The 144,179-nt window shown below is 37.2% G+C and overlaps 2 protein-coding genes across 2 annotated transcripts; one reads left to right on the top strand and one right to left on the bottom strand.

Moving 5' to 3' along the window:
* The first annotated feature begins 9,847 nt into the window (after positions 1-9,847).
* On the top strand, positions 9,848-100,941 carry ARHGAP31 (Rho GTPase activating protein 31). Its single transcript, XM_088140748.1, has 12 exons — positions 9,848-10,786; positions 67,017-67,119; positions 68,536-68,680; positions 73,405-73,487; positions 75,222-75,329; positions 79,733-79,878; positions 82,184-82,382; positions 83,613-83,737; positions 84,774-84,833; positions 87,379-87,999; positions 90,573-90,862; positions 94,587-100,941. Exons 1-12 carry the CDS (start codon positions 10,687-10,689, stop codon positions 96,999-97,001), a joined length of 4,395 nt encoding a protein of 1,464 aa, XP_087996874.1. The 5' UTR covers positions 9,848-10,686; the 3' UTR covers positions 97,002-100,941.
* Positions 100,942-103,448: 2,507 nt separating this feature from the next.
* Positions 103,449-126,800, bottom strand: UPK1B (uroplakin 1B). The gene is made up of 7 exons (XM_007438332.3): positions 126,523-126,800; positions 124,391-124,591; positions 118,442-118,516; positions 117,775-117,897; positions 115,583-115,762; positions 114,020-114,103; positions 103,449-108,357 (listed from the first exon to the last, which is right to left on the bottom strand). The coding sequence occupies exons 1-7, from the start codon at positions 126,589-126,591 to the stop codon at positions 108,307-108,309; spliced, it is 783 nt and encodes a 260-aa protein (XP_007438394.1). The 5' UTR covers positions 126,592-126,800; the 3' UTR covers positions 103,449-108,306.
* Positions 126,801-144,179: the final 17,379 nt, after the last annotated feature.

Here is a 144,179-nt window from a genome sequence, read left to right on the forward strand (position 1 = left end):
ACATGTATTTATTTATTGATATACTGCTCATGTAGCCAATGCCTTCAAAACAATTTCTTTATCTATCAATTTGCATGCCACCTCAGTCACAAGAAGTAACTCTTGGCAGCTCTAAATTTAAATTTAAGGACTTATGTGGGAAAAAAGAATGAAAACCCAGATAACATAGCCATAAAAAACATTTTAAAAAGACAGTCTAGTAGTGAAAGCAAGAGAATAAGCACATGAAATGTCTGTAGGAAGAAATATGTTTCAGTTTTGCCTCTACAGTAGATGTACACAATGAAGTGGCCACCTGTGGAAGGGCATTCAATAAATGAAATGAGACCCTACAGAGAAGGACCCATCCCTGATAACCACCTAATGGCACCTAGAGAAGAGACTTCAAAATGACCTTAGCCATTGGGCAGAGATGGATGGGGAGTGGGAGCAGCCTGACAGCACCTGACATGACTGGGTGCTGCAATGCTTGTCCAAAGTAGTGGGGACTCACTCATAGGTACTGAAATTTAAGTTATTTTTGGAGAAGCAAGCAAAAATCTTGAATCAGACTGGATGTGGCTTTAGAATTACTGCCATTTTTCAAAAATCTTCTTTTACCAATCATATTATAGTCTTCAGCATTGATGAGATGAAAAAGTATATTTGCCCTGATTCTACAATGCCATGACCTAGTAAGCTGCTAACTCAGTCAAATATTCTGTTCAGTAGCTATGACAACACACAATCACATTAACTGGGTCAAAAGTCACTTTGAAGATGTTGGATCCTCATACACTTTCTCCAGGAATTGGCTAATATCCCTTGAGTGTTTGTCCTAGGAAAGTACATGACATCTGTAGTCCATTTTCCATTGGCAAGACAACAGTAGGCATGGTTTGGACACTGCAGCCAATCATTGTTTTGGAAGTGTGTCCTATTCTACCAGATTGTGGCAATGAATTCTGTGATGGGAAGGAAGACAGCTTTTTCCTTCACCACCTTTTTTCTCCAGCTCTTTTTTGGTGAAGGGCTTGATATGCAAAACAGAAGCCTTGACTCAGTTTAGGTTTTCCTGAGGCTCAACTGATTGGATAGAATTAGTTTAACTGGGTAGAATTTGTTTGCTTGTTTTCCAGCCACAGGATAACATACACTTTTCCTGTAACTTTTGAAGTTACAGAATAACTGAAATTTGGGTTGGCAAACTTTTCAGATGTCAGACATCATTATGATAATATAGGTACTCTCCACCCAAATCTTGTGAGATCATTATTGCACTCTTGCCATCCTTGCAATTTCTTCTCCCCCCAAGATATTTCATATTCTTTCCTAAAATCTGGTTAGACTTTGGTGATATTGCCTGGAATTCTGCAAAATTTCATGCAAGAATGCTGAAATTTCATGAAATTTAACAATCCTGATTTAAGATCATTGAAAAAATTAAAAACAGGATTGGGAGGATCTGTCTTAAGAATATCAAATACACACTGGCACCTATGCCATGCCAATCCAATGCTAATAATATTAACAACAAGAAGAAGAACAGATAAGCACTAATATTTGATTTTAAGTGAAGGTCTTGTTGAAATCTTCCCAAGATCTAGAACAGAGACAGTGACTTATCAGATAAAAGTATCAGATAGTAAGACATTTCTTTTAAAAATGGGAAAGGTAGAGTCTATGGATCAGTTAGCATCTGTGATATTTTTTCAGCCAGGTTTTTCTTTTTTGAGAAATCATCTGTTGCAAATGGAAGGTAATGTCCTTATTACAAAACCTTTCATATTTTATTCTACAATACGATCAAGAGTAGCAGTAGGACACCTCAGGAATGACTCCATTAGAAAAAGTATATACAATTGTAATACTCAGCTTGAAGATGTCAAGACAGTAACATAAGTTATTTTTATACTTTTTAAAAAAATGTTTCTACAAGTTTGGCTTAATTTTTTTTTTTTTTTTTTGCCCAGGCATTATGATTGTTTTGAAGGTAATGCTATTGTGCTCTCTACAATGGCTCTACCAACTGAAGGATAGTTTAAAACACTCATAGATTGGGGGCATTCTGCCAGGAAGGACTGAGAGTCAGTTTGGCAAAGCTCAAAGGGTTCTGTGTGTAGTCACTGTTTGTGTGTAACTGCTGGGCAATGAAAGGCAGCTCTTGGAAATGTTGAACTCAAGGGAGACGCCTTTTGCCTACCGTTGCTGTGGTATAAAATATTCTGGATTTGAATATACTCTTTTAGGCAGACTTTCTGGCTCCTTTGATGCCCCCCAAAGTTGTCTAGGATAAAAGAGGGGCTGAGTAATCATAACCCATTTATTTTATTTCCATATTTCCTCCTTTCATAACTGACTTATACTACACTGAGGTCTGCTTTCCAATTTCTCCAAAAATATTATTTCCTCGCAAAAGACATTTCACATTTTCTATTTAATTTACAGGATGCTTTAGAATTTATTTTGATTTTTTTCCCCCAGGGCTGTTTTTGAGCTTAGCTTATTACTGTGAGATGGTAGAAGTTGCTGGTATTATTGTTTCACAGTTTCCCATCTTTCAATCACTCTGCAATTTCCCCAGCTGTCCATGCTTCCTGATCTGCAAAAGATCCTTGAGTATTTTAGCAGAGCTCATTAGATTCAGATTTTAAACTGAATAGCTTTCAGGTTTGATTTTCCTTTAGCAGTTACAATGATTTTGGCTTTTCATGAACTGCATGTAACATTTAATGCACTGTTCTCCAATCTGGGTATCCTTCAGATGTGAGAATGCAGCGCCCATAATTCCCAGTAGGTCATTACAGAAAGATTATAAGGTCTGCAATCGAGCATCTTTGGAAGGGGAAGGTATAGCAGGGATAAGATCTAAGGTAATAATTTGAGTAAAAAATATATTTCAATCCTATTTCCTATTAATCTGAGGGCTACAAATGGCTGTCAGAAATCTAAACGCTGATGGATTTGCCCACAAGAAATCTGGCTCCTTTCCAAGCAATTCTTTTAAGTTTCATTGTTTGGTAGGAAACAAACAAAGGGAACAGCAATGGGTGGGCTCATATGAGGGTCTAAAAATAGAGTGGCAGCTTTAGGGAGCCAAGCTTCTTGACTGTCACTTCCTCCACAGATTAAAAAAAAAATCCACCTTATTTTTTAAAAGGAAGCCAAGAGCAGGCGCTCAGCTAGATATTTGTCTCCAACCATTTTACAACAAACGGCTGCAAACTCTGCCTGGCTCTCCATAAAGATGAACCAGGGATCACACCAAGGCACTGGATTAGTTGGGTGTGTTATAGGGAACTGTTATGTGACTCAACCCCCACTGTAGGATAGGGCTGCTCCTTTGTGATTTTTCTCTGTTGAAGTCTGATAGAAGAACAAATTACTCCAAGAAACCAGGTCATGTGTATGCAATGTTAGCAGTGTTTAAGAATATAATATTACCAAATGTTTAGATTAAATTCATGTATTGCATTTTCATATTTAATAATTGCCCCAACTTTTCATGAAATCTCTCATGGAACAATTTTTTTTCAGGTCAGATTTGGACTTACTTCTTGTCCCATTATCATAGCTGGCTGGCAATCATTTCTGGAGAGCAGAAATGGATGACCATGGCTTGTATTGTTCCTCTGCATGCCTTCAAAACACCCAAGGTTTTCTGCTCTGCTACCTGGGTGCTCCTGTCTGTTTGTGCTAGAGCATGTCACTTTGCTGCAGGTTAACTTCAGTAGCTCATCAATTACTTTACAGAGGAAAGACTATTCCTTCAACTGAGTCAATGCTTATCATGCACTCTAATATATTCTATACCTACCTTTATCAGCAGTGAGGAAATAGTGTAGTGGTTAAGATATTTGTATAGCAAAGAGAAGGTTGTTAGTTCAGAACCTGAGATGGTTGTTTGTGTTTTAAATTACTGTACTATTTTTTTCTGGAGTGTATCGTTTCCCATTTGATTGTTTCTTCTGTCACCCGCTCCCAGCTAACCAAGGTTTAGGAGAAGATAAGGGTATAACAGATAGTAATTAGGAAAGAATTTGAGAAGTTCAGGATTAAAATGCCTACCCTGAAGTTCAGGGTTAAAACTGTTTTATGTACTGCTCTGTGAGTAAGACCTGTTGAACTTATTTGGTACAAAGCTTGCTTGTATGTTGCATGTTAGTTCACAGGCATCTTAACTTTTCCTGAAATCCTGGATATTCCTTGCTGTCTGTTGGGTTAACAAAACTGAGCAAGAGAGTTTGTTATGGTATAACCTGGCTTTCTTTCCATGTATTTGTGATGGAGATGTATAGAACTGCATTGTAAATGAACTCTGTGCAACACATCTTGCAGAATCATTGTGACATTAAAAATAACTTGGACTTCTAAAATTATTAGCGTGAGATCTGTTCAGAAACATGTCATGTAAGTTTTATGGATACAAAGATGGCTGTCCTTACTCACTGGGAGTTGGGTGGCATGAAAATGTAATAAATAAAGAAATAAATGCCCCCTTTGTTGTTAGTGAGTGGTATCACATCAATGTGGCTTGTTGTTAATGTAACCTGACTTTTCATGGCTTTTTAAAAATCATTCTTATTTTGTTTTCCAGTTCAATCAAATTACATATTTATTTGTTAGAAAATCAGGAATGCATTTGAAACCCAAAGCAGCTTCCATTTATTCTCATATTCTGATCAGAGATCAGCTCTGTTGCAATGTGATTCAGGAGCAGTGGGAAATTGTATAAAGAATGTGGAGAGGGAAATGATGTATAGGAAGAAAAGAAAGTTGGGGGAAAAGGTTGAAAGAGGGCAGGTCACAACCATGTATCAGGTCTAACAGTGAATTGTGTGTGACAGGAAAACTATCCTAGCAGAAGAACTATATTTAGGTGAGATCTTTGTTTTCCTGTTGTTCAAGTCTTTCTCCCCTCCATTTTTCCCTTTGCATCAGAAGGCGCCAAGAAGATTGGTGGAAACTTAATAAGTCATAGGTGGATATGAGTTTCATGCAGACAAATAATGCTACAGGGAGTCTACCAAGCTGGATCTAGGAAAATCTCTTTTCTCAGCTGTACAGGAGATTGACATAAACCAAAGTTAGTTCTTTAGATTAGAGAAGATCGCAGGCCCATTTCTTTAACTGGTTTCTTTCTGGAAACTAGCATGTGGAAAGAGAGGTTGATACCCTGGCTTTGGAAGGGGTGGGTGGGATACCCTTTCAGCTAGTTGACTGCCATGATGCTATTAGCATAACAAGGGACTGAGCTCCAAAATGAATACTTAAAATGGCTGGAAAGTGATTCAAGTATTGTTATTTTTTTCTTAGGTCCACAAGTTACAAGTCAACTTTCTCTGGCTAGAGGCTAGGAATTCTAGAAGGGCCATCCAATATATGAGGACAAATGCAACTGCAAAGGGAGCAAGGGGGCAAAAGATAGCATGTGCCTGATGATACCATCCACCAAATGCCACAGTGTATATATTTGAGTCAGATGTCTTGATCCAAATACATGATCACGGCATTTGCAAGATTATATTACTGGATTTAACTGTTCTTTTAGGTATTGTTGTAGTTTGCTGCAGATGCCACTGAATGTAGAGGACACCCATCTGGAGAAAGTATCCTCTCAGTGTGTCCTCCCAAAATTTCTACCTAGCATAGTGCTTAGATTGGAATTATGGGAGTTGATATCTAAGAGATCTAGCTAAATCTTACTCAGCTGCTCTTGGCACATATTTTATTCTGTTTTTCTAAGAGACTGGAAATTACATGATGGCTTATCTTGATTGCCTGGGGTAGACAATAACAGATTAAAACAGATATAAAATATCATGCTAAAAAACAATGAAATCAATGGATTTTGGCCCTAACTCTAGTGTAAATAGGATCCCACATTTTTTTCAGGAATCTTACAGGTGTATTGTGGCTGTTCCTTTAATTCCCAGACAGCATAAACAATTGTTTCTGATGGGATAGGAACTTTCCATCTTACCATACTGAAGAATATTAAATTGGGGAACACTGACTTAATTATGAGCTACAATGGACTGTTTGGATATAAAGTATCTTCTTATGTTTGTAGCTTAATATACTTCTCTTTTCGAAACTTAGGTTCAAATCCCTTCCCTTAGAAAAAATAAATATTTATGAGGAAAGACAGGAGTTTGTTGATTTTAGTTTGGAGTGAAGGCAGGTCAAGGGAAATATAACAGAGCTATAGGATTATGATTTGTACGGAAAATATAGATAGGACCCTTATTTCTTTTTATTGATGGCTTGTTAGTATTTCATGCCATCAATAAAACTAAATATATGGAGCTTTAGGATAAAGGAAATATTTCCTGATCCCACAATGCGTTTACCTAATCAATCACCATTGGATATCCTTCTCATAATCACCCATGTCCTAGTCATCCCCTGTGTGGACTACTACAATGTGCTTTACATGGGGCTACCCTTGAAGATCACTCAGAAGTTACAATTGGTTCAGAATGCCAGTTATGAGCATTCCTCATTTTGCCCACATAACATTCCTGCTCTGCAAACTGCACTTGTTACTAGTGGGATTCCAGCTGCAATTCAAGATATTGGTTGTCATTATAAAGTTCTACATGGCTTAGGAACTGATTACCATCAGACCGTTCTTATCTTGTTACTGCCCAACAAGAAGAGCCAATAGGCTCCAGGGTGGTGCTGTAAAGCATTGTCACCTTGTGGTACCAAGGAGATGTGCCTTCTCTGTAGCTGCATCCCCTGAGGTTTGTATGGTCCCAATCCTGTTGGGATTTTGTAAACCTATGAAAATCTGGCTCTTTCAGCAGGCCCTGGAATAAGGTATAGTGATCTATCCTCTTATAGTCTACTCTGATTATTATAAACCTTTTTGAATTAGTTATCCTCACCAACATGTGAGTATATTTTATTATATGTTTTGGCAGCACACTATCACATTTACTGGGTCAAAACTCATCATGTTGGTAATGCAGTGTCCACATTCACTTTCTGTATGAATAGTCCATGAGTTCTTGCACTAGGAGTGTATTGGTAAGGTTTCATGTCAGGCAGGCAGCTATTGACATGGCTATTCTAGATAGTCAATACTTGGAAGATACATTTGTGCTGTCTTGGACTTGGAGAACTAAGTATTTCAAATGAATCAGTTCACGGGGTTTAGATATTCCCAGAAAATGACTGAGTGGGATTAGTTCAATCCAGTGCATGTTTGGATCTGTTTGGGTTGGTTGATTGGGTCAATTAACCCCTTTTTTGATGTTTCTATCACACATTAATCCACTCATTGAACCAATTAAGCATGTTATAAGAACAGGGCCGCAGTTAAATAACTGACCTTACTCTCCCTAAATGGAAGGGTGGCCATCAGTTTAGAGGTTTAGGACTGGACAAATTCAAAGAGGACTGGGCTATCAATTGGCTGCTAGACTTGATGGCTGTTTACCACTTCCTGAAACCCAGGGTATGATATTTATCATCCACAAATTCTTTGATTCCAGTTTAAATTCCAACTGATATTGTTCTAGCTTATTCTGACCATTGCAAAATCCAGAATGCTATCTGGATGGGCATAGTTTCATGCACAGCTTTAGCAGCCACCCAGCTGCTGACCACTATTCTGTCCTTGATCAATCCCTTCTCCTGGCTTAAATGTATTCCCCCTCAGGTTTAGCAAAAGACCCAACATCTCTTTGTATGTTACAACATCTCTCTATATTTGGGTTTTGAGAATGATGGCATTTCCCATCCCTTGTGCAATGTAGGTACTGGCATGCTAGGAGCACCTCCTCTGAACTTTTTTGAAAACCAGTATGCTGCATTGTATTGCAATATTGGGAGGTGAGTGAGTTAGATTTTGCACTAATGAGAACAAACCAAAAGCAGTCTTTCTCCATTATAATTATCACTATTCCTCAACAAAAAACAAAAACAAAAAAACCCAAAATGGGAACATATTCTGCTGCACATGTAGACCAGGCCATAATCAACTGGATGGACAATGAAGACATTGATGAGGTTCCACATAATATTTGGGGCGGGTGAGGATTTAGGACTGCAGTTGGCAAATGATGATGCAAAATGGAAGGGGTCATGTTGCACACTTTGGCATGGTCTTAATTTTCCATTTTCTCCTGTTGTGAGGGAATGATATTTAGGGCTTATGCCTTAATATACAGAAAAACAGTCTATCACATTTTGATAATTTGTACACATAGACCTCCAACAGCTGGAAAAAAGGATTCAATGGCACAGTTTGCCCATCTCTGATTTAAAGTCATGTACAAGACCACTTCTGGCTAGGGTCAAACAAAATATATTCCTCATAAGACAGCATTTTGGATTAGGTGTAAGATTTCTCACTTTGTCCAGGGGCAACAATTATATATGTGTATGTCTCTCTCTGTAAGATTGATTTATAATTTCTACATAAACAAACAATAAGCACGAAGAGTCAGACACGACTTAACGACTGAACAACAACAACATAAACAAATCACTTTCTCCAGCTATATTATTTCAAAGGCAAGGGGGAAAAAAGCAAAAAAAAAAAAAAAAGAAAGAAAAGAAAGAGAAAACTAAGATAAAGATCTGCTTCTTAGAGGTCCTTTGCCAGAAAGAAGCATGTGGCTGTTTTGAAGCTTCCTCATCTGTAACACTGTATTAGTCTAGCCTTCCCATTAAAAATGGTACATAGATCTGATAATGTATGTCACAAGGTCTAAGAAAAAAACATGCCCCTCTTTTAAGACATTCAAAATAAATACAAAACCCAATTGTGTTCTATAAATAAGTTTAGAATAGATGTTCTCAGGAAAGATGTGCCACTGAAATAGTTGTTGTTTAGAAATTCAAAGTTTACTTCTGCTTCTGAACAAAATAGGATACCATATGGATGTTTTGAGTATAACTTCCATAAACTCCAAATCTGCACTAGTTTTCAGGGAATGTTAAAGTTGTATTCCAGATCATCCGGAGGGTGCCAGTTGCCTGCCTCTGCTATAACATGCTTAATTTGCAAAATTCCTAACAGTTGTATCACAAAGAATGACTGACATGGTCATAAAACATATCCACAAAATTCTGTTATGACTGTAACTGAATCAAAATGGCATGGCACTTGCATAAGTTATACTATGTTTTTAAACTTTGTTCATAGTGTTGGGAATCTTTATTAAGGCACTTTGAACACCTTTATTGTTTTTCATTTCTACTTTATAGGCTGCCTTGTTTTTCTAAAAAAATCAACTAAAAAAAACCCCCTTTCCTTCTATTTCAAAAATTCTGAAGCGAAAGAAGTCATACCAGCCCAATCTATGTAGATCACTTTGTATCATTCAATGAAGCCATGGCAGAAATAACACACATTGGTGTCTCTGACTTTAGAGCAGTAGGATATACAGTTATTTCTTTTCTTTTCAGAGACTAATTCTAGGATTCAAATTCAGGACTCAGTACCTTAAGTTGGTGTGAGGAAGTGAGGTGTGTTTATGTTGTGGGTACTAGGCTGAGAGATCTTACAGCTTCTTCCCCTTTGCTTTCTCATTACTTGCTTGCTCAATCTCTCTCTTTCTCCTCCTCCCCCATTACTCTGATTAAAGAAAACAGAGGAACACTCAGTCCAATATGAGGAAACATGCATTTCAGTTGAGAGAGAGAGGTTGTGGCAAAGGAATCAATCAAAAAGAGTTGGGCATTTATTGAAACCAGTTCTATTCCTTCCTCCTCCCCTTGCCCCTCCCTGAGTCTTTTTCAGAGTTGACCATTTGTGGAACAGGAAACATCAGAGCACAAAGCTGCTATGGGCCCCTGCTCTGTGGAATGATTTCCTTTCAGACTGTCCCGTTATCTTTTAGCTGGCAGGACATCCCTCTCCCTCCCTCCTTTGCTGAAAACCACTCTCTCTGCTTTCCCCTGATTCTTACTTTTCTTAAACACACACACACACACACACACACACACACACTTTACTGCCAAAAAAGTCCATCCTCCGCCCCCTTGCTAACTTCCTTCCAGCATTTCCTGAGCTGGATAATCCCAGAATTTGTAAAAGCAGAGGAAAGGGGAGAGTGAGAGAGAGTGTATTAAGGAAGGAAACCAGTTCCTTGTTCTCCTAATACTGTCCGATAGCCACAAAGCAAAGTAAGGGGTTTAAAATGTAGTGACTCATAGACTTTCAGGCTCTCCATCACTTTTGTATTTCTCTCTCTCTCTTCCCTTTTTACAAGTTCATGGGGAAAAATGGATTTGGAGTGTCGGTTTTTTTCTCTCTGAAAGACCCAGCTTGATTTAATTTGAAGGCCAGCTTCATTTTATTTGTTGGGATGCATCAGCAAGGAAGAACCTCAGCCAAAATCTGATCCCTGTTGCCAGTTTTATTGGAGACACTGGTTCTTTAACTCTCTGGTAGGGGAACCATCCTGAACTTGGGCTACAAACTCTATGCTGCTTCCTACTGGAGATCTCTGTATGTCCTGATTGTTCCCTTCTACAACAGCCGTAGTTGTAACAGCTTAACATCTGGTGCGGATTAATGTTAAGGCATCCAGCTGAAAGTTCTTCTGGGCTTTCGATGTTGCTGACCAGAAACGAGACACAAACAACACAGATCTGAAGACAAGAAGGGGGAGCTTTTAACTTATCTGGTGTAAAAAGGGGGGTGGGGGGAAGGAAGGAGGGGGTAATCCTCTTTTTTGGAACTAACTCATGAAGAACAAGGCAGGAAAGCTGAAACTCAAGAGGAAGGGAGCCACGAACGTCTTTGGCTGTGAGCTGACTGAATATCTGGAGAGCTCTGGACAAGATGGTAATCGAACATGGTCTCTTTCTTTCTTAACTTGTCTAAAGATGGGTCTGCTGTGGTTCTTTGGGGTTGGGAGAGTTAATGGTTTATAGTTTCAAAATATGGAATTTGTTCATCTGATGTAAAGATATTTTTTTACCTATTTCCTGGTTCCATCATTGATCACCCAGCAATGTGCTTAGTTCCATGTAAATGTATTGCTCTATGCCAGAGAGAAAGGGGGGAAAATTATCTCCAAGACTTGATGTATATAGAGAAGATGTATTTTGTGCACACCAAATTGGAAAAGGCTTAGTTAAGATTTGTTTGTTTTCAAGTTTTGCATTTTTAATATATTCCAAAATGTGAACTACTGAAATAAATGAGAATGGAATAGAATCAGGAGGTCCTAAAAAAAGGCTCTATTATGAGATACCAGTGTCTTCAAGGCCCCAGGAAGATCCCCATATTTTTTTTTCTTGAGAGACAGGGATGTGGGAAAAATAGTTGGGCAAATGTGGGAGAAGCAGCTAGTATTTGCTGTGCAGTTTATTAGACGCCATGTCTTTTGCTTATGATCAATGTTCTCAGATGAACATATGATGTGTCAGACTGTGGGAAGTTGCAGTCCTAATTTGTTCTTAAAGTAGTTGGTTGGAGAAGGAGAGAAAAGCAGATTTTTCCCCCCAAAGTGGGCTTGGTGATGAGACACAGTGCTGCTGATATTCTTGGAAACTATATATGTGATGACAAATGTTTAAGGATTTCTCTGTTCCTTGTGCCATTTGTATGATGCTTAAATTTTAGTTGCTTAATCCAGAATGATCTATTAGTAACATTATTTGGTTGTTATCCAATAATAATGGGTGATAGTCATTACTGTCTCAGTGGAACAAATGCCTCAAAAAGGAAATACCCTTATATAAAGTAAAGGGTATTAGATGTTGCACAGAGCTGTGAGTTGCCAAACTGCATTGCTTTGCTCTTGAGTGCTCTCTCAAATACATTTACTTGCTTCTTGTAATTGCACAAAGGGTGTTTTCTCAAGTTGGTCTCCTATGCAAAGCTGAGTGTATTTTGCAGAATGATACAGCATCTATGGATAAGAATGGCTATGTAGATTACACAGTAATGTTGCCACCTCTGCAGTTCAGCTTTACTCATTTTATGTTCATCAAGGACAGGAAAGAAAAGTGAAGGACAAACTGCAAGGTAGGTCTCAGTTATTTCAGATCAGAGCTCAGACCCACCAAGTCAAAATAGGCACGATCAGTCTCTGTTTAAGTATACTTCACCTATCTCCCCACTGTGTTTTTATCCAAATTCTTAATCCATATCCCACCACTGGAAACTTGAGTTGGCTGAGACCAAGTTTTTCAGTTGTAGCACACAGATTTTGGAACTTCTTATTACAGGAAGTGTAACTGGCATTCTGTTCAATGACTTTTCAGTAAATTATTGGTTTGGTTTGAGTTCTTGTTCCCCTACCAAGGTCCCTTCAAGGAGGAACCTTGCTCAGAATATTGTATCTACTTTCTCCTGGGAAACTAGGTAGGGCTAGGAAAGATTCCCATCTGGACATTGAAAGGCCACTGTACTTAACATTAAGTACAGTGAGCTGATTAAAGGAAAGTCAATCAAATCCAGTCAATTATTGGAATCAAATATTCCAGTTGATTTTGAGATATTGAATTGAATAAGCTGCCTTTGAATCACGTCAGAGACAGCTGAGGGCAATTTGAGACCTGATGGACTTTCTGGCTTTGTTGTCTCAAAGGTTGCAATTTTCCTTCCATATAGGGACAAAAAAGGGGGAGGTCTTAAGTAGTGCAATAGGCACTCTTACAGTGGCATAAATAGCTGGTCAATGAGTTTCATTATCTGGAAATTCTGCCTATTAGCAGATTGCTGCTGTCCTGTTTGTATCTCATTGTTCTGCTATAGTTTGTTTAGGCAGGTTCTCTGGAAAGGAAGAGAGATCCAGATTTATCCTGTTGCCTTTTTTTGGATCTAGTTTACTCTTGTGTGATCCTTTATCTTTCCCCCAATCCATAGCCTTATATTCTTATAACTAACTTTCCTTTTATCAGGTTAAACTTTAGAATAGTTCAGTTAGTCTCTGTATCTAATTTGCCTATTGTGTTCAAATCCCCTGTTCATTTTATTTTTTCTCCCTGCTAGCCCCCAAATTAAAAAAACAAAAGAAAAACAAGAAAAAGCTTTGATTTCTTTTGCTACATGTACTGAATGAGTCTTCCTTGTATGAGTGGGCCTGAAACAGTGTGCCTGCTATTAACCATTATGTATTATAAAGACTATTTATATACCATACTATATTGTATATTATATATTAATATATAGCACATTATATGTGCAGTAGTGGTAGTGCACTCACAAACTTTTATTGTTGGATGAGCAGCACATAATGTGGCATTTCCTGAAGAGGCTCACTTTGCCAGGGAGCCATACCAACAAATCTGCCATCTCAGAAAAGCAAACAGAATGGTGGATTCATTTCTCTTTATGTTCTTAACTAAGAACTTCCTTTATAAACAGTTTTTGAAAGTTTTTATTATAAATGGTAGAAGGACACTTTCTGTATTAATTAAGCATAATGTCTTGGTAGGCTCTTTCCTGAAAAATTTGGAAGCTGCTGTGCTGTTTTTTCCTCATACTTGTTATTTCTGCTTTAATCCATTCTGCCCCAAATGCTGCAATTGCAGGCATTTTTGATGCTTCACTGTAGTCTACGGCAAAGACTTTTCTTGAATTGCATATCAGTTGGGCCAAACCTGTCTTAGAAGCTAAACAGGGTTCCGTCTGTTAATACTGGAATGTAATATCTGAGCAATACTTTGAACTAGGAAAAACAGTTGAGTTTGGTTTGAGGAAGACTTACTTTTTTAATTGAATTGAATGTTGTTGCATTCAAGACAGATCTGAGGTGATTTACATACATCTACTTCTGTTTGTTTTTGTGAATGTATTTTTTATATGTTTTCTATCTAGTTCTCTGTTTTTATTATTTGCTTGCCATTTTATTTGTAATAGTTGTCATCCTTGGGGCCAATTGGCCTTAATAACAAGAAAAACATGAATTTTATTCTGCATGACATTTCCTTCCCCTCTTTTTTTCCAATCCCAGATAGCCACCAAATAGAGAGAGCTTATTGAGCCTCTAATGGGCCATTATATGGCCCATTATTAAGGTGTATTTGGCCTGGTATATCCCAAGCTGTGCTGCTTTGCTCTTGTTTCACTGTAGTTAAAGCACACAGACACATACATAGACAGAATCCAATCTTTTATTTATTGTGAAGAAAGGTATAAGGGGGCCTTGTATTTCTCCACTGAGTGGGGATTTTTCCCCCCAATGATTTGCTTCTTTGCTGGATGATTCAGTCTGTCAGCATGAGTCAGGTGAGGGGATCAAAATGAGTGAAATGTTGTTTGTTGTTTATTGAATGGCATGTCCCATTGGCTACCACCATGAGATCCTCTAATAAAAGACTGTATTGTTACAGGAGCCATTAGAAGGAAGAGAGTTAGGTCAAATGATGTTGGTTCAATCTTAAAAATAATAGCAGAAGAGATGTGGGAGTTTTGATTCCTTTGTTCTGTGGCAGCTCAAAGAACTGGAATAATATTAAAGCCAAATTTATCCCTGGGTAGCTATGATGGCAGACATACATTTAAATGTCACAGTTATGAGTCTTGCAAACCTCCAAAACTCTCTAGTTGGAATCTTTGAGGTGAAATTATATTTGTTAAGATGGGAAATCAGCCACTGGAAAAGGAGTCTTATTCAAATATTTTCCAATAATCGGTATCGTGCAATAATATTGAAATAAGATATTTTCTACCTCTGAGTGATTGACTTTATCTGTGAAGCAGAAAGACTGGACACCATAATAAATTGGTAAAAAGGATTTAGGATTTCTTTAAGATCTAGCCTCTTTAGTTAGTTTTCATCCACAATATACAAGAAAAAACCTTTTCCTCGATTAAACATTCAGATATGGGACTATATGGGAACTGATGTACTTTCTGTTCCACTGTCACTGTATTTGGATTAATCAGGAAAGTGGATATGTACACACCTTTGGAATAAATGTTGCCAAACCAAATCATTTATAGATGGTATTACCTTTATTAAAACAACTAAAATTATACAAAAGAGTGTGGAATTATATCAGGCAAGATATTACAGAAACCAGCAGATTGAGGAAGAAGAAGCAATAGAAGTCTGATTATGTTGGCTGATCCTAATAAAGTTTTCTCCTATATTTTTTCCCCCATGAACCAACATGATCATAGTTGGATTTTTTATATTAATTATGTTTGGCTTTATTCCAGCTGACAGTTGAAATAAAACTCTATTTGTGATAATCCAAAATTCTAGTTGTTACAGTTTGAATAAAGCCACCAATAGCCAGCTCCACAGCTGAAAGCATAGCCTGCTTTAGAGGGAATGTCTAGATGTAGTCACAGGAAGTGGTTTGGCAATTCAGTGAAGTTTTCTTTCCCTCTGGGTCAATTCTTAACAGTTACCCTTGGCTTACGCAAAAAGGAAAGAAGGGTGGAAATCATGCTCCTAAAACTGCTTATTTTCTGCTTTGCTCTCAACCTAACCTTTTGCTCGATTACCACAGAAGAGCAAGAATGTTTCTTTTTCATGGTGTGCTTCAGAAAGTAAAGCTGAAACTGCTGGAGCCAACAGATTGGAGCAAAACGAAATGCAGGAGCATTTCTTATGGCCCAGCAGTTGGCAGATGAAGGAGAAACAAGGTCAGGCTTGTTGAGATACTTGGAACAGCTCAGTGACATACATTTATATGAATAATGATTTGATTGATTGATTAAGTGTCATCAAGTTGTTTTCATCTCCTAGTGACCACTGAATCATGATTACACCCCCCAAAAGTTATCTGCTTTACTACTGCCATTTGGGCCTCATATGACAATAGCGTGCTTCACTATTGATGTAGCTAAATCAGAGACAGGTAATTTGGTGCCCACCAGATATTTCAGACTTCATTCCAGTTAGTCTCAGTCAACATGGTCAGTGGCCATGGTCAGAATCATGGAAATCATAATATGAAATATCTGGATTCCATCAGGTTGCCCATCTCAGATCTGGATGATAATTCAGTTCACTTTTTGCATTTTCTCAACTGTACTGTCTCTTTTATCTGTGAAGAGACTACTTTTTGCCTTTAAGGGCCCCTACAGTGCTGGACATTACATACTTCTTGCTCCTACAGTCTCAACACAGCTGAGATGTCTTTTTCTTTTTTCTTTTTTTGCTTGTTTGCTTCCTGGCATACTAATATCATAGAAACTGCTGGTTTTCTGGTAGTGCCTGTTTATACAAAGACCCGAAATCAAAAGACTCCTTGTACTGAAGAAACTAGAATGTCAGAAGACCTTGCAGAAAAGAGTTGATTCCTTGCCAGGCTCAGTAACCATAGAGTGTACTCAATCCATAATCCAGAAAGACAAGCAGTCTTCTATACCATGTAAATTCTATTAGCACAGAGCCCTAGGATTTTTTAAAAATCTTATTAGCAGTTATTGCAACACCAACAAGTGGAAAATAATAGAAAAGTGAGGACAGGCAGGAAAGTTGTGAGCACTTCCATTGGGCTGCACCAAGAATCTTGAAGAATGTGTTACTCAGTACATTTGTACTGAGATTTTTTCATGTGTGACCTGTAAAATTAGCCCATAGCTAGAAGAAGCTCAAACTAAGGGGAAAATGTCATTGAATTCATGCATTTTGTTTTATGTACCTTTTTATAATTATACCAATGACAGGCATGGATTGTGGTGATGCAAATAAAAACAAGCGAAGAAGCAATGAATGAGAGAGGTGGTATGAAAGATGTGAGAAGGATGGGGCAAATGCTAGAAAATCTAAAACACTTCAGGAATTGATGTATTTTTTCCCACCTGCTTTTCTTTGCCTTATGCTATGCCCCCCATGTGTCTATCCACAGTATCAACATGTCCTGGTAACATCCTTTTTTCTGCTGTATCCTCATAACATTAACTTGTCTCCAGCTCATGAATGAGAGAGGCTTACATTTAAGTTAAGCTTAGCTGTACAATAAAACTTCAATTTAATGGACCAAGAAGTACTTCACTTCTTCTTGAATGTCCATTAAATATGAAATTCTGTTATTCACTTCAATTTATTTCATTTGCATAATGGCATCATTACACAGATTATACAGATTATATACATTGAAGTAAATGAAGTAAATTAATACAAATAACATAAATTTAACTCTCTCCCCTCTTTAAGTGCCTCATATGGGCCATGTCCAATGCAATGGATATGCCTGCTATTCCAGGGGGTCTCTGGACAAAATTTTTCTCTGCTGCATGCAAATCTTCTAAATGCGGTCCCTAAACTCTAATTTCCTTTGCAACTGAGAATACAGATAATGGGACAGGATAGGCATTGGGAATAAGGATAGTGAAATTTATGACAGTTTAGTTTTCTGTTGACTTAGGTTTGGGTGGAAAGTACTATAACTCAGTAGTGGGGCAAGGCTGATAGGAAGTGGTTTTCATGTTGATTCCATGTGTTTAAGAGTAAGCTTGTTTTTGAAGAGTAGTTGTGGTGTTTTGTAATGAGATCAAAGACTTTCTTGCCCCTGGTGAAATGCAAGTGGATATGTTGAAAGGTGTAGGTGACTAATCACAGGTCTGTTTTTCACATTCTCATTATCATATGCCAAGAAGGATATTGTGCATCTCAAAATACACCTGGGCTATCCATGTGTCTCAATCACAAAGAAAAAGACCCTTTCATTCTTTGTAGCTATTAGCAGAAGTGTCAGAAAGAGGTGCATTCATTCTCTCCTTTTCTTATAATATTTGAAACCAGCTAAATTCCCACACTGAGGGCCTTTCTCACAATTTGAGGAATTTCTTTTGTATGGTAGCTAAAATTGGGTAAGTCATGATGAAAACCCCAGAATAGGAAATTTCTCAGAATAATTGCAACCCTTGTGGTTGCACACATATTTTGCAACCCTGAGAGATATAAATTACTCTGTTCTTTAGTTTTATTTTTCTTTTACTTTGTATATCCCTGATGTATGCACAGTAGAATTTCTACACATTGGAAAGGTGGTATTTTCTTCAGCTGTCCTGTCTATTCACAATTTGTTAGTCAAATAAAATTGCTTTTATAGCACCCTTCCCTAATCTGATGCCCTTCAGATATATTTGTTTGTAATTTCCCCATAATTTCCAACAAGGACATTGAACATAGTAGCTTTACAGGTAGTTCTCATTCAGCAATCTCTTGTTCAATGACCATTCAGTTACAATGGTGCTGAATGAGGGGACTTACAATTGTTCCTTGTAGTTGCAGCTGTTGCAGCATCCCTGAAGTCACATGATCACGAATCAGGCACTTGGCAACTGGCTTGCAATTACAATGGACACAGTGCCTGGTGGTCATGTGATCTCCATTTGCGACCTTCACTGCCAGCTTCTGTCAATGGGGAATCTGGCAGGAGGTTGTAAATGATGACCACACGACTATGGGACACTGCGATTGTGTGGGATTCACCTAATGCTGCAACTGCTGTGATAAGTCAGTGCGGTCACATGATGTTGTACTTTATGACTGCGTGACTTAGCAATGGAATTGCCAGTTCAATTACTATAGTTAAGCAAGCACTACCTGTACAGCTCAATACATTTGGAGAGTATCACATTAAGAAAGGCTGACTGAAATAAAATTAGATTTTAAGACTGAGTGATAGCAGGTATCACTATGTTAATACCAAATAAATGTTTCCTGAAGATCAATAGGTTACTTAGGACATTTTTTGGGGATAGTGGACCACCAAGGTTTATATCTTAATTGAGATTAACATTACAGGAAGGTCGTTTTAATCTACATGACTTGAAAAAATATCACTGGGCTTATATTTTATTAGCCATTTGGCTAATTGGAATGAAAATACAGTGGTACCTCGAGTCACAAACGCGAGGTTCATGAACAATTCCGGTCATGAACAGCACCGTTCGCAAAATTTTGCTTCCGTTCGCGAACTCTGCATCGGGTGACAAACAGGATCCGTAGCCATTTTCCCTGCTGTGACACATGGTCGTGGCTTCCTGTAGGGAGGGGGACTCTCCCTCCAAACAATAACCGCCTCCCCACCCGCCTTCCTGTCCTCCACGCCAGAAGTCGCCTTGAGCAAGGTTAGTGTTCTCTTTCTTCGTACTGTACTGTACTGTACTTTGTTTTATATTTTTGTAGTTTTTTAAAAAAATACATATGGTTCAGAACGGATTAACCGTATTTACATTGAACCTTATGGGAAAATTTGATTCTGGTCGTGACCAATTCGGGTCACGACCAGAGTCGCGGAATGAATTAAGTTCGTGACCCAAGGTACCACTGTATAGTGGAATATTATCTTTTATGGGCTATGATGGAAAGCTGTTATCTATTTTCCTTGTGATCATGGCAAGTTCTTGGAACATCAGAAAAGATGTTTTATTGCCAAGCATGTGGGCAGTGAGAAATCTTGGACCATATTGAGGTATTGATTGGATTTTGATAATGAGGCTCATGAACGTTTAACTCTGGAAAACTTCTACTCTAAAAATAGATGGCAAAACATTCTATTGAAAAATTTGAGTGGAAACTGAGCTTTTAAAGTAATTATTATATAATTATTGTTTTAAGGATTTCTCCCAAGTTCAAATTGAATTTGGTCTTCCCAGTTCAGAACAGTGGCAGTATCTTCAACTAAAGCATGTTTTAACCATTCAGTATGAGCCAAACCTTTTTGCTGCTTTATAAGGCAACTAAGATGCTCTTTTATTTGATGTATAATAGAAGTAAACCCCTAAGATATCTCCATTAGAAGCTCAAGAATATTTTTAAAGTGGACATTTTTGTGGGATATTCTGAACATGGACTAAAGAACCGGAATCTCTGATAATGCCCCATCAATGGCTTTGTGTCCTTAAAAAATATTAAAGTGGTATCAATGGATTAGAGATTAAAAAATTGTATTTAGAGTGTATTGCACTCCCCAAAGAATGTGTTTGAAAGAATGGACATCAGGTTTTCTTTACTGGGGTATAAAAATTTGAGGGTTCTTTGACCCATACGATATGGTCCTGTGAACATTTGGTACTGTTTTGGAATGGTATTTTAATGTATATAAGTAGATTTATGGGAAAATCTTTAAATGTTAAAAAGATTGATGTGATGTTAATTATATACCAAAGCTTTGAAATCTGTTTCTCAGGAATTGTGATTGTATCACTTATCACATTGGGGGGGGGGGGGAGATTAAAAGAATTATTGAGAAATGGGAAAAGTGATATTATTCCAGAAATTAAGGAATATTTTTTGGGAAATGTGTAATTTATCCATCTTTGAAAAGGCAGATTTTCTACTAATCAAAGGATGAAGCAATATGTACTACTTTGGCAGAGATTTTACGATATTTTACACTAATATTTTGTATTTGATTATACTATAGTACTATATGGTATTTATGGAAAAACCAGAGATAAGTTTAATGTTTATTTATTTATTTATTAAACAAACTTATATAGTAACCCAACTCATACACAGTGACTCCAGGCGGCTTACAAAAATATATAAAGTAGTTTCTTTTCTTTTCTTTGTTTCTTTTTTGTTTCTATTTTTGTTAAGTTAAAGGGTTGTTCCATTTAATTTTTCTAAAGTGTATTTTGGTGCTTTGTCTACATTTTGTATTTTTTTCTAAATTTAAATTTAAAAAAAGATTGAGTGATAGGATGATGTTTGAGCAACAATGATGAACCTCAATCCTGTTTAGATCTATTCAGAGGTCTCACAATGTTCATCCTGAAGTTCTAATCATAAGTACATTTATTTATGAACTTGTTCCCATTGTGCGGTTCTGAGATTCAACAGAAGATCCATACTGAGGTAAGCCTAAAATAGTATAATGAAATGTGTGTGTGTGTGTTTTAAAAAAAGAATGATAGAACAGGCAAAGTCACAAACAGAAAATGGAGTATTGGCCAGAGCTTAGCACTGCCAAAAGGGATCTAGAGTATTTGATGGATCACAGGTGAAGTACAAGGCAACAAGATTACACATTTGTCTAATATGGCAGACAGCATTTATTACATCAGTTTCAGTATCATATATATGTGTATATATATATATATATATATATATATATATATATATATAGGGGGACACGGTGGCGCAGCGGCTTAATGACACTGAAAGTTGCCGGCCCGAAATGGTCGACGCTTCAGCGGTTCGAGTCCAGCCTTCGTGTTAAACAGGGTGAGCTCCTGTTTCCTCCCCAGTTCCTGTCAACCCAACAGGTCGAAAACTCACGTGAGTAGATAAATGGGTACTCTCACTCTGGTGGGAGGAAAAATGCTGGCGGTGCCTTGCAAAAAGGAGTTGGGAGCAGTTGCCGATAAGCGCGAAAAACCGTGCGCGCCGGAAAAGGGCGCAAAGCAACGGAAACCCCGCCTCCTCCGCTCGCCAGCTGGGCTCTGCTCTAGGAAGGAGGCTCTGGCAAACCACTTCCGAAAAACAATTGCCTTGAAAAATGCAAGGACTCATTCAAGCAGTCACTGCAGGGTCAGCAATGACTGAGCGCAGACAATATATATATATATATATATATGAGCCTCCTTATAAAGATCTGAAATCTGCATTGTGATTTCTCAAGACAGGATTGTTTATATAACATTTAAAATAATCCATTAATCATTTTTTTAAATTAAAAGGTTCAGAACTTTAAAAATAGTGAATGCTTTCAGAATATGATTGTGATCTATTTTAACCTATCATTATCTGCAACCAAACGATTATCCGTGGACACCAAACTTTTCTCCTTCCCAGCGCTACAGATGTCTTGCTTTTATGGAAAAAGGATCATATCTCAAAAGGTTCTGGGATTAGTCTCCAGGTGGGGTTGGAGGCTTGCTTCCTGTAGGTGGAGCAACACTGAGTTAAATGGACCAGTAGTCCTACTTAACAGCTACTTGTGTTTCATGATTTCCCGTGTGAGCACATAATGAAAATGGTCAAGTTGTCTTTTTTAGAGATACAGTAACAATAACAGATTGTTACTGCCACTGTAGGATCTTGTCTAAGTATCCAGCTGTTTTTTCTTGAACTTCCTTTAGGAAAACACAAATCAGGTATCAGGCACATAGGAGAAGGAATAGGAGAAGGAAACTGGGCTTTCATGTTGTTTGCTGCGTGATCTGTATTTTTGTTCTTTGTTCTGCTGAACAGTGATACTTTCTGTGGACTCTGCTGATTTGAAAAGAAGCTCTCTTGAGCCAAACTCCAAATCTGCTGTCCAGATGTGAATTCAATTTTCTGCATTATTTTTTTTCTCCTTTTCTGCTCACTTCTATTGGCATATACTTTTACAACAGGGTGGTATGTTCTTCCTTGGATATGTATGAGTGAGGGGGGAATGCATTTTCCTCCAAAGTCATATTGTTTTGGCTTGAGAAATGGAAGTTGAAGACAGTTGTACATAAATTTAGTGATTAGCCTGATAGAGTGGTGCAGCTAACCTGTCAAGGATGAGGAAGTTTCTGTTTCAGGAAAACTCAAGGGTACCCTGAGTTGGCTAATTATCTGACAAGTCCCCAACCTTTACAGTTTTGAGAGGATTCAGAGTTTTAAGAAGATGTTGGGGATAGTCCATTCAACTGACTGGTATAAGAGACACAATCAGTTACAAAACATCAATATTTGTGTTCATCTCCACCAAGGCACTCCTTGTAATCTGCCTTTGTCCTCTCTCTGTGTACATGGGTACACTTTAAAAACATTGGGCTAAAATTACCCATGTTTTTTATTTAATCACAAAGCTTTTGTAGTATTTTGGGGGCTTATAAGCTTTTTCAGAAATAAAATGATGCTGGAGGCTGATACATGGCTTTGCAGCATGCTTCCTATTATTTTAACGAAATAGGTCTGTCAGATATTGGATGGAGAAGGGAGACTGGTGAGCATCAAAAAGGTATCTGTGGGCATATTGATTTGTGAGGGAAAAGACCTAGAATGACCTGATTATCAAACCATCCTTTTATGCTTCAGTCACTTTACATTCTGGAGACAACTACTGTACTTGGGCTGATAGCAGAGTACAGTTGGGGAAAAGCAAAGTGCACCTCACCACCAATCTTGCCTCCTCTTCTGCTCTTATTTCTGTATCAACCTGTTACCATCTTACATGTGATTGTGATGAGTTCATCTGAACCTCTAAGAACCTGAAGAGCTCAGCTTCCAGGGTGGTTATACTTCCTTCCCCATGCATAGTATAGAGGCTGAAAGCACAATAACCACAGGATAGCATTAAGCACTGAGTTTCCACAGTGACCCAGCTATCTAGTATGCATTTGGCCCCCAAATTTCCTATATCCCACATATGAAGGTGGGGCTTAAATTCTGCTTCCCTGTTCTATATTTGATATTTAGATATTGCTGCTGTAGCATGCTGTCCATCTGGCAAACTCAATGGAAAACCCAGGGAGCGTAGGAGGGTTTTTCATAAAAACGTAGAGTTGGAATAGGCCATGTGGCCACTGAGTCCAGTCCCCTCCTCAAAGCAACCCTGGGAGAAGGCTGTTAAGATAATTGCTATCATTGTTAGGAAGCTTTTTTTCCTTAATACTGATCTAGAATCTGACTTCCTATAACTTAACCATTATTCCTTGACTTGATATAACAGTATTTCAAAAACTTGAAAACTGTTATCATTTTCACCCTTCAGTTGTCTCTTCTCAAGGCTAAGCATACCCATTTCCTCCAGTCTTGTCTTGTAATTCTTAGGACCTTTCCCCACTGCTGAGTTAAAGTGTTATCTAACCATCTATGAGACTGCTATCTCCTGATATAGTTTTGTTATCTCCATTGTTGATCCCTATCCTGCCTTTATTGCATCTGCTGAATGCTGGTGTTCTGATTCTGGATGCAATGCATGGTGAGCAAAGTCATGGGTTGATTTCAAGGCTCTCCTGTCCTCCTTCTTTTGTGCATCAGGAAAAACAGCCAGAGATCATGTAGTTACAAGAAGAATAGGGAGGGTCTTTGGGTTGCTTCTTGTGCCCATCCACCTACAGCCTGGATTCTGACAAAATCTAAATTGAATAAAATTTAAAGCAAAAATTCAGAGTCATGAAGGGAACTAAGAATTCCCTTCCCTTCCCTTCCCTTCCCTTCCCTTCCCTTCCCTTCCCTTCCCTTCCCTTCCCTTCCCTTCCCTTCCCTTCCCTTCCCTTCCCTTCCCTTCCCTTCCCTGACAGGTAATAAATGCCAATTTTCAGATTCCTCTGTTCAAGAGACACTAGGGGAGGGGAAGGTAGCTAGTATCTCCATTCCACTGTTTTGGTTCAGTATTTCAGTCTTGTGCTAAATTGGTAAGGACCACAGAGTTAAAGTACTGGCTGCTAAACATATTATGCAATTTTTAGAGACCATAGCCATTGTGAGAGTTTGGGGGCAGGGTGCTTAAAGCCTACTTTTTGACCCAGGCTTTTAGAGTTTGGGAGGTATTAAGCAGCTAGCAGTCATGTTAATTTTAGAATACAATTTTTAAATGGTTTTATGATATTATTTATGTATATGTATTTTTGTAAGTCACCTAGAGCCATTGGTGTGGGTGGGATATATAGTACATTCATAAATCAGTCAATCAATCAGTCACTCACATCCATTGCTGAGAATTGGCCTACATGTCTAAATGGCATTCAGATTGGGAAAGACTAATTCAAGCTTTTGTGAGGTTATTTATAATTTTTTTTCTTTTAACAATGTAAAAGTGAAGAATTTTTCTACACATTTGGCATTCTGCTGGATCTGCAAGATGCACTCTTTCCATGCCTCTGCTCAGTCAGTTTTGCTGCTGGAGGTTGACTCCATGCTCCCTTCCTCACTGACTGTTAGATGAAATGCTGTGTAGCAAGCGAAGTGTATAGGTGAGCCAGTTCTTATTTATGAACATAGCAAAACTCAAAGAGTTGCTTCTACTGAAATTAGTATGTGTTGTAGGTGTACTTGCAGTAGATGTTGGCACAAAATATCTCTGTAGGTTCATCCATGTGGGTCTTTTAATAGACCAAAGTCATGCAGCTGGGTGTTGAAGGCTCTAGAGGCCTTTTGGCTCTCAGAGCATAGTTGAATTTGAGGCTGGGCTCTGTAGCTCATCCTCACAATTGTATTTTAGGTATGTCTCAATAAAGAGCCTCTGAGCATGGACAGGATATGTACTTTGAATAGCCACAGCCAACTTGCTAATCTGGAATTGAAGCATAAAATGTCTTATCAAGTCTGAAATCTGATACCTTTTATTTATTCATTTGTCAAATTTATAAGGCCGACCAACTCCATAACAACTCAAGGTAGCCTGCATAAAAACAACAAGAAACAATGGAACAAAGGATGGTGCGTGTCCTCAAGAATAAATCAATCAAACTAACATGTAAAATCATATAATTCATTTGCCACCCATCCTGAGGAAAAAGCCAAGAGGAAAAAGCCAAGATTTTAAAGACTTTTTAAACACAGTTGGGGTTGGGGACCATATGGATCTTGGGGGGATGCTTGGGAAAGGGCAGGAGCTCCTTCCCATTGTCACTGACTGAGTGGTCAGACTGAGAGAGGCAAGTACTTCTGGTGCATGCGTGTATGTGTGTCTGTGTGTCCCTCTTGCCTGACCACAGATAAAGTGGTCTGATTTTTACTGTAAGGGGCATTCTAAAACTCTGAGTAGAGAGGCTTTTCAGGTATATCATATTTCAAATTTCAATGTCCTTTGGATATTTAGAGCATTTTTGATGTTTCTCTCATTTCAAAATATACAGGTTGAGATCCAAAACTTTCATCCACTCCAAGAGGCACTGCTACCCATCTTTGAAAAAAACAACCCATCTCATCCCCAAACCACAGCTATATCTTTGTTTAACAAATGCATAGGTTCTAATTAGTTGTGTCAAATGGCTTACATAAAAAAATCTGTTCAAGAATAAAAATTAAATGCAAAAGGAACCCTGGGAGATTATGCAGCTCATCTTCCAGCTTAAGAACACTGTGACTAGATTCACTCAGTATTCTAAGCCATGGTTTCTTTAACTATGGTTTCTTAACTAAATCTTAATTGTTGGGAACACATGGTGCATTCAGTCATAAATCATGGGTTATAAAGTGCAATGACTGAGTTTATACAATAAGCTAAATGAAAACTGAATAAACCACCTCAATACTTAATGTGATGTGTGAACCCAGCCCGTGTTACTATGATGCTTTGATAGAAGCCTTTCATTTCTTCCCATAGAAATATTACTTGTTCCCTGAGAAAGCCGCACCAGAATGCAATCAGGCAGATGGCTCCTAGTGGTACAAATGAGGGGTGCTGGGCAGCTGTTTTCTTCATAACAGACTTTTTTTGAAGAAGAAGTAGGAAAAAGAAGATGTAAAGGTAGCCAAACTTTTAAAGTAGAGTCACTCTTGTCCATTTTGTCTGGTTGGGGGCCACAGGGTAATGTTGTCAAAAATATTATGATATCATCAGAGTGGCTGTGACCAAAACATTAGGTCCAAGTATATTTTGCTCTTTAAATTCACTGATTTTGGTGGGAGGATTCATGGTCTTTAAAAGGTAATATGGGTACTGTAAGTCTCTACACCTATATGCCCCTTAACTTTCCCCCCAAACTTGTGATCCTCAACCAATCCTTGAACTCATCCCAGTTGCCTCTCCTCATTTTTTCATGCTGCATCTATCCTTTGAATCATAGAAGGTAAAACTGGAAGGCATTTGAGGATCATACTGTCCATCACCCTGCCCAGCGCACAACTCTAGTACTACAACATCCATGATGGATGGCCATGCAGCCTCTGTTTATGTAACTGCAGCTGAGAGTCTACTGCATCCTAAAGCAGTCAATTCCATTATGGACATCTTTCACATTAGGAAAGTTTTCCTGATATCCAACCAAAATCTACTTTTTTCTAATTTCCACCCCTTGTTTCTTGTCTAGACTTCCGGATAAGTCTACCCTGCTTCCTAGATGACAGTCCTTTGTGTACTTAAAGACAGCTATCATGTTTTCTTAAAATGGCAGCAGTTAAGCACTTAATAAAAAAGATTTTTGAAATTAATGGTCTACAGCAGGGAATCTATGGTTGTTGTTTTTTTTTTAATATATATTTCTGAGCTATAGCCCTATCCTGACAGTCCTATCCTGCACAATGAGGGATACAGAGTTGTAGCCCAACAACATCTGGAGGGCCACATGTTTCCTATGCCCTTATTTCATATGACTTCTCTCCACTAGTTTCCAATCCCTAATTTGGAAAGGATAAAATGTATTTATAAACAACTTCCTCAAAAGCTTAAACCAATATTTTATATATCTAGATGGAACTGAAAATGGACTGACCAATGCAAAAAGAAAAATAAAGTAACACGTTTTACTTGGAAAAAAAAATTCTATCTGCTGAATCTGTAAATTGCAAAGCAAAGAAGCAAAACAAAATCTGTTCAGACTGTTTAATGAAGACAGTCTTAAGAATGCTAACTAGGGAAAATATATTTTGAATTTGTAAATCCAAAATTCATAAAAGCACCTTATTCATACAATTTTGAATATTACCAAGGAGTTTATAGTTCCTTATTCTTATTTATAAGTCTCCAGTGGGTACATAAGAATATACATTCTTATGTACCCACTGGAGACTTATAAATATCCACATATCTGATTATCTTTGGTGAGAGTCTTCAAGTGACCAAGCAGGAAGATACTGTTCATTAAACAATAGCAGAAGTTTGATGTGTCACAAATTACTAAGTGTGCAGATAGATGTAATTTGCCTAATACGCATGGGTTGCTCCAGTGGACATATTACAGAGCCGTTTCTCTCATTTGCAACCAACCTGTACTTGCACTTAAATGTGTGACCTGCAGAATGGTGTCAGGTTTCTACAAATTCAATAGTAAGGTAGCAGTGGTGGGAATCTAAACTGGGACTGCAGTACATAGAAGGCCACCCTACAATCCACACAAATTAGCATTTGTGGGAGTGGGAGGAACTCCCCTTGGCACTAACGGGGAGCTTTTCATAAATCAATGCATGGCACAGTTAGAAAAGCAGAAGGGTTGCCTTCTGAGAGGATTCCAGCAAGAGAAGGAATCTCTCTCCCCCCGCGCGACCCCCCGTCTCCTCTTCTCAGAACTAGTAACTTCCTGTGAGATGAAGCAATGAGTTATTTCAAAAAAGCAATCTGATACCCCTGTCAGTCAGAAGCATGTAAGAGCACTGATATTAGGGGGAGTGGAAGCCATCTGCTCGCTGTTGTACTTTTGCCGTTCTTTTTTGTTGTTGTTGTGAGATTCTGTTTTTATTATTGTGCCATACATCATCAATCTGCTTTTTGTTTCCTGGGAGTTGTGTTTTGTTTTAGTCACTGCAACTGAACATTCGGGCTGCTGTCGCAGTTCTCTGCATTGTATCTCCATTTCCTTTTCCAGAAGTAGCTGCGTTCGATTGCACTGTATATCCTGTTTTGCATTTTCCTCAGCAATCATTGCGTGAGGGGGTTCAGCCTCCCTTGCTTCTTCCCAGGCTGCTGGACAAGTCTCAAGCTTTTGGCTGGGGTGCATCTTCTCCGGATCTGATTTTATCCCCACCTCCACCCTAGAAAGCATTCGCTTCTCTTCAAATAGCTTCTTGCAGTAACTACATATTGAGGAGAGGTGGGGCTCCTATAGCCCGTCTTTTTTCAGCCATCAAAAGCACAGGCATCCTAGAAGATGAGCAAAGGCACAAGGAGTGAAAATAAAAATAATAGGATACTTTCTGACCAGATGTTATTTCGCAGTCTGAGGTTAAAAGCCATTTGTGGTTTTATCCAGGAGTTTCTGCAAAATTATGTATATTGTACTACACCAGGGGATTACAGCTGCAGTAAAAATATAGCTGTGTTTTGATTGTATGCATGCACATCTTTTCACTCTTTAAGACTTGGCTAGTTCACATGCCCATGACCAACCATGATTTATATTTCTTTATTATTTTGTTTATTCATTATCTTTTCTCCAAGTTGCTCAATGCAACATACATGGTTCATTCTCTCTGTCTCTCTCTCTCTCTCTCTCTCACACACACAGAATGTTATCCTTAGAATACCCCTGTGAGGTAGCAGAAACCAAGTGTCTTGTGGCACCTTAATAACTAACAAACGTATTGTGGTATCAGGGTTGTCTGCAGGGAAGACACCCTTGAGTAGCATAAGCATTTGTGAAGTATAGTTCCACTTTGCTCTTGTTTTATTTTTGCTTTTGTTTTTTAATCAGAATCCCTTAGACCACTCTATGAAACCAATTGCAAAAAGTATAACACTTAAACTCAGGAATTCTGAGCCCAGAATTTGTTTTGAATACCAGAACTGAATTAATGTCACAGTTCTTAACATACCCATGAATCACTCCTAGTCTCCTCATGCTATTTTTATTTCAGTTAAATCATTTAAAGCAGAAGGTGGAGCAACTCATTTCCTGCTGCTCTTATTAAATGGGACAGGATATTACTCTTGAGCTATACCAGTGTTTCTCAACCTTGGCAACTTTAAGATGTGTGGACTTCAATTCCCAGAAATCCTCAGCCAGCAAGGCTGGAGAATTCTAGAAATCGAAGTCTACACATCTTAAAGTTGCCAAGGTTGAGAAACATTGAGCTATACCAAGAGTTTGTGGGCTACCTTCTTCCCTCTCGTAGGTTAGGATAAAAAACTAAGATACAGATGAGCTTTATTTCAGTGGGTGGGATCTGCACATGGCGGAGGGAATTGTTGCAAAATGGTAAGGCTGTGTTACATCGGTATGACCAGCATTTTATGGAGATTTTTTTTTTAAAATATTATGGCTTATAATTTGAATTTATGCTATATTTTTCATGTTTCTTGCCTTAGAATGGCAGAAAATCAGCAACTAACTTTTGGTGAGCCAGTTGGAAAAATTCAATGTTGATGTAGTCTGGTGAGGTTGCAAAATAATAAATAATAAAAAAGCATCCGTGCCAGTATAGGTTACTGATATCCCGTCTAAAGTAACTCCTGAATTTCATGGCTGATTGGGAAATTTTCATCTGTGCTGATAATTCTGGAGGTTGGAATTCCAACACATGTGAGAGCAGGGGTGTCTATAGGTTGTGGTCAAAAAGTGAAAATGGAGACTACGATGGTGTGATTGAAGTTCTGCCTGTTTTTCTTAATGTGCTTCATATGTGGGACACACATAAAAAACAAGCTGAGCTTCTGTTTTATCGTCTTGGATGCCATCTTGACTCTTAAAGCTGTTTGTTTGATTTCAGCATGTGGAACTCAGCTATCATGGTTTACAAAACATGGTCCATGGCTTAGTATGTTATACAAAGTACATTGTGGCTTATTTATTAAACCAGAGTTATTCAAATAATGCTTATATGCTATCCAGTTTGGTAATTCTTGCCATAAATCTTAATTTTTAACTATCATTGATGTAGACTTTCCAATTAATGTGAACAGTATAAACATCAATATCCATACTATGCATTGTTCATTAGTACTGTTTTCACAATTACTTTCACTTCTCTAGAGTGAGTGCATGGTGATTTTTTATTGTTCCTGTTTCTAGCTCTATCCATAGATTTTGTCTTTCCCTTGGAAATTAATAACCTGTCTCTGCTATTAATACAAAAGAGATGGAAATAAGTTGCATAAGGAAAATACAAAATATTTTGCATTCATTAAAAATAGAGAAGCCATTCGTTTTCACATTTAGCTGAGTAAAAGCTCTCTTTAAGGAACTCATCATAAAATGCATCAGATATTCCATACTGCTAAACCAGTCCTTTGGGAATTGCATTGGAGAGGCTTTTTCTGGACAATTAGAATTCAACATGCTGTTGAATGCAAAAGATTCTAGCCTATAGGTTTCATTTGTCAGTGACAGCAATCAAAAAGCAAAAATAGATGTAAAAATCCATAATTACCTGATTTTGTTTTCTTCCCTTTCCCTTTCCCCATTTTTTCTTTCCCCTTTCTTCTATGTCAGTACTGTACTACTGTACTGAAAGGCGTGTTCCCCAACTGCTATTAGCCATGCTGGGAAAAAATACAGACATGTTATGAAAATCTGTAATTTTGACACTAAAGCCAACTTTAAGGCTTTGGAGTGGGAACATTTAGATGAAGCAAGCAGATGAGAGGGTTAAAATAACCCATCCCTATGCTGTTCTGCTCCAAGAAGATAGACCACAACTATACTGCTGGTTTTGGTCTTTACACATGGTTGTACATGCTGAGATCTTTTTCTTGATGTTAGCAAAGATTATGAGTATCACAAAATGCTTTGTCTGAAAGAGAAGGTCTTAAATTCCAGAGCAACTTTAAATGAGGGAGTCATTTGATGGAACCAGCATGTGAATTTAGGAGACAGATAATTGGGCTTGTGTATAGGCTCCAGGTTGTCCATCCATAATTTAAATCAATGACAGGCATCCTGTAACTTTAAGGGCCCAGGTGGCCCTCAGTTGAATTTCAATCAGTTCAGTCCCAAGTTTGTTATTTGAGAGAGAAAGACAGAAGAGGAGTGAGAGAGAGAGAGATGATTAGATTCTCTATCCAATTGTAATTCTGGCCTTATCCACTATTTGTAATGACCTTGAAGATGACAGACTCCCTTGATGATATGTGGCACTCAACTGAAAACTTTGCCTGTACACACACACACACACACACACACACACACACACCTGCCCTTTAACACAGCACATTCATGACCTGGGAACTCCAGTGTTCTCTTCGGGCTCCCCAGTGTTGCTGTCATCTTGCCCGAGTCTATAAGGGAAATGCTTTTAAGTCATGTCTAGATGTACCAGCATAAAAGTAGCTTTCCTTCCTTAATGCTCCACTATTGCACTGTAGCTTCAGGGTGACTAAAAAGTATAACACTTTGCCACCCCTTATCCTGGAAATGAAGTTAGTTGACCTGTTGGGTTTGGAGAGGGTTTGGAGTTGTGGGCATGTTCTCTCTTCTGCTCACTAGCAAGCCAGCCTCCAGCACAGTCCTTTCTTTCTTAGTTTATGCCCACTGTACTAACACTTGAGTTTCTTGAGTTACTTTCATTGTCACCTCCCTCCCCTTTTTCCACCCCCAAATTTTTTCTAAGCTTCCAACAAGGAGAAGAGGATTGTTATTGTTTTATTTGGGGAGGAAGCAGGGACATATTTGCACCATTCAGCTTTATAATAGTATTCTGAAATAACCAAATCTCCCATATTTTATTTACAGGGAAAAAATAGGGGTGTTTTTGCACTATTCTGCTGAAACAGTATTCTGAAATGTATATTTACCTTCAGATGTAGAAGCCCATCTAGTCAGCATTGCAGTGTGCAGAAAAAAATAGGGGGTGTTGAACTAAGCATTTGTTGCTTATTAGTCAGTCTCCCTGTATTTGCCAGTTTCAATCACTTCCCTCCACTCAAGTAATAAACTTAAATGCCCAGCATCTAGTCTGTTTCAGTTACTCTCTTTTACAGGACCTAACTACTTGCACATTTATGGTAGGGCCTGTTTCCATATGTTTCTATATTTTAGTTGTTGTTTTTTTTGTTTGTTTAACTTGGGAGAGATCCAAATGGGAAGGATAGTCTAGAAAGCCCAGGCAACTGATTGACTTTCATGTGCCACTCAGGGTATAAAAACAGCAAGGGAAGGACTTTAGTGACATGAGGGCCTCTGATGAAGAAGATTGCTCAGTGGCCTCATGTTTTAAATTGATTCTCAATTTTTCTTGTATTAACAGCTGCTTATCCACAGACAGCTTCAAAGACTTGTTTAATTTGTGATGCTTTGCAGACTTGCTCTTTGCAATCTAGGTGAGCACACAAGCTTGCACATGTACAAGTTTATGTGCAGTTGGTGCAGTAGCTTCCGCTTCCAAGTAATACTGGATGCACTTTCTCTGCTGTAATGTGATCCTGTGCATTATGCCTGCGTCTTATACTTGTGTGCTTGGAGGCTCCTTGGGCAATGCTTTGTTATATTCATCCTTGTCTGCAGCAACAAGAGCGGGGTGGTAGAGGAGGAATGTATACAGCGCTGGTAGGTTCTGTACTGCATGCTGAGGTTTTTGGAATTCTGCCCTTGCAGCTCAGCAGAATTCACTTCCATTCACCTTCAGCTGCTTCCCCCCCCCCCATACTTGTGCCTTCCCCCCTTCGCACTCCTTCCCTTTTTCCTTGTCCATGTTCAAGGCTGACCACCTATATCGTCCTTGGAAATAACATTATCCAATATATTCTCTCTCTCTTTCAGACCAGCAGCATCTTTAAGATGTATCAGCTGAATCAGGACAATTTATCTGCTTTCTTCAGGTAGTACACTTCTGTAAAAAGCAGGCAACAATTACTTTTTAGTCCTTGGGCTACTCTCCATTCTCCCAGTTATAGTTCTGTTGATACAAGTGTTTATGTAGCAGTATTGTTCCATATTCTGGAAGAAGCTTGTAGATTAATGCTGACACTGAGCCATAAAAAGTTACAGTGTGAAGGGGTCAGGGCTTCTTCATAAGAACATTTCTTATGCATAACTGCTGATTATGTATTTAGGGTAGAGATATCAAGAAAGAACAGCTCAAAAGAAATTCTGAAAGAAATGTGGAACTTCTTGCTTCAGGAGAACTTCCCAGGAATTTTGAAAGGAGCAATAAAACAAAACTTCAGTAACTACTGAATACCCTGTTGGGAGCCCAGTGCTGGTAGAGAAAATTTCCCCATAGCAGGCAACTTTTTTAAAGTTAAATTTTATATTCAAAGAAAAATGCAAATCTGGAATCAACTGTACAATCAAAGGTTTAGAAATAGAAGGAAAGAGAAGCAAAAGAGAGTTTTAAAAGGACTGTATGTAGAAGAAGCTGTAGTTCAGTAAGACAGACAAATGAGTCCTTGTGACTGTTGGTGAGTGTTCATAAGAGTAAGATCCTTGGAATGATTCAGAAAGTTTAAGTTCTGGGAAAATTTGTACAGATCATTTAGAAGTATGCACCAATCAGGAATTAGAGTCACCTCTGAATGGTAGTATGTTCCATTTTAATTCTGATCTCTCTCTCTCTCTCGTTCGAGCATGGTTTTATTATATTTTTATTATGACATTTTGTGAATTGGGTGATTTATAAATATTCAAATCAACTTGGACTATAAGCCGAAAAAGAAAAGTAATTGAATATTTAGATACTCAGAGTCAAATATTAAAACTGATTGCAATAAAAGCTGAAGTCCCTGAGTATTATATAACTATGTGACCGCTTACAGACCTGAACTGGCAAGAATGGTTAGAAGATAACTTTCTGTTTTTTATTTTACTTTAAAACATAATTTATATCTTCTGGCTACCAGATGTGTCACTGATGCTTAAAATAGCAGTCAACATCGGAAATTAATTATTTTAGTTTAACAAGCCCAAAACATTATACACTGACTCCAATTTTCTTTTCAAAGTTTGTCTGGTTTGTAATAAGCACAGTCAGCTCTAACATTACTTTGCAATAACTAATTGCTTAGTTACCAGTCCTTGTCCCAAAATTATATTTTGAAGGAAAGTACGTGTCAAACAATAGCTGCAAGAATTGGCTGAGGGGACTGCCAGTAACATCTTTTAAGACCTAGACATTCTTATGCTGTTCACTCAAACTGTAAAGGGTGGGAATAGAGCTTTTAATTCCTTTTAATTAACAGGAATCTGTTGAATTGACAAACATTGGAAATTTTATGTCCTGTATCCCTTGGAATTAAGTTTTTTTCCTGAATATGTTCAAAACAATTGAGTCTGATTAGGCTGCCATTTTTTGATAAAGGGATGAGACAGAATCAAGGTGAAGTCATGACGCTGTAGTTCAGAACAGGAATTTGTTGGATTAGTAACACTGAGAATTCCTCATTTTATGCTCATTCTGTGCATATGTAGAAAGAAATATCCTATAATAGAAACACTCCCATTTCCAGATAAATTTTTAACATTATGGTAAAGATAAAATATCTTTGCTAAATACATAATTTATTTTTCCTGAAAACTCACTGTAATTTCAGTACACTTGTTGGCAGTTCCAAATACCAAAGGAAGTCATAGCATTAATTGGCAGTGCTGGTCTTCTGTTCTCCTCCAGAGAATAAGTACTGGGAAGCTGGCAAGAAAATGTGGGAGGTTAGAGTTGGGTTCTACATTATTTATTCTGTGCTCCCTAAATTGGTCTGCTGTCTTTAGGCTTATGGAAAGGTGTTATCCTATTGCCAGGATTGAAAGAAGATTAATCTTTTTAACACGGAATGAGAGGGGCACCATCTTGTTCTTCACTTAAACACCGAAATTTCTTAAGTGAGACTACCAATTAATAGGAGTGGTGGTTTTGGTACATCATGTGCTACTATTGTTTTCTGAGCAGTCAGATGCATTTGTCTGCCGAAGAATGTTAATACTTACATGTATGTGATGTATTGATGGAAGAGAAGGGTAGGCACAAAGAGGAATTTGGATATTGGTATATCCACTGGATGCACTGGAAAAAGGGTTGATTATTAATTGGCTTTCTAGAAGTTTACAACCTACCACACATCACCAGTGAAAGAGAGACTTCCCAAGGAAATCAGTTCCTTCTTTAACACTAGCAATTAGGAAGAGAAGGAAGCGTCTAATCTTCAGGCAGGAAGGTGGCAGATTCTAATTAGGTCTCAATTTTATCTACTTAAATAGCTGTCTATCACTCACTCTGTCAAAAAAAAATAAAAATCAGCATATGGGAGATTAATGATCTCCCAAACCGTCCAAGATGGAAGTGTGAGGTTATGGAGCTGAAAGCTGTGCTAAAGGTCTACTTTTAGAATAAGCCTGGTCACACCCATTGTTTCTTGGAATGGAGATCTCTGAGGAAAAGCAGGAAATAAGATGTGGATGACTCAGAGTTGTTTTCTTTCGTTGCTGCAAGGGAGACTTTTCTGATATGAGAACTTTTATTGGAAGCAGAAAAGGACATGCATTTTTTTTGAGAATATTTTTTAATAAATATCTAGTTAGACTTTAAAATTATGCAGTTTTAAGATAAGTACACATAATCATGAGCAGCAAGATGATTAGTTCAAATATATATCTCTTTTCCCAACTTCCCATTCTCATTTTTAAAAACTATTTACCATCACTGCAAAATCTAGAAGGCGGGAGAAAAGGGTAAGAAGATAAATTAGAATAGACAATGCAGCTCTGCTTAATTGCAAAGCTCCCTGCAGGTGATCAGTTCAGACCTAGAGATGAGGAATCAGTCCTTATCGTGACAACTAGCTGGGTAGGGGCACAGAGATAGCACAGCAGTGAGGGAAGAGAAACAAGCATTTATGCCAGAAATGATGAGGAGAGGGAAGTATGGCCCTGTCCACTTTTGGCTCTAGCTACATGCAGTCCTCAGCTAAAGAAAGGTTTCCTTCCCATGGATTAAATGAATAAGGACGAAGAGAATGAAATGGCAAATCCAAAGATTTGTTAAAAGTAGTTCAAAATGAAATTAACATACAACTATTATGGCTTGGTTTAACAATATAAGACTCTTATATATTCTCTCTTTTCTTCTCCTTCTTTGTATCTTCTGGTTCCAATAATTATTTCCTACTTTTATTGAAACCATTCTGGTTCCAATAATTATTTCCTACTTTTATTGAAATTGTTCCATATAAACTAAAATTTGCACCTACTGTCCAAACCTGAACTGCAAACTATAGTCCAAAGTTGATTTGTAATCCTAGTTTGGAATGCAAATGCAAAGCATCAGTTGTTAGCTATTTATTACCCTGGAACAAGCCATTCATTTTAGGTGAATATTAAGTAAATCCCTTGCAAGTTTAATGATGGAACCTTGGAAGCAATGTTTTCTAGATCAGACTGCTTGTTCTTCTAGGCCATACTGTCTACTCCAACAGGTAATAATTTAGAGAATAGTTGGAGTCTTTCCCATCCCCTCTGTGTTAAACATCCTATGTTATTCATTGCAACTGTTTTGACTTGTGAACCCAAATATAGATACTGGTGGAGGTTTCACACATACCTATATGAGATTCAGAGTTATTACTTTGTGGTCTGCATGTAACTTGCTCTTGCTGGAAGTCTTGCCAACATATAATGGCTTGATTTAACACTGAAATCTAGCCTGAATCTGATGCCACATGTACCAAACTCATTGTTTAGAATTTGGGTGGGAAACCTTTGTTGCTCCAAGCTGAGCTTTGGAGAGAGACAGAAACAGTGAGAAATTGAACTTTTACTTGAGGAATGGTTATAAAAAAAAGACCCTGAAAAAATAATGATGGTCACAAATAATGGAACAGAACTCCTTCCATTTCTCTGTATTATCTTCAAGTATCAGTTACATGCAAATAATAGCTGGCTAGTAAGTCTAGCAAAAATATTGTGTTGTCTCATCTCTAGCGAATTTGTGTGAATTTTGAGTTTTTCAACTAGCAACTCAAACCCTTGAAGCAGAAAAACAGAAAATGTGTCATAGTGGCATTTCTTCTCCAGTACCAAGAGGACCTCTGATTTCATATATAATCTCTTTCCTTATTAGCTGAAAAGGGAAGGAGATCAGTTGTTCTTTGACCCACTCCTTTCTTTAGCTGTTTGCATGATGATTAGCTCATTTATATTACAGGAACATGGAGGCCTATACAGCATCAATTCAGCCAGTGAGCAATTATCCTAGTTTATGGAACAAGAAGCAAACTGCTGGCATGTGGACCTTGCCTCCCCAGCCAAATAGCTCCTTGAATTCAGCTTGGGTCAGCACTGGTACTTTTCGGGGTGGGAGGTGAGGAATTTTAGTCTAATCAATAGTTTTAACTAAGCTGCTTTTTTCTTCAGGCTATCAGCAGCAGATGTGCCAGATGTGTTGGGAGCAACTGCCCTAGCTCTAAAAGCACTGCTACCTGAAGGACTAAGCTTTAATTATGCAACTTATTTTTCGAGCCTTTTCAATGCACTTTTCAATGCCAGCAAATTCTTTTGAGTTGTCTTCACTTTTTTCTGCTCTAGGTTGATATTTATAAGGCTATAATTACAGGTATTTTTGTAAATTTAGAGCTTGCAGAGAACAATCAATCAGCGTTCACCCTTGCTGTCTCCAGACTAGCTAATAGCTGTGTCCTTTGAGTCTACCCACGGCTGTCCCTTCCAGTGCATAAGGCTGCTTAATGAAAAAGAGACTCCATTCACCCCCACAAGAAAAGAAAACACTTGTTAATGTTTCCCTCCTTCTCCCTCTCCCCCTACTAGCAATCGGTGAATTTATCTACATTTTATCTACTAGTTTGCAAAAACAACCAACCAACCAACCAAAAAACATTGCTCTAGGAAGGTGGGGATTCAATGAAAAACTGCGAACAAAAGCAGTAGCTCCACAGCCAGGCTAATGGATCAATAACTGTGCACACAGAAGCAAATGGCAGTAAAGGTAGCAGCTGTACGTCTTCCCCATGACCAGGAGAAACATTTGGTGGACAGAAACAGCAAAGTGCATTACATGGTGGGGAAGAACTATGTCTCCTGTATTAGTCATCTGAAACACAAATCATAGCTATTGAAATGAACACCTCAGTTCTAAATATAATTTTCTCTGAATTAAGCGACATGGATTTTGATGCAGTAATTTCAAACTTACTTTAATTTCCAGTGTGTGATTCATGTATAGGTACTTCATATTAAAATTGAAGGTAGCTAATTGGAGTCTAGCACTGGAGCGCAGCATGAGCGACTTATTTCCCCTTCCCACTAAGAGGGATAGGCATTACTTTTGATCATGCTTGCTGTGGTTGATGGGAACTAAAGTTCAAAACTGGAAGACACTAAGTCAGTGTTGTCCAAACTTGGCCACTTTAAGATGAGTGGACTTCAACTCCCAGAATTCCCCAGCCAGCCATGCTGGCTGGGGAATTCTGGGAGTTGAAGTCCACTCATCTTAAAGTGGCCAAGTTTGGACAACACTGCACTAAGTTGCTACATTTCTCAGCTACGTTCAGAATCCTGCGTTGGTCTGCTGTTTGCCAGAAAAATGGGTGGAAAATGTATTTTTGATTAAAGTGTACACATGCATTGCTGCTTGGGCAAATTGATATAAAGTATCATTTTCTCATTTTCATACTGCATTTCCCCCTATTTTTCTATTGGATTGAATTCTGTACACCACATAGGGGTGCTATTTTAAAATACATATATATTTATTTTATAATATAAAAATAAAAATAAATGAAACCTGACAAAATTCAGAAGTCCTGGGATCTCAGTCTACTGGGTGAATTGTTTGTGGGGGGATCCACATTCCTAGAATAGAATTAGTTGGGTGGAAGTATTATTATTTTATAGAGAAAGTCTTTTCTCTTAAATATTTTTGCTATTTTGAAAATGGATTTTCATGGATATAAAAGGTGCAACATTTGCAATTAATCATTTTAAGTTTACTAAAGAAGGGCAAAGACTTGTGGTATTTTAAAAACTAACATGTATAAGATGATATAATAATACATTTCTTAGTTTTTGAATTGCCACAAGCCTTCTTATTGTATTTGTTGCAACAGAATAATAGCACTATCTTTCTCGAAACTCTCAAAACATGATTTTCTTTTTAAACAAACTTTGATGAAATATCTGGGTAGGCTTTGGATAGTAAGAATATTTTCATTTGCAAGTAAAAGTGAAGAGAGCTGCATTGGGCTGTGAGGAAACAAAAACTACAAAACCCATTGCTGATAAGCAATATAACTCATTTTTGTGGCATTTTAATCAGTTTGGTAAAGGCATTACTCCACTCATTATTATTATTTGTCTATTTTTTTTTTATGTTTGGGGTGTGCTTTCATGAAAACACAGCACTGACTTAAATATTGGTTGTTCATTTCTGTGGTGTTCCATGTCACTCTTGTTCCATCTGTTTACTCCACCTCCCTTCTAATTTAACATGAAGAGTTTCTTAAATTAATTTTTGAACTGGCATATGCTTGCTCCATTTTTCATTTTCTTCCATATTTAAAAATAATTTTCCCTCTCTATCTTATCAATAATTTGCATAAATGTTAACTGGAGAAAGATAGGATCCAACAATACAGTTTCAGATGAGCAATTTCTGATGATCAATCACCTGAGTGTCTGGATTCACTTTGTATTGTAATTAGATGGTGTAGAGGTAAATTTAAGCTGTGGTGAAAATATGTATGTGCAATAATCTCTTTATAGCTTGGAAATCAAAATATGGTCGATTTATAAGGTGTTGGTGGTAATTTGAAACCTTCACATCCAGGGAAAAATTAAATGTGTAACTTATTATTTTTTTAAGAACCTTATTTGTTCGGCTCTTCATTTATCTATCTATTCATTACCTACTCCTTCTGTGTGTGCATCTAAAAGATGAATGACAGTTTAAGCTTGGCAAATTGTATTGAATAAGATTGTAATCTAATATATTATTGATTCAACATAGAGAGGCTTTGTTTTTAAACTATGCACTGTGCAGAGTTGCTGTGGCCTTATAAATCTAAATTATAAATAAATACATGACAGAAAAAGATATTGCCATTACATTTGAACAAAACCAACTTCCTAAAGTTGTTAAGATTCATAATTTTATGGCAGGTCTTAAAACACATCCGGTATCTGATTATAATTCCAGTTATTGCTTTCATTTTTAAAAGAACAAACCCAAAAAAACCATAGCTCCAAAAGCTATTAGTTGAAAAGGAAGCTAGGATACCAGTCAAGAGGCCTGCTCCCCTATTTCATCAGAACAGTTACCTTTTCCAGTTGTCCATTTGATGCTGGATTACTAGTTAGGTCATTCTCCCTGAAGCAGTGGCAGAGGGCGTCTGTTGTGTATCCTGAGAACATAGCCATTGAGTTGGACCTGTTTGAAATCCTATGGATCACTTCTCACACTCAAGGCAAAATGGGATGTAACGCTGGTCTTGAATTGAAGAGAACAACTATTGAAAAGAACAACTCTGCTTCCTTGTATCCTGATGCAATCTAGTTATGAATTTCCTGACACCATCAGCATATTACCGTTCCTATGGGCAAAAGGAAGGCACTGTAAAATGCATTTTCATGTTATCAAATTATGCTTATCCAGGGGTTCCTGGAGGCTGGTTTGAAAACAGCAATCATTAGCAATCCTGTGATATATGTAGCAAAAGCCTTCCTCAGTATATAGTATCTTAGCAAAATGTAGTGCTACAATTCTTATTAGCCCCAGATAGTATTGCTGATAGTCAGAAACGATGAGATTTGCATTCTAAAATAGTTGGAAAGCACTAGATTGGGGAAAATTGGTGTACTATTTAGTTGCCCATTCAAATGTCATCTTCAGGTTTAGAGTTCAGTAGATTAAAACCAATATTCCCATTTTATGTTGTTCATCATCATTAAATCCTTCTGAGGAGAGAAAAGACAGACTCTTTTTTAGCTTTTCATCAGACAGCGGTTGTTCTAAATCCTGACAAGAACATGGCACGTTTTAATTAGTAGGGCTGTCTGACCCTTCATGGCAACAACACATAACCTCGCAGAGAAAAAGGCTCTGAATTGCTTAAGTGAAATAACAGAAGAGATTATAGCAATTGGATTAAGACTTTGGCATGTTTGCAGAGAGCCAACACTTTTGCTGGACAGATCTTTGCTTGTGTCTCTTTTATTGCAATAGGAAAGGGCATGTTTCAGTGACTCATCTAGAAGGGCCCGAGTCATTGAGTCATCCAGAACATTGCCTCAATTTTTCTTGGAATTTTTTCCTTTTAAATGTTGGGTGAAATTAAGTTAGTAGCAGTGAAAGCAGTTAAAGAAACAGGAGAGCACAGCTATTGAGAGGAGAAGAAACAACAATTAAGACATTGGTAGGGAAGAAAGTAGGAAAAAAATTGGTCAGACAAATGCTGGAGAATATAAAAGCATTGTGCTCAAAAGCAAATGTGCTGTAAAGCTGAGGAGGGGAAATGGTTTGGTTTGAAGTGAGAATGACACTCTATTTGCAAAGCAAATCCCTGAAAATAATTTGTTATCTTAAAGATAGAGTATCAAAAGTGCCAATGTGCCAATAGATACTTCCCCAGTGCCTGCCAGGCTCCTTGCCCTGGCTTCTTATAACTTTTAAAGTACCTTTTAATTTAAACCTTCGGAAAGCTTATATGTTGAGAGCATAACCCATTTTGAAAAAAAATGTCTCTGGGCACAAAGGAAGCCTCACAGGCTTTCCTATAAAACAGAAGAGATGTGTAGTTGTAGTCCAGTGCTTTGTCTGGAACTCTGTCCACCTTCCCAGAAAGAGGACCAAGGTAAGCAGAGGTAGTAGGAAGCATCCTCAGCATGGGGAGGTGCGGGAGGCATTGGCAAATAACATTTTGTAAATTGGTGCATTATAATTGTTCTATTCCCCAGGATAGCCATATTGGGAATGGACAAGCCCAATTCCATGTAAATTGCAACAACACTCAATTTCTTGAAAATCTCCATTTTCCTTTTTTAAAAAAAATTAGTTTTAATCTAAAAAAACCAAAAACAAACAACAACAACAACACAACCCTTTGAAAGAAACAACAAAGCTGAGCATGGCTTCAGGATATGTTGTCCTTACTTATCCTATAATGCTAAAAATAGGCATAAATTATACCAAAGAGCAACATGTTTGTATTATGCTGCCTGGTCAACTGCAAACCAGATAATTCAGCTTTTCTGGGATATTCCAGTTACTGGGCAGAAATTGGATTTCATAAAATCATAGAGTTGGAAGGGATCTTGGAAGTTTCTAGTCCAACCACCTGCACCTCCTACAATTTCAGGCAAATTCACCTAACTTTTGCTTGCAAACCTCCAGTGATGGAGTACCCATGATCTAACAGGCAGGCTGTTCCACAGCTCAATAGCTCTCATGGGCAGGACATTTCTGCTTACTTCAAGTTTGGATCTCTCTCTGTAAAGCTGCAACTCATTGGTTCTTGTCCTAAATTTCATTTATTGATATGACAACGAGCAGAAGGAGGACAGTTGAGTCACTGGAAAAATAATATATAGACAGAACAGTGTCAGCACCCTTCACTACCACACAACTAACAAAATAAGATCAACAACAAAACTAAAAGGAATTGTAAGAAAATTCTAAACCAGAATGATCTATAAAAGCAAATGCCCTTTATTTGTCTCTGCAATAGTTTCTAGTTTAGATGATACAAAGCAAACTATCTATAGGTGGGTGCAGATTGAAAAGACAAAAAGGCCCAAAATATCATCCAGTTATAGGATGCTAATTATATGGTTCATATGGCTTTCCAAGTGATAAAACTTCTTTCAGCAGCCAGCCTTCCCATATCCCAACTATCTGAATATTGCTAGACATTAATAAAGGATAGGAAACAAGATATCTGAAATGTGGCCTTCGTCAATGTTTTGAGGGTTCAGAAATTAGATCACACAATGGATGCTTCTGTTCACATTATGGAGGAAATGTCCAGTTTTCTTGTATTTTGCTGACAGCATAATGGTCAAAAGTAACAGAGGTATCCATGTTACTTTTTGTTCCTGGTTTTTGATACTATTGGTAGCTTTTCTGCTTGCAAGAGTGTTTCCAAGTGTGGTCAGCCTGTCTCATAAAACAAAATAAATATTTTCCAAAAATGATTTACAAACACTTGTTTCAACAGAACTTGGGAGGAATTCATATTACTACTATTACAACTATTTTTAAAATTCTGTTCTAACTTTTCTTTTTATTAAGCACTGATTATACTTAAAAGATTTGACTTTACTTATTCCACTCATCATTAATTGAAAGGAGATTTTGAAATACTTTATCTTCTTTTTTTAAAAGGGGACATTTTAAAATACAAATTGAAATTGCCTTCTAGGCCAAACGTTTGCTTGTATTTCTAGCAAATATCAGTGCAGGTGAAAATACAGGTGAAAAGAAGGTGTGAAAGAATAGTGTGTATCTCATAAAAGGATTGACAAGAATCAGGAAGCTGTCTATTCAAATCTTACTCAACCATTAACCTGCCAGCTCATCTATTTCAGTAGTTCCAAACTCTTGTCTAATTTGCAATTTGCAACATGGGGTATAATAATACTAATGTGTCATGGCAGGCTGTATGTGAAATAATGTATCTGTAGCACTTTGAACAGAAGAAACACGAGAGAACCTCAAAGGGACACTGAAGATTTTATTGAGTTTGAGTCAGCAACTCTCCTGATTAACATCAGCCACAATGCAGAAAGCTCTTTTGCTTAATTAGTGTCCCTGTAAAATTTAAAAATCTTATGAAATAATACGAGTGTTTTAATTATGAATTGACATTTGCAAAAAAAGAAAGAAAGAAGGAAAGAAAGAAAGAAAGAAAGAAAGAAAGAAAGAAAGAAAGAAAGAAAGAATATAGTGTATGTATGTATGTATATATATATATATACACACACACATACATACACATATACACACACACACACACATACATACATACATTTTTATCTTTGAGGCTTTATCAATAGCAATTCTTTGCTGGTGTCAATCTTCTGATTTCTCAAATTTTCTTCTTCTGCCAAAAGGGCTTTTGTTTTCCAACTCATCTGGGGGATTCTTTAGAATGTATTTTCCATTTCTCTTGGTGGTACTTTTGAATTTACTTTCCCATTGTGATGGGGCTGATTAACATATGTGTCAAACATTATTTGAAAAAAGTGCTTTGGAACTCATGCATCTTCAGTACCTCCCTTCTAATGATGAAAACAGATTACCTTTCTCAAGCTTCCTGTAAGAATGCAAAAAAAAAAAAAATGCTGCTGGTTTAAGCAGTCGACTTAAATTCAAATTAAGGCAACTCTCAAAACTGCCATTTTTTTTTTTCAGGCAAGCACGTAAGCCTAAAGTAAAACCTTCATCTGACCCATTTCTGAAGGGAACATAGCCCTATTGAGGTTGGGGGTATTTTTGTGTGCATTTCTCTCATGGTTTCTCAACATATCTTTCCATGACTCTGCAGCCTCTCTAGGATGTTGAAAGCAGTTCTGTGTCCTAAACTGAGAAAAAAAGGTTACTTGTGGTGTGCTCCTTAACTGAAGCCTGGGAATCAGGAAGCGCTTAGACCAGTGTTTCTCAACCTTGGCAGTTTTAAGATGTGTGGACTTCAAATTCCAGAATTCCCCAGCCAGCTGGCTAGGGAATTCTGGGAGTTGAAGTCCACACATCTTAAAACTGCCAAGGTTGAGAAACACTGACTTAGATGCTTGGAGAGACCATTATCCAATGTAGAACAGGACACTCATCATATCCCTTGGTCATTTTGTACCTAAGTATAGACATCCAGAATTTCATTGAAAATTTCTTCTTATATGACAAACTTTTTTTTCTTTCTTTCAAAGTGAATGCCGGTGGTTAAAAATGCATTAAACTGTTCAGGCAAATCACTGGTTTCCATACATTTTGCATCTGTTCCATCTTTTCCTCTTTAACACTTTGAACATTTTAAAGCACTGCTCATTTATTACATTTATGCCCCCTTTTTCTTTCATACTAAACCTGCTTGAAATTCCCTATTTAAATACTGGCTGCCCTTATACTGGGTACTGATGCGAGGCCACTGTATCAAGCAGCTTCAGACCACACCTACTAATGCTGTAACAACAAATATTACTACTACCTACATTACTGCAACTTGAGTCCATCTCTTGTATCCATAATGCATCTTACCTACCTACCTACCTACCTACCTACCTACTAATGTTCATTGACCTTTGTCCAAAGAAATCTGTTGTATGGTTTTAGGACACAATGCAACAGATCTTCATTGTGGCTAAATCCTACCTTTACATTTTACTTAGACATATTTGAGAGGAAATCCTCAACCTCATTTTGCATTGGTTATTTGGATGAAATACAAGGGGCAAGTGAAGTACTACTCCATGAAGTGTTCACATAGTCTGAAATCTTCTCTGAAATAGTTTAATATCTGTCCTAGTCTTTTGTACAGTATATTCAGCTGACAAGCTTTATGCTCGATGACAGCTACAGGTAGCCTGCTAAAAGTATATGAAAAGCAACCGACTAATACTTTAAATGCTTTATGATACACTGCTGAGAAATATTTTGTTTCTGTTTTGTAGTTGTAGGAGCCTTGAACTCACAGAAATTTGTTTCTAAGTAGATAGATTTAGGATTTTGTTCCATGTCACATTTTATTGCTTTCAATTTCTTTAGGTCCTTATGAATAATGTTTGCTGGGTTGTATCTTTATCAAGTACATGGATCACTGTATCTGGGCCACTGAGTGTAACCCAGTAGTGTGTTGGTATTTGATTATCAAGAACTACTGCCTCTCTGTGTTAATGTAGACAATAGCCTCTCTAAATTTGCAATGAAGTCTCTCTGTGGTATTATCATGAACTTTTGTCAAATTATTTTGCCTCTCTGTGCTTCATTTTCATAAAGTGGTCACAAATAACTTAATGCCCCATAAAATCAATCAACCAATCTCTCTCCCTCCCTCCCTCCCTCTCTCCCTCCCTCATGTCTGTCTGTCTGTCTGTCTGTCTGTCTGTCTGTCTGTCTATCTATCTATCTATCTATCTATCTATCTATCTATCTATCTATCTATCTATCTCTAATTTATTTCAGTTTTCTGCCTTGGTCCTGTCCATAAATGGTGGATTATACCATACATCTACAAGACATTGTAGCTGCTATAAATTATAAAATAAATGGAAATCAGCAGATAATATTTTGCCCATTCACACAGAAATCTAAAAGGGGTAAGGTGAAGAGACGAAATGAGTGTCACAATGTTTATATGTGAACTATGCCCCTTACTTCTTTCAAGTGATTTTGCAACACATGTATTGTTGTTGGGCAGAGCTTGCATCATGATGTCACAACACGATTAGTGGCTTGGGAGTAACTGTGGTGAGGAAGGGATGCCTATGCTACTGTATTTATTATTCAGATATACCTGATAGTAGCTTAAATTTTTGTTATATTGAAAACAGCAGGTGGCTCCAACATTCCATTCCTAAGCAAAAACTTTAATAGGTATATTATGTTGACTTTTCTAACATAATTTATACTAACAAATTCAGAGATTAATCATGCATATGTCATAATGCATTACAAAATCCATTACATTACATTGTGATGCTGGGTTCTTGGTGTATTGATGCATGACAAAATGTCTGCATTTTTTTCCCTTGGTGATTCTAGTAATTATTACCATGTGGATTTCTTTTTGTAAAAGAGAGAGAGAGAGAGAGAGATTCCTGACTGCTAATTAGGCTAGAACTATGGAACTTCTAGGTTAGGGTTACCCAATCTAGATGCCCTGCAGATGGCATCCGTTAAAGAAGCTTTCGTAGCCACAAATTCTTCAACAGGCAGAGCAGAAAACTAAGTTAGCATCCTCACAAAAGCTCCTAACTCATGTTACTCATATTTCATCAATCAAAAGGCAACAAGGCTTCAGACCTGCCCATGGGACTTCCCCAGACATCTGCACCTTCAGCGTATGGAATTTTGCAGGGGAAAGCCTAACAAAGAAATGTCCACCTATATAGACTTTTCCCTATCAGTCTTTTTGCTCTCTGATTGTAAATTAATAAATCAGAGATGTTGACAGTCCTGGAATATTAGGGTAAAGTCTAGTAACATACCCCACCCCCAGTTCTTTGATTATATGAATATCAAGAGGGCTAATTTCAATCACAATATGTAATTAAGGTTTATAGGCAATAGAATTAAGATCTCTGTGAGAACCCATGGTTCTAATTTACCTGATAGCCTATTTGTCTTGATCAAGTAATATAAATAAGCATTTCTATGATGTGCTATTTATTAACTTATAATTGACAGTATGTAATTTCACATTCATATGATCATTAACCTAAACTTTTTTACTGTAATACAATGTTCCTGAAATACCCATTTTTGATAATTCCACTATCTCCCCAAGGTTGGCCATTTACTGTTAGCTGACACAAGAAATCTTCATTATGAAGAATGAGCAGTGTGTTATCATACCTCTTAAAAAGGACTACCTACCTATCTACCTACCTACCTACCTACCTACCTCCCTACCTCTCTCTCTCTCTCTCTCTTTCTCTCTCTCCTAACTGTTAGTTAGTGTACTAACTAACCAGCCCACTGTGCATGGACCCTAAGGTTAAAGCCATGTATTTATTATATTCTGAGTGTGTGTTGCATGCAGCTGAGTCAGTTGTCAGAAGTATCCCACAACTTTCTATTTCTCATTAATTATATTAAAGAAATAATAGACATTGGCTCTAGCAAAACTTTTTAAAACTGATTTTTATCAGGCTCAGGCTTATCAAATTTTAGATGGAGTGAAACCATTATGTAAAAGTGACATCATTATTTTTTAAAAGATTTCTGCCTGGATTCTACAAACTGCTACCTGCAGGCACTTAGAAACACAAATTATGTGGCTATGCATCCTGTGTCACATATTTTTCATTATTAATGTTACTGGAGAGAAATAGTCACAGTACTGTTGTTTTCTGTGTCAGTCTTGAGTTCTATATAATTTCAAATTCCAAATTCAGCTTTTAATTCTTAGGAATATCTTATTTTACTTTTTGCTTTCACAAAAACAAAAGCTATCCAAGTTTTTTGTTTTTATCTTTCATTTTATAAGTTAACATGGATCTTTTTAAATATCCATGCTACTGAATATGTTAACAGTAATGGCAGTTTGGTGATCATTTGGATCATTAACCTTACATGGATTTGGGATGAGAAAAGTCCTAATTTAAATTTCTCTAAAAGCTGAAAACACATAATACATTTTCTTTTTAAGTATTACTTTCAGGCATATATTCCAGATGTGCAAAAGAGATGTACAGAATCTAAAACTTTACAAGCTTTAAATGCCATCCATTAACCATGTAATAGATGTTCTCCAGACTTTTATTAGCAGGTGCATTCTCAGTGCATTCTTGGGTCACAAACAGTAATGCTAGATCTATACATTTTAGGATTCCCCCAACTATTGTATTATCTTTTGAGATTTCAGAAGCTCTTCCTTGCTTCATTTCTCTGCCAATTAATTATGTTTAGTAGGCAGCTCTTGGGAACCAATAGCTATAACATTACCTGCAGAGTAGGATTAGATAGTATCAGTGATGCAAGCTGATAATGATGTAAGAAAATTAGTTGGTTTCTTTTGTATTCTCTACTTCCTAATGCTGTATTTCAGGGATATCAATGTGTTGCTGAATTCTAGTTCACATCAGCTCTAGACAGCATGGATAATGATGAGGGATGACAGAAGCTGACATCCATCAATATGTGAGATATACATGTAACTTCTCCCCTACTGTATTCTTTGCGCCCTCAAACCCGAACCCAGTTCAACTCTCTCTTCTGAAGGCAGGATACTCCTTGCTAAATAATGGATAGTCCATCATCTAAGATGCAATTCCATATTTAATATACATAATGAGGAGCAAAATACTGCTTCTAACCATTTGCATTTTCAAGATATTATAAAGTTGACTGGCATAGATTTGACAATAGCATCAATGTATCTGATTCAATATGTGAATTTTCCCAGTTTATAATCTTGGCATGTAGTATAGTTAAATGCTGTTTGTTACAGTTATATGCTTTTTGTCTTAGAAATTCTTTTCAGGATTGGCAAAACAATATTTTGTGTATGTGATTATAATTAATCCTCCTCCTCCTCCTCCTTGTTTGTACTTTTTACATATACTATCAGTATTTGGTAGATCAGCCACTTAAAACTGCAATATATGTTCAAAAGTTCTTAAATATTAAGCTATTGTTTTGATGAAATAATGACTGACTGTGAACTGTGTGATTTTGAAATCCAACCAATTCATCTTACCTTTAGAGAACTACTTCTGTGTTGTTTTTACACTTTATTGTATGTAGTTGTTAACCTACATCCAAGTCCAAGACTCATTCATGAACAGAAGGACAGTTAAATTTCTAAGTGGCAGTTCTGAAATGGCTCATTGGGAGGGTACAGGCCAGATAAAGATTTGTTTGGTTCTCTGCTCTGCATGATCTTCACATTAAGACCATGGTCTAGTAAATACATAGAAGGTTGCTTATCAACGTAATAGCTAAATGCAATGCCATATTCAATAGAATGTTTGTCTGATCAATAGATGTTTAATGAAATGGCAAATCTACTTTTCCTGTAGAGTAGCCCCACATGGAACACTAAAAAAGAGAACATGCCTCACTGAAAAATAATACAGAGATGGACAGAGATTACATGCACTTTGTATATAATAATCTAAATTTGGAGATATTTTTGACTTAACTACAATGAACCAATGTATCTCAGCCTTCAGATGATGGGCATATGAACCTTGATAGAATACAGCACATAAGCAATATCTGCAATGTCTGTCATCCTGTGATGTGATCTCCTAGACACATAAACTGTACTTGGAAAGTGATAAACTCAGTGTTACACTGAGCAGATAAGGATTTTTCACAAACATGGAGATTGTTCAGAAATTCAAACAGAAGATGACTTCATGTTGGTTATGACTTATATAGAAAACCAGCCATTACTGTCAGTAAACAATGGCTTATATGTTATCTAAATTCAATCAACTCTGGATCATCCAATGAACTATGATTAAAACAGATCATAGATTAGCACATTGTGTGATACTTTAACACTTATATGCATTTATAATGTGTTGCCACACTTCAGCAAAATTGACATTAGACCAGATATGTTATTTATATTTAGTGCTTATGGCTGAAACCACAACTTCACAGATTGTGCTGTTTTAGTGTAAATAGCACACAAATGTTTCCTTAACATGCTCCTATAGATATCAATCTTTGCTCTCCTGCTGCTGCTGATTCCTTGTAGTCATTTTTATATTTAACTTTGATTTGTCTATCCTTTAATAAGTTTTAGAACTATGTCCTTCTGCATAAACAGCCTGGTATCCTGTTTTGCATTTTCCCATGTAACTGCAGCTAAAAGATTTGAGGATTTTTCCATTAATAATCCCCACACCCTTTTCCTGGCTAGTATGTTGTTTAAGAAGAATTGAGGTAATTTATTCAAGAATAGAGAACTGTAATAACTAAGGAGAAAAACCAAGAGTGCCAACAGAAGGAAAATGTGAGCTTCTCTGTGATGAATGATTTACTTTTACAAAGCATTTAAAATATATTCAGCTTAACAGGAAATACAAAATATGTTGTATGCTTGCTCTCTCTGTAACTTTCAGAAACCTAATTTTTCCATCACCTAGGTCTTCTGAGTGTACAATTTAAAGGAAGCAGGGCTTTGGTGGATTGCTCTGGCTATTCAGGTTTACCAGGATGCTATGGAAATGGGCATCTTTATTTCTTTACAAAGATGCATTTTTCTGCATTTGCAGGGAACCAATACAGTAGTCAGTGAGAACTTGCCCTCAATTCTCAATGATCACCTTGTCCAGTACCCTCAGTTTTGGAAGAGCCCTTAGTCTAGTTTTCCACTGCTTGTAAACTATGTGGTATGGTGAAGTACTTCCAAAGATGTTATGATATATAAACTGATTTCAAACCATGAGCGAATAGCTTGTTTATGATCCTGTTTTTGGGGGGAACACATCATAGTTCATTGTCCTTACCTAATGGGAAACTGTTTAAGTATTGAATCTCAGCTTGTTTTTCTATTCAAGTAAAAGTGGGAGCATACAAACTGAGCTATTTTGGACTTGGTTTGTGCATATCCTGGTTTATCTTTTGGTTACCTTTATACATGAATGCTGTGGAAATATTTATACTCGAATTTTTAAAAAGATTTCAAATAATTCCTGTCATGGTACCCACATTGGTAAGGATCAATTTTACATCTCTAATTTGCCAGTGGAAACCGAAAAAGTCAGGACTCATTATGTATGATTGAAAGAGAAAAACATGCCTGGCAATTTGTGTTAAATTCATATCTAGAAAAGAAGACAAGTAAAATTGTTTCATTACTGCTGCTTGTGACCTGTAGACTGACTTTAGGGCTTGCACTAAAACATAGTTTGCTTTAATCATTGCTTATTGAATCAACTACAGTTGGATGGATTTACACATCTCATTGAGCCACAAACATGAGATTAACCAAATGGGGGAATTCACACGGCTGGTAGCATCTGTAACAAGCCATAATAGTGGAAATAACACAGCTTTGTCTTCTTGTTCCCATTCCCACACCCATTTCCAAGGCTTCTTGTTCCATTCCCACTCTTAAAGATGTTAAAAAACTGAAAAATTAACTCTATTCCTTTCTGTGATGCTGGCTATCAAACTAGTTGGGGAAGTGACTTATAGTATCTAAATATAGAAAGTTGACCATCCCTGATCTATAATAGTTTTTTTTTTTTAATAGAAATTAAATTGTTTGTGTTCAAAAAGGCACAAAATGCCTATCTTAAGGTTGCCTCTAAACCTGTCATCTTTGAGTAAAAAAGTTCATAAATCAATCTATGGGTCACTAGTAGTTTCTTTAATGAAGTTGTAAAAAAATGTCTTTAATCCCTTGGATAGTACTTCTGTTCACATTTATTTATTTATCTGATCCATCCTGCCTTTTATTTTCGGTCAACTCAAGGCAGCGTACATACCTAATGCTCCCCCCTCCTATTTTCCCCTAACAGCAACCCTGTGAGATGGGTTGGGCTGAAGGAAAGTGACTGGCCCAAAGTCACCCAGCTGGCTTTCACTACACAATTTTCTAAGTGGCTCATATTTATTTAATGTAAAAGTTTATAAATACATTAAAAAAATATGAACATCATCTCTGACAGTTTTCAGTTATTCAAATATATTTTTCCTTCCTCTTTCCCAAGTGAGTATGGAAAGAAACACTGAGAAGACATTCTACGCATGCATCCACAGCAATATAGTAATACGTCTTAGAATGGTTTCTTAGTTTCTGCTGGCTCCGAAATATCTTCCAAGAGACCTGCAGGTTAAGTCAATGTTCTCTTTCTCTTAGCTTTGTTGACATAAGTGGATCTCAGGGGCACTTGAGGGAGTAACTGTTGCCTGGACATTCGCTATGCTGAATGGAATATAAGCTTGTTTACTCTAGGTATTGCCATGTTAGGATGAAGAGAAAGCAAATGAATCATTTTAAGTTGTATAGAAGTTTGCCTTACTTTTTTTTAATTTGAAAGGGTTTCTTTGAAATAAAAAAAAAGTTTATTTCAAATCTGGATGAAAGTTTTTCCACAGCCTGCCTGCCTGCCTGCCTGCCTGCCTGCCTGCCTGCCTGCCTGCCTTCCTTCCTTCCTTCCTTCCTTCCTTCCTTCCTTCCTTCCTTCCTTCCTTCCTTCCTTCCTTCCTTCCTTCCTTCCTTCCTTCCTCCCTCCCTCCCTCCCTCCCTATACACACAGACAGAGAACTGTCTAAATATAGATATAGGTATCTGAGATATTTCATATTTTAATGACAAGCTAAAAGGATTTACACATTGTATAACTATAATTTAATAAACCACAATTGGCTGAATCCATACAACACATGAAATCATATACCATTATATTACAAAGCATAATGATGGCGTTTACAAGACATGCTACATCAGAGAAGCTATCAGACACGTTTACATGATGTGTAAACCAGACCATTGTCTTTCAGTTGTGTATACAATGCTCTTACCAATACTGTATTATAAAAAAGAATAAGCCTTGGTCTTACTGGTTCTATCCAGATATTATAGCAAAAATTACAAACTAGGCTTACACACTTCCCTTTTCCTTTCTTTTTTATATTTACTAGGAAGTATTCCAACCCTTCAGATTGAAGATATCCCAATTTGGAAAGGGTGATTTCTTTAAACCAGCAGTATAGAATCTGGGGCAAATATATATTTTGGACCATAGTAATCATATTCTATTGCCACTGACTGAGGCTGATGGACATTGAAGTTCACTATGTTGGAGCATGTATGTTGCCCATTTGTGGTTGAAACTGTGGTTAATGAGAATGAAGCAAAATCAAACTATAGTTTCAGGATGAGTACATTAATTGAAAGCCAAAGGTTTCTCCTGCTTGCAAAAAAGGAGTCAGGACAAATGCCTGCAAACCTGAAAATGATCATGCCCATTTTCATGATGTAAAACATGATTTCTTACTGAGTATGACTGCATGAATTATATATAAGCAATTGTATACTTCATATAATATTATTCAGTGTGACTGGAAAGGCAAAAGACACAGAACACAGTATTAGCTACAATTTTACCCTTTATCACTGTCATTCCCATTTACATCTTTAAAACATTTCTTCCAGAACTTTTTCATTTCAGTGTCATCTCAAATAATTTCATCCCTATTGTGTTTAATTCCATTCACACTATTGGAGGCTTCTTTTTTAGCTCTTTTCACCTCTTTTTACAATTTTTAAATTTCAATTAAAATTGCTATGCATTTTCTCTGCCTCTTTTATTCTTACCTAAACCAAGCTCTCTTATATTACATTCTTTATACTTGTTCTTCTCAATATACACATTATGCAATATTTTTATTTCATCCTCATTTTTCCAGGAGTCATTCTGTTATATGCTTTCCCCCTTATTCACAGCATCTTTCAGTTTATCTTTCCAACCACCCTTTTTTATACTGCTTAGTAGCATAATCCTACACACTTCTGTGGCACATTGTAATATAATTCTTTTCATGCCATTCCAAGGAATTTCCACATCTTATTTCCTTACATTTATTTTCCTTTTCTTCTATGGGAGATAAATCTAATACATTTTCATATGGGACTCATAATTTCTCTACCTGTCATTATTCTACTTACACCCTCATTTCTTTTACTTCTTTCCTTTTCTTTCATACCCATTTTTCTTTCAAGGTTCACTCTTGTCAACAGCAAAAAATGATCTGCCCCTCATTCAGAACCTCTGATCAACCTTGCATACTTCACATTATTCTCTCAATATTTCCCCACAAAAAATCCAAATCATGCTTTCAAATCAAGGTTCATTCATTTGTTGGGTGTACTTATAAACAGATTTATGCTTTAAAAAAATATCCAAGTCAGTTCTTATTCTAAGTAAATACTTACCAGTTACCACTCCCATTCATTCTTGAGTCTCTGAATGGCCCAATTACTTTCTTGTACTTCTTTGTCTCATTCATATCCATTCATTCATGTCATCTAGAAATATAACTTTTTCCCCTGTATCACATTCAGTCAGAATGTTGAAGTTTTTTCCCCCCCAAAATTCCTTCCTAGCTCTTTCATTATAACCAATCACTGGAGTATAACATACAACTGTATCCCACTTATGGACTTCTACTTTCAGACTCACCCACAACAAGCTGGATAATGTTGTTCCAGAAGGCCCTGAAGACATGGTTTTGCCAGCAGGCCTGGGGACCCCAAGCTGATCAAGTGCTTGTTTTGATTGTGTTTTTGGCTGCTGCAGAGGGCGGGTGTTAATGGGTTTTTGTATTGGGGATTTTACTTTGTAAGCTGCCCGGAGTCACTGTGTGAGTTGGGTGGCCATATCTATTTGATTGATAAATAAATAAATAAATAAATAAATAAATAAATAACACGAATTAATACTTTCTAACATACATTGAACTCCTATTTATATTTAAACCTATATTTTCATTAAAAAATTATTATAGTCTTTGACCATAAATCTAGTAGAATAAGTAAAACCTGATGCATAATAAAATATTCAACAGAGCAAGGTTACCTCTGCAGATAAACATTCTGTCCCATGATGGTGACCTTCTAATGACATATGTGTTGATAAGTGGTACACCGATATTTTCACTTCCCTGCATGTAATTATTAACTCTACTCTGCAAGATCAGGCTATTTTCATTCAGATCTGCAGGTCTTCCAGCTGGCAAATTTGAATCAAGATTCAAACTGAGAACCAAGAGCAAAATTAGATGTTATGGAGTCAAGCTTCACTGGTAATCTCTGAAAGTAGTAGTCATAGATTTCCATTCCTTTGTGACTAATTGGGTGCAATAAAATAAAATATGGTATATGAACAAATTGTTCCAATCTGCCTGCTGCATGCCAGATGTGTCTGTCTGTGAGAGAGAGTGTATGTGCTTGTGTCTGAAAGAAAAGTGTGTGAATTTTTTGACTATTAAAATTGTGAATTTTGTGTTTTTGGGTAAGAATATTTTTCGAAACTCATACTGTTTCTAGTCAGCATAATAACTGAGTAAGAAGTGTTTGTGTAATTTAAATAAGAGCCAATTTTAATTTTATCTTCCCATCAGATATTAGGAGTAATACAATAGTCCAAGCATCTATTAAGAAAGCAAAGGAAATACAGTGCATTGGACACAGTACTGAAAATAATGAAGGAAATTGTTGTGGTTTTATCAATTAGTTGTGGCTTTTCAATCTTAGAAGCTCACAGAACCATTTCTAATTCAGTTAGTGTAAAGAGTGATGCATTGTTCGGCATCTTGATTATCTATTCCAATTTGAATTGTATGATTGATTTGGTTGTCCACTTTGGTTCAGAAAATGAGTAGTAGTCCTATCAGCAGTAATTGCATACTTTCACTTCCCTCAGTATGAGATAGACCATTAGTCATTTGGACTTCATGCTTAGGCTTACCTGTTTGAGCACACTGTGTTATGTCAATTATTTTCAGACACCTCTTTATGCTAATGAATTTTAGATATTAAACATGTGTGTGGATATATATACACACATACATACACAAACATACATACTTTGGATTTTCCAGACATGCTGCATGAAGCACTACCTGCTTCATGAACTAGAACTAGAATTAGACTCTGTAGTTTTTTTCAGAGAGTTGAAGCTTTAATGGATATTTGGGCTCTTTGTGGTTAAAGTTTGATAGGGTGAAGTCATACACAAAAACTCAGCTTCTAGTGCCCTTGAATATATTGATGCCTCTGCAGAACTTTGCAGGCTGAGTGTTGAACTTACCAAAAGTGTTGGTTCTTGCACACAATAATACTCAATTTTTGAAAATTTACAGAGGAGCAAACTTCATGCCCGACCACATTTCTGGCCATTAAATTTGTATGCTGAATAAATGCAGAGGACTTCTAAAATATTGGCTAGCAGCATCGCTCTTCAGATTTATACCCTCATTCCAGTTCTGCCTTACTCAGGATCTTATAACATTTTTGAGACAGTAGTTTCTGACCTGCTTTCATTTAAGGGTGTCAGAACTGTCACACTCAGAGCTGTAAAAAGAATCTTTATGACACTTTTAGTGCTATTGTACTTCTTATTCTTTTTTAAACCATAACTTAGAACATACAGAAACAGATTTAGGTTTACAGTTCTGTTGTTCACTTTCTGAACTAAAATCTCCACTTACTGATGCATTCATACACTTATATCTACCTATGAAATCAAAGTCCAGCTGGAAACAGGATTGAGTTCCAGAAGAATCAAGGCAGGATACTTATCAGGCACAGTATCTTGTTCTATGTGTTATGTCCAAAAGTCTATAGTTCCAGACATTTTCATAACTTCCAACAAGGTTTGACCAGCCCAGCAAGACTTGGCCAGTCCCAGAATGGCATTTATCTTATACCTCCTGGTATATCTATACATATTTTTCTGCTGGAATACCATTGCTTCATCCAGTTAACATAAAAACCATATTTTGTTTGGGGCACCATTTTTGTTGTGAGAATCATATATTGCGCATTCTTCAAAGTTGTCATTCTCCATATGCTATTTAGGCTGACGTTTTCCAGAATAAACCTTTTTGTTTCCATGGCCTGCTTTGAATGAGTCTTATTTCTTCATCTGGTATGTACGTTCCCTCACACAAATACAAATACCAGTACATATCGTGGCATTGTATAATGATGGCACTGCATACTAGCATTAACACATACATGCTTCAGGAACTCCAAGAGACCATGTAAATTCAGTCCAGCTATGTTTATTAGCTACAACCTCTAGCAAGAATCTTCCCAGACTAAAACCCCAGTTCCCAAAGTCCTCCAGCCACAACAGTGTGAATTCCTCAGGGAGGTGCCAGTCTCGTCCTTTTGTTCCTCCCACGCGGTTCCGGTGAGCTAAGAAAATGCTTATCTCCCTGAGCTTGGCCTTCATAATTCCATTCCATCACAAAATCATTGCTAAAGCTAAAGAATATGAATGCCTATTATTTTGCAGCTTTGTAACAGGAATATGAATACTGATTGCAAATCAAAACCTAATGCATGACAATATTTACATTGCTTTTTGAACAACTGTCCATACTTGGTACAATCACAGAATTGATGGCCTCAGGCCAATCAATCTTGAACCTCCCTTTTCCAAATTAAAACATATAAATCTAGTAATGTGCTAAAATAATAACATTGGAATTAAGGCAATTAATTCAAAAGAGAACTGAGGTTTTAATAGATGTATTATCTTTTTTTCTTCCTTTAGTAGGACGAGAATTGCAAGAAAAAAACAAAGCAAATACATCTTGCCCTGCCATCCCCATCATCATCATCATCATCATCACAATAATCATTTTTCTTATTTTGCTGCTGCTGCTTCTGTTTACCATCTATGTAGAAAAATGGTTTTCATGGAAAAGGTTAGATATGCTAAAAGGAAGTTCCATTGCTTTAAGAGGAAGTGAGGCCTGACATCAACAGGAAGTTCTGTGCTGTTCAGCTACCGTGGCTCTCAAGAGGAAAGCCCTGTGAAACGCTTTGGCCGGTAATTCAGAGCTAGTATGCAGGAAGGGAATTGTGCTGGTGTGTGTAGAAGACAGGAAATGATAAATGCTACCTGGTATGACATGGACCAGAGATAGTGGAGCAAAAAAATACTTTGTTTTTCCTTAAGCTAGGTTTGAGCCTCGGATTTGCCAAATGGAAAACAAAACAGAGAACAAATCACAGCGTAAAATAGTGGCAGGGGAAAACTAGAGATTTCAGTTGGAGAGAGCTGAATTTATGGAGTATATATCAGACACCTGACTTTTTGCTGCTAGGAGACAAAGAAAATGGTTAAATTTTACTCCCTGAAGCTGGCTTCCCCAAAATTGTTAATATCAACCCCCAGAATTGATGGGACTGTCCATTACTGTTGTTGTTATTATTCATAGTACTATTAGTTAAAGTAGTATTTATTAAATTATTGTCATATAATAAATGTTTGGGGGTTGATGAACAATCTGAAACTTCATGAGGGAATCAGTGAGTTGAAGAGTTTGGGGTCCCTGACTTAAAGCATCAGTGCAAATATATCTAAATTGATATATTTAAATGTTAAAACTTTGTTGGAAATAAGTAATACTGCTTTCCTCAAAAGTGCAAAACTCTATTAACTTTTGCTGTTTTAATTCATCTTTTTATTTTTATAGGAGCTAAATGCTGAAAAAAAATGTTTCAAGAGCCACTTCCAGACTTTCTAAGATTAGGTTAGATTGTTGGGTATAAGACAGTAGAAGCTTGTAGGTAAATGACAAAACGTGAGTTGGGGGTGTGGAGGTGAGGGTTCAGGGAGGACCTCACAATTCCCACTGTGTGAGTTAATCTCGTGCAAGAAACCACGGAATGAACATTTTCCAAAGCTTTTTGGCAGTACTATTTATTACATGGAGACAATTTACTATCGTAAAGTAAGATTAAGGAAGGAAATCAGTAAGGCTGACAATTCACCAGCTACTCATGGTTCCTAGCACCCCATGTGAGGCCCTTTTGCTCTCTGAGATTGCTGTGTGGAAATTTGGTGGTGCAATGTCTGAATTTCAATTGTGCAGTGTTCTGAGGGGTTTCCAAATACTATCCTTCACATCTCCAAAAGGCCTGAAATTGTGAAAACTAAAAACATGATCTTTTCATGTTATTTCTGTATTTATAATTTAAAATTTCACATTTACCAGGCTTTTGTCTGGATGGAATCACAAGACAATGTGTAACAGAAAATAATAAAATAATTTAATTCAACAATAATTCATATTAATGTCCTGATAAGGTCAACCTGAAATACAATGTAAAACTTTTGGAATGAATAGGAAACATAGGAAATCGAACTAATAAGAAACACTGAAATAAACTCAAATAAAATATTTCATCTGATGTTCTTGATGGAAGATTCATTTAAACAATTGCATATGACACTTGCAACAGGTCTCATTTTGTAAAGTTAAGTTTTGGCTACTTCTGCATGAGCAGCTGAAACATGTCAAATTTGGGTAGAAGAGAGAAGTGTTATGTATATACTGTACAGTCAGAGGAGCACTATATTATAAGCAAATCCTTTCGTATAAAAAACAGTCCTTGAAATAAAAGGTTTCTGGCAAGCTTGAGAAAAGCTAAATTAAATTGGTCTTCCATTAAGCATGTGTAGTAAAAGACTATCTAGGACTATTTCATAATTCAATTGATGTTGGAAGGTTGAGCAAAAGAATATGGAACTTTATCACCAACAGCAGTTTCTCTGGTCCAGGAAGTATCTAAATTATCTGAACTGGTGTGAGGTCTCTTGGATGAAACTGCATCTTGATGAATAATCAGATACAAGGCAGAAAAAGCAAGCTTTTAAAAGGACAGAGCAAACTTTAGGGACTGTATTTCATTCCATACCTCTTTATATCTTTTTACTTTTTTGGAACAGGATAATCACTGATTCTTGTGTTTATTTCTCTTTTTAAAAAAAAAAAAATTATAAAAAAATTTAACACTGCATTTCTGTAACGGCTCAGTATTTTATTTCAGTTTTCTCATGCAGGCAGGCTTAGATTCGGTATTTGAAAGATCATCCCCCCCCCCCGCCCCAAAAAAGAGGAGCTAAGTAACACAGTAAGGACTGAATCATAGATACATATTCGATATTCCCCTATTTGTGCGGGTGAATTTTCTTTTTGAAGCATTTAAGCAATGATGGGTATTTAACCATTTTTGTCATTTGATGACTGGCACGTGTAGCTGAGCCTCCAAAAGAATATTCATTATCACTTGATGCTTTATTATATGCACTGCATTTTATTGGATTTACTTCAATATTCATCTGCCAGTCATTGTGATTTAAATAGTCAAATGATGACAAAAAGTGGAGGATGAGTTAATGAAATCGCCCATTACTTTATTTTTCAGACTCATTTGACAGGTTGAAGTTCTGCCCAGATTTGGTGTTTTTTTAAATAAATGAAGCTGTTGTTGTTTTTTCTTTGCGTTGCTGCTTCTGCCACTTCTGTTTCTGTTTCACTCTAATTATAGTGGTGGGATTTTGATGCTTTTCCTACTAACTTATAGAATGCCCCCCAACCACAGTTACTAGTTTCACCCAATACTGTAGATCAGTTCAATTTCTCCCTTAGTGAGTCCACTCTCACTCTCAAAGTGTCAACTCCCTTTCAGCCTCCATTTGTTTGTTACCACCATTTATGCCTTTTCCTGGAGACTTTTTCAGAGACTAAACTCCTGGAACTTTAGCTTCACTTTGAGGTCTAGCACTCTTATATATTTAATTTTGTGTGTTGCTTCATATAGCTGAAATAGGCTTGAGCTTTTAGTTGGCTTTGCAAGTCATTATACTAATCATTGGGATAAATTGCTGAACTGTCTGATGTTGTGGCAAAGTGAGAAAATAGGATGATTGCAGCTGTAGCCTCCATTACATAGACAGGATCCTACAGAGCCAATGTGTCTGTTCAAAGTTCAAAGAGAAACCTAGGGCAGCCAAAGCAGAATGGATCATGGAAGCTGGAAAGGGGCAATTCATTTTTAAACCCGTTTGATGTTGGTTTGCTATCTTCCTGTTCAAACACAGGTGTCTCAGACTTCCGGTAGCCAAATGTAAACATTGGCACAGGAGTGTAGGACCATACTGTTTTTTCCCCTCTATAAACTAAATGCAGTGCTGATGAAAAGTGTTGAATTGATAGCTATGCGGGTTGAAGGCCTTTGTCTAAATACACATTGTAGGGCAGACATCCGCTCACACTGTTCTATGTTGACAAGTTTTATCTTCTGATCATGGAGGGTCTGTCTAAAGGAAAAAAGGGACAAGTTCACTTTTTAATAGTGACAGCTGGTCCATAAGGATCCACAATTAGTGTTGTTAGAAAAAAAGGGAGACCTGTAAGATTTCTTAAAATGGTACTCGTGCTTAAGCGAGAATAAAATGATGGACAAAAAAACAGTGTTTGTCAATTCAAAAAATACACTGATAGGGTCTGAGTTATTGGCACCTGACTGAGAAAGAGTTCTTGGAGTTATGGTTGACAGTTCAATACAGGTGGTCACCCAGGGTAAAGCTGCCATGAAAAAATGCACATTCAGTGGTGGGAATGTTATAAAATAATTAACAATGAAGTTGACAGCATCATAACTTTTACAGTGGACTTTTATTAGGATAATTGTGATCAGTTTTAGAGCAAAGAAAGCATAGGTGTCACTTGTTAAGCGGTTTGTTTTGTTAATGCTTCTGATGAAAAAGAAATGCATTTCCTTCATGAAACTGCTGTTACTTAACCCCATCTCCCAAAATGGGGGGAAAAATGTTGCAAAACAAGGGGCACTAAAACACTGTGTTTGTGCTACTCCAGGATCAGTTCCATGCCTCTGTTTGGCAGTTGAGCAGACTTATCTCTGGCTGTTTGAAGTATAAGTGATACTGTTGTGAAGCTGATCTTGTTTTTAAGGTGCAGGCCATTTCCCTATTGAGGAAATTTTTGCCTCACCCTGACTCTGGGGCTGCAGCCATTCTGGGAGATCTTTCAAGAGGAAAGGCATCTTTTTGGCTTCCATGTTCAGTTCTTTCCTGCAAATAAAGCAAAATGAAGTGGTTGAACATGTTTCTGTAGCATCTTCTTTTGAACCTTTCAAAAGATGCAGCTATTTTAATGCTTCTCGTTTTGTTTGTACTCCTGTGTATGGGAACCCTCTCTTTTGAATGCATTCCATATGCTATCAGTCAAGGCAAGAAGTGACATTAGGTGAATTAGGTGCACAAGCATATCACTGACAATAAAGGGGCATGCTTTGAAGGTCATGGTGTTCCTGCTTGTAACATACGGCTGTGAAAGCTGAGACTATCTTGGACAACTAGAAGAACAAATCATTCAGTACTAGGTGATGTAAAACTAGACTGCCCACTGGAAGCACCAGTAATGAAGATAATGCTTAACTATCCAGATCAGATAATGTGAAGACCCCAATGCTTGGAAAACTTGAAGGCAGCTCATATGAAATCTCCAAAACAGTTACTAGAGCAGAAAGTGAACAGGATAACTCAGCAGAAAGTAGAGCTTTTTCTAGATACATACACTTGGATAATATTTCCTTGATAACTCCTTGCTATCACTTTAAAGCTGCCCCCCAGTTTTTAAAACTTTTAATACTTTTAATTAATAAAACTATTAATACTTTCACTACAAGTGGTTTTTTTCACCCAACTGATGCTGCGGGCTTACATTCCCTCTTTCTTCCTCATCTGGATTCCATTGTAGTTGTAAAATGAGGACCTTTTCCTTCCTGACACCAACTCCCACTTCCAACTCCTAAGCCTCCAGTATGGTTTCAATTATAGATGTACTGTAAGTAGATGGGGATATCCAGCCATGCCCATCTTTTCCTCAGACATAACACTTTCCTTCTTTCTTAGTCCTGTCCACTGCCCTATGAAGAACAGAAAATTAATTCATTCTTCAGGAGTTTCGTACATACTGTTGGAAACAAAGGAACTTAGTGCAAAAGTTCAACATATATAAGAGTTTCTCTCTCTCTCTCTCTCTCTCTCCCCCCCCCCCTTGTATATGGGCAATTAGATTAATGTTGTGATTCCTTTCCACTAAGAACTGCTGCAAACAAATTGGGAGAAAATTATCTCAGTACCTAGTATGGTATGATTACTGTCTTAACCCCAGCTCCTGCTAGTACTAGGTCAGAGAGCTAAACTACTTTTGGATTTTGGCTTTACTGAAAAAGAACATTTTTGTCCTCTGCATTCATACAGTCAATTCATTGAGGAGTTTAGCTCTGCAGGAAATTGATGCATAGCCCTTTAATTCTTGAAACTTGAGGTCAAGACTTATAATTTTTGGTCACAAGTGAAATGGGTCTCTGGTGGATATTTCTTGACATCACAAAACCCACACTTTACTCATATGAAGCAGGCTGTTTTCAGTATAGAAGAGTTCAGGATGGGAGAACAGCAGGAAATAATGTGCTTAAAACTGGGGAGGAGCTGGTTACAGTGGTGTGGGAAATATAGGGTTGAATGCCAAATTTCATTACCAATCAAGTGACTGAAGTAAGAGATGGGGAACACAAAAGCCAAGTGAACTGGTGCTTGAACCAGAATAAGAAAGGTGTCACTGGCCAGTTTGGAAAAAAATAGCCATAAGGACAAGAGTAAACAGGACAGGATTTTTCTGCGGATTTAATTTCCTCCTGGAAAATCCAGACAATTTTAACATGTCTTTTCCTCTTCTTGCATTTGCATATTGTTCATACGAGAATATAGTTTCCACTATTAGATGTAATTTTTATTCCCATTGTAAAGCTGTTCACCATTAAATGATGACTCTCAACTTGCAAAATTTGAAATATTTTACTTTCTTGAGAGCCACATTATTCAGATGACGGTTTTATGGAGAGCAGACATATCCTGTCATTGTATGGAACATGTTTTACAAGATTTCTAAACTCTTAATCTTTAACTGTCTTATCTTTTCCAAAGTTGAGCTACCACCATTTGTTCATTCAAGCCAGAAATAGGAAGATCAGATCTTATCTCAAGATGCTAGACAGGAGTCCACAGCAAACTGAGATTACAGTATGTCAAATAATGAAATGTTCACGGTGATGCCATGACACAAATCCCACCCTTATGTACTTGCATCCTGACATATGCCAGAAATTCGTAAGTCCCAGGTTTTATGATGTGTCCCTTGTTTCCCTGCATAGATGCCTATGAGTTACAATTAACCAACAAATCAAGGTCTCTGAATGTCCAGAGGTTTTACATTTGAGGTACGGTTCATTTAGCATGTTGAAGATGTGGAAAATTATCCTTTTTACCTACATCTTACAAACCACATGGAAGAAGAAGCTGTATTTCATACAATATCATATCAAAAGCCATATTTTCAGGTCTGTATAACAGCAGGGACCTTTTTTTTTGAGATGCTATCTATGTGGGTGTACAGATAAATCCTCCATGACAGTAGCTCTGTACTGCAAGATGCAGTGTGGGTTCACATGAATCATTAAGCCAGAGGACAGCTTGTTTGGTTTTAGTTTAGCATGCTATGAGAATTACAATGTTTAAAGTATAGTTCATAGTTTAATAGCTGGGTATGCTCATAACACTAAGTCAAAATGTGATTTTCTTGTTTGTAGCATATTGTATGAACATGGCTATTGTGGTTTAAAAACCTTGGCTTATGGAATAGTGTATTATGCAAATGCAGCCAGTTGTGGTTTACTCAGAAACTCTTAGTTTTTTGTACTGAGCCAGCAAGTATATTATGCAAATATTATCTTGATTAGACAAATCATAGGTTACCATCATGTGCATGCAAGGCCAGAATCTGCTAAAGTCGCTAAAAGTTTCCAAATTTCAATATTTTATTTTTGCTGTTTTTTGTAATAGGAAGAAAATGGCAGAGCAATCTGAAATGAATGTAAATATCTTTGTTATTGTGAGAAAATCTATGAATTCATCTATAGCTATGATACATTTTCTGGAAAACTGTAATTTACAGCAACTTGCACAATTGTATTAATCAGTACAATTTTAATTTAATGAACTAATTATTTAAGTAATGCATATTCATCCAATGAAGTATATATTGCACTTAAGCTAGGCCTGAGTTTTTCCTGTAAGACAATTTGTTCAGCTAGAGCATCAGTTAAATAATTAGTTAAATAACTATTTCATCATATTATCACCCCTCATACACTGAAGTCTGGAAGTCTGGAAACAAAAGTGAAAAGAATGAAGAGTGCGCTAGAGACTGCTACTGTAAAACACAACTATAGTCTACTTTGCTCTTTAAGAATAAAAAAATGCCTGTTATCCTCAGTGTGAGATAATTAGAGATAAATCTTCAGAAATCTAGAAGCAAGTCTTTCTTGCGAACCGGGTATTTTTTTTTTAGAAAAATAGGAAAATATGGCAAGAAATTATGATACAAGCATAGCTTATTTTTAGCATTCTTTACAAATATGTATATTATGTATAACTTGGTTTGCTTATGAGAGTGTGATTGATGTATTGTATAGAAATGAAATGTCTAAGTTTATTAACATAATAATGAGAAATGGATTCATTGAAGTTATTTTAGCTATCCTAATTTTGCTGTAACTATAGCTACAAGCTGCTGAACAGTAAAGAATGTGGCATCTCTAATTTTGCTTGTGATAAACAGGCAGACAGAAGTTAAAATTAAAAACAAACATCAATACCAGTTCTTTTTTTAAAAAGCCTTTGATCTCCATGACATCCTATAGCAGTGTTCCTCAAACTTGGCAACTTTAAGAGGTGTGTACATGACTGGCTTGGGAATTCTGGGAGTTGAAGTCCACACCTCTTAAAGTTGCACCATATTTGAGAAACACTGTCCTATAGACATGGAAAATACTATATTTTAGGAAAAGGCTGAGAAAAAGGAGGTGAGACAGAATGCACATTTTTTTACATAAAAAAGGTTTTCTAAAATCAGTCTCATTTTCTGAATCTGAGCTACTATCTATAGCTATTTCTGCTCCTTTTGATCCTTTATTTTTATCTTTGTATGAGGGTTTGCTGTTTGCCTGGATTGAATGAGCTTTTCAATCCTTTCACATTAGTTTTCTTTTTTTAATGTGGCGTATTGCCAAACCTGATAATTTTTCCCCACTTCTTAAGTATTTCTGTATTATATATATATATATATATATAAAATCATAATGAAATTTCCAGTTTTTTCCCCCCAGACCTCTGTCTAGAGATAAGTTGGCAAGAAAAAAAAATCTTTAAGAGGTTTCATTTCACAAAATAGAACCATATATATGTTTCTACTCCCCATACATATAGTTGGGAAAAGGGGAGTATATTCTGTTTTTCATCTAGAAATTATTTTTATTAATAGTTGGATCACAATTGTATATTCTTTATTCATCATCAGTAATGATCAATAACGAATATTAATGTTTAATTCCTTCTTTCCTTCTGGTAGTTCCCCTAGTACTGAAGAGCTGTGCAGAGTTCATAGAGACTCATGGAATTGTGGACGGAATCTACCGGCTTTCTGGTGTGACATCCAACATTCAGAAACTGAGGTGACACAAATAAATCAATGTTAAGCCTCTTGTGCACTTTGTTTTTCATAAGGAAGGTGTTTTGTATAACAAAATTTTATAAATATGTGGACTGAACCTAGATTTTTACTCAAAAATATAGCATTAGGCTATGAAAGGTAACGAGAAAACCAATTCAGAGCTACCTTGAGGATCATTGTATGGGAGTTTTTAACAAGAGCTAAGTGATTTAAACTGTACATAGACATTTTAATCCAGTTTAGGTTATTTATTTAATCAATGTCCAATGCTACCTACTCCACCAATGATTCTGGGGCAGCTTATGAGAACTAAAAATAATAAAAGAGTAAAATACAAAATACTAATAACAAACAACAGCACCAGGGAAGCAACAATATCCATATAAAATACAGTGGGATCACACTTAACTCAATATTTGTTGGAAGAGCCAGGCTTTTAATGGCCTCTTAAGGTCAGTGGGACTGTGGCCATAAGGACCTCAAGAGGAATGGTGTTCCAGAGGACAGGCGCAGCACAGAGGAGACAGGCCTCCTGGGTCCCCTAAAATGACATTGCTTAATTTAATGGCACCTAGAGTGTGCCAATCCTGCCAGTTATTACAAATGGGTAGAAGTGGTCCTTCAAGCCGAATGCCATGTTGATATTATATTCAAACATTAGGATTGTCACTATTTGCAAATGAAGTCTTGATCATATTCAGGTGTTTCAAAATCTACTTTATTGCCCAAATCCTATTTTTTTAAAACTCATGTAATTATTTTTCAAGATTTTTTTTTTGGATTTGTTGGTGCCAAGCTATAGATTCCTGATCCTTTCTCCACATAAAGAAGCTAAAATAAAACAAAGCTTATGTACATACCTTACAGCTTAAGGTCTAGTTGTACAATTTGTCAACTGGAGACAAGGGATGAATATATGAATGGTGCTTACTTACATACATATATATTTTCTCTGGGGCTTGTATTCATTCCACTTCAAACACTTTTTTACACAGTGGTGGTGGGGCACAAAAGTTGAAAGTCTTATTTCCATGTATGTATGTATGTATGTATGTATGTATGTATGTGTACTGTAGTTTTCTGTGAATCTGTCCTTGGACAGGCTTCAAAATTATGGCCACTAGCTCAACTGTGGCTTATACTAGATTGTCTTCATGTAAATGGCATTTAAACCATACTAATTACAGTATCTGCAACTAGAATATGCAGAATCCATATAACTCTCAAGGTTATGATAGGTTTCCATGGTGATCCTTGGTGTCGAACAGGTTTTACATGGCTAGGTACAGTATTATATTATCAGATTTTTGTCACCCACTCAGAATACCTTTTTTCTTTTGTAAAATGAAGATATGAATTTTGTTTCCATCTCATTCTGTTCATCAGCCCCATTATGTCCCCTTCTCTGTTGTTGCAGACAAGAGTTTGGCTCAGATCAATGCCCAGACCTGACTAGGGAAGTTTACCTACAAGATATTCACTGTGTTGGATCACTCTGCAAGTTATACTTCAGGGAACTACCCAATCCTCTTCTCACATATGAACTTTACAAGAAATTCACGGTGAGATGTTTTCTGCCTTATTTTCATTATGGATGAAAGAGTTATTGCAGTTTTCAATGCATTCCATTTTTGTGTATGCTGTGACAAGAAATATAACATTCCTGGGTCTCCTCAAAATTTCTGAATTTCATCCTGTGCCTACTCCCAGGCTTTAACTTGAATCTAGCTTAAATGCATTTGTAATTACTTACCCCAAAAGACAAAAAATAAGAATAATGTAGCCCAGGGTTATTCAGTGTTTGCCATATGGTAATTTTTATGATGGAAAGAGAAAAGTATTAAATACATGGAAATATAGATACTAAATGTAAATTAAACATATATACAGTAGTTTTAGTCCCTGTCTTACCTAATTCTTCATCCTTACCCTACCTTCTTTTTTTTTCCCAAGGGGGGTGCAGTCCCTAACTTGTTATTCTAAGGCTAAATGCAAGCAATGAGTTGAATTGTTTTTTTGATGTTTGAGGTACAATTGTTGTTTCTTTGCGAGAATGCCAAACTGAGTGGTATTCCAGTTTGTGCTGATGCATTTACTTTTTGTGATCCTTATAAAAGCAGAGTAGGTGTTATCTAGGAAAAAGGTAGTTCCATCAGATTGTCAGCTGCCTCATATGGGGCCACCTGGAGGAAAGGAGTCTATTGGCTTTGAAGGTCATGAATACATTGCCTCATGTAGGAAGGCAAAATCTGAAAGATGGTGGATTTGGAATTGTTGTCCAGCCCCCATCCTTTTTACATGTGTGTGAGGTTGATGTACATACAAAAGGAGTGGGGCTTGGATCATGACACCGCACAGATTTTGACCTACTGTCATTAATATGACAGAAGCATCATAAAAGTGATTTTCTGTCAAGGTGAGGGACCTGATTGTATGTCTGAACAAATTTGACTGGTTCATTTTCTATAGGATTTCATTTTTTTGAAACAAAAATTAATTGCGTACTAATTAAGTGTCCGCATGCTTTTTTACATGGCTTTTGTACATACGTACATACACATATGAATTTTCATAGTACACAATTTTCTAATTCCTGAATTTTTGTACATAGTTTTTAATTGGAGAAATACATCACACAATTTAGAGAAGTATAATTATGTTCTGCTTCTCATTCTAGTTTGAGAAATATGAGTGAGGTCAGTTCATATTAGAATGTGATTTGAGCCTATTTAAAAATTGAAACAAATCTATTTTGCATGTAATTGCTTTAGAAGAAGTATTATATTCTTTCCCAGTACACAGCACATACAGCAAACAATCTGAGTCAAAAGTCCCTTTCAAATATTTTTGTTCATGGGCATCTTGCTGAATGCTCTTTTAACCTACTGGTCTTCAGCTGGTAAGATGCATAAATCCTGACTTACGTTGCACCATCATCTTACATATAAATGGTAGAATTAATTCAAACAATCAATTAAAATAAAAAGTGGAAGTTATTTATATTTCTGGGAAAGTAAAGGTGAACTTAATGATTAAAAAGTCAGTTGACTGTATCTGTTGTAAAAGTTGTTCCTATGCTGTGGGCAGAATTTAAACAGAATACAGGTTTTCCTGCCGACTGTATTCCCAATTCATTTTTCCTCAAGTGAGACATGGACATCAGTCATGTACAAGGTCACTTCTCTCCTTTTTCTGGAAAAAGAAAAACGATCATTTTTGAAACTAGGGACAGAATTCTAGAAAAGTTATAGTCTGAGACTGGAAAAGAGTGGGGCTTTCCATCTTTTCTGATTAAAGTTTGAAATTTCCACAAAATAGGTACTCCAGAAAAATTGAACAGATACTCCAACTGTAGAATTTATCCTCTTCATTATTGAATGTTTGCATTTTAATACCTGAAATCAGCCAGAGCCTTTATGCTTTATACAGACCCTTTTATTTAGTGTTTGATTTCTTTATGTTTTGGGGACTAGTCTATTACCCATGGAGGGGAAAAAGGGCCGAATCATCGGGTTGTGTCCTCAGATGTTCCAAGACTGCTATTATAGCTCCCTTGTCTGTAAACTAAACATATCCCAGTCTTTTTAGTATTCCTAGTAGGGCTTGGTTTCCAGAACCCTTGCCATCTTGGTAGCCTTCCTCTGAACTTGCTCCAATTTATTATTGTTCTTTTTAAATGGACAGGGTAAAGTAGAACAATTCCCATGATCTGGACTTTATGAGCCTGTTAATCCACCACAAGATAGAACCTGCTTTTTAAGTACCTGTATCACACTATTTGCTCATTTTTAACTTGTAGTCAACAAGGGCATCCAGTTCCTTTTCATATGTATTACTGCCTAACCAGGTCTCCCCATCCTATATTGATGCTTTTTATTTTTCTTATCAGATGCATTTTTCCTTGTTAAATTCCATTCTATTCATCCATAATGCTGCCCTCTAGGTAAGCCTGCTCTCTTTCTAGGACCATATATCATTGTTTAATTAACTAGAGGAGTGCATGGCATAAATTTGCCTCACTGCTATTCTGTCAATCAAATGCTAAGATTTTTCAAGATTAGTTTCTGATCCTCATAAAGTACTGTTTACAGAAGTAAACAAATACATAGGCACACTCCAGAGGCTAGAAACAAAGGTTCAGCTTTTTCCACCAATGCAGTAGCCTTTCATTTAAAAAGTTTGCTTCAGCCTTATCTACCTATTTTTCATATCTGGCACAATCAGTCCCCACATTATAATTGGTCTTAGCTGAACTGCTAGTCATCTCCTTTGATTCTGCCTATGACATGGGATCGAACAGTGTGGACTTAACTTACGGTGCTCCTGTGAGAACAATATGAATGCTTTGATACTTTAAATAATGAATTTCATGGTCCTTAAGTGGAAGCAGAATATACTAGCTCTTGTCAGATTTTATACTTACATTCCTAAGGTGCTCATTACTGTTACGTATTTACAATCTAATGCCATGCAAACCATACAACCTCTATGCAGACACTTAATTATGATAGTTAATATTTAATGTAGCATAGCCTTGTGTTCCCCCACATCCAAACACACTGTATTAGATTGCTCATTGAAAATACAGGTAATAGAAGTGCCAATGTTTTTTCTAATAGAAGCGAATGTGTGTAGCTCAGGGTTGAACTGTAGAGTCCTTGGGGTTCTCTGAGCTTGGTTGTTTTCTTGGAAACGTTTCGTTACCCATTTCGTTAAGATGTTACCTAGCCAGATAACGAAACGTTTGCAAGAAAACAACCAAGCTCAGAGAACCCCAAGGATTCCACAATGTTTTTCTTTCTGTAATGCTCATAAAATAATGCATTTCTTTTTGGTGGTGATTTTCCCCCCCTTCTTCCCTTTTTCTCCTTGTCTTTTTAATGGATATATTTAGAATTTTAAAATGAAATGGACACAGGGAGAAGGCACTGTTAATGGTAGAAACAAAACTCTAGATTCAACAGTTTGCTTCTGGGCAGCCTATTCATAATTAGAAGGATTTTGAGGAAGTTTCAATTAAGCAGCCATCATCTTCCTTTGTTTTTATTAATATGGGTCTTGGTGAATCATTGATCTGATTTGGTGTAAGTAAAACTTTGTACAACTCTCTTGTAACTGAGGTGCTAATTTGGTAGGAGAAATTAATGAGTAACCCCAAAATATTTGCCTGCAGCAGAATGGGGGAAGATTACTCCCAAGCAGCTCTGAATCGGATATGATTGACCTCTAATCACAGGCAGTACAAATAAGTGGCAAAATTGCACGCCTTCAGGAGTGTTTACCTTCTGATTGTCTGTATGACTCATTAGTTTGAATATGCATTTTCTTCTATCAGGAAGCCTGCCTCAAAGTACAACTCTAAGCCAAACTTGCACCTTCTTCTAAATGCAAATGGCATCTGCAGGGAGAAGTGGCAATTATCTCCTGTGAACAGAGACCATGAGCAGAGGTGGAGAAACCCAAGTCTGAAACGGTTATATTTGTGATGGGAGCAAATTGCTCACTGGAGCCCAAAGATGCCATTTCCATTTAGTTCTTGAAGAACTCATGCTGTATCTGTAGAAGATTCATTTGCAATCCTTGACATATCCAGGTAATAGGAAGAAGGACTCTTGCTTCAGTCCTCAGAGATCCAATTCATGTTGTTAGATAGATAGGTTGATGGACAAATAAACATACTGTAAAGTGTTCCCTATGTTTATCCTACTGAAGCCAGTATTTTTTAAAAAACTACTTTCTAGACATCATTGTGTTCAATAGTCCCAAGTCATCTGGGAAGTGCCAGTTTGGATAAAACTGACTGAGGCAGAGACCCCATTTTTACAGCTTTGGCATTTGTAATAAGACCATGAGCAATACAAGACAGAAATATTTTTCCCCCAAATGCTAATTGTTATACCACTTCCGAACTGAAAACTTCTGTGTATAGCACTCATGACGAATAGCACTCGGCAGATCAATTTTTTATGCAATTGCTTAATCTCCTTGTAAGCTAATGATCACCATCACATTCTGTTTTTTTTTTTTAATTCCCCAAATTTCATTATCCTCTAATAAGTATTACAATGATTTTGCTGCCCCAACTTGATAGAAGGCTGCTGCTGGTTTTCCTCGGTTTCTGCAGGCATTACTGTATTTCCATGTTTGTTCATTTTGTGCATCAGTTTGGCAATGATATTGTGGTCAACTTTGTTTTTGCCTTCAGTAAATGGTTGTGAACTAATTGGTCCTTGAATACTTTTTCAGCCGACAACTTTTTGATTCCTTTTTGTTGGTCTCGTTGCAGGAAGCAATCTCGTGCTTCCCTGAGAAAGAGCAGTTGGCCCAGATTCAAAATGTTATCCAGGAACTTCCACCGTCACATTATAGGTAAAGGAGAAATCTTAGTAGTTATTGTGGGTTGCAGGCAGGTAACATCAGAAAAATTTCCTTTATATTGAGATTGCTGAATATTTTCCTTTCTTTGCTCTTAATTATTTAAATGACTGAATAGTCCACTATTTAACCAAATAGTGCTCAACCACATGGCTTATACAAAATATGATCTATTTTCTTAATATACTGTATTTTAGTTACATTTGTAATGTATTAATGAAAGAGACAGGAACTTGCATTAGGCAAACTGTTGGTTTAGTCAGTCAGGACTAAACAACACTGTTCCCCACCTACCCACACCATCTTTTTTCCAGCAATGTTCTTCCACGTAGGAAGTGCTTACCTTTTGTTTCATGGTTACTTATCTATTACTGATGTCTATCAGGTCTCCATCACATCTTTTTCAAATTCCAGGAAGCCTTTATTGTCAATTAAAATATTTTCAATCATAAAACATTCTTTGTTTTGAGTCTTTGCTGTATAAACACCATTGTAGATAGCAGCACAATCAGCTGGCTCCTCAATCACTTGTGGCTTCAAGATAGTTCAAGATGAGGTTCTGCATAGCTCAGGATAGATCAGTTTTGTGTCTTCGGTTTCAGATGTTTAGTCAGAGGAACACTGGGTTTGTGAGATCCCATGGCCTCCAATAAGAGGTAAATGAGAGTAAGAAGAAGAAAACAAAGATTGCAGGAGGGGGAAAAAAGTGGGAAAAAGTTGCCAATGCATTAGTAGCTGAAGTTGCAGACCAGAATGAGGAACTTGAGGTCCTCATGGCCCAAACTTTGCTGCAGCCCCCAGACCCACTGGGAATGGCTATCAAATTTGTAATTTTTAATGTGGCAGAAGGTGGGAAATATAACTATGGGGAATGATCACATTAGCTGCATTTAATTTCATGTAACAGCAATTTATTAATTTAGTTTTTAATAAAAAAATAATGTAGTTTCTGTCCTCAAACACCTTTATTTTGGCATCTTCAAGTTTTTGGATAGAACATGGATCCTAGCAAGCCACTCAAAGGCCAGTGTGACCAAGATAATATCTATGTTTATTGGTGACTGGAAACCCCATTTGGACTTATGGCATAAAAAAGAAAAAGGTGAACTTATGATTTATGGTTTTGATAATGAGATAGAATAGATTGTAGAAAGAAGAGAGTCACAATGTAACTATAGAAAAAGAGATAATTTATAATTGTACTTATAACTGCTATAAAGAAGATCGGAAGCCACTTCTTTTTATCTTTTTTCTTTCTTTTCTATTTTTCTGCTACTCTTTTTCTTTTTGCCTCTTCCTTCCTTCCTTCCTTCCTTCCTTCCTTCCTTCCTTCCTTCCTTCCTTCCTTCCTTCCTTCCTTCCTTCCTTCCTTCTCTTCTCTTCTCTTCTCTTCTCTTCTCTTCTCTTCTCTTCTGTTTTTCACTCTATTTTAGTTTGTATTAGTCTTATTCTTGTGTTTAAAAATTTTCAATAAAATTATATATATATAAAAAGGCCAATATAACCCTGGCTACAAAAAGATTGCATATCCAGTCCCAATCCAGCTTAGTTTTCATTGTCAGCCAGGTGCTGTCACCTTAAAATATACCCTATAAATAATTGATGATCAGTACAGATTTTAACATAGGCCTTAGTATTGTACAGTTGCACCTCTTCCTGGTAGCCTCATGTAGGGCACATTGCAATAGTCATATTTGTTCTTGGTTTGTCTTGACTACTTTATTTCAGGACCCTGGAATACTTAAGCAAGCACCTGGCACTTCTGGCATCCTTCAGCAGCATGACCAACATGCATACCAGGAACCTGGCTTTAGTGTGGGCACCTAATCTACTTAGGTATGATAAATGAACCTACTGTTTTGCTTCATCCTAAAGGCAATATTGAGACCATTAATGGAAATGTATAGGAATTGTATACGAAGGCACTTTCTGGACAAATCCAGCTGTGGGGAAAAGCATACAATCACATTTTGATGAGGGAGGTGAATCTGAGCATTTCCTTGTTCTCTTGTTTTCCCATTTTCATGGCCCTAAAAGCTGGTGAGGGCCATGAAAATATATATAGGTAACATATAATTAAGGTAACCATATTTTCTTGGAAAAAGTAAAGGACAAACTTGAAAAAGGGGCAAATCTGAAAGAGATTCCTAAAGATAAAAAAAATTAATTGCTTTACAAAGGAAAATTCAAGAGCAAAATAAAAACAGTACAAAAATGCATATTTTAATAAAATCCCTAAAATCAAGCAGCATATGTAAATTTATTTTAAAAAGGCAATTCAATTTCCATATTTTTCACATGAACGCGAAAGAGTTTATGTTAAGTGGTACCATTTGTATGGTAAAAGTTAAGTGACCAAAATAAAGGACGAAAATTAGTTTTTGAAAAATAAATAAATTTAAAGGACAGCTTTCTGAAATAAAAGATGTTTGGTCACTGCACATATAATATTAAACATACACTTAGTGTCATGTTCATGAGATATAATTTTTTCCTATCGAGATGTAAGGAGGTGAAAACTCTTTCAGTTTTTAACTAACTACAGTGTTATAGTGTACACATTCGCTTCTATTGGTAACTACAATGTTTTATTTAATTTGAACCAGGACCAATGGCCTTTTTAAAGTTATAGTTTTAAGAGACCAGAAGGAGAAACTGGGGTTTGAAGTCTGGTGATCTGGTCAAATAGGCCATGGCTGGAGAAGGGAACCAAGCCCCTTTTTTGAGCTTTTCTCAAAATTTGGTAAAACAATTGCTGAAAATTGGTGTAGTTCCACAGTATTTTGCAGTGGGACATGAAAATGGTATTGTAACTCCTAAAATAGGCTTTGTACAGTTTAAAAAACAAAGTCTCAGACACATCCCCTCCAAATTAGGAAAGGAACTACAAAATCCCAACTCTTTTTGTGTGTTTGTTGTAACCATGCCCATTTGTCAGATGCATCGGGTGTCCTCATCACAAGCTACAGGAGGGGATATACACATACACACACACTCACTGCTATGCTGTAGTTCCTAGTATTAGTTATAGCAATAATTCATGAAGAGTACTGGGCAAATCTGACACAGTATTTCTCTGTGCAAATTGAAATGAATTTGATTATGGAAGTACTATTGCACAGATCCACTTGTTTCAAGTAGTTTGGAAGCATAAGGTTCTTAGTAGAATTATCCATTGTGTGTATGTGACAATAACGTGTGAACTACTACTAAAAATGAGTCTGTCCAGGGATACCAGTCTGGTCAGCAAGATGCCTAAGGTTAGACCCTCAGAAAATACAAGGTAAAACATGTCCCTATCTTTGCACTGGATTATTGAACTGCTCTAAACCTTAATTCTGTCTCCTGCACAGTCCATCTACTTTTTTTGTGGTAGAAGTTTCACTTCTTTTCTAAATCTGGATCCCAAGGAGACATGAAAAGTAGTTGTACCTCCCTTACAAGGCTATCCTGTTGATGGAATCCCTTCTGAGTTTTATCTAGCACTCCAGCCATTAGCTTTACAAAGGATTGTATTGCCCAGAGATAATTTCTTCAGTAACACTTTGGCATGTCAAGATAAGAAAGAATTTATCTGCTTCTGCTTTTTGGGTAGGTGGGTGAAGTTGGAGCTGGAAGGAGAGATTATTTGGACCAAACCATTGATGTGATGAGAAACACAAAGCAGACTTTTTTTTTAAAGCACAAACTCACAAAATTCATCAAGTTGAATTGTGATGTTCTTTTCTGATGTTTTCCCCTCCTTTCCCACTTGATGTTTTGAAGTGATGGTTCTACTCAGAGATAAGTTTAAATCCTGTGGATCAGCTTGAGTTGCAGCAGCTCCAGCTGTAAGTAGAATTGCTACATTGATGCTCGGAATGTTGTCTAGAAAGTGGAACTCCTGGCTCATCTGCCCCTTGGCAAGGGTTGTTAAGTTCTGTTGTGGTAGGTAGGTAGAGTTCTGGAGTTCCTGGGGCATCCACACATTGCATCTATAATAATCTGCTGCATTAGAGGGAGGCTTCCTGTAAAACTAGATCTTGTGTTCACGTTAAAGTGCTTGCTATGCACTTTAAGGCTCTTGTCTTCGCTCATTGCTGTATAGAAATGGGACTTAAATTTCTGCCACTAGGCAGCAGCTTTAAGGTAGTGCAGCTCAGATAAGCATTTCATCAGAATGTTCTTTGAAGTAATCTGAAACAATCCTTGCTTGGGTATGCTGTTTATTTTTGCTGACATAATGTTGTTGGCTGAGATATGTTTCATGTTTGATTATGTCTTGTGCTATTCTATTTGTCTGGTCTGCTGTAAAACAATGGTACACTGTTGATTTATAACATTGCATCTTATCCTTCTTTTAGGAAGCTGAATATGACAACCAAGCATTTCCCTCCTCCACCCATTTTATCCCACTCAACAATACTGGATGCTTGTGCTTTAGTTTGGCCAGCTTTTAAAAAATGCTAACAGGATCAGCTGGAGTGAGGGGCCTGACGAGACAGAAAGTGCTGATTCCATAACTGGCATTTGCTTGATAAGGAAAGCAGCCATAGTGATCATTATCACTGACACCCCCACACCCCACTCCGGCTGATGTTGTTTGCCCTTTTAAGAAATGCCTTCACATTGGATATGATGTTAAATATCTTTCATCCTGAGAAATCTTTGCTAGCATAAGAATATATGCAGTGGGCTTCTTTTTGAAGAGAGATTTAACATGGAGCTCCTTGTTCCTAATTTGATATCTAACCATTGCACCATATTGGCTGTCTTTTAATTATCCTCCTAGGTGTAAGGAATTGGGGAGGTTGAAGGCTAGCACATCTTAAGGATACTATTTAGGGGAAGGATTATTAAAATTTCCATTACAAAGTTTGATAAAAGGCAGTGAAATCAATTGGAGTTTTTGTCACATTCTTTCAACCCCTGACTTAATGAGGTCTAGGGAAGGAGCTTGTTATATTGTGCTTCATCTTTGTCTGCAATATTTGTTGGTCTTCCTTTTATAAAGGCTTGCCAAAGACATTTTGCTAATTGAGCAAATCTCTGCACTAATCCATGTACAAAAAACCAATCTGGATAATTGAATCTGTTTAATGGGATGACTATTCCTGAGATTTCTTTTAGCTTACACTAGGATTGTTCTGGGATACATGTACCATTCATGAAACAGTTTTTCTTCTCAGCCATGATCCATTATCCAGCCTTTTGATTCCTCCCTTGCTGTCCTTCTAAAATCTATGTTTTGACTCTACCGTGTTGATTATTTTCACTTGTTTCACCCAAAAGAAGTGATAAAGAACTATGAGCTGAATACAGCCTGTGGAAGTTCCCTTTTAAGATTTTCTCCCGGGTTCAGACTCTTCTTTCTAGGCCAGGAAAAGGGGAAAATGCTCAATGAAAGACATATCGCAGTGTTTAAAGACTGCCTGCAGACTTCTGCTGCATTTTTGAAGAGTTCACTGCTCTCCAAGGCTTTGATTGATGTCTGTAAGGGTTGTCCCCTCTGTGCAGCACTTAAGCTCTAAAGCAGACTTTATCGACTCTAGCAGAGTATATCTTAAAATCTAATTGCTCTGGTTTTTGAGCAGGGAGAAGAATTTGGGAGTCTAAATGTGTGAACAGTGTATGAGTGAACAGAGGATACACGAGTGTGGTTCTAGGCCCAAACTATTTCTTTGCTTTATATTAGCTCTGTTAATTTGGGTCTATGGCTGCACCCACTCTGGCATGCAATCCCCAAAACATTTGTCTGGAGCCCATTTGAAACTGATTGTCTACCTTGACTTGCAGCATTTTGAAAGTGAGTAGTGCAGGTTCTTGTGATTGGCTTCATTTTGCTACCCAACAATATGATGGTATTGATGAAAATAGAAAGGTTCTTTGGACTAAAGGGATTAACTTCAGCCTCTATCTTTCTATAAACAAACTATGGTATGGCAACCTTGTTTTTATTTTAAATCTTTCATAGAGATCATGCTGTTTAAGATGTACCACATATAACTCAATGTATGTAATGTGTATATTTGGATTTGTATATGTATATAGTATAAGGAGAACAAGGTAATCAAAGGAATGGAAAACAAAAAGGCTTACAGTTAGATTGTGGATAAAATCTCTGCTGCTGTAACATAGTACTTTTGTTAGAAAGTTACAGACATGGCATTTTAGGAAGTTTAATTTTCTTGTTCATAAGCAGTGCCTTGGTGGTGTGATATTTCATTGTTCTTCCAACTGCTTCCCTGACTGTGGCTTAGGTCAAAGGAGATTGAGGCAGTGGGCTGCAATGGAGATGCAGCTTTTTTGGAAGTGCGAGTCCAACAGTTGGTGATAGAGTTTATATTGAACCATGTGGATGAGATCTTCAGTGACGACGTTTGTGTCAGGCCAAAGGAGAATGAAGGTAAGTCCTTCTCAACTATTTTCTGTATTTTGACTACATCTGCAGTGACCATTTCCAAATCCACCTGAACTCTTTTGGCCAATAAGCTTAGTTCTTCCCAGCACATAACCTATTTATATTGCTTTTCATTATTTAGGTCTCATGAAGTACTCATCCAGTGCACCTGAATCCCAATACTATTAAAAAAATAAAATAGAAGAAGGAAATGAAGCACATGAATATTTTTAAAAGTAGAATGTTTTGATATGACTAATCTAATATGAAGCCTGACTAATAGTGGACAAAAGTCTCCCATCTCAATTTGTAATTGATTTTGTCCTTTAAGACTTTTTTGAATTGCTTTCAGAACCATTAGTAAGCTTGGGAAGATCCAGCCTTTACAAGTCCCTCAATTTTTGCACAAAAGGAATAAAGAGCTAAAATCTTCAGAGTTTACATTGGGAAAAAAGTTCCAAATATTCTGGTTCATTGAAGATTGAACCATGGGGATTTAGGAAGAAGCCTCAGCTTTCATTATTCTCTTTTGTTGCTCATCCCTTTTGACCTTGCAACCTGGTTGCTTGGGAAAGCAAAAAGGGACCATGGAAAAGAGAAATCAACTGCAGGGAGAACTTGACTTGTGATTTCAGAACTTTGGCTCATCATTGACCCAGTTCATGTTGTTACAGTAACTCATCACCAAAAAAATGTATAGGAAGAGTCATGAGAGTATAGGAAGAGTCACTAAGTTAAATGTTTACCAACTATCGTAAATAGGCATTTTGATGGGCTGGTGGACACATTCAAATGTTGAGAGAATATTGCTGTCACTAATTAACTGCCATGCAGAGTTTGTCCATCCAATGGTAAGGTTGGGTATGGTCAGGCATAAAGTTTCCATTTAACAAAAGACAATAAAACTGGTGAGGTTGCCCTTACATCACTAGTGTCTCAAATATTCTCTGATCCCCGATTACCTTGGTCTTGTTCCTGAGCCAGTGGACATACTTCCAAACAAAGCACTGAATTACAATCTCCACATTAATTTTCGCTAAGAATATTGTGAGGACCAGAAACCTTCCTGGGGAAAAGAAATGATACTAGCAGCTGCCACCTTGATTTTCACTTTGTTGGTTTCCAGTATATCAAGTTTTGGATTAAAAGAGTATTTTTTAGGAAAAAAATGAAGTGAAGTATGGCAGGGAGTGTATCTTGTGCTAAGAAAGTTGTCTCAAACACATTACTATCCATGGATGTTATGTTATCTGTCCTTGTGCTAACTTGTTAACTAGAGCAGCCATCAAGCTGAAAAATCAGTTTAGAAGTAGATCTGCCCCATAACAATCTTAAAAAAGAAGAAGGTGTAAATAGTATGGGCTCATATGTTCCAGCTGCCATGTGGACAGGATGCTTTAAATTGTTCCTTTCTGGCAGCTGTTAATGGCAAAACATTCAGGTTAAGGGGGTTGTTTTCACCACATATCATGAGTAGTACCAAATAAAAGTTGCAGAGGTATTAGAAGACTTTCCCAGTCTCTCTTATAAACTGGTCCACATGAATATAACATGATAGAGGCTTTCAGAAGACACAATTTAAATGGTTTCTTTATAATAGTAATAACAAGATCCAAATATTATTTTAAATTAAATGAAATCATAAGATTTTTTCCTATCCATTCAGTTTTATTGTGTTTCACTTCGGTTTTATCTGGGTTTGCCTCCATTTTACTATAAAGGGTGTTTGGGAGTGAGCTTTCTTTGCCATGGCTTTTCTAGTATATCAATTAATAACACTGTTAATTACAAGAAATCCCAAAGTGCTAATATTGAAGCTGGGAAAGCTGTCTTTAACCATCAGGACTTTTGTTTTTTGAGTTCCAGGGTTGTAAGTTCCTACTTCCTGCTAACAATTGCAGTCCGTGTGGAATAAGAAAAGCAAAACAGTTTTCGGAACAAATTTCCCAAAATAATCTGGATGGGAGAGAAGAGTTGCTTCACCTTAAAAACTAGAAAAAGAGCTTAGTTTTCCCAAAGTTCAGCACAAATAACGACCCTCATGTTGAGAAGATGCATGCCAGAGCACTTTGGACTATGGCTGATGACCAAGGCACTGTTGGGGTGGAGGGCAGGGTGCTAGATTGAATTACTGGGAAAGAAGTGAATTTGTCCAAGAAGCACATTTGCAAACATTAATTTCACTGGGAAGGTTAATTCATTAAAGACCATGCTTGAGAGATCTATTGATGCCTTTCCATTTCTCTCTGCCATTCCCATCTTCCATCCCAAATTAGGCTAAGTTCTAATGTCTCCTCCTCCTGTTTTCCAGAGAATAAACCCGTGATGAAGAGCCTAACTCTGCCTTCCACCTCTCTGCCAATGAAGCTGGTGAGCTTGGAAGAAGCTCAGGCCCGAAGCCTCTCAGCCTGTCACCCTGCCCGCAAAGAACGAAGGGAGAACAGTTTGCCAGAAATTGTGCCAGTCACAGGCTCCTTTTTCCATACTGTCCTTGACCTACCAGACAGCAAGTAAGTGGTCCTTTTTTTTAGTATCTGAAAACTGAACACAAAAGGCAAATGAAAGAACATAGCATCCAAGGGTCTACCATTGTCTAACCCTGCTTCTTTGGTGCTCCAATGCATGTGGTTAGGTGCAATTGGTGTGGAGCCAATTTCACACCAACTATAATGGTGCGCAGCCAAGCACTATGAGAGAAACACTGTTTCTGCCCCACTCCATCACCCATTGATATCTTCCATTAATAAGCTTAGTGCAGTTTTGAGAGAAGGAACCATATTCCCCAGCACAGTATAGATACATCAGAACTTGGAATATGCGCTAAAAATATATAGACTTTCCCCCCTAATCCCTCAACATTGCTGTGAGAAGGATAATATCAAAGCCTGGTCAGTGTCAGTACCTCCAGTATCAGGCAGACAGATGGATATAGGATTAGCTTTTCTGCTTGGCTTCATTTCAAATGTTTGATCAAGAGGAGTGGAATTCAAAGACTTGAGGCACCTGTGATGAGACAGCCACCTACTGGTAACCTACTCCAATTGCACATGCAATGTCTATTTGAATCTTCATTCTTTATAATTGGGCTTATTTGTGTAGCATAGCTGATAAGTCTATATTTTACTCTTGTGCACAGTTCAGATACTATTGCAAGATGGCAAAAGAAGTTATGTGAGACTTATGCTATCCAGCCCCAATGGAATTGTCATCAGTGCTTTCTAGTTACTTAAATTTCTGTTGGCATACGGCATTTGACCATATTGCTATAACATGAATTATAGTCTGCACAGCCACATCTTTATAAAAGCAATAAACTTCTGAATCTCATGAAGCATTAGCACGACTGGCAGACTGTACTGAACTTTAGAGGCCTGAGATCAAATGTTATTTTACCCATAAATTCACTGGGTGGAGTTGGCCAGTCATGAAGGGCCATTTCCCGCATTATATATAATATCAACATATATCATTAATGGTGTCAGGGAAAGAAGTCATTTTCTGGGTCAAACTATCTTGCCTCTTGGCTGCTCTGATGGCAGGAACCTTCTATGTTTCAAACAAAAGTCTTCGCACCATCTGCCACCTGATCTTTTTTTAGCTGGAGATGGCAAGCCTGTTGAAAAGCAGTAAAATAAAATCTGAGAGGAAATGAAGGCAAATAAAAGTGACACATTAAACATTTATTAATCTTACTGTTAAGCATTGCTACTCATTTACTGATCTCTGATTTTATCTTTCAGGAGAAAATTATCCACGAAGTCCAAGAAATGGAAGTCCATTTTTAATCTGGGCCGGTCAGGTTCAGAAGCTAAGACTAAATTGAGCCGCAATGGGAGTGTGTTTGTTCGAGGACAGAAGATCTCTGGTAAAGACTCTCTATGGCCTTCATTAATGTAGCTTATCTTTTCCTCCTTAGCTTGCCCTTGCCCAGCAGAAAAACGTTCTAGCACTTTGCAAAAGATCATTCATGCTAATAAAGTTACAAGGATTAAAAGCCAGTATGAATGATGCTCGACAAGAGCATGGGGGAGATTGCATATTTAACCTCTTGCATCATACCAAGTATCAGTTCAGTAGGACAATGAAAGGCAGTCATAGTCCAAAGCCTATGAAATTCTTGTTGTGAATACTGTCTATTATTTTATTGTGTTGAACATGCATTTCTGAATTTACTGAATGCATGTGCAGGCAGAGGTCAAACGTGTGTCTGCTCAAGCTGTTACTAAGAATATGCCTATACCAGTCATTTTACTAAGGAGTCCCAGAACATGTGTCCACCTCATCTTGTCTGGTGTTTCTGATTAGAGTTCTTATGAGATAATCAGTATCTCATTAAAGAGATGTACTGGCTCCCCTCCAACAGTCCTTGCAGTACAAAGAAGATGCTATCACTATACATAGCTTTCAATTCTTGAAAGAAATATATTTATTAGCAGTTTCAGATAAGTATCTCACATGAAGGACAGGTGTCCAAACAGTTGTCACAATAAGAAAGGATGAGGAAAATAATCCAGCCTTGATTAACAGCCTAACACTGTTCCTAGGAAGAAGATGGCGGGCTCCTTGAATAAGAACAATGCACAATTATGGCTGTTTATGAATAAGCAGCTTAGGAAATCCTTGCAAAAATCATATCTCCATTTTGACAGATAAACATATTGAACAAAACCTGGCTTTTTTCATTGAGCTAAAAAAAAGTTAAGAAAGGCACTGCACCGCACTAATCTTGTACCTTGTTAGTTGGCGAGCCTTAGCTTTAACCATAGATTAAAGCTAGAGCTGTATGTATTCTCAGGATATTGAATAATTTTCTGCTTTGCAGCTGCACTTGTTAACAATTTTCATTTCCAACTGCAGTGTGTGGTTATATTTTAAACATGTTACATCCTTCCTTTCTACAGAAAAAGCAACCATTCGACCAGCTAAAAGCATGGACTCGCTGTGTTCACTTCCAGTAGAAGGTAAGGCTTGGTCAGTGTATATCAAATGCGGAGGAGTCAAGATCTGCTGATTCATTTGGGCATTTTTAGTAGCAGAAGCTGAATTTGTGTGGTTTTGATGGACATACTGTATATCTGTTTATATTAATCTGTTTATTTATTCAGAAAGTTTTGCAGACTTTATTGCATGCACATGCAGTCCTGTTCATAGAATCAGCAGGTTGGAAACCCACCAAAAAGTACTCAGTCCCCACTTGCCTTTCCCCATCATCTTCTTTTCCTTGATGAATTCATAGTTCAAGAAAAATAGTCAAGACTTTTACTATTGTTTAAGCAAAATTTCAGTTCCTTGAATAGGAGGAGTTCCTGTAAGGATACTCTGCTCAAAGCTTTATGCAGTCTGGGAGATCTGTAAATGTTATGAGCAACTTTCCAGTTTGTGTGGTAGCATCTTGCCAAGGCCATTTTCTTTGTGGAATTTATGAGATGAATAAGAATGAACTCTCCACAGTAACCCATGCTCTGGCAATCTCCTAGATTTCTGAGGTACACTCTGTCTGGAGCTGCTGTTGAAGATGGTTCAGAGTTTGCAATCTGTGCCAGAAGTAGTTACAAAATTGTAGACTACAGTAGTTCATTAGTGCAAGGCTACTTAATGTAAGTTCTTAAAGAGCTGCACAAGTCAGCTGTATCTGATCAAACCTAATTCAGAGGATTAATTTTAATATATAAAGCTGCAAATGGTTTAGGATTTGGTTACTTCTAGGAGTGCCTCTCCCTTTATTTTCATTCCTATAACATTAAATATCTTCTCAGAGAAGCCTTTTTTGGGGGTCATCCAATTACTAGAGGAAGACTGGATTCATAGGAGTGCCAACCACAACTGTAGAATATATTTTCCCTTAGAGATTAGATTGTTGCCAGTGCTGAGATTAGTTTTGGGTCTTGAATGAAGGAATCCTTTTCCACCAAGCTTTTTGATTGTTTTTTAATTAAAAATTGGGCCAGTATCAAAATACGCTGGTTGATCACTGATCGCTGATACTGGGTTTATTTTGATCACCATGGGAACATTTTTACAGTGAAAGGCTGGTTATCAGAAATTATATTTAAAAGTTATAATTATATCAAAATTATGCATTTATGCCATACAATCTAGAGAAAAACCCTATTGTTGTTATTACTACTTCACAAACATGTCTTGTGGCAAGATGTTGCTTTACTTATATCAAGAAATATCTTCTTAAGATATTGCCCTCAATACTGCAGCCTATGGGGGTAGGAGAGAAGGGGAATAGTGGGAGAGGGTTTTTTTTTCATATTTCTGGGGGGAAATCCACATTAACAGATTCAGAGATGGAGGGGGAGAGAGAGAATGGGGATATTGCAAATATGGATCCAGAAAAAGGAAGAGAGGAAAAATATATATATTCCTCTCATTTTCTTCCCTGTTTCACTCCCCCACACCAAGCTTTATATTTACATTCATCCTGTCCATCCTTTAAAATAATTTTATGGTAACTGTCTTTGTTTACTCCACATTCTGCTCAGCTGCTCCTCTCAGCCTGGAAAAAAAGATAGAGTTGAGAAGGAAGTGGAAAATAATCCCCTTCCCCCAAGTTTCTCTTTTAATAAATATACTTTTCCCTATCTCAATTTCCAAATGGATAGTAGCTAGAATCCATGATTGGGATACAGAATACAGATTTGCAGGTACAAAGGCAGGTCATGGTGAGTGCTTTTGAATTATGATTGTCATGGGGGAGAGCTTAGAAATAAATGCAGCCAGTGGTCTAACAGGAAATGGAATATTCTCTAGCAAGTATTGTGCAAGGAAAAAGCTCTCTTTAAGTCAGCTTGAATTGCCCCTACTCTCAACAGAACATTTACCATAGGATTATAGCATAGATGGAGTGGGACAAGGGATAAACCATGCATCATAATTTTACAACACAAAGCTTGTCACTTTTGTACTTGTGTTTGACATCTTGATGCAAGTATGAAAGGCCAGAGTTTGCATCATGATGTTGCAACACACTTCTCATCATTTTTTCATCACTGTGGTTTGTCCCAGGTGCCTATGCATAGGGTGTCCTGAAAGTTGGAATTTGCTGGACCAGTATAAAGATGGGACAGACTTTTGAAGGGAATATTAATCTCTCTCTGTGCTCTTGAAATACCCTGAAGAGCCTTATCTAGCCAAGAGTTCAAACAAACCTAGGATGAATAACCCATGGCATGCGGTCCTCAGATAATCTCTAGGTCCCCATTTTGTGCCCAAGATTGTCCATGTTCTATGATACCAATTCTGCTCCAAATGAGCACAATAGTTGTGTCAATCTACCATTCATTTTCTCTTTTAAAGCCCCTTTAGATTCTTCTTTCTCCTCTCCCCAAATCCGAGTGAGTCACTGCATCACCAGACATATGTCTATGGCCCTTGAAGACTAAAACAAAACCCCTCAACAGTTTAATAAACAATGTACAGCTCAGGCCAGAAAAAAGTTGCCCATCTATGAGAGCAGATTGGCAACATTCAGCTTTGCTTTCTTTCTTCCTTCCTTAGGAGATGATGAAAAAGGTCATTTCAAGCGCACAATCATGGCTGGAGGGTTTTTTGTTCCAGTGATGAAACCACGAGTGGGAGGACCTAGCAGCTCATTTGACCTCAGCAAACAGGACACGGAGTGGGATCTCAAAGGTGCCATGAAAGGAGCAGAGGGAGGAGTAGAGGACAATGGAGAGAATGATATTCCACGGCCAACTGAAACGAAACCACTTCCTGAGCAACTGAAGGTATTCCGGGCCATTGAAGACCCCGAGAATGAGCAGACTTCCCCAAAGACATGCCGTATGTTCTATACTTCAAATGATGGGATGTCCAAATTGGGATTCCATGGGACTCTATTCCCCCTGGAAGCATCCCCCCGACACCAACATAAAGCCTTGAACATCTCAGAGCCCTTTGCTGTCTCAGTGCCCCTTCGAGTATCTGCAGTCATCAGTATCAACAGTACACCTTGTCGCTTGCCTGTTAAAGACAAGGCGATCTTCTCTGGCCTTCAAGAATCTTCTTTTCTGGGAAAAGAAAGTGCTATCTCCTCAGTCCCTGAAGGTGACAGCCATGACCAATTAGAGCATATCACAGTCAAGGAAGAAAAGAAGGCTGAGTCCAAATCCATAACAGGTAAGCTTAGAATAGGGATGGGTAATGCTCTAGAGGATGTTGAACAGCTTGTCTCAAACCATGGCAAATGGTCAAGATTATGAGAGTTGCAGCCCAACAACATTTGGAAGCTGTTGTCTACCATGACTTAGAAAAGGCTGTAGTAATCTGTTTACAAAAGGGACCCCCAATGTGGGCGATAGAGACATATCTGAAATATTGACAGCATGTCATGGATATCCTTGCAAAATATTTGCCATGTGTGGGATTGGTTTTTCATAACGTTGCTCTCTTGGTGGGGGCATAAGCAGTTGCAAAGTGCTAGTTTACCTGAATAGTTATTTCTCTCTCTCTCTCTATCCATCCATTCCTTTTTTTTTCTTTTTTCTTTTGGCCAGTGAAGAATGAAAATCTAGATATATTACAGTGATTAAAATAAAATTGACAAAAGAAAAGAAAAACCAATTAACAGGAAAAGCAATCCTTATCATAATTATCAATAGCAATCCAAAATTGATTTAATCCTTCAAGCTTGTTGTTAAATCTAGACCATATAGCAACATATTGTGTCACCTTCTAATTTTTAGAATACAGAGACTTTTCAAAAATAGATATCAAACTTGTATCCTGGCTCCATTCTTTAAAATCAGGAAAAATCTTTCTTTTTCCAGTTACATAAAATTGTTAAAAATGTCATGTGGATCAGGGTGCCTGTTGGGACATATGGGTGACTTTGTATTGGGTATCCCAGGCTCTGAGGACGTTATAAAGAACTGGCTTGCAGTGATACAGTTGGAGTGATCTCTTTACAAAGAGAATCTCAATGGTCTGCTGAAATCAATTGCCAAAGAAGTTATTACATGCACTGGGAAGAAATGAAGACAGAAGCAAGTTTTTGAAAGGACAAGCTGAGGCAGAAAAGCATCAGACAAGGAATGGGTTAAGTTTCCCCAATTGCTTTCCTCTCTGAATCTGTTTTAATTAAAAAAATAAAACATAAAAAATCATAGTACAATATTTTATATGCCTATGACCAACACCTAGATTTGCTCTTAAATCAGATTACTGTAACATCCTCAATATCTGAAGCAGATGCTGGCAACACAGTGTCCAAGAGTGCCAGGGCATCTATTACATTCTAAAATTTCTATAAATGTTCCCCAAATAATATTTTAAATAATTAAATGGCCAAGGTTTTCAGAGATTCTGGTGTTCTCATTGAGACCTCAGTAAATTCTAGACTTCTTGTTAAAATCTCACAAGAACTCATTGTAAGACTGCAAAGCTAATGATCTGATGAAAATTTACACATTAAAAATATGTAGGTCACCACTCAAGATCTTATGGTAGCCCATATAGTTTGAAACTGTTAAAAACTCCACTCACTGCATTGTAGAGATGCTGGGATATTAAGGATCATGACTCCATGACAGAGCACATACTTTATATATGGAAAAGTATCCAGGTTCAATATGTGCAATTTCCAGGCAGGGATGGCAAAGATTGTGAATTTTTCAAGTGACACTTCATTTAGTGTAAAAAATATTGGAGAAGGAATAATCATTTGGCAAAATGTAGTTAGTTTCATGTATCTGCAGAGATCAGATTGGGGGGCATATTAGTATATAGAGAAGAAACCATGCCTTATTACATATAGTTACACTGCCAGGCACACTTACAGGGAACTGTTCAACTCACAGTCATGGTTGACCCCAAATTATCTGTCCTTATAGATAAAGTCAAATTGAGAAGTGCATAAATCCAGGGACAAAATAAAGATGGCTTACGTTCATATGTAGGATAGAAAATCATTTTCATTTTGAAAACCAGACATCCGTTTGTAGACTTCCTTTCCATGCTGTTTTTCTTTCTCTTCGCTTGTCCAAAGGAAAAGCACGTTAAGCATAAATTTTACTTTATGCAACAGATGTGAACATTTCCATTGGTTGTTCTATGCAGATTCATCTGAAGAAAGCTGTCTAATTAATTCTCTAAATTCCATAAATGCATGGACATTTATTGTTGGAGACACAGTTGAATATTGCCCCAGATGGAGTGTATATAATCTTATTGAAATTATGGCTAACTCTGTGTTGGATTGTGGCTAGACACTTCCACAGATCCATGAGAAACTTGAGGCTGTAACAATCTGTGTCTCCACAAGGTGGTTCATTACTTATTGTCACATGAGTCTTTAATCAACCTCTTGAAAGACTTTAACCACAGCTGATTTGGCTATCATAAAGAGGCCCTTTGATCTGTGAAGATTAAACACATCCATCCATTACAGTTTAGTAGGACTTCTATCTATGGGCTGCAAAAATCTGAAATTACACTAGCAGGCAACAAAGGGAGCTTTCTGTAGCTTTCAGCCCATATATGGTTGCCCAAGGGTTTAAAGCTACCATTTCCAATATGGTGCCCTCCAGATAACATTGGAACTATCATCATATCCAGACAGCATCATATTGAGGATGGTTGATTTAGAATAAGTTGACCTTTTAATCTATACTGTTTCTTGGTTTTGTTTTGATTGTTCTTTTTTTTTTTTCCTCTTGTAAGATTTGTATATCTCCTTTTTATTTTTGATATAGATTCTACTATTGAGGAAATAGCCATTGTTAAGAAGCTGGAATCTGTAAGTATCCCTCAACCAACAATCAACACTCAGGAGACAAAGAGTGGTGGCAACAACACTAGCCAACCTTTAAAAGATAAGCTCCCCCTGGAACAGAACCCCCTACTTATGATCCCTGCAAGCCAGCAGCAGACAGATAAAGCAAGTCAAGACCAGCTTGGGATTAAGAACATGCCAGAACAAATTTGCTGGCCACAGAAGGTGTCAGTAGATAAAGTAGAAGATAATTCACACCTAAAGGAGTTGGTAAGAAAAAGTATTGAAAATCTCCTTTTTGGATGTTGTGTTGTTTGACCATTTAACTATTTTGTGAAAAAGACACCAACTATTCTTTCCTCTACCAACTACCATTGTTGATACAGCCTTTGACACTGAACGTTTTCACACAGTGTGTTTCAGATTTGAACATATCCCAAACTGAATCAGGATGATTTGGACATAGTCAATAAATATGTAAATCAAACCAGAATTTGCCCAAAGCAGATTAATTTGCCTCTGAACTGTCTCTGGCTTTCACTAATGATTGAGAGTTTTATAGGTACTCAAAGACACTGCAATGTCTAAGAATCGATCTAAAGACAATCTGAAAACTCTATTTCCACAAAAAACAATCCTGCTATTCAGAAATTTTTCAGGTTACACAGTTAGGGACACTTCTGTCCCACCTGTAATTTTCTTAACATTTGTCAATTAAAACATAGAAATGTGTTGATCTGACTTTTATATAAGAAAGGTAAATAAAAATTCTGCAAATGTCATCCAGTTCTACAAATAAATACATTAGTCATGAGAATGTCCTCCCTAACATTTTTTTTGTTTTTTTTTACAAAAACCAAAAAAATCTCTGCACCTTTTTAAAAAATTAAACTGCCTTCATCTCCTAATAAACTACAACTTCAAAGAATTTTCATCCAATTAATTGAACAGAAAAAACCCCCCACAGCTGTTTGTTGATTTTTAGTGATAACCAGTAGGGGATTCAAATTTCCAGATCTCAAATTGGATTCAGTCCCCAAGAAGAACTGGGAGTTCTAAATGAATGAAAACCATTTGGAAAAAAAATTCTGAACTTATCACTTACTAATAAATCCCAGTCTTGCTTCCTTTGAGTCAAAAAGCTCCATAGGCCTTTCCTTTTCCTCTTCTCTTTTGGCCAGAAATGTAGCCGTAGCTGAATGTTAAAGTCAGATAATGCTGATCCCAAGTCTCTGGATGGAAAAATTCCTGGGAATCACATTAATGCCACTTTGAGGACCATAATGAAAATGATGGTTGTGATCCCAAGTTTTATGTTCCCTGCAAATAAATTTATCACTACTAAGCAACCAATTCATACTACTTTCTCTGAGTTGGATTTCCTTTGGGCATCTTTTCAAGATTATTTGGAAACTTCAGTTAGATTAAAATAGAGCTGCAACACTGGACTAACTAATATGAACCCTTGATGCCATTGCACTGACTGCTAGTTCATTTCCAGGCTTAAATCAAGGCTGCTGAGCTGATTTTTAAACCATTGCATGTCTTGAAAACAAAGTATCTCAAAGGATGTATTTGCCCAGATGGTTATGTCATCTTTGGAGTTCCTCCTCATCCAGGAGTCTTGCCAAGATGAGTGAGCCTGGTTAGCTACAAAGGAGAGGCCTTGTTTCTCTCCAAGGAGGCACATCTGACCCTCCCCTTAATTTACTGTCAAGGTCAAAACATTCTTCTTTTTATGAATCTTGTAAAAATATCTTTAATGGTAAGTGCTTGCATTGAGCTTGGCATAGTTGCTGTTAGATGTTTCGCAATATCTCTCCAGTGCTACTTATTAATTGTACTCTTACTGTTTCCTATTCTTACATTTTTAATAACTTCATAATCTTCCATGAAAATACCAGTTAGTGGGTAGGTTTGAAGTAAAATAAATAAATGAAAAACATTATCCATATTAATCAGCATTCACAGTTGATTTTCAGATACCTACACTTGCCCTAACACAGCTCATTGACCCCTCCATGAAGTTTCAGATTGTTCATTGACCTCAAACATTTATTATATGAAAATAATTTAATAAATACTACTTTTAATAGCACTACAAATAACAACAACAACAATGCATAGTCCCGTCAACTCTTGGGAGCTGATATTCACCACTTTGGGGAACCTTGCCCTAACAATTTTGTTTTTGTGCCTTTGAATCAATGTTGACTCCTGACGACTGTTTTCTTGGCAATATTTCGGAAGTGGTTTGCCATTGCCTCCTTCCTAGGGCTGAGAGAGAGTGATTGGCCCAAAGTCACCCAACTAGTTTCTTGCTCTAAGGTGGAACTAGAACTCATGACTCCCAGTTTCTGACCTGGTGCCCTACCATTACACTGAGCTGGCTCTCTGTGATGGAATGTATCTACAAAGAAGAGGGTGATGTGGGGGATAGCAACAGAGAGCAAGGTCACCAGGTAGGGAAAGGAGACAAGAGACAACACAGTCCACAGGGGGAGTGTGGGAAGTGAAAGAGGTTCAGGATAGCCACTCCCTAGAATCTCCCAGGGTATATCCACTAGTTGCAGTAGTATAGATTTAGTCTGGCAAGATTCTGTCTATATGATGTAAGCAAATAAAGGATCTGAACTCAACTGGATAGTTTCACTGTTGTTTCTTGGGCAGGGCTGACACTCTCTGCCCTAACAGTAGATTGAAATTATCCTCTTAGGACGTTATGCTAGTTGATATATTTCTGAGTTTGCCATAGTGTGATCTGTACAAGGGGGTCCTGTAATAAAATGTAGCAAGTTGTTGTTCCTGTTCATCAGTCATGTTCCAGAGTACTCCATTCTATTTTCCTGACCATTTTCAGTCCCATAACAGGCAGTCAAGATTCTGCAACCATAGAAAGTATTCAGTCCTAATTGTCCTGTTTCACATTCCACTCCCCTTTAGTGTTTTTCCCTAAGGTCTGGATTTCTTATTGTTCCTCCATGGGAAACAATCATCCTCAAAGCTCAGCACAAATTTTTCATAATGGTCAATTGGCAAATGGATTTTGCCACCATCTGAAGAATCATATGGATGGAATGTGAAAAATAGCTTGAGATAAGTCCCCATTCCCTTCACAATATTATACTGCAGACTCCTCCACTGAAGTGAAATGTGGGAAGAAACATGACTGATAAAGGCAATACTTGTTTCAACTATGATATTCATTACCACTAGATATGATGATGGCCACCAATGTAAGTGCGTTTTAAAAGGAGGAATAGCTAATTTACGGAGCTATCAGTAGTTATCAGTAACTACTAATTTTGTTGGCACCATATTGTCTCTAGAAACTCTTAAAATACCCAGCTGCTAAAGAGCAACAGTTGAAGAGGGCTGTCTTCCTGTTGTCATATTTGAGAGCTTCCCGGATACACCAGGTTAGTTATTGTGTGACACAGAATGCTGGAATAAAAAGGTCTTTGGCTTGTTCCAAAAAGTCTTATTATATGTTCTTAGCATGTTTCTAATTTCATAATTATCAAGATTAGAAACATGTTAGGGTGCCACATTTTATTAACTTTTGGCATTATAATATCTTCAAGCTTGCTCTTCACACTGACTTTGGGGAAGAGGCCATTGTGGAGTTTCAGATGATATAAATCCAAATCCACTAAGAATGCTATAGTTGATTAAAATGGTATATTACTTGCTAATTTATTTTCACTGTTTCATAGTTTTCAAATATGTGCCTCATTTTTAACATTTGGTTTCAAACAAAGCAGCATGAACAAATAGCAAGATTTCTTTCTTCAATGGATGAAAATTTCAGTTTAGCAAAGTTTACTTAGTGGGATTTGGGTGCATAGTGCATTTTAATGGAAAAGGATAAGGGAATATCTTTCAACAGAGCCTATGCTTAGCTGTTACTCTAAAACTTGTAAGAGGTTGGTTTTAAAAAGGGTCACAAGTTATAAAGAGGAGTTGTATGATCTAGATGGTTTCTCTTTTTCAGATTCTTGATAATCATTCCAATACTGTGATGAAACCACTGTGGCCAGAAATTCAACAAGAGCTGAAAATTGTTGAGTCTGAAGAGGAGTTTTCATTTGTTGGAAGTGCTCTGAAGACAGACCAGCAACAACAGGAGTTTAAATCTAGCCTTACGTCTATTGCGTCTTCAGAAACAAAGGGTTTAGCATGTAATTCTCTTCTGCTACCAACCCCCACCAAAGAGGAAAGCCTGATCGGAGGTCCATTGGCTACAGCTGACGTTCTCTCCAAAGAATCAAAAGATGTACAAGTTTGCAACTCTGAGCCATTCAGAAAGCAGAGTAGTGTTTCCTTCACCTCACTGAAGCTGCAAAATATTCCATGTTCAAAAAATTTTCTACAAGACGATGACACCAAAAATGATCTCACATCTCAGCCCCAAAACTGGAAGTTTCCATCAGAACTACAAGAAAACACAGCTTTATCAAGAGAGAATTCATCATATTCCAAAGAAAATATTTTAGAACAGCCAGAATGTGAAAGTAACAGTTGGCTTCTTCAAAAGGAGAAAGAAGTTGAAACAACAACCCAGTTAGAAAAAAGCAGTAACACGGATTCAGAGAGAGAAGACCTGGCCAATTCAAAGATTATACGTGGAGTTGGAGTTCCATGGGTCAAAGAGGGCAGAATGAATGATCACATTCAAAACTCTCTTGATCAACAGGAGGAAGATACATGGAGTGACCATGTCCAGAGTTTAGAACTGCTAGAACCATGGGAAGATCATCAGTGGGTCACGAGCCCCCTTCATTCTCCTACTTTGAAAGAAACTCAAGGAAAAGCACTTCAGGAGTTTCAGCCACAGAACCAAGGTATGGCCCACAGCCATTCTAAGAAACCATGTTTCAGTCGCAGTTTTTCTTTAGATAGTAAAGATTTTTTGAAGAGGCATTGGGCTATAGAAGTACCTTTTATAAATGCAGATGAGGAACAGCTTTGTGGTGACCTACAACCAGGAGTGAAGGAATATTCACAAGGACAGTGGAAAGAAAATCTCAAAGCTGAAGCCTGGCTGAATCGTTCAGAGAGAACTTCAAATTCACATGAAACAAGCATGAAATATCTAAGTCATGAAGCTGACTTTGAAGCAGCGGAGTTGCCCTCCAGCCATGAAGGATTGTATAGTGTTGCATCAGTTGAGAAGGAAGTGCTTAAAGATGAAGAAAGCCAAGAAAACATGAAATTAGATTCTCCTTTGTCACAATTTAATACTGGGTGCAGTTTATTAAATTCAAGCTGCACAGAAAAGCATGTATCTACTGTTCAGCAGAATGACAGACCTGAAGCTCCTGTCATGAAAGAACCATGTTCTGCTAAAGAGTTGCAGATCAATAAAGGTGAAGACATTCCATGTAAAGGAAAGCCAAGGCCCTCTTCTCTCAATCTGGATTCTGTCCTTCCACTTGCCAGCCTTTTTAATTTTGACGGCCTGTCTTTCCCCACTCCACCCAGGCACTTTCTCTGTGGGCAGAAAGAAGTTAAGTCCAGTGATTCTGCGCCATCCCTTCCTGTTGCTTGTCCAAGTGAAAATAAAGCTGACCTTTGGGGTTCACACTTTGATCCACAAGACTTAGACTTAGAATACATAATGATGGCTCATGCTACCACTGGTCGTCGTAATTCTGCTCCTGTAAGTGTTTCAGCAGTGAGAACATCTTTCATGGTCAAGATGTGTCAGGCTCGAGCTGTGCCAGTTATTCCACCAAAGATTCAATATACCCAAGTTCCCCAGCCTTTGCAGGCACAAAACCCCAACTGTAGAATCTCATTGGCATCAGAGAATAAAGAAACAGAAGTCAAGAAAAGTCAAATCAAGCCAATTCAAAAGGCTCAAGGTCAGCTGCAACTTCCAAAGATTCCACCACTTGATGGAATGGGAAAAGAAAATAACAGTACAGTCGTTATGGATTCAGCTGCAGCTAGAAAAGCAGAACCAGCTTTTTCCAATCATAACACCACCCAGGATGCACCAGTTCTTCGGCGAAAGAGAACCTCTGAAGGAGAAACAACTGGAGATAATCCACAGTCCTCAAAAATGGAGAGGCCATCTGGGGCTTTGAAACCTTCTTACAGATCTAGACCAGGAAGACCTCAGAGCCTTATTCTATTTAGTCCTCCCTTTCCTATCATGGACCATCCCTCTTCCTCTGCAGACTCTAGGGTGTTGTTGTCTCCCATAAGAAGCCCTACACAGACCCCTTCTCCAAGTCCAATTTCCAGTGATTTGTTAGGGGCAGCCTCAGAGGGTGTCACTCTTCAGAACAAGATGACTATTCCAAAGAATGGCCAAAGACTAGAGACGTCTACAAGTTGTTTTTACCAACCACAGAGGAGATCTGTAATTCTGGATGGAAGAAGTGGGCGTCAGATAGAATAATGCCTTTTCATACCTTTCATTTCTCTTCCCTGGTGGATGAGATAGTGGTAATATTGAGAACTATGAATATGATGGTGTTATTGTTAAATGCATACTACTAAAAAAGTAATTACTTGCTGGTTTCAACAATCCTTAATTTTATAGTTTGTCACATTTAATAGATGAAATTATCCCACAGGTGAAAGCAAAATTTTGCTGCAAGGAAAGGCAGAGATAAAACTTGTCTAGAAGTGCATTCCTTTATAAGACACTCTCATGCTTCAGCTTCCCACCAACAGTCACGAATCATCTCAGCAACTTATCCTCAGCTACTGTTCCTTTCCATGTTCTTGCTTATTGCCTCCCTATAATGTTGATTTGCCATTTAGTTGGGATTTTAGTCCAAGTATGTATTAAGACCAGCAGGCCTGCTCCATGTATCTATGTACAGACCTACAAGGAGCATTGTCATAAAAATAATGTGCATATCGGGCAGTCAAATAAGTGGTTAGAGAGTAATGTTGATGTGTTTGAGTGAAACCTATTTTGATAAGCTATTATTACTAAAAAAAACACCAATTATATCTTACATTTCTCTATAAGTTTTGGTGGACTTTAATATTGATTATAGAAGATTGTACAAATAGTCATACTGTATAAGATATCTGCTTTGTCAGCGATCGGAAAAACTAGTGATGTAATAGCAGGGATTGAACCAACTCCAAATCATTTTCAAACTCCTCTAGAAGCCCTCTTTTGCTAATCTCTGTGGCAGTGTCACTTTTGGTAGCTGCCAAATGGAGTGATAGGGCAGTCATAATAAGCTGCAATCCATTTATTGTAATGTTATAGTGTACTGATGTTTATTGAAGACATTACAGTAAGATTTTCTCTCCTCCAGTCCCGGGGTGGCTGCTTTGCAAATGAGATTGAATTTAAGTTTGCATTATCAGGTCAGTAAGTGGCATAAAGTAAATTTCAATTAGCAAATTAATTCCAGCCCAAATGTGTGGTTACAAGTCACTAAACCAGAATTAGAGGCCTGAAGATCTTTTAAGAGTGACTTAAATGTGTTACATTTCATTTTCTCATTGATTCGCAGCATTATAGCTTAGAGCCACATTTTCATAAAATACAGTTGAACTATAGCTAGGACAGAAGATATATAGACAAGTCACAATGTTGTGAATGTTGGTATCCATATAAGATGTTGAAGTAGCATGTACTGTAATTTCACTAACATATCCTTTGATACATGTACTTCTACCTAGAATTCCAACTTTGACTTTCAGAATAAGTTGCTTCACACTTATGAGGATCTTACTGGATGTTCCAAAACTCATGAAGTCTATTATGAATCCTTGTTTTTTGCTTTGCAATAAAATATATGTAAGACAGTTTGAAATACTAGAGAAAGAGTACAGGCAGTTCTAAAATATTTTGCTTCTGCTCTGTTTATAACAGAGGAAAGAGTGACAGCCTTTGTTTTGCACATGGTTATTAGCATAAAACCATATTCCTGAGTTAATCAGAGAGAAATTCAGCTGAAGACAACTGGGATGCTATGCATTTTTAAGATTCATTTAGAGAATAAATCAGTTTCTCCATTTGGGGAACTATGGGACAAGAGGATCTGCTTTTTGCATCCTTGGGTTTGGTCATGGCTCAGTATGCCACTTGTAAGAGCTGGAAAAGAAGGGAAAGGAAAAGCAAAGGGTGGATTATTTTTCCTGTCCTGTAATGCCTAAGGAAAGAAGGAGGAGCATTATGGGCTGTCATTTTTGGTGAAAGAAAGAATAGGCTAGTAGAAGAGTGAAACAGAGTCCTGAATTAGAAGGAAAGTTGTTCGTACATTATATCATTCCTGGGATAACAAAGAGAATTCACTTGTCATTGAATGGTATCTAAAGAGGAAGAAAGATTTGCAGAAGTCACCTATGGAAGGGTTTGTTCTTTTGCCTAAGTAAAACCTAGGATTTGCTTTAAGCATGGTATATTGACTGTTTTTCTATGAACAAAGGCATTTTCTAAAACAGTATTCCAGTATGTTAGGACTGGTTGCACATACAGTTTATATGTGGAAGGAGCAGAAAGTGAGTATTTCTCAAAGTGCTGGCTTAAAAAAAGATTCAGTCCAAATCTTATAGCTAGCCTTTCTTTCCTTCAGATTCTAAAATAGCTGTACTAATTAATGTTGTAATTAAAAAAAAAAATCCCTTCTCACCCCTATAGGTGGTATGTATTTTCCTCAATCGTGGGTCCTCTACCAGAGGCTTGGGAGTTTGAGGGCTCCTCACAGTACCTTAGCTGTTCCTAGCACTGCACTCTTCTGGACAGAGAGCTCTGATGTTGTTCCTGGGATCTGTTGAAGCCATTCTCCCAGCTTAGGAGTACAGCCCCCAGTGCTCCTACCACCACTGGGACCACTTTAGCCTTTACTTTCCACATCCTCTTTAGTTCTTCCTTCAGGCCCTGGTACTTCTCCAGCTTCTCATACTCCTTCTTCCCGATGTTGCTGTCACTTGGCACCGCTCCATCTATCACCACTGCTGTCTTCTGGTCCTTGTCTACTACCACTATGTCTGGTTGATTGGCCAATACTGTACCTGCCTATCCATCTGGATCTTGAAGTCCCACAGGATCTTAGCCTGTTATTCTCCATGACAAATTACACACACACACATGTGTGTGTGTGTGTGTAATTTAAGACTTAAGGACCTGTCTCTAAGCAGCAGTGCATCTCTGAATCTTGGATAGAGCCAATGTTTAGAAATTAGGCTTTGTTGTAAACTCTTGTACAGGTTTCCCAGACTTTTGATAGAGAAAGAACTAGTATGATCACCAATTGCTTCATCCCACTAACCATGGAGTCTCTCTCTCCCAATCTTTTTTCCTGCAATTGTTCTTAATATCAGTACAGGACCTTACCAACTATTGCTAAGCATATCTGAAACAGATCTCACTTAAAAAAGTAAATCTGCAAATTATCTCATTAAAAATGTGCCTGTGGTGGTAAGTGGTGGTTTTTATGAAATGAGAGATCAGAACAAGAAGGTAGGAAGATGCTTGTACACCACTTTGCATTCTTAGCACTGTTTTTGCTCTAATTTCTTGTCATATTCATTACTTGGGAATGAATAAATATATATGTATACGTATATAAAAAAACTCAGCTGAGATTGGGGAACCCCCAGGCAAATCTTTAACTTAAAACTGATGGAATTCTTCTTCCATTGTGCTCTAAATTAGGATGCATAACTTTTGGGGGTGGAGGGAAAGGCAAGGGCTGCACTTGGTTTTTTAGTGGCATGCTGAGGGCAACACTCCAGAAGTTAGATCAAGGATAAAAAATAAAATTGATTTCATTTAATTCAAAAGTGAATTTAATTAAGATTTTGTCGCATGTATTAAATGCAGAAATGTTCCCATGCATTTGATAGTTCTCCCCCTTCTTTCATAGTAATAATTACAGCATGTTGGCAACTTTTGAAGGGGCACATCCACTGTAGTCAAGGCTTTCAAGTGCCATGTACGGCTGCAAGGTCTCAAGCTGTGCAACTCTGCTGTATATGAAAAATGCTGTATGGCATGTTAATTGTTTATAACACTTGTAACTGTAATTCTTTAAGATACAAGTATACTTTTTTTGTCATTTCGTTTCTGATACTTTTATTAAAAAACACACACACAAATTTGAGATAAGGATACATCCCTGTTCCTTCCCTCCCCTTTCCCCCGAAAAGAAATGATGATCAGTTCTTCCTGTTGCTTTCAATTTGAGAGTGGGGGGACCAAGTCTGTTAATGTGAGGTCTAGGCTTTGTATGAATGTGTTGAATTTCATTTAATCATCATGATGGATATTGTTTTTATGAGTGCTGCTCCTCTGTTTTAGTGCTTTCATCACTTGGAAATTTTGCCAAGTCTCAACCATGAGATTAAACTGGAGTTTTTATAAAACACATTTGTGTCTCAGTGTTGTTTTGGCAATGTACATATTTACTGGGCTCTTGATGAGAACAAAGGATGTTTACTTTTATCATTTCTACTGTGGTATTCCTTACTTGATTAGTTAAACTAGGGATGGAAAACCTGTGAACTCTCCAGATGCTTCTGAAATTCAATTTTGAAAAGACCCAGTTAACATAAAAAGTGGTGAGGAATCTTGGTGAGGAATCATTCAGCAATATGGAGGGCTACAGGTTCTCCATCTTTGAACTAGCCCCAAGCATTAAGAATGTTCTTCACCATCACAGATTTTATTATACAAGATGTTGTTAAGGAACCCTTTAAAGAAATTGAGAGAATGTACATTTTTATAAAAATTGTGTTTTTTTTTAAAGTTAAAGTTAAGAAGCATTCTCTTAGAACTAAGCTGGAATGTGGGAGTCTTCCTTTAAAACAAGTAATCCTTTTCAAAATGGAGACCACTTCCATTTGAGTGGTTTAATCTAAGGTGGGTGACACAACTGTCTATAGAGCAGAAAATATTTGATTTTGTTTTTCAAGTGATTCACAACAAAATATAATGGTGTAGCACCATTAAGCTGCCTTTCTAGAGGGAGACCTTGTGCTCTGATTTGTGATGTAGCTGTGTAGCTAAATCCAGTTATATAGCAATGTTATTGTCCAGTTACTTACATGAGAGTGTTAATCCAGTTACTTCCATGACAATATTATGCAATCCTATGGCTTTTCTGGTCCCTTTTAGAAGAACAAAGTCATCTCATTCTCAGCTGAAAACTACTCTTTGGAGCAGATTTATACTCCAGGAAGTTGACTGAACTACTCCATGCAGCCGTCTAGGTGGCTTATGACATATAGGTGGCTCATCTGCCTTTGGGAAGCAATCAAAACATAAGAGATCACCCTGCGTCCTTTGTAACCAGTAGTTACAAACAGACTTACAATTCTTGCTGTACTTCAGCCTTGTCCATATCTACTCCTGAAAGAAAATTAGAAGAAAATCAATCTTCTATGTTTCCAAAGCAACTTGCATAAATCTAACCTTACATTTGGTAGCATCTGAATCTCATATTCTCTTACAAAGCATCTATCTTGAGTACTGTCACCACAAGCTCATGACTAGAAGGGATTTAATTCTCCGTAATCTCTCCTCCAGCTGCTTCGTTCTCAAAGCATAAATAAATACATTAATTGGGATCCTGTTTATGTCTTTAGATGCATAAAAATGAAAGGCCATTTGCATGTATTTTGACTGATATACAACAGATCTTACCTCATGCTCCCTTTCTGAAGTATTTTACTTCTAGCATTATAGTTAGAATTGCTATATAATCAGGGAGTAATCTGGTTTGTGATGGAATCAGATCTGGGCAATCTGCTAGGTCCCTGGATTTGATGGGATTCACAGCTTCACCCTCATTCCTGGGCACACAAGAAAAGATCTGGTCTGGGCAGTTGGTACTTTCACAACTGTACTGAAGAAAGAATAGTATTCGCTACATATTTTCTCCTTCTGTGAGAGGACAGACAACATATCATTGAACATTTTAGGAGGAGGTGAAGGCTCCACTGAAAAAGCAGCAATATAAAGTTGCAGGGGGATTTGGATGTTCTAGGTCTTTTGGGGGAAATTGGGAATGGGTCCTTATTTCTATATTATAGTAACGTTGAAGGCAAACTTATCATTTTCATGTGTTTTCTGTGGCAGAACTTTAGTAATAGCAGTAAAAATGTACGTGCCTGTTCAGTGTAAGTATAAAATGCACAGTAGCCTCTCCTTCAACACATTGGAAACCTAGGTAGGACACGTACAGAGTAAGTGCATAGGAGTTTGTTCTTGCCCTTTGTAAAATAGTGCATACCACATTATTCAAAAGAAATTGAACAAGTTATATCACTTAAAAAGAGCAAAAGCTGGTTTATCATGCTTTTTGGATGTTAAAGGTAAAAGCATCAGAATATTTTAAGTTGCCGTTTGAGCTGGTTAAGAAGAAATTAAATTGAAAGTTCAGGTATAGAACTTGAATAGTGACAGAGGAATGGTGGTGGGTAGAAAGCAACCTTTTGTTTCATAAAGAGTTGATTCTAATTCCTGGTCCCTAATCCATAGCCACTACATATACTATCATTTTTGCTGATCAAATGCCAGTGATGCTGACAGGAAGGAAATGCATCACATCCTTTTAGCTTTAGTAAAACCGAATCCAGAAATATTTAATTTTGGCAATAGGAAGAAATGTTAGCACTTCAAAGCAAATACAGCAGCTGCTTAATAATAAGCCAAGGGATAAAAGACAGAACCAGGGAGATAAAATAACATAGCTGAAGTTTTCTGAAAAAGGAGCATTTTCTGAAAGGCAAAAGCTGAAGTGAAGAAACAAAAAACAGATGTTGAACACATTTTCAAATGCTGAAAGAATTGGAAAAAAAAGCTTGTTTTAAAAGTGGAAAAATTAATCTCTTTCTGTCTTAGCAAATATAACATTCATTGTTCTATATTTCATTACTGTTACCTCAGGCAACTGAGGTTCACCAAATTTTGCCCAAAGAAAAACGATCAAAATCAATCCTATGTCTCTGTATGTGTCCTGGAGCATCTACAGCCTTAAACCACTTATGGTACCTTGTTAAAGAAGCCTTGTTTAAATATTATGGAAGAAATATTCTTCCAGTAAGAACTACCCAACTCTGAGATGACTGGGAAGACTGAGGTCCTATTTAGATGGGGGGGCTGGAGTTTTGTTGCAAGCAGTTGAAGGCGGCACTTGGAAAAGCAAACCAATTTGTTGAAATGCTCATGAACAGCATTAGAGCAAACATACCCATGCTTGTAGCCTCATTTGTAACATTTTTATACTTGCTGTAAGGCAGGGATTAGCAATCTTTAGGGGCTTGAAATATATGTAGAATTTTGAGAATGGCTGTGATATTCTTATAAATAATATGAAGTCAGAGGCAGGATTTTATTTATTTATTTATTTATTTGCTTTGCAGTATGAAAGCTATTATTTTGATTAAAATATTAAACATCGGGAGGGGCAGGCAATTTGCCATGTACCAATGGCAGTGTCTTTATGATGAAAAAATGTACATTCCCTGATCTTTAATCTGTGCTGGGAAACTTTAATCTGTGCTGGGAAAGCAACTTCTACCACTGTCAGCTGCTATAGTTAGGTTGGCTGAAAGCAGTGAAGAAGATACTGTACAGGATCCTATGACAGAACAAATGCTTTGCATGCAGAAGTTCTGCAGGCAGAAAAATCACCATTTCAGTTTGTGGCTTCTTCAGCTACAAGATATGGGCTAGCTAGTTAGCAGAAAACCTTTTCACGAGTTCCTGCACAATAGTTAGAATAATGTAATATTAGCTCAATGGAGCAACAACTTCACAAGCACCATTAGTTGCTTCTTGCTTTTAGCAGGTTCCCACAAGGACATAAATGTAAAATGATGTAGAGAACATTGTGAATAGCCTTGAAGGACAAGAGGAAGAGCCACTACCAAGGCCAAGGTTAGATAAGTGGGACTTGAGCCCATTCCAAGAAACTAATTTGAGAAATCATCTCACATAGGCCCCTCCTTATTTCACCCAAAGATAAAGTGCGGGAGGGAGAATCACATTCGGACTTACAAGATTCAGTTACTATAGCTGTTACAATAAAAGTAGTCCTGACCTATATAGCATTGGTTTCTTAGTCTTGTTTACCTTATAGGGTCGACAAAGATATTATAGAAAAATATATCAGTAAGACACTACACAGGCCTCACAGGAAAAACAACTACATGCAGAATTGAGAAAGATTTTAATATCCTTAGCAACATTTTTGTGGAAAATATGGTGAAAATTCAAGGCCATATTCCCTCCCACCCACCCCACCCCTGTCATGGAATATTCAGAATTTGTATCAAATGTTTATAAGAATACCTATGGCCAAGGTGATCATTGAAGAAAAGCTGTTTTTCCCCCCAGGGTGGTCTAGAAGCCATTGTAGAACTCCATGAATAGGAATGTGGCAGTGAGCTTCAGCAATATCATTGAGAAAATGCTGGCACCAAGGATATTGTGAACTCACCTACAGTGACAATTTTTTGCTCATCTGGTACTCTACTTTTACTATATCAGCCACTCCTTTTAATTCACTCTGTATTACAACTCTGAGTACCAAAGATGGTGGAAATGAAGCAAGGACATCAAACTGAGTGAAGAAATCCTGAAAATATTTTTGAGCAGAATTTTTCTATGTCCCCATTTTTCAGTCATTTTTAAGAGTTGTTAAAGTTTTTTTTATAAATACCATATATACTCATGGATAAGCCAATCCACAGATAAACCTACGCTCGAATTTTTAAGCAAAATACCATGAAAAATTGCCACCTGTGGATAAACCAACCCTCAAAATGCTTTTTTTAATTTGCACTATTGGCTTATCCGTGGATGGCACATGTTTCATGGTATTTTGTTTATCTGTCACTTGATTTATCTGTGGATGGGCTTATCTGCAGATAAGCCGAACCGATTTTTTGGTGTGTAATTTGGAACCTAAAATTCTTGGCTTATCTTCGAGTATATACAGTACTGATTCTCACCATTTTCTTTAGAGAAATAAAGTGACTATTTCAAAGGGGGAAGCTGTTTAAGCCATAGACTCCAATTAGTGCAGCAGTACAAATTAAAGTATCCCTTATAAATGACTGTCCAGCCTCTACTTGAACACCTCCAGTGGATAGACTACTACATTCCCTTGGTTACTGGTTTCACTGCCAAATCAAATCAAATCAAATCAAATCAAATCAAATCCTCCTTAGGTATTTGAAAAATAGTGTCTCTTCCAAATATTATCCCTCCTATTTTGTGTTTTAGAGGCTAAAAACACCCATGACTCGCAATCTCTTCTCAAAGGAATTTGTTTTTTTCCATCCCCTGCTCTTTTTCATTGCTCTTCCCTAAACTGTTCCAGGCTGAATACTTCTTAAAGCATGGGAGTACTGATGGTATGTTCTGTATCCAAGGGAATTTGTTTCTCATTAGAGCCAGTTGGTGAGTAGTAACTCTCTGGAGCATTAATTACAATACCCAGCTATATGGAATAATAGTTAGCTACTTACTGAACAGCTATGCTGCCTGCTTAACCACTGCAGAAATGTGGAATAGCCTTAAGAAAACAGCTACTGTTCGTGCAAAGGTGGGTGAGGTTGAGAAACAATAGTTCACACACAGAAAATTATTAACTTTGGGTGTTTTATTGAAGATTAACACATTTACTCTGTACTTTCTGGCTGTTGCCTAGGGTGAGCCTCTGAATAATCAGTATTAGGGTAAATCCAGAAAAAATAAATAATCTCTTTAATATATCAGAGTGGTTTCCCTTTCAGGATGTCAGGGCAATTTGAGGACAGCAGATGACCTTGTCCTCTAAACCTCACCGCACTTCAACACATTTGTATTGTGGGAGAAAGTGCATGTGGAAAATAGTTTTTGTACTATATCCCTCAGCAAAAACTTCATTTTGGTCATTGGAAAGCAAAATGAAAGGCTTAAAGCTATTATATTCCATTCACAAATTTAAATGTTATTTTATGAAATTATAGGTAAAAATGGTTTAATGTTGATACGTTGATGCCAAAATTATACTTAAGTGTCCAGGTCCTCCTGGTAAAGAATCTCTTATGAAAGGACATGATTATCTTTATTGTTTTAAAAAAAAATGAAGACACAGATTTGACTCAATAACTCTGAAGTTTACCTTTAAAAAAAAAAAAAAACTTTCATTCACTCCAGTTCTTCATCTTTAGGAAAGTGTTAGTACAGTCACAATAATGTACAATCAATACAATTCAGTTACATCTGAGGCAAAATTCTATTTATCTTAACCATCTTTATTTTATTTTAAAAAACCAGTTTATTAATGATTTGAACAGGAACAAAATATACAGAACAGGGATTTCTTTTTGGAGCTTACATTTCATGGAAAATTATTTGCATCTTAAAATTCTCTGTACAAGGCATACTCTATCACAAAAAAGCTTACAGTTTGATGTATGTGTTAACAAAAGATTGCTTGCATAATTGGTTGGCCATCTGTGTATTAGTCACTCATATTAAAATAATAAACATGATCTCATAGTGAATTCTAACAAAATATACTTAATTCAAGATCCAAAAAAAAAAAAAAATGTTAGTGTAACTCTTACATTTAATATATTTTCAAGTAAGTTGTTCTGTTACTACTGTGTTTGGTTCCTTTAAAAAGTTGTCCTCTCTTGTAAACAACTTATGAATCATATCAAAGATTGGTGAATTGAGTATTATATGTGTATACTAGCAATCAGAGGTAGCCAAAAAATACTGCCAAAACCCCCCCTAGACAATCATTCCAAACAACAGCTTCAATTTTTTCAATTTTTTAAAAACATCCGTTTTCAATAGAAGAGAATATATGTAGCTCAGGGTTGAATTGTGTAGTCCTTGGTGCTCTGTGGTCTTGGTTTTGCTTGCAGACATTTCAAATGTTCTAGCCATTTCCTCCTGTATTGCTATGTTTGCGCATGGCCTTGATTGTTACAGAACAGATCAGACTGTGTCCAGTTTCCTACCTTGTGAGTACTATAGCTACAGTGTTTCAAATTAAGGCAAAGGCAATTCAAATGTTACTCAAATAGGTAACATCATCAGTTCTAGTGAATATAGGGTTTGCTCCTTGTTTATATACAGTAGCTTGCCCTGCCAGAGTTGGTGGGGGTGTGGTTTTCTCCTTAGTAGTTCCTTGATTAGGGTATTGTTTTCTGCTTGACTGTTTGTCTGGTGTTAGTCCCTGCTTATCTGGTGTTGGCTACTGGAGAGGATGTGTTCTGGTCTTTTTGTTTCCTTCTTAGCTTTTTTATTGTCTCTTTTGAATGGTATGTAAATGTGGCATATCTCTATATGTCTAATCAAGGAACTAACCAAGGAACCACTAAGGAGAAAACCACACACCCACCAACATTGGCAAGGAAGCTACTGTATATAAACAGGGAGCAAACCCCATGCTCATTAAAGCTGCTGATGTTACCTCATCAGGTAATGAAACAACAGCGAGCAAACAATCAAGTGCAGAGAGCACCAAGGACTCCACAACCATTTCCTCCTGTATTGCTATGCTTGCGCATGGCCTTGATTGTTACAGAACAGATCAGACTGTGTCCAGTTTCCTACCTTGTGAGTACTATAGCTACAATGTTTCAAATTAAGGCAATGGAAGAAAAAAAGCAAGGATTAATGGGACATCTTGAGAACTCCCACAGGAGAAATTATATAGATATGTATTATCTATATAGATTTATGGAAAAAATCAGGAAGAACAGATTGCTAGGCCATTGCATCTTTAATATTCAATTCTGCTCCAGTAGAACATCGTACAAAGGAGGACCCAAGTCTGGAAAAAAAAAGAAAGAAAGAAAGAAAAAAAAAAAGAAATAAGAAAAGAAGCATTATTGCAACATGTTTTTACGTAGCACATTTAGGTTTTCCACTTTAAAACTGCACTGACCAGAAGAACAGCCTGAAGTTAATTTGTACAAACAGCATAATTAGGTGTGGGAAAACTAGCTCTGTAAACTAAGTATCTACTGTGCTCAAATGAGAACCCCAAGGTTGTTTTATTACTATGCAGAAATACAAGTACATAGATTTAATAAACACCATGACTGACAGCAAAACCATGAAAGCTTCTGCTAGTAAAATAGATTCATTGAGGTTCCCAGGTTGTCTTTTTTTTATGGAAAACTGTGCAGATAAAAGAACAATGATAGAACATATTGCAACCATCACAGAAAGACTTCTATTAAAGTCACTGCTAAAAAATACGCACAGAAAGAAATGTCCAGACTGCCCCAAAATTTAGGACAATCTTGTTTCCATGGTCCTGAATGTTTGTGTATGACTGCGGCAATGTCTAGGGCAGAGGTGAGAAACTTTTCCTGTTGACAGCCACATTCCTTTACGAATAATATTCTATGGGCTACGTGCTGACGTTGGGTGTGCCTGAACCCAGCAGTGGACAAAGCCAAGGTAAGCTCACAATGGCCAGGGGTATGCCTTTTTCTCTTCCTTCCTGCCCAAAGAGCTAGAGCAAAGTCTTTTTTACCAACCAATACTTTAATGGCCAAGTATAAAACATACACAAGGAATTTATCTTCGGTGATAACAGCAAAATCTTTTTCAAAGTTGGTGGAGAAGGTAATTAGTTTTATCCCCACACACAGGGGACAGCTTTTCCTTACTACAATTTAGTTTCTCCTTACTAGAATTTAGTACAGTGTTTTTCAAACTTGGCAACTTTAAGATGTGTGGACTTCAACTCCCAGAATTCTCCAGCAGCATGCATTTCTGTCAGCAGAAATTCTGGGGAATTCTGGGAGTTGAAATCCACACATCTTAAAGTTGCCAAGTTTGAAAAGCACTGATTTATTAGCTGACATATATAAACCAATATTTTAATCAAGGCAGAAAAACAAATCTGTTTATATGTAAAAGTGAGGATTATTTCAGTATTTCAGGATTCCCCATACTGTCATGATTACTTAACTATTGACCTCAATGGGCAGAAAACAATGACCAAAACATTACACTGAAATCATATGCAAGAAAAGTAAGAAAAAAGTAGGGTGGGGATTGTCCAGATTCTGCCCTGGGCCTCTCAGAGTCTTTTAAAGGTCCTGTGCTAGATAGAGAACACATACTCTTATTAAAAGCCTGAACTGATCATTTGTGATAGCCCAAGATGAGCCATCACAACTAATCCAACGCATTCAGGCACGTTGTGAAAGTGAGGGGCTGGGAAAGAGGATTTTGGGTCCAGTTTTAAGTAACACCTGTGTCCGATTTCTTCTAGAATAAGGTTTGGGAAAATAGCAATGGGGAGTGGGAAGGGAAGGGACAGAAGCTTCTACTTCTGTCCCTTCCCTTCCCATTCCCCATTGTTCTGCTGTAGTATTAGTTAAGATGAGAGAGAGAGAGCCTGTCCAGCTTGCCTGAAGCTATTAATGAACTTTGGGGTTCAGATTCCTGTTCAGTCTGCCTATCCCTAGTCCAAATCCAATACTATTTGAACATCCTAAATATTTTACTACACCTATCGTTTAGGTGTTCCTATCAAGTTTGTCCACATGCCTCTGATTTGCTGATAACCAGTCTTCCTGCATTTATTCACATTCTTTTTATTGCCTTCCTAGAGGTCATTTCATATTTAAACTGAAGCTTGTTATACTGGTTAAGGGACTCTGTAAACACAGGTAGCCATTGCAAATGTCCAAGAAGGACAGCACAAACAAGTCATATATTACAAACAAGTTTTCCCAGTTATGAAAGGCTAATCTGACCTTAGCTGGCTCACAACTTTAAATCTGCGAGTTTAATCCCAAAACACTGGAGACTGTTTTTTCCCTGAATTAAGCTGTAATCTTTCTAGGTGGTTTGCTAAAACCCAAGCAACTTTAATTAGATATTACCATTAGACTCAGTGATATAAGCAAGAGGCTCTCCGGTAGAAGTCATTTATGAACAAAATTTAAGGCAACAAAAAAGGATAAGGAGGAAAGGTATGAACCTATATGCTGTTTTCATTAGGAATGAGAAAAAAGTCATTTACTAATAGCACTAAATCTTTCCATACAAAATGGATAACAAAATGTAAAGATAAAAGAACAAAAAATAAAAGGTTAAAAATACAGTTTAAAATTAACACTAAAATGTACAATAGAGTCATGTAACAGTTGAACACTTGAAACTCTTCTAATTAATGAGAGTGGGGGCAAAATTCAATTCCCAAGGTAATGTATTCCATAGCCTATGAGCAACAAAGGAAAGGTACTCTCCTATGTGCCAGAAAAGATGGGCCTCTGTTAGGAGGAGTATCTTAATTCCTATTAGATATTGCACACAGATAGATGAGTTAATGAGGAACTTTTTATAGTAGGCTAAAACCTTGAGAATATCTCTGGCTAAATTGCAGCTACCTTATGAGGATGGCAGCTTTAACCTACCAGATTTTCAACTGTATCATTAGGCCTTTTATTTTAACATCTTCTATATTGTTTTAGAATGAGACTTATTACAATTACTTTCCTCTTTGGGCCCATTTGGAGAGCAAGTGTGTGATACCTTTGAAATCTTAGCAAGTTTTAGGGTCCAGATACATGAACTGAGATCTTTGTTTCTTGCTTTGAAAGCTGCTAGGCATATTTGGTTATTAATAGGTAAAAGCAGTTACATTTTGATTCTGGATCACATGAGAAATTGATGCTGTAGTATGGGGAAGGTGTACTGTTGGAATACTTGGGTTAAACAAGGGATTAATACTTTAAACCAATTGATTTTTAAATGGTCCTTTTAATGATTTTGAGATATTGCATTTTGAGTTTGACTTACCTCTAGTATATATAGCTACCCAGCCATTTGTGTGAGATAGGTGGCTATATAAATTGTACAAATAAATAAATATGCTTGGCAACATATACAACTAAAACATGTATTAACTAAACAATATGGCCTGTTAGACACCTCTGAGATACTTGTAATTTGAGTTTTTAAAAGAGATGCTGCCCTTATTCTTCTATTTATAAGGTATTAAAATACAAAATGAAAGTTAGTATCAGTTTAATATCTGATCTGTGAAAGGAAGAATTGGAGCCTCTAGTTTTGGAAAATCAATGGGTCTAGGGGTTAAAAATGTGAAATACTCTTCTTAAGAGTTAAAAATGAAATTAATTCATCAGTAAATGTTATTACAGTTTATTGGACCCCTCAAATAATGTTTTAAAAAGGATAGATATTAGATTTCTTACACTGGCAATGTAAGAAACCTGAAGTTTCTTTAACTCACATGATTTAGTACTATTATATTAAAGCTTTTTTTTGGTTTAAAATCAATAATACAATAATATAATTTTGGAAAAATATTATAGTTTCTGATCTTAATGAGATATTGTATTATATTCCTAAAACATGGAATTTGTCATCTTATGAAGAGCTTTGGCTCTCCTGAGCCTGGAGCACAGCAAAGAGGATAATTCTATGTTATTGGAAAGAAAGTCACTCTCTCTTGATTTTTAAGAAACTGGATCCAGGATATGAGTTTGTTACGTAGTTTTGCAAAGTCCCTGTGTTCTAAAAATGAGAAGATGACAAAATATGTTGCTATATGGTCTAAATTTAATGATAAGGTTAACAATAGAATAAATATTATTAATATTTTACTTATTATGAGGATCTTTCTGTTAATTAGGGTTTTGTTATATTCAGTTAATTTTAATTTCTATAACACATTTATGATTTTCTTTGCTGTATAATCACTATTTAATGTAGACTCCTTTTTTTGTATTTCACCATTTTAACCAAAAATGTATATATAAAAAGTAGGAGTATCGTCCAAAGAGCCTCCCCTGCACAGATTCCTAAGGGGAAAGTCAGTCTTTTAGTTGGTCATCCTAAGCCACTGATGAATTTAAAGCAGCATATCAATACTTTAAACTGTGCCCATCGAGCAACTGGCAGCTAATGAATATAAAGCCCCACGTAGAAACTATTGCGGGTCTCATGTGGGATGTATCCAAACCATAGATAACTATAGTGAAAGGATTACTTGGGAAAGGTAGCAGCTGCTACACCAGGAGTAATTGTGTGCAAAGCCACTCTTCTCCAGAGCCATCATCTGTGGCTTGAAAATCTAGAAGCACTTTCAGACTGCAAATTTGCTCTTTTAGGAAGTAAACAAATTGAGCCTCAATCCCCCAATCTAATTTCCTACTGAGCATCAGCATCTCTATTATGTCCAGTTGTTTCCCCTCCTCCAGCCCATTTATGGAATGCAAAGTGCAAAGGTACTGATTTTTCTCTTGCAGCTGAATGATAACCTCACTGATGACACTACTCCAAAAGTCTGATGAGCTCTCCAAATGATTTCAAGTAGATGTCATGGAGAACCAGACAGCATGGAGAATAAGGTAGAATCCATAGCTCAATAGCCTAGGTGTTGAATGCCAGTCCTCCAGCACCACTTCTGTATATAGCCTAACAGGAACAACTAGAATCATGGTAAAACAGCACTCCAAGGCCTGATCCCCTCAGGCTGTACAGAAGAATACAGCCAAGAAGTCCAGAAGAACTAGCAGGGCCTCATATTCCCAATCCATAACATAAATCAGCCACCAAAGTGACTGTAGTAGTTTTAGCACCATACTGAAGTGGGTCCAGGGCAATTGTTGCCTATGAGAAAGCTATTTCAATAAGGATGTTTTATATAATTAAAGGTTTAATGCAGTCTATATATTTCAACAAATCTAAACTAGATAAACAAGATAGTACCATATACATAAAATGTTACCTTCAACACAGTATTATCACATAATCTTAATCGGCTTTATACAAAGACTTAGCTCTAGGCAGTTTAAGCTTCCTTAAGAGGTTCTCAAGAAATTAAATGCAGCTATTCAGAGATTCAGAGCAAAGGGCCACCACAAAAGCTAAAACTGATTTAGCAAAGAAAGAAAAACGGATTTTTGTTACATCACAGCAAGAAGCTATAGATATGTGAAAATGGGGTAGGAGTTACATCACAGCAAGAAGTTACAGATATGTGAAAATGGGGTAGGAGTGCTCCTGCCCCATTTTCATATATCTATAACTTCTTGCTGTGATATAACAAAAATCCGTTTTCTTTCTTTGCTAAATCAGTTTTAGCTTTTGTGGTGGCCCTTTGCTCTGAATCTCTGAATAGCTGCATTTAATTTCTTGAGAACCTCTTAAAGAAGCTTAAACTCATAACCCAGCTGTGGTATAAATTATCTAAGCTGGAAGAGCTGCAGACAGAAGGAAACACTTTTGGTGTTTCCACTGAATGATAGTACGCCTCCACCATCACCACTGTTGAATAAATGAGGTTCAGTCAGTCCCTGCTCAGTTGCCTGTGGACGTGTAGCAGGCCACTTTGCTTCTGAAGATGCCAGCCACAGTTGCCAGCGAAATGGCAGGAAATCTAATCTCTAGACCACGGTCACTAAACCCTGAAGCCCAGCAAAGAAGTTCTGTCAGATACTTACAGTCCAGCACAGAATGGCAAACCCAAACCAAGCAACGCCCCAGGCGTGTCTGTTCATGGGGCCAGCAATAGTTTCATAGCAGCCCTGAGGAATCAGAAAATAAGAGGGAGATGATCAGCTGCAGGTAAATAGATAAAGTTGCTCAGTACCTTCTAAGCCTTCATTCAAAACAAAGATGGATATAAAAGTAATACAGTCCAGATTTAATGTGCATTGTCCAATTTGCACCTGCCTGATCCATCTGAAACTAGAATGAACTTACGCATCAATACTGGCAGTTTCCAGAATTGTGCAATATGGCTTGCAACTGTAAATATGTGCACAAAAATGTATATATTAGGGGAGGGTAAAAATATGTATTCAGGGAAACTGTTTGCAAACGATGTACGCCTTAATAAAAGTCCATACAACAGTGTGCATTTTAGATTGAAATTTGTACAAAAATGTTTATGAATTCTTACACAGAATTTTTTTACCAGTCAAATTTGCAAACTGATACATAAATGAGCCAAAAAGAACCAACATTTGGGAATCATGAGAATAGGAAGTATACAAATACTTGTGAGTAAAAAAAAAGGATATCAAATATCAAGGGAAATGAACAATAACCAAGGTAGATTATCTAAAATTCAATTAGATTTTCAGCACCCATCTTTTCACAACAAATTCCCACTCAAATGGCTGTACTGCTAGGATTAAAAGCTACTGAGACCACTGATGTGATTATCAAGATTGAAATGGAGGAATCTTACTTTAAAGAACTGACAAAGTGAACACAATCAGGTATACAGTAATGGGTTCAAATCTACTAAAGTTATGCCATAATCAATGTGTTAGTTTTCAAGGTGAGCACAGTACTTCATTCATCTCACATTTAAAACAGATAACATCCTAGGCTAGGCCAGTAGATCTAGCAGAGTAATGAAGAAACAGCATTATATCCATCAACAGTATTTCAGCCTGTTGAATGCATATAAATATAATCAAGAGTAAATCCTTAAGTTTTATAAACAGTAGCAGTCTCAGAAAACCTACCCTCTGCTCTATTTTTATTCTCACTTCCTTCTCCACACTTCTTTTCCAAAAGCAGTGGTCCCACTACTTTCCCTCCAGTTGACAGGTGACTGGTATCCTCAGAGTCATATGTTGCAAGATGGCTGCAACTGCCATCTCTGAATGCTTCTGAGGATTCCCTTAGAATAATGGCTGTAGGGTAGCTAGCAGTAGTAGGCCACACTGGAGAGTTTCACATCTTAGCCACAACAAAGCAGCTGTTCTTGGTGATGGGTTGGAAGACAGAAAGTTGGAGGTTGACTTGTTTTGGTTGGCAGCTGCTTAACACAGCTGCTTCATTTTACCTTATGGAAGAGCTGATCCTCTGTGATATGCTACTTACCAGAAAGGGGGGTGTAAAAGAGGGAACAAAAGAGAAGGGGAACACTTCAGCCTATCAATGCTGGGAGAAAATATTACTAGCATCAGCACCCCACTAACATTTCAGAGAAGACAAATGTCAATGAGTGTTTTGATTACTACAGAACAAAAATAAGAAGAAATTCTTACACTGTCATGGTAATAGCCAGACACCCCTAATTTGCAGCCATCCAAGCTGATTGCCTTTCCTTGGATATCCATAACACAGCACTGTCGTGGCCAGGGAAAATCCGCATCATTGTTCACTGTCCGAAAAACGGAGGTATATATTTGCCAGTCTGTTGGGCCAGTCACACCACAGCATTTATTCTGGATTTAGGAAGGAAAAAATGTGTGTGTGTTGGGTTACAATAAGTAAGCATTGCATTTGTCATTTTTAAAAAATGAGAGAAATTGCAGCCAATTTACTTTTCTTCCAAAAATGTGAAAAAGATTTACATCCAGTGAACTGGCATCACTCTTGTTCCATGTTGTAAAAACGCTAGAAAATTGTTGGAATGCAACAGAACTGGATGGAGTACAAAGTGCACATCAAGGGACTATTTACATTCAGATTTCCTCAGATGGGGAATTTACTGGATATTACAATACAGTATGGAATCATATTAATGGAAAGAAAGTAGTTTATAGTATTAAAAAAGCTCCCTAAGTTTTGAACCAATTCTTTATAATCCCATTACCTTCAGTAAAATTCATGTGAAAATGTTGCTTAAAATAAAGATAATAAATTGATAGATTATGCCAACCATTCAGAATGGATCCCATATATTGACAGACTACAGGTATTCAGAAACTACATTTGCATAGAACAGTGTTGTCCAAACTTGGCCACTTTAAGATGAGTGGACTTCAACTCCCAGAATTGCCCAGCCAGCCATGCTAGCTGGGGAATTCTGGGAGTTGAAGTCCACTTATCTTAAAGTGGCCAAGTTTGGACAACACTGGCATAGAACAAAAGAAATCCAAACCTATATACATAGTCCTTGAACTACTGTAACTGTATTTGACAGTACTCCCTGAGGTCAGGACTCTTTATTCTGTGTGCACTGTAACCACATTCTACCTAACGTAGTTATAGTTCCCCTTCAGAGTTTCTCTATGAACCCGGGAAGGTCGAGGACAGAATCAGAATGTTTGTTTTTTTTTAATCCACTGGCCAGGTTTACAACATTTGAATGCCTGAAGAGCATGTTTGCTAGTCTCCAAAGCTCTAAGCAAAAAGACAAGTGAAGGTTTAAGTTCATCAGAAATCTTAAGTAGTGATATACTCCAAGCCACTTCTAGTCCTATGTGTGATCCCTGGTAAATGAACCTTTAGTTCAGTTTGAGTAATGTGTGATCAGATTATAGCTGCTTTCTTTTAAACTCCACATAGTTGTCAAACTCAAGAAGCAAAAACCATACAACTTTCAGAAAGCTATCTTAAATGCTAGCTGGAGTAAAAACACAACCTTGAAAACTGTAAGAGTAACTTTCAGGTAGTAAACCAATTAAGCCAGAGTCTCTTTGATCCGCACATCTGGCCTGTGCTGCCTCTTCTCACACAGACTGAACTTCTCCCCCACCTGCTTTCCAGAGTTCCTCAGACTTTCATGCTAACAATGTCACAATCATTTTCACACTACTGAAAGAGGTACAACTTTTTCTGAACCAAATTCCACATTTAGCCCTAAAGTGACTTTCTGGGAGACTCACTCCCAAACTACAAGGTGGCACCAATACTAATTTTTATTTGATATTACTTCAAGATTTACACTTAATTAAAATTAAATATAGCAAGCATGTTACTCTCTAATCTTTTTTTACTACAACTTTTTGAAGTCTCTGGGGCTCCCCGGAGGCTTTTGGAGTCCTGTGGTCCTGAGGCCTCAGGTTCTGCACCCCTGTATACAGTATCACTTTTTTTTCCCCATTTACATCCAGAAAGGGTCTAGATGTCAAGCAACAGCATTCAGTTTTAATGTATGAATGAAGGAATTGCCACAGGGAGGTTAAATTAAATAGCTTTGTATAGTTGTTTGAGATTCTGCCCATTGAAAAAAGTTGAGATGACAGTTCTCATCCTCAAAGAGTATGATAATGAAGGGTTACATACAATAGCAAAAGTAAAGATTTACTTAAAACGCTTCTTAGCGTTTCACAAAAATATCAGCCAAAATGTTAAAGAATCCAAAGCTTTTTGCATTTCATTATTGAACTGTAGATACAATATACTTGTCATCCAGAGAAACACATTCATTTATATGACAGCACTATATATTTCTGGAATATTTTTAAATGGGAACAAAGAATGCAGTCCCAGGGTAATACAGTACTATCACCTGCAACATGAGACGATTCCATGTCCTGGTAATACCGTCACTCTTCCATTTGTCATCATTGTTGACTGGGTTTGGATTCTGGTATTTTTCCAACATTTGCTTCAAGAAAAGTTCATGAGTAAGCTAAGTGGTAATGAGAGGGAGAAACATGAGGTTGGTTCCTATTTGGAGAATACTCCAGAAAGCCAGAAGTCACATCCTTGATAACATCTAGCACGCATATCTTAGGGTTTAAAATTAGTTACAATTAAATATTTTCTTCTAGTAGTACATGCTAACTAATTTAAATAACACTAACATATACTCAACTCACAAAACCCACATTTTGATAGGCTACTTCACTGGGTAAATATAAGGAATTCATACCTGATTAGGCTTTATTTTTTAAATAATATACTGCCCAAATGTGTTTGCTAATGAAGTGACTCTAGCCAACAAGCAAATAAATTCCCTTACGGAGTCCACAGATGTGGTTAGGAAGATTTCTTTTCCCTTGGATCTTAAGAATGGATTAAAAGTTTGTTCATACCTTATGAACGTACTGCCATCATCTTTATTGTTATTCCGACCTTCAACATATTTGCAGAAATGAATCCTTCCCCTTTTAACCTCTGTATTGAACTGAAAACATCTGAGAGAACAGATGTCTCATTGACAGAATACTTACGAAATCCCGATGCACGGTTGCTGTGATGCTGGAGGCCACTTCAAAGGCAAAAACAATCATCATCAGGATGATGTACTAAACACAAACAAACAAAACACTTGTCACAAAGAACATTTGACACACTTGCATCTCAGATTGAGAGCTAAAGAAAACTAGAAATCTGTCTTGTTCCTTCTATTCCTTTCTCCTTCATCTTTTAGTTTTCCAGAATTAAAAGCCTGAGAAAGAAGCAAGAATGGTTTCTTGAGCAACTTTCAACTAAATTATTTGTTCATATATTTTACTTTTAAAGACTTCTACTTAAGAAGCCACCCAGAGGAGAATACAAAAACAGTGAACACAATATGCAATTAAAGAAAAAGGATGGAAACAAAGCAGGAAAAAAAAACAAACAATAAGAATACAATAATTTGGAATAGTCCTATTGTGGAATAGTATCCTGCAATTACCTTTTTAAAACAACACAGTATGGGAATCAGCTACATTTTTCCTGGGAGCAAGTTCCATAAATGGGTACTATTATTGAGAATGTTCTGTTCCTACTACCGTGTTGTGAATGAGTTGGTGAGCCCACTAGTGAGATCAAGAAAAAAGCAGGGCTCACCAACTGACCTTAATGTTTGGGTAAGGTGTTATTTGTTTGACAGACTTTTAAAAACTTTTTTTTCCTAAGTTGAAAGGGCCCAAAAGCTTATAGGCAGTGAACAAAATTATGTGCCTCCATTTAATCACTCTACTTGACAATGTAGGAAGCTACCAGCCGCAGCTTCTAGTTGGCATTAATCTGCTCCGCTGAGAGTACATTCATGAGAATTCAACATCAGAGAAGACCAGTCCAACTGGATGCTTAACTATAGCAGGTATTTTGTTAAAAACAATAAAACAGCAGCCAAGCTAATTAACAGAGTAGTGTCCAAAGTAAAGCAGTAGTTGGAATAACATGTCCCTCACATGTTACTTTATATTCCTTCTGCCAATCTTAGTCCTTACTACATGCTGACTGCTTTATAAATTCAGTGTGCCCATGTAAGAGTTCTCAGCATGAAGCAGGTTCTTGACAATGCAGTCATAAATGAATAAGTTTGTCTACTGAGTTATCTACACAGCATATTCTCCTTTGCCAGTAGGATGGGCTGGAAATAATGTGTTTAAAATCATGCTTGATCTGCAACTACATCAAGCCATAGCTTAAAATGAAATGAAATGAAATGAAAAGCCTTACCTATCATAAGTTATTCAGGAGCTCCAAAACATACAAATCCATTAGGTAACTTTTCTATAAAAAGTGATATCCACTTGCAAAGTGTAGCGTTCTATAATTATGCTATTCACCAAATGATGCTGTCTGTTATGCAAGTAATACCCTGTTCCAGAGTTTAGCAGGCAAATATATTGTGAGAATCATCTTTTGCACAATGTAGGTCAGATTGACCTGCAAAATCCAAGTTAAGGTGTCATGATTGATGTCTTTCTTTAAGCCTGGCCAGCACAGCGATCTATCTAATCCATTCATTGCATTTTGTAAAGCACTGAAGGCTCTCATGCATTGAATTCTAACATAGATTTTCTCCAAATTCTTGGAATTACAATGCCAGTTTCTTTCCACCATTAGTTCTTGGAATAACTTACTTATGAACAGCAAAACAGGATAAGCATGACTATTCAAAATGTAACATCTTTTGAAATTGCATTTTGTTAAACAAACAAGCTAAAGTTTGAAAAACTTTTAAAAAATCATACCTTGGGAGAAGGGAAAAATGCAAGAAAGGGAAGCAAATACAAAGGAAAATAAACTTGGTTTTCTTACATATGTAATCTTAAAGGGAAAATGTGAAGAATCTGTGTAAATATTTCATCCCAGAATGACATTTGTTCAGACAAGGATAAACTTAGGAACAGGTTTGTTAATATACTTAAGAAATATATAAACTTGAATATGTCTATCCTAAATTATAGTATATGGTCTTTCAAAGCTCTTTACTGAAGTGTTAATGATTTGGGATGAAGCTATTTCCCATACTTTTTAAACCATTTGAAATACATCAATTTTCTGATGATTCGAAGTAACAAACCTTGCTACCACCAGTAAAAACTCAGTCAGTCTTATAATGCATCAATTTCTATGCCTGAAGAAAAATGGACATAAAATCAACAGCAGGGTTCATGCCAAGGTCTGCTGAAAGATTTTCCCAATTTCTTCAAAATCTTTTGACCAAAATTAAAAACTAATTGGGCATTGCCATACAAATGGCATTATGCACTGCTCTGCTTAACATATCCTAGGAAGGTTACAGTTTATGCAGAACAGTTTTACTGGAGTGTAAAGCTAACTATTAATAATTTTCAAGGTCAGTTCTTGCTAACTTACTAAGGCTTAAAAGGCATTCTGCACTAAAGATTCCAGTAAGATTCAACATGTTGAAGTTCAAAATTATCATCCCATAATCCTGTGATTCTTAAAAGTTTTATATAATATATAAGATATTGTCTTAATTTTAAATGAAATAAATACACATCATTCTTTAAATATTGAAAAATCTATTATCTTCCAATTTCTTCTCTTAACTGAAAAGCATAAAAATAGTTTTTCAGGTTTCATATGCTTAAATGTTAACTGCGTTGGTCACTAAGAGTCAACAATGACTTGATGGCACAAAGTCAATCAATCAAACGTCAATTATGTTTTTGTTTATATTATATGGAGTTCTCTAATCCTAGAGGGTTTTTGGGGGGGGGGAGGTTATGTCTAAATAGATTTTTTTTTGCCATGTACAAAACCAAGTAATATGGAATAGAATTAGGACGAATAGAGGTGAATATGTGTAGCTTAGGGTTGAACTGTGGAGTCCTTGGGGTTCTCCGAGCTTGGTTCTTTTCCTCCATACGTTTCATTACCCGGCTAGGTAACATCTTCGGTATTAAAATGGGATGGAGTTTGCTCTCTATGTGCTGTGGCCTGCCTTGCCAGTGCTGGTGGGGGTGGGGAGGTTTTGTTTTGCTCCTCTGGTAGTTCTTTGATTGGCATATGTTTGCTGCTTGATTGTGTGCCTGGTGGTAACCTTTGCTTATCTGGGTGATGATTGTTGGTTATTGATTGCTGGTGAGGCGATCTTCTGGTCTTTTGTCTCTTCGTTTTGACACAACACATGGACAGACTCAACTATAGTTTTAACTGGGAAATTCTCAGCATTTTAGATCAAGCTAAATCCAAATATGCAAGAGAATTCTTGGAAGCCTGGTATTCAGACAAGGCACCAATTAACAGACACATAGAGATTAAGAGCATCTACATACTATTCAAAAGAGACAAAAGACCAGAAGATTGCACTGGCAAGGCAGGCCACAGCACATAATTAGAGAGCAAACCCCATCCCATTTTAGCACTGAAGATGTTACCTAGCCGGGTAATGAAACGTTTGCAAGAAAAGAACCAAGCTCAGGGAACCCCAAGGACTCCACAGAATTAGGACTGTTTGAAACATTTTTTATTTTATTTTTTGCATTTGATGTACAATGATTCATTTCAGAATTAAACAGTATCCAATGTCTCAAATCCATCAGAATCCTTCTACAAGGTATGTATCTAGACACCTACACTACAGAAGTTATTAGCTTTTGGTCTTTTAAATCACATACCTTCCAAAATGGAAGCATTTACTTTTGTATATCTACAGTAAATTGTCCCAGTTCTAGAGCTGCTTTAGGCTATGTCAGCAGACTTCAACTTAGGAAGTTGATCTGTTCCTTCTGAAGTAACTGTTACATTAACATTTGAATCTATGTCAAAGCCAATGGCCCTGACACTACCTATATTTATTTCTAAGAAATCTTGGGGAAAAAGGTAGATAAGGACTCCCACAATAATGACTTCATGGCTAATCTCAGGATGCCAGACAGTTTTTCCATGTGTCCTTTGGGCAATAGGTGGGCAATTCTGCTAGGTTGTAGTTTTTCTCATGGTATGAATGTCAAAACTAAGAACAGCCTATGTGTGTTTGAAGCTTACTTCAGATGCTGTTGAGGGATTTCTAAGTCCTGCTGTTTGTGAAAGAGTGGTTTTCCTACTAAGAGTCTACAAGTTTTTCCTGGTAGTTTCCAGTTTGACTTTCATCCATTTCAGAATAATTTGCCATTTTTATCACAGTGTGTAGGATTAAATCCTTCTACATTTAGAATCTTTTGGAATTGTTTGTCCTGGACTTCTATCACTTTTTTTCTGTCACAGGTTTTTATTTATATTTCTTTTTGTCTCACAAAATAATGCTTTTATTCCATCTCATAAATTTCTCGACTGACCCATCAGAGTTTTTGAATAAATGAGAAGTGAGCATATATAGTTTAGCACTTATATAAACCCTTTTCTCCAACACAAAGTTCCTGGCAAATATTGGCATACATGTTTTATGATTTGTGCATCCTTTACAACTGTCTGAATATAGTTTATATTCTAACTTGAGAATAATGTCATGGTAGAAATGAATTTCTTCATTTCTTAAAATTGTATAGGAAAGTTATAAAAGAAATCTGCTTATTTATTTATGTATTTATTTATAAATACATACATACATAAAGTTCCTCAATTCATTTGGTCTCTAGGCAATATATATATATAATAAGATTATAATACAAAATCATATAATATTAATTCTGGAATTGATGGGTCCACAATCAATCCCCAAAAATCTGGAAAAGCCAGATATTGACAACTTTATGGAAGGCCATAAGAATGGGGGGGGGAATCATCCTTGCCTTGGCAGGCTGGATATTCCATAGGAGGGAGCCCTATACAGAATGTCCATTATAAGGCTCCTCCTGTTATGCCCATAGTAGTTAGGCACCCTTGTAGATATTTTTTCACCATTCATGTTGGGTTTGCAGAATTTATCTGGGAAAGATGGTTTCTTAGATACCTAGGCCCAAAACTATATTGGGATAAAGTTGGTGACCGGTACTTGGAATTGCACTCAGAAATACACTGTTAACCAGTGCAACTCTTGCAGAAAGGGTGCAACATGCAGTATCAAAACTGGGCATAAAGTATGGGACTGTTGCATTTTGGACCAGCTGAAGTTTCTGGATAGTCTTCAAATACAAGCTGATATAGAAGGAATTACAGAAATCTAGGTGAGTGATTGTTCTCAGGGCATCCTGTTCCAGATAAGACAACAAATTGTGCATCATCTGAAACTGGGCAAAGACCTCCTGGACATGGACTCACCTACCAGGAGCTGTGATTCCAAGAGGAACCCTCCCCCACAGATTTCAAGCGTGAGAATTAAAGATGGTAGTCATAGAATCCATTGGGTTCTGAATTAACAGCTGCTCCATCTTTCTTGGGCTGAATCTGAAACTGTGTTCATATGTCCAAATCATGACAGCCTCCAGCTACTAGGTCAGGACTATTGCAAAAATTATGTAGCTATGCAGTTCTGATCATAATCACTTTCCTCTTGCCCTATTTGGTTGCATAAATATACCTGAAGCCAATCAAAAACTTTGTTAACTTTTAATTGTACTGAATGGAAAGATTTCCTCTCTCAAGAAATGTGGATACAATCCCTTGTTTTAAAATGGCAAAACTTAAGACTTAGAATAAATCCTTTTTCTTTCTTTCTTTATTCATGTCACAGTGATTGACAGCAAACTATGCAGACTTTAACTGAAAAAGAGTTTCTATTTCTAACAAACTAAAACTGTCATTAATTTTTATTTGTTCAAGAAGTGCCAACACACATAATGATTTCAATCTCTGAAACTCTGCAAACACAATATTTCCTTGACAACCTATTCATTACTGTCTCCCATGGTATTATCATTGTTTAAGAAGTCCCTTTGTGCAAAAAAAAAGAAAAAGAAAAAAAACCCCAATAATATACCAACACATACAACTAGTGGAGAGATTTCTTGGTTTGTAAGATCAAGAATACCTTCAGTTGCTACTGAACTTACCACTAACAGCATTGTCCTGCTTGACTTTAAGACACCAACAATACCAAGAATAGACAGACAAAAGAAACAGAAACCAGTGAAGATCCCAATCCAGGCAGCACCGTAGATATCATCATTGTCTGTAGCTTCCAGCAATGGATATAGAGTGTGTTGATCTGACACGAAGAATATACATTCAGCCATGAGTGCAAGGCCACAACACTGAAACCAGGGAGACACAGGATGGTCATTCCAGAGCATTCTCAAGATTTTGCATTAGTTTCTAAGGCAAAAATCTGAGCCCAAACTGAATACCCTGTTTGAATCTCACACTTGCTTCTTTCATAAAAAGGGTACTCCAGATCAAAAAAATACTTATACAAATTTGTGACTGGAAGCATCACAGATATCTTGTATAGCTTCCATTCTTTGCTTCAGTTCTGGACTCCTTTGAATGGAAAGTAATGTTTCCTCAAGCCAGTGCTAATCTCTTTTTATCAGCCATTATGTTAGTCACAAGATACTTATCCCAATTATTTTTTCCCTACCACATATTTCTTTTTAGAAGGAATACTACTTTTGCATACTTATATTCAACAGAGATATTTACTTTTCTATTACTTAGTTTTACAAGAAAATGGAGAAGCTATTTTTCACTCACAATAGGAATTCTCTCTGCCATTACTCTTGTCTCGACAAATGAAAAACACATATGCATTTTTACATTTAAAAGTAATGCTGAATTAGGAAACACACACACACACACACTTCTAATCCTAAACTGTTCAACTTAAACTATAGAAACACATTTATCAATTGGGATAATAAAAATAAATAACTAAAAGTGTTTACTATATTCAAGTCATATGTGTGGCATATGGATTTTGTGGCCTAGCATGGCTGCTGTTCTGCTGGTGTGAGCCAGCATATGGAGTGAGGAAAAGGGGGAAAAAAAGCAGCTTTAGCCTTGAAGGGCAGCTGTTCTCTCATAAGGCCTGATGAGCTGACTTGGCTGCTAGCCAGGGCTGGTGTGGGGAGATTTTGAGTGGGCAGTCCCATTGGTGCAGCGAGGTATATAGGGGTTGAGGACTAGAGTCCTAGGGAGACACCCAATTCCTCAGTTGCTGTGGGAATGCTGCTGGTCTAACCAAAAATTGGAGAGAGAGAGAGAGAGAGAGAGAGAGAGAGAGAGAGAGAGAGAGAGAGAGAGAGAGAGGGAGAGGAGAGGAGAGGAGAGGAAAAGTTTGTATCTGGAGTGAACAGAGAGAGTGGAGAGTGAAGTGCAGGGCAAGTGTTGGTTCCTGTTTGGGGAGAGGAAACACAGTTCAGGGGTGGCCTCCCTGCAAGCAGGGAAGTGAAGACCCAGAGGGAGAAGCTCCACCAAAGATCCAAAACCCAGGAGGGGAAGGAGGGCTGGCTACAGTCGGCAGCTTCACCCAAGACTCTGGGGGAAACAGAAGGAACTGGCTACTGGTAGAGAAGCCCTGTTCTGGGGGAAAACTAGGCAGAAGACCCTGAGAGAGGTTCTTCCCCCAATGCAGAAGGTGTTTGAGCTGGAAAAAAATCAAGCAATGCTGAGCACACTCCAGTAATCCCAGTCTAGTCTAGTCCAGTCCAGTCCAGTCCAGTCCAGTCCAGTCCAGTCCAGTCCAGTCCAGTCCTTTCTTTTCTTTTTTCTCTCTTACCAAGCCCAGAAACAGGGAAGGGAGACAGAGAGGAAGGGGAAGGAAGCAGGAGAGATAGAAGGGAAAGTTGCTGATAGGGAAACCCGGGAGCCAAACCTGACACCAGGACTGTGTTGTTTAGCCCTGTTGTAAATAACTGTATATAGGAAAAAGCATAAAAAGCCTCCACTGTTGGGTGTTTCTATGTCCATTGCCACCTTTGCAAACCCCATCACATTGTGACAACCACTTAATCTACAAGGGAATGACCAGATTCATGCATTCAACTAAACCAAAATATGATTTGTTGGTTTGGATTTAGTTGTTCTTTAAACCAAATCTCTGCAGTTTCTAAACTATGATTTGGGGCTTAGTGTGATATATGAATGCAACCAATTTACACAGCTATTATTTTCAAAATCGTGACTTAATCATGCGTGAACCTAGACAATAGTACATTTTTGAAGAAGCCATTGTTAAGTTACTTACCCCTATGACAACATTTCCCAGAATTAGTAAGCCCTGAAAGCATCGCACACCAGTATCTCCTTTTGCCATCTTCAGTTTGCAGTGCAATCTAGAAAGGAATTACACATTCATTAATACTGCAGGTTCTCTCAAAAGTGCTGTCTTTTCTTCCTCTTTTGGGCGCTGAAAGCCACCCAACCTTCAACCGTGTCCTGGAATTTAAAAAAAGCTTCAAAGACTTCAAAAATCACAACAAAACAATCCTACAGTCTCTAAAATAATTTCTAAATTTACAGGAAAGAACTACCTATTCTCGCCTAATTAGCAAATAATGTGCTAATAAAGAACAATGAGACTGATTTCATAGTTTTGTGGGATAAATATGTAGAATATTGCCACCTATATAAATTATGCAGATTTAAAATGGCACCCATCAGTTAGCCTATATAGCAACCAAACTGAACAGATTTTAATAGAGAATATAAGTAGCTCAGGATTGAACTGTAGAGTCCTTGGTGCTCTCTGAACAACCAAGCTCAGAGAGCACCAAGGGCTGAACAGATTTTGTTATTCAAAATTACATTTGGAGAATCACATTTTAAGTGAAGCATTTCTCATGTTCATTCCTCACAGAGAGCCATGACTCATGTAAAACATTTTATTAACTTTTTAGATGGAGACTATTATAGTACTTGGGAATTCATGAAGCTTTTGGACACATAATGTAAGAAAATGCTTGTATTTCTACCTCAGTTGAATTCTAATATAATTTTGGAGTATATTCAGCCTGCTTCAATTCATAATTGACATCTCCACCTCATTATTTGTGGTAGGATTAAAAGAATCACCTTTCTTGCATGTTATACCATTGCTAGGAGGGCAATGAGTGAGATTTTTCATAGCTTCTCACACCTACCTGGGAGGTTCCTTCAACCTTGGGCTACAGCTTCTGCTTCACAGTTCAAAATGTTACTTCCTATTTCACACGGATAGCCTACAGCAAGCCTGATTTAACCTTTTTGAATGAGAAAGTCACACCCATCAGAAACTCTGTTGCAGCCACTGTTATGGAACAGGCTGAGAAAATAATGCAAACAGCCAGTTGCATCTAGAACAAGGGAGACCAGGAGAGTAACATTCCAGTTGAATGTTTTAAAGTTCTGAGACTTTCTGCTCTGCATTCCAGTCCTTAATATCTTCCATGGAATTTACACACCCTCTCCACAGCTCTCTCTCACCTACCTGCAGGAGCAAGACTACCAGGCAGGTTTTTCTAAAGCCATGCAGAACTACATTTTTCCCTAAAAATTTCAATCATTTTTATAAAAGACTATCTATCTATCTATCTATCTATCTATCTATCTATCTATCTATCTATCTATCTATTTGGAGAAGAGAAATTCAGTGAAATTCTTATGGATGAAGTGTGGTACTTTTGAAAATTTTTAGTTATGAGATGGAGGTAAGATTAGATCACCTGGTTCTCCTCTATCCCATATTCAACCTTTTTAATCAACAAATCCAGAAATCACAATTTCATTTTTTCCCATTTTCAGCAAAAAGCCCATAGAAGGGTTCCATCTTTTATAAAAGTACTTGTTGTTTTATCCCTGATCAGACAGGTCAATTTTGCCATTTCTGAAAATTCTGCCATCTTCACAATCCATTCCTCAGTTGTGGGTATTTCAGTATTTCTCTAATGTTGTACATATAATAGTCTTGCTGCAGTTACCATATACAAAACCAATCTCCCGTGAGTCTTTTCTAATTGGTTATCCATAAGTCCCAATACTTTCAATAAATCTAGATGAAAATTATCATGAGGAAATTGGACTCTTTCAGAGGGCACCCAGAGTAGCTTCAGAGTGACAAAAAGATACATAACAGAAAAGAACAATGTTATCAGTAGGGACTTAGACTACCTCCAACAACAAAGCAGCTTACAGTACTTTCAAATGTAGCTAAAATCTCCCTTTCCAGAGGAATAAAGCTTCTGAGGAATTGTATTTCATTCATTCACTTATATTTTAACCTGGAGATACCATCATTTTTTAAGAACACAAATGAAAATACATTATTCAGAAAAAGTTCAAGAGCTGTCCTCTAGCATCACAAGGGTTGGCACAGAAGAATGAGTTGAAATTACAGGAAAGTAGGTTTTGGTTGAACAATGGGGGTGGGGAAAACTTTTTCAAACAATAACAGCATTTTGACAATGGAACAAATTACCCAGAGAGGTGGTAGACTCTCCTTCACTGAATGTGTGCAGTCAGAGGCTAGACACATGCCTGTTATTGATGCTTTAATTTGGCTTCCTACATGCAGCAGGGCTTGAGCTTGGTGGCCCACTACAACTCTATGGTTCATATCACTGTAGCATCATCCAGAGTTGCCATCTTTTCTCATAGACACAATATTCTGCCTTCAACAGCTGAGCTACAAAATGAATCTATTCATCAACAGTTAATGCTTTTCTAGTACAGAAAGAATTTGAAGCTTTTCCAGGTAGGAGGAGCTGCCTGTACTAAATTCTGCCCATTGTGCTGTTGATAAATATAGAATCTCTACCACTAAATAAATGTGACTCCTGGAAGGGACCATTTAGGCCCCTGAATCTAACAGCCTACTGTGTAGTGCAGGAATTTAAATTAAAACATCCCAGATAAATGGCTGTCTAGCCTTGCTTGAACACATCTAATAAAGGGGAGTCCACTATCTCTCTGATAATTTGTTTCACTATCAAATGGTTCTTACTCTTAGGAAGATTTATCTACATTCAGTTGGAATCTGCCTCTGTGTAACATAAATCCAGCATTTTGTGTCTTGTACTCTTCCATAACAGAGAAAACAACTTAACTCTCTTCAGTGTGATATCCACTCAGATATTTGAAGAGTTCTATCATGTCTCTCCTCAGTCATCTTTTTTTCAAGATTAAATATACCCAGCTTCACCAAATCTCTTCACAAAGCTTCATACTTAGTCCCCTGATTATATTTAGTGTTCTTCTCTGAATCTGTTCCAATTTCTCTGAATCCTTTTTAAAACGTGGTGTCCCAAACTGGAAAAACATCACTAGTCAAGGTGAGTCTAACCAAAGCAGGATTGACTGGAATGATTACTTTCTGTAATTTGGAGATTATAGTTCTGTTGATGCAAATTTAGTGTCTTCTTTCTAACTATATGACACTGCTGGATCTTATTCAGTTGCAGATAATTACTTCCAAGATCATTTTCACATGCAAAATTGCCATACCAGATGGCCGCCAACCTATACCTGCACATTTGATTTTTATTTTTACTATGAACTTTACACTTGTCTCTATTGTATTTTGTTCTGTTACTTTTAACTGATCATTTTGATTTTTATTTCTGTCTTCTAGGTTACTTCTATCCTACCTGATTTTGTATCATCTGCAGATTTGATAAGCATTCCCTTCAGTTCTTCATCCAAATAATGAAAATATTGAAGAGTAGCAGACACAAGGCTGATCCTAATACCACCTAATAGCTCTCTCCAATTTTATGGATAACCATTGAGGCATACTCTTTGAGTATGATTTGTAAGCCAACTATGTGGTCACTTTATTGTCATTTCATGCAATCTATAAGTAATCAGCTTGCTGATCAGCATGTGTCAAGATATTTTGTCTAATCCTTTGCTGAAGTCAAGATATACTATGTCTAATATTGTTTCCAAGATGCTTACATAGCAAATCCTTACAATCTGCTCTAGGATAATGCTAGCTATCAATCTCAAACTGACTACAGTAGTCTGAAGTTTTCTGAAACTTCCTTTCCCCCTTTTGGGGGAACTTTTGCTGTCCTCCAGTCCTTTGGCACTTCACTAATTCTACATGATTTCTCAAAGACAACAAAAAATCTCTCATGGCTTAAAGACTATTGCAATAAATATGTTAAAATTTGAGATGCCTGAGGGCTCTTTAGCATCTTTAATGCTAGTAATATCCATAATATAACAAAGTAATACAAAGTTGAGAGAGAGAGAGAGAGAGAGAGAGAGAGAGAGAGAGAGAGAGAGAGAGAATGTAGCAGTGTAACAAATTCAGTTCTGGCTCGATATTGGATGAAATGGCTATGTGGCCTGTAAGATGTCTGGCAAAGTTTTTAAGTCAGCTCCCATAACTCAGTGCTCTTCAAATATGTTGAACTACAGTTCCCAATATTCTCCATCCAGTATGGCCAACAAAATAACTGGCTGAGGAATTATCGTAGTTACAGCCCCAAATTCTTAGAGATTTCTAGACTGAGATACCCATAGCTAGTTCAGCCTTCCCCAAACTGTTTATTGTCATTCAATTGTCATTAAAAAAAAATCATATTTTAGACGTGTTTATACCAACATGCTAGTGTAATATCCAAGCTGTAACATGTCTGTTCATGTTTATAGAAACATGGGTTTGGGGTATTAGGATCAGCCTTGTGTCTGCTACTCTTCAATACTTTCATTATTTGGATGAAGAACTGAAAGGAATGCTTATCAAATCTGCAGATGATACAAAATCAGGTAGGATAAAAGTAACCTAGAAGACAGAAATAAAAATAAAAATGATCAGTTAACTCTTGTCTTGGAGTTGCTGCATGCCTGTAGAAATATCTCTTTCCAAGTTAGGAATGACCTGGAACTAACTGTTTTGCTGTGGGAGGAATTAGTATTGCCCATTCACATGTCTAACTGAGCCTCTGTGCTTTTAACAATTATAGAACAAAAGCTTGAAAACCAACAGCTTTTCTTGCAAATAAGCACACAGTGGGAAAACACACTAACTCCACCAAAACCACAGAAGCCTTGGATAAAAGGGAAATGTTTTGAAAGGGTGGGGTTGGGAAAAGAATCTCTAAAATGGGCATTGAACCTTACTCTACGATGTTACAACTTGCATACTCAGAAATTCCACTGAGTAGTGGGGAGCTGCCCTCTTTCACTGTAAAACATTTCATTTCCTAGTTTTCTCCCTAAACAAATTATGTCTGAACCACTTTGTTGCCCTGAAGACTCTTAAGAGTTAGGAATGCTTGTTTTGAGGACCATATCTAAGATTGGTCTTAGTTATTTACTTAGTGTATATAGCTGAGACAAAATGCAAAATGTGGAGTCCTTCGGGGTTCTCTGAGCTTGGTTGTTTTCTTGCAAATGTTTCATTACCCGGCTAGGTAACATCTTCAGTGCTAAAATGGGATGGGGTTTGCTCTCTATTTATATACTGTGGCATGCTAATTCTGGTCTTCAAAGGTCGCCTCACCAGCAATCATCACCCAGATAAGCAAAGGTTACCACCAGGCATGCAATCAAACAGTAAACATATGCTAATCAAGGAACCACCAGAGAAGCAAAACAAAACCCCCACCCCCACCAGCACTGGCAAAGCATGCTACAGTGTATAAATAGAGAGCAAACCCCATCCCATTTTAGCACTGAAGATGTTACCTAGCCAGGTAATGAAACGTTTGCAAGAAAAGAACCAAGCTCAGAGAACTCCAAGGACTCCACAGTTCAACCCTGAGCTACACATATTCACCTCTAAAATACAAAATATAGCCTAAAGTGCACTGGGCAAATAATCAAGCACCAAGAGTGTGTGTTCACACAATGCCACCTAGTTGGTCAGAAGCTGGCAAGAATATGCTGATTTTCTAGATTAAAGATTATAAACTGCATATAGCAGCAGGAGTGTACTTGGGGTAAAATTGGGCATTGGTTGTACTTGTAGCATACTGGCCAAAATGTGCTAAAACCTTGACCAATTAAAGCCATGATGGGAGGCAAAGATCAATATCTATGGGCATATCTAATGATGACCATGTTGCATGGAAAACTGAGACTTGAATTATACGAAGAGTACATATAAAGAGCATTAATTACCAGATGAAATGGAAGCAAGAAAAATAGGTATCTTGTGATGTTGTGAAACCAAAAGGGAAAAAACGGGGAAGGGGGAGGGATCTGAATGAAGATGGTTCTAATCTTGTGGAGTGGAGTTGCTGAATATTACAGAAAAGTTAAAGTGTATGTTTCATTTATGAATGAAAGGGCTAAAATGTACGTCAGAAAGTATGAAGTGGTACAATCTAGAGCAGCACTTCCCAAAATTGGGTAAAAGTAGTTTTTCTTTGGGTAACGACACATGAACCCATTATCCATCACAACAGGGACATTTAAATTGAGTTAAAGATTCCCAGGTATACTAAAATATATTTGAAAATCTCCCAAAGTATTCCTATTAACATGAAAATCAATGAAATTACCAATGGTAATTTGTTGAAATGGCATAAAGATCATTCAATGATATTGTTTTTATAATGCAGATAATCCTTGATTTACGACCATTTTTTGAGTAATGAAGGAAAAAGTTTGGGAAGCACTGATCTAGATTGTGTTTGTGTGCGTGCATGAAAGTAGGAATCCATACATTGGTGACAGCTGGATGTTATATCCAGTGGATAATAACAATGAAAGAACCTGAGATGAGTTATGGGAAAAATTGTGTAACATTCTGAATGAATAAAAATCAAGGGAAAAATTATTCAACAAGATGACATGAATGGATGGTTGGGAAGAAGACGGAAGAGTATAGAAAACTGATTGGGCCATTCAGAAACACAGGAATGAAAAAGAATGGTAATTGTTGATAAGCAATTGCTTAGAAAAAGATATAAACGTTTGTTTTAAATACATGGCTTGAGCATAAGTCTATTCATACGTACATATGAATGTAAATATAAAAGCATGATTTATTTGATTGTCTGTGATGAAAGATAAAAAAAAGTGAGCAATGTAAGAGTGATGACAGGCTCTATGCATGAAACAGATCAAAATTGTGTTAGCATCAAGAGCGGATCTTGGGGAAAAAGTGGATATTGAAAAAAAGGGAAGAAATGAAGGAAGAATGTCTGCAGGACATGAAAGTATGAGGCTTGTATAAAACAGGATTAGAAGATAGATTAATCTCCCAAAAAACGAATGCGAAGTAGATGTAAGAAAAGATGTTGAGGAAACTTCTTGGAACAAGGCATGAAGGATTATGCTACAGAATCCCACAATTATGCTAATGGAAAAAATGTTTGGTGGAATAATGAAGTGATTTTCCCCCCCTGTGTATGGGAAAAATGTACATAAAAGAATGATTGCCACAAAAAAGAGAGGGGGAAGAAAAATACAGTATAATATGTATAAATGGAAAAAGATAGCTGCAACAAACATAATTAAGGAGAACAAACAGATAACGTTAAAAGTCAGAGCAATTTTGATGGAAATGAAAACTCATTGAGGAAGTGGATGAAGAAGTCCCAGCGGACTGAATAGATCCTCGCTTCCAGTGAGCATCCTGGCTTGATTTCTTGTAATACTGAATGGATGGTTCTTTGGCCTATTTGAAGAGTACAAAGAAACTTCTCCAGCACCAGAGATCAAGGGAGTCTCTTGTTCATGCACAGAATCCATTGCATCCATACTTCATAACAGGGAATACCATTGCATTGATCATTCTAACTTTTGTCTTGACTGAAATGTCTCAGTCTTTCATAAGTTTATCTAACCCCTCTGGGACCTTTTGCCCATTGTTATAATTCTCTGAATCTCTTTTGTACACCCACCATCTCTATCAACTTTGGAGCCTAGAAAATTTTAACTGCCAATTATTTCTATTGTCTCATCGCTTATAATAGATTCTTCTAGTTTTTCAGTTGACATCATCTTGGTATTCTTGATATTCTTGGTAATTGTAAAGATTTTGGATCAGAAGAATCCGTTGCTGGAGTATACCCATTGCTTTGAGAGACTTCCAAAATCTTGAATGGTCAAAACTACCAAAAGCTTTGGAGTAGTGTACTAAACAGAAGTAGAGTTCTTTTTGATATTCTGATGCTGTTTCCATTATCCTTCTAACAAATTATGTGGTCTCATGTTCCCTTGTTCTTTTGAAGAAGTCTTCTTTACTTAGCTATTTCCATCCCCTTGTCCGATACAATGTGTCCTTCTTCTGACTTTGTTACATGCTTTCTAGTTACCTCATTTACATCCATTTTAACTTCTTCCTACAATTCCTCAGGCTCTTGGTCTTGGTCTAGGTCTTTCATTCTTATATTATTCTGGAATGGGTTTTAGGTTATTGGGACTGGAAAGTTTCTAGACTTTTTCTGTTAGATATGTATTTGTATTTCTGTGATCAGTAGCTGATAGACTGATCCACAATCAGTACCCAGTGTCAGCAGCCAACAGTTCAGCAGAACATTTCTATATGTTGCTGTGTAAGAATATAATCTATTTGATTATGGTGGTGTCCATTTGGAGATGTCCAGGTGTAGAACTATATTTTGTGTTGAAATAATGTGTTAGACTTCTATGTAGAAAATGGGCTCTGCATCACTATCAGTCATCCTGCATCACTGCAGGTTCCTAATCTAAATTTTCCAACCGTACAGGGTTTTCTCCAACTTGTGTGTTAAAGTCACAAAAAATTATTAGTACATTCTTCTTTGGTGTTGAATCTATTATTTCTGGTGATTTTCCATATAATTCTTCATCCATTTCTTCTTCAGCTTCCATTGATGGTGCATACACTTGTATAACCAAGACACTGAGTGGCCATTCCTGAATCTTGATAGAAATTATACTTTTTTTTATTTGAGTTTCATTTTCATAATAGAACATTTTGAATCTGTCTGATTGGAAATGTTCCATTCCTGTCTATTTTAGTTCAGTTACTCCTAGAATCTCCGTCCTAATCCATGTCATTTCCATTTTAACAACATCCAATTTTCTTTGGTTCATACTATAGGCATTCCATGTTTCCATCCTAAGTGTTTTCAATCAGCTCCAAGTTTTTTTTCCCCCCAGTTCTGTCTGCAATCAGCAACTTAACTTCTCAAAGGCTTTGATCCAATTATGTCATGCTGCCTAGACCTACTTGATAATGCTCTTTGTTCTTGCCCAGTAGGCAAATAGTTATCTCCAGACTTGGGGGCCTCATCTTTCAACAACATGACACTATTTTGTGGTGAGCTTCCTTCCACGAGTTTTCATGCCATTTGTGAAGAATTAGGTTGCAATTGCTTTCTTCCTCAGAGTACTTCAGCCAATAGCATTACTACAACCTCACTAGTGGTTGCCTGGTCATAAGCCCATCGCATGTATTTCACCTTATGTTAGAACTGAGTGCACTGCTGCCTACAGCCAGGGAGATGGGCTATATAGTACTTTTAAGACAGTCTTGTAACTGGTCACGCCCATCACAGAAGTCAATTTTTAAGAGTAATTATAACTTGCCCTCAAAATTCTAAGTGTGCTTACTAGCCCATAATGTTTGACAAAATAGCAATCCCAGATTTATTATACTCTAGAAGAACAGATAGTACTGATTGATCTATCTATCTATCTATCTATCTATCTATCTATCTATCTATCTATCTATCTATATGGGAGTAGTCATACTACTCTTAAATATACATACTGAGGCACAGAAAGTAGAAATCTATAAATGAAATCTATAGGGCTGCTTAAGCAAGGACAATCCATAACTTCTCAGTACTTTTTATTAATGAAGATCTGGATCAAGACAAATAGCTCTTTTTAAAAAAATCCTTTCCCTGATCTCTGTTAGTCTCTTATATTTACTTAGCAACAAGGCAGCTGCACTGTATTCATTGATGATGACTCCAAGTGAATGTGTATACAACTGCAATTTACTCTTAGCAATGGGATATGCTTAACCATTCCTTGATCATCCTGTCTCATAATCAGGGTGTGAGCATTGCCCAAATCTGTTTTGGACCTTCCTGTTCAAGGTGAGCAATATTATCAAAAGAATCACAAACTGTGCTTGTTAAATGTCAGTTTCACCTGGTTATTCATCAGTTTTTAGAGTAGAGTGCTAATACCAGATGTTAGAATAATTTACCCATTGAGAAGCATCCAAGCATAATGAAACAAATGAAAAATTTCTCAGGACTGGCAAGGTATTCTCCAATCCCTCATTGACATTATACAGACCTGTAGTGACATGTCCTGAATCAAATTCATTTCATTAGAAGCAAATCTCTGTTTTTCCATTGAACCCATGCTGCTTTTTACTTATTTACCATCTGGCAGTAGAAAATGCCTTGCCCTAAAGCTCCATAACCTCACAATACTTGGTGCACTAGAGCTATGCATAATTATAGTATTTTTCAAATTCAAAATACAAGTACTCAAAATACATTAGAAAGGCAACTCCCATCATTCCCATTGAACATGGCCAATGACTGGCTGAGAATTCTGGGAACTGTGACTTCAACACATATCTGGAGACCATCAGATTGGAGAAAGTTACACTGATGAGATATCAAATATGAATTCAACAGCCCCATCTACACCTATGATGTGGGCTGAGATTCAAAGCCTATTTAGCATCTTTTTTTAAAAAAATGTCCTCTTTTCATTGAACTTGTTACTATTACAGCTTTGTACAAAACAAACAAAAAGGAAATTGGTTTTTTATTTTATTCTTTAAGCAACAAAAATATCAATCACACTGAAAAACATGTCTGTATACAATATTAATAGTATTGACAACATAGTGTTAAGGTGTCATCTTGTCTGCCAGCAACTGTTCTGACAGTTTTGGTTTTGTTATCATGGACTGCAAAAGGCAATATATGACAAATTTAAGATAATAACTATCACATTGTCCTTATACTAAAGGCATGGCTTGAAATGTATTGGTTTCATCTGAATCCAATCCAGATTTTCCATTGTTAGATTTCAATGAATCTACATAAATGCAATTAAGTTAAGAATATCAGTTGGCTTGGTATCCTTTTTCCTTTGAGTGTTTGGTTTTGGCTTTTGAATGAACATTTATTTGTTATCTGTTATACAGGTAGTCCCCAGTTAAAAAATGAGTTCCATTCCCAAGGTCTGTCCTTAAGTCGAATTTGTATGTAAGCTGGAACAGTATTATTGTATAATACTGTATAAGTAGTATTGTGTAATTAACTCAAACCATTGCATATTTAACTCAAATGATTGTGTATTTAACTTGAATTTTGCTACAATAGGCTCCATTCTTAACCATCGGTTGTCTGTAACCTGGGGCTACCTATTACCTAGTGACCATAATAATGAACTGAACAAAATAAGCCAGGATCCAACTCAGTGCCTTGAAGAAAAAAAGGCACTTAAAAAAAGGGATAATAAATATTATCCCTTCACATTTTTATATTTGAAATCTTAATATTTGCAAATGTAACTGCAAATGTTTTCAATCTTATCTTATATTGAGACTCTCAAAAGCTGGAGAAATTGTGGCTTAAACTGTCTTTGCCCAACTGCTAGCTATAAGTCACACAAACTCTGCTATTATATAAGAATGAGCTCTCTAAAAATAAATACTAGCCATTTATGTGCAGAGCAAGGGTTTGTGATACAAAACATTGCACTTGCAATTTATTCTATGCCTACTCAGGAACAAGCTCACTGAACTGAATAAGACTTCCAAGTAAGATCAGGTTTAATGGGTACCTCAAGGATTCAACTCAGGATCTGACAGTAAATATCAGAGATAGAATAAGGGACTGTCCAAAAGAATTATAGATAACTTACAGAGTTTAGAAGAATGTACAGAACATGCATGTCAATTTTTCAAAGTGATACCATTCCAAAATGGTGCTTTGTCAGCTATCCCATTCCATGTACCTCAGCAAGGAAAAAGCTGAAACAGTCTGTGAAATAACTTTAGTCAGGTATAAAGATAGAGTGTGCACATATAGGCATCACTTTTTGTTAACTTTTCATGAATAAAGAGAAGCACATTCTTTCATCTCCTATTTGCTCAGAAACAGTGAGAAGGCTTGCAAATTTTTCACTTACACTACAACAAAGTTTTTCTCACCTGTATTAAGCAGCAATAGCTTAATAGTGTTATCACTACTGGCATCATAATTTGTTTCCTCTAGGAAACATAGGATAAAAAGCTTAAAGCAACAATCCTACATTTAAATTAAACTGTTTAATCTTAGTTTAAAGGGATCTAAGCAATTTAAGGATTTTCTATTTAGCTAGCATGATCAAAAAGAAGCAACCCAGTGACAAGTTTTGTTTTGATCTCATTTGTGTTAGTTACTCATATGTAGTAACTTTACAAATATTTTAGAATTAACAGCAGAAAAAGACACTTGAAATCAAAACTCAAGGACAAGTAAGCTAGAGATCCAAGATGTATTTACTCACCTTCCTTCACTGCTGAAAACCAAACAGAATTCACTGTGTTTCCCCCCCCCCCGCCCGTCACTCTTTAAAAGTGCCGTAGAAGAATGGTATGTGATTGGTCGGAAGTGAAGACCTATCACATGAGATAGCCCCCAATCTGGTCCAACCTGTTCTTAGTTGTGATAGGGCTTGTGGGTGTCTTGAGCTGCAAGATTCACCCATTGTAGTGGAATGTGGTTGTACTCATACCCATTCACCAAACTTTGTGGTGTTTCTATTATTACATACTGTCAAACATGAACAAGTGATTCATATGATCTTTAAAAGTAAATCAGGAAAAAAATATATATAAAGGGCTGTTATTTGTCTTACTAAATATATACAAAGGAAGCAGCCCCATTTGGAAGACAGTAGAAAATGGCATTTAGGGCAACATTCTGCATAAGAACAAGAAGATTAAAGAGCTGTATTTATGACATTTTCCCTCCTTTCAAAATTCTTCCACAAGATATGTACAAGTCTATGTTTAAATAGAAATTCAGGCATAGTTAATTGCATGGCTCCCTTCTGTTCCATAATTTTAGGTTGTAAAAAAGGAGCATTCACACAGGGGGTAGGGGTGGGGTCAAAAAAGTCAGTATTTATGCAGTCACAAATTGACTTTTTGAACTTCCCCCTATGCAAACACCCTGGCTGTAAAACACTTTGACTTGGCCCACCCATTGTGTGAGCCATTTTATTTATATTCACAAGTATTATTCTGCATTTCTTCCTATAGGGCCTCACATGGCCATCTAAACCATAATGTTTCTTCTCTGTGGCTTATCATGGAGCATAGGGCCAGCTCCTGTAGTCTGTAACTATGGCTGAGTTTAAAATGCAGTTCTGTGTAGGGAGTCTCTTTATTTGTATGCAGTTCCTTTCATATGCTTTAGGAGGACCATAAATGGCCATGGAAATATATTCTCTCAGTTCTTAAGTAGATTTTCACCAACCTGCTCCTTTTCAGATAGTCAGACTTCCAGATGCTGCTTGGATGAAATCCAGTATCTTGAAGATCCCATGTTAAGATAGCTGTTCTGAAGTACCTTAAGGACACTCATCCTAGGATCATAAAAGCCTATTAATACTGATTTGTTTCTGTTGATATTTCTTCAGCAATGGAATCTACGAAAACAAATCTGCCCTATCTACCTGTTTTTTCTACACAAGGCTTCTATCTACTCAGCATGATAGTAGCCTAGTTCCTAACTCATACTTTAAAAAAGTGTGATTTGGTTTGGTTTGATTGTTACGTGAACCTAGATGATGGTGGACTATGGTTAAGCAAACTGTAGCTTAGTGTCTTATTTATTTATTTATTTATTTATTTATTTATTTATTTAATTTAGTAGACTTGTCCCTGCCCATCTCCCCACAATGGGGGACTCTGGGCGGTTTACATCAAATTAAAACCATAAATACATAATTAAAAGTTATAAAAAGAACCACACTTACACAGATAGAAAAAAGATAAAAAATCCAAGAGGCCGATGGAGGCCATACCAGGCCACTAAGGGGCTAGCCAACCCCATTTCTGACAACCTCCCTCCCTGCCTTCATATGAGAATGAAGTCAGTCAGAAATATTACAGGTGTAGCTTTAGTCATATGAAAAGAAATGTAGGACTGGAGTAGGTGGGAGGGGAACAAAGTAGCCCAAGACCATTGAAAAACAAACCAGATACAGACGATCAAATGGTTACTGGTGTCCATGTTCATAAAGAAGCCCCACTGTCTTTCAAATGGTTTAATTTTTATTCAGCGTGAGTTATGATTTCATGCTTCATTGTATGCTTTTCGGGGATCCGTTGGCTAGAATATTGCCTGCATTTCTTGTCTCAAATCTGCATATAGATCTTCAGCTTTTTAAACTTTAGAATAAGCATTCCTTGTCAATACCTTCTTTCTTAGAGCTGCAAAATCTAGATGACCTTGATACAACAGTACTGTAGAGAGATATGACTATGACATAACAGTCAAGAGATACAGAAAATCTGAGGCTGCCCAGATTCAGTCAAATGCAGAGTCAGAAATAATTATGGGGGTATGTCACAATACAGAATGTACTGTTATCCCAGCATAGTGAATGAGAAATCCAGCTCTTTTTTCTCTTTCTCCCTCATTTCTCAACATATGGAAAAGGGACTTTCTTGCATTTACAATAACTTGAAATTATAAACTATATTTTATTAACTACAGTGGCACAGTTCACAGAAATCACTAATTTAATATCAAATAACTAACCCTGTAGTTTAGAATGATGCATAAACCTTGTTCTTTATTACTTATTTAGCCCATAAACAAAATCAGCTGTTGCTTAGTGGAGTGTGTGAACCAGTATATCTGTTCTGGCCTGTAATGATTACTTTTTGCAGCAATCTCCTGTTTTAGTGCTGTCAGGATTGGACCCAAATGGAGCCACTGAGAAACAACAGAGAAGCATCAACAGTAACGGGAAAAAAATGCTTAAAGTCACCCAAGGAATCCATCTCCCACATCAACAACTGAATGAGCATATCGATTGTGGAGTATACAGTGACAAAAATATAAGTGAAAGAAAGGAGGGGGCCTAGAGGAAGGTAGGATGAATGGCTTATTTGGTGAGAATGGTTGGCTGGGATGTTGAGCAAAGGTATCCCTTGAGTAATAGAAGAGCACTAAGAAATATGGCTGCAGGTTCTTCTCTCTAACATAAAATTGGGAGGGTGAGTTCCAGTTCAGTTGGAAGTGACACACAGTGTCCATTTCTATGTACTTCTATGTACCTAGAAAGTTTCTTGACTATGTAAGGCATATGCCCTGGACAAAAACACATGTACAGTATCCCGTGGCATATGCTAGACTGTTAATTATCAGTCAGTACCTTGCTACTGACTAAGATGGTTGGGACTAATGGAGTTCAAGTGAAAATCTCCAGAGCAATGTTCTCAACCTTGGCAATTTTAAGATGTGTGGACTTCAGCTCCTAGATGGCTGGCTGAGGAATTCTGAGAGTTGAAGTCCACACATCTAAAAATTGCCAGGGTTGAGAAACACTGCTCTAGAGGTACCAGGTTAGGGTTTCTATCAGAGCTATTTGTCACTGTGGCTGAGAGTGATGGGTATCATAGTCTAATGTTTCTAGACAATGTTTGGAAGTTTGTGTTACAGTGAAGATCCTGAATGGAAAAGTAGGTCTGGAGATAGAATACATACCATGATGTTAAGAAATTTTTGTCCATATATTTTATATGTTTCAGAGAGAAAAGAAAGAAAAAAGGACATATTTATTCTGAAGAGATGCTAGTTATATAGATAGGTGAGAAGGGTGAAATGTTTTAAGAAGAAAAGCATATGAAGTAGTGGAAGAAAGGATGATTTGCAAGGATAGAAAGTATGGAGAAATAACAGTGAATGGTGTTTAGTAAGATTTGCTGTTCTTTTTTCTTATCTCATGTCCTTGGTTTACTACATTTTACTTCCCTTCTGCATGCTCAGTAATGTTGGTTACCTTGATATGGACTAGCTTGATAGGCAAGTATACACGGTATGTATTTACCTTTTCATCCAAGCTTTTTCTGTGTGAATGGTGGTGGTAACTGGACATTGAAAGCCCTACCCCTTTTTAATGTGACTCAGATGTGTCATGCATATTAAAAAGGGTCACTGTGATATCAACTGGATATTTTTGATGCCCCCCCCCCCCCCCGGTGATCTCCAGGCCTCCAGCAATGGATGTTTCTCCTATCCTCAGCATGGGAGGAAAGTGGAAAACCACTGCCCTATAGGGTCCTTTTTCTACACCTTGAAAACATGGCCAGCAAAGTTGCTACCCTCACACAAGCTGGTGGTGGTGCTTTCTGTTGCTGCTGTTATTGTGGGAACAGATAGCAGGAAACAGGACTCTTCCCCTTCTCTGGTGCCTGTCTCTCTTCCCATTTCCCACTGACAATTAGGAGCAGCAGTGGATTGGATTGGAATGGAGATAACAGCAGGGACTGCTACGATGAGAGATCATGGTGGTTACTAGTAAGAATATTAACTTCCTGAAATACCTTTTTTGAAGTCAACATTCCTATCAGAGCCCAGAAGAAAACTTTGCCTGCTAGGCAAGATTATGCTCTCTCTGGCAGCCAGAAGAGGAACGGCAATTGAGCTACAGAGCCCCATGGTCAGATGAGAAGGGCAGTGGCGGAAAATATATCTTTTTAAATGATAAAATTTATCTGTGGTGGGGCAATTAGCAATTGTTTCACTCTTCTGCTATGGTTAGGTTATGTACAGTTAGGAAGGAAGGAAGAAAGAAAGAAAAGTAAGCTTAAGGTGTTGGACTAGGACAGGAGAACCCTAAGTTCAAGTCTTTCCTCAGCCATGGAAGCTTATTGGATGACTTTGGGGCCAGTCATTTTATCCCAGCCTAGCCAAGGGATTTTTTTGTAAGAAGAATTGAAAGAAGTGCTATATGCCATCTTGAACTTTTGGAGGAAAGGTGGGATAGAAATGAATAGATGTTTCATTTGTATAATAACCATCCCTTAAACAAGAGATTGGAGATAAACACTTACTTTCCCCCATCTAAATATCTACATTTCAGTGAAGTGTTGCATGAGTTGTTTTAATGTGATTCAACCACTGAATCTTTCTATTAGAGTAACAGGTGTTGAAGAAATATGAATTCTCTTAGTTGTGATATCAGGACACGTTAGAGCACATACAATGGATTCTTTCAAATGAACGGTCTATCAGGTCAAGACTTTGGGGAGGATCTAGAGTCCCCCACTCAAAAGAATGAGCAGGATGTCTTTCAAGTACAGTGGGGCTGGATTACCATAGTTAATATGAACATGATTCCCTAAATGTATGTTTTTCCTTATATCCATGCAGGCAGTGCCTGCATAGCAGGCTTGCCAAGCTTCTTCTAACAGGGCCCTGCTTTTCAACAAATGGAAATGTAGTGACTGAATCTGGAATCTATGGAGATTTTCAGAGAGTCCACCTAAAAGAAAAAGTTGACAATACTTCTCAGTACATTTCACCACAAACTACCCAGCTTGGAGTACTGTGCAAATCTAGCCTGTGTGATTAATGCATGATTCAATGTATTGTACTGAACCCCCCAAATTGGGTCAATTTGTACACCATGGCTAGGGGTACAATTGATAACCATGCCATGCTAACACATAAGCCAATGCCATGTAACCCAGAAAATTGGGTTAATTGGGCAAACCATAGCTATGTTAGTATGTTGTATGAACATAGCCAATGATCATTTACTTGTTTTTGAAAGCAAGGGAGGAAATAGTAAAAGTATTCATCTAGTATATAGCCATATATATTTGCCAAAATGAAATGAACTTGGCCTACATGCTTAAATAAAATTATTTGATACAAAAATGCTATTCTGTAATATAAAGGCAGAATTAAAATGGAGTTTTGGCAAAAGTACTTAACTAGG

The sequence above is a fragment of the Python bivittatus genome, unplaced genomic scaffold, assembly GCF_059951505.1.
Source record: "Python bivittatus isolate LINGU-HERP-01145 unplaced genomic scaffold, Pbiv_v1 ctg000340_np1212, whole genome shotgun sequence".
Lineage (NCBI taxonomy): Eukaryota > Metazoa > Chordata > Lepidosauria > Squamata > Pythonidae > Python > Python bivittatus.

Excerpts from the sequence above, each read along its gene's own strand:
- ARHGAP31 (XM_088140748.1), top strand. The coding sequence starts at position 10,687 with ATGAAGAACAAGGCAGGAAAGCTGAAACTCAAGAGGAAGGGAGCCACG. Across the intron at positions 82,383-83,612 it reads CTTGACCTACCAGACAGCAA|GAGAAAATTATCCACGAAGT; the intron begins GTAAGTGGTCCT and ends TTTATCTTTCAG. Across the intron at positions 90,863-94,586 it reads ATTCACACCTAAAGGAGTTG|ATTCTTGATAATCATTCCAA; the intron begins GTAAGAAAAAGT and ends TCTCTTTTTCAG.
- UPK1B (XM_007438332.3), bottom strand. The coding sequence starts at position 126,591 with ATGGCAAAAGGAGATACTGGTGTGCGATGCTTTCAGGGCTTACTAATT. Across the intron at positions 115,763-117,774 it reads GGAATCGTCTCATGTTGCAG|AATAAATGCTGTGGTGTGAC; the intron begins GTGATAGTACTG and ends TCCTAAATCCAG. Across the intron at positions 108,358-114,019 it reads TTGCCATTCTGTGCTGGACT|ACTTGGGTCCTCCTTTGTAC; the intron begins GTAAGTATCTGA and ends TTTTTTTTCCAG.